This window comes from Bombina bombina, chromosome 2, assembly GCF_027579735.1.
Source record: "Bombina bombina isolate aBomBom1 chromosome 2, aBomBom1.pri, whole genome shotgun sequence".
NCBI classification, from domain to species: Eukaryota; Metazoa; Chordata; class Amphibia; order Anura; family Bombinatoridae; genus Bombina; species Bombina bombina.
Window position 1 is genome coordinate 181,178,198 of NC_069500.1, and position 144,179 is coordinate 181,322,376.

At 39.4% G+C, this 144,179-nt stretch overlaps 1 protein-coding gene across 1 annotated transcript; it reads right to left on the reverse strand.

Annotated features, from left to right (window-relative positions):
- Positions 1-34,119: 34,119 nt before the first annotated feature.
- Positions 34,120-117,657, reverse strand: SCAMP1 (secretory carrier membrane protein 1). Its single transcript, XM_053701375.1, has 9 exons — positions 117,501-117,657; positions 103,874-103,951; positions 102,246-102,347; positions 75,469-75,580; positions 75,088-75,216; positions 68,771-68,930; positions 50,374-50,475; positions 38,212-38,329; positions 34,120-37,234 (listed from the first exon to the last, which is right to left on the reverse strand). Exons 1-9 carry the CDS (start codon positions 117,555-117,557, stop codon positions 37,070-37,072), a joined length of 1,023 nt encoding a protein of 340 aa, XP_053557350.1. The 5' UTR covers positions 117,558-117,657; the 3' UTR covers positions 34,120-37,069.
- Between the last annotated feature and the right edge of the window lie 26,522 nt (positions 117,658-144,179).

Consider the following 144,179-nt stretch of genomic DNA (forward strand, 5'->3'; position numbering starts at 1 on the left):
CATAAACTGAATGGCTATTTGCACTAACTTTGCTAACTGTCTTCTGCTTATGCGACATGCATGTTTAAAGGGATATATACCTATGACATACTTTGGAATATAATTTGACATATTTTTGCACATATCAACAGAAACTGTTTACTATTAACACAACTGGACATTCTTTTAAATAGCATGCTTGTTTTTGCTGTTCTCTTTTTCGTGTGCACACCAGGATTTTGAGACCTATACCAGTAGACCAGGCTTAGTTAATTTAGGATATATATGTGCTTGAATGCATTTGGTGTTCTTGTATGATGTATGTATGGATGCCAAATATCTTTTTACTGCACCTGTTTAAGCTTTTTTACTCAGTTCAGGATGTTAGAACTGTATAAATAAGTGTTTTTTCATATACTAAAAGAGTGCTGTATTCCCTGTCTTTTTAAGGATTCTAGTCTATACCATGAGGTCCTATTATCTCTTTTTCTAATAGTCTATATTCTGATTATGCACCAATAAAAGGTTATCAAGCCTGTATTTTTCAAAACACTCTTTATGAAGATATACGTTTAAATGACTTAAACATAGTCCTGATTCTGACCAGAACCTGGAAAAAAGATTGTACATCCGGAACATCCGCCAGAGGCTTGAGCAGCAGAATGGAAAGAGACGAATTTTGACCCCTGCGGGTACTAACAGATAACCCCCTTCTCAAGGACTACCTGGAGCAGAGCGACATCCTTAAGATCCAGCCATATCCTATGATAAATCTTCCTAACGATAGGATTACGAGCCTGAATTGTGGTCTCAATAACCGATTCTAAAATCCACGCTTAGCTAAAGACAAACGTTTAATCTCCAAGCAGTTAGCTTTAGAGAAACAATATTTGGAAGAAGGAAAGGCTCCTGAAACAGAGGATCCTTCCTCAGCGGAAGTTTTCACAGAGGTATAGACAACATCTCTACTAGATCCGCCTATCAAATCCTGCGAAGTCACGCAGGAGTTAGGAGAAAACCAATGCTCTCTCCTACTAGATCCAAACAATAACTCGCAGAAGGATAACAAACAGAGAAGGAGGATATGAACCTGAAGATCCAAGTAACTGCCAGAGCATCTATCAGAAAGGCTTAAGGATCTCTCGACCTCGAACCGAACTTGGGGTTCAGACGACCCCATCAGAACCAAATCTGGGAACCCCCATTTGGTAGATAGCCTGGAGAACACATCCGTTTCTCAATTCTCCATTCCAGAAATGTGGATGGCAAATGGACAATAACAGAGCACCCACCCTCAGAAAAAATCTAAAACCCTTCCGTCATGACTGAAGAACTAAATATCCTTCCAGGAAGTTGAAGAAAGCCACAGAGGCTATGTTGTCTGACTAGAACCCGATAAAAAGGGCGACAGACAACTGAGGCCAAACCCTCAGAGCATTGAAAAGCATTATCAACTCCAACCGATGGAGGGGAGAACAGACTTCTCCCAGAACCAGAGCCCCTGCGTTAGAATGCAGACAGCGATCCCGCTACCTCTTGCCTGATAAGCGAGCGCTCTACCATTTAAGCTAAATACCCGGCGGGTCTCAACGAGTCACAGACACCTCCCCAACCCAGCAGGCTGGTGTCAGCGGTCAAAAATGGCCAGGAAGGCCACCAAAGCGTGAATCCTTAGGCCAAGATCCCGCTAAAACCACCACGGAAAAGACTCTTGTCGAAAGCCCCATTCCAATCACTGAGCATGCAGAGCTGCTGAACTCTCAAACGGAATCGGACACTGAGTCACTGAGGTCGAACAGTGGACAGAAGAAAAGGAGGCAAGAGGAAGGATTTGGGCCTCCCTTTTTTTAAAAAAAAAAAAAATAATATTTATTTATAAACCAACAGCGCATCCAATGTATGGTACAAAATTAGAAAAATTATATTAGTGTCACAAAAATCGTTTCACCACGCAGGGTGATTGATATTAAACAAATAATACACTCCTATGGCAATATAGAAATTATATTTATAAAGACATTTATACTTATCCCACCTGGTGTTGGTTTAACTTTACATCAACGAAAAACATACGTATAGTATTTCAAAATATAAATACATCATGCAACATATTTGACCTATCCCCAAACACCTGGTCAGGTTGCCAGAGCTTTTGTAATAATTTAACTTCAATTTCCACTGTAGTTTTAACCACTGTTGGTAAGTTTTTTGTTTTATTCACAGAACCCACCCAAAAAAAAAAAAAAAAAGGGCGAAAGCTACCATACAATCACACAAAAAAGAAAAGAAAAACCTCACCCCTCCAGCCATACCCCTACTGCTAACAAGACTAATATCCATATGCTAAGACACACTTATGCCCATTCAATGGGCAATCTACCTGACTGAATCCAATTATCAAAAAAAGTTGTTTTTTTTAAAGATAGTTATAAATTGTTGTTGTGATAGCATGGGGTAAATTTTCATTAAACCCAACGATTTTTGAAGATACTACTCCAATTTCCCCTCTATGTAAATATCACTAGAGTATTGTTCCATTATAATTGTGTTAGCAATCATAGCTTTAAAGGTTTGAAAGGAAGGAGAGCTACCATATCTCCAGTTTAACAAAATTAAATTGCGACCAGCTAGAATCAGTGTATTAATTGTATTATATTGTTTATTTTTTGAATAATTACACATGAAAAAAATATCTTGAGGACTTATAATACATTGATCATCTAGACTTAAGGATAACCAGAAGTTTAACTTATTCCAAAATTGTTTGATTTTCGGGCAACTCCAAAAACAATACATAATACTGTATCTTCATTTAGAATACTACATTTCAGGCAAATATTATTATCAGCTCAATACCATTTTTTAAGTTGTGCTGGAGTTACATACACCATATTAAGAAGTTTGCAGTGAGATTCTCTCCACAAAATTATAGTGGTTGCTTTTTGGACTAACCTAAAACTATCCTCAATCTCTTCAATAGAGATAAAAGGAAAATTTATTTTCCATTTCTTTAATAACTCATCTAGACGTCTCTGACCAGCCTTATTGAGTAACAAATTATGCATAAAAGAGATGGACATGTTACCCTGTTTGTATACATTGATTGCTGAATTAATATCTCCTAGCTTCCAGTCTGATTTATTGTCCTTCCATAATTTCCCATACGTGTCTCAATTGTAAATAAGCAAAAAAATTATGTTTATGTATCATAAACTCTTTTTGTAAATCCGTAAATGACTTAGCAATATCTAACGTATCATCCCTAATTTGAATCACATCTTGCAGGCCTTTATTGAACCAGTCCTTAAAAGTTCTAGAGGAAATTCTACTAGGGAAATTTGGGTTTCCACAAATTGGGAGGTATCTGGAAGATTTCAACTTAATATTTAATTCATCACATGGTTTATGCCATGCCAGGATGGGATTCACAAGTGTCCCCATCCGGGCTATCCATTTAGGTAGTTCTTTCTTATCTAAATGCATCAATGCCTTCAGTGAAAATGGAGTTACAATTCCCGACTCTAGATGCAAATTTGTTGAATATTCTGTTTCTGTAATCCAATCTAGAATATATTTACTTAGTATAACTAAATTATAATATCTACGATTTTGCAGTGCTAAGCCTCCTACATTCGTATGTAAACTAAGATTATATGTAGAGATTCGTTTACGTTTTTGCTTCCATACAAATCCTGCTGTAATACCATTAAACAAAATAATGTCTTTGGCCTTAATCAAAATCGGAAGATTTTGCAATAAATATAATAATTATGGAAAAAAGATAGTCTTAATCATAGAGACACAATATGGATAGGGAAAGGGAGGCTAGTCAAACGTTAAATATAGAACTTTACCATGAGCTAAAAAACAATGCTCAGGTGAATGTAAAACCTTATATGAAGGAAATAAACCGGTGTGCAGACCCTTAAACTTAATATTTAATCACAGTATAAAGTGAGAAAGAATAACAACCATAATTAGGTTGTTATTAGGAAAGACAGGGATTTCAGCACTACCTTAATCATAGCGACATCCACTTATCTACCTCTCTTTTATATTTACCGAAATAAGATGTAAAATTTTAAAAGTTTTAATCCCTAGATAATTTATTGATTCCACTGATTTGAACGGGTATCTAGGGCTTGAGGACTTATTTTGGGAAATCCATAAGATTTCAGATTTTTCTGGATTAATTTTATAACCTGAAAAAAAACCAAATTGAGTTGCCAAGGTCAAAAAATGCTGTATTGAGTGATCAGAATCGTTCAGAAATAGAAGTAAGTCGTCCGTATATAGAGTAAGAACTATTTTAATCGTACCAACCATTATCCCTGATAATTCTTGTCGCAATTTAATCGCAAATGGCTTTAAAGCCAGATTGAACAAAAGGGGTGAGAAAGGGCAGCCCTGACGGGTACCTTTTTCTAGGGTTATATCTTGAGTAAGTTCAGAATTGATTAATAGATTAGATATTGGATTTTGATAAATTGCATGTATCATATTTAAAAAATTCCCCTTAAATCCAAAATACGCAAGAGATGTAAATAAATTATCCCAATTGATGAGATTGAACGCCTTTTTGGCATCAATCGCCAGTAACGCCATATTTAATCTGTTCCGATTTTCTTTACCCTTATTTTCAGTCCAGAAAAATTCAAGGACCGTTAAAACCCTGCGAATAATTTTAGATACATTTCTTCCTGGCATAAACCCAACTTGATCTGGATGAATTAGGTTCCCAATATAAATTTTTAACCTATTTGCTATAATGGACATAAAAATGTTGTAATCGCTATTTAATAGAGATATTGGTCTATATGCGGACATGTTTTCTGGATCTTTTTTTTTTTTTTTATATATCAAAGTAATAGTTGACGCTGAGAAATATCTAGATGGATTTTTGTATTCAATTAAATATAAATTAAAGCGATTCACTAAAGTGTCCGGAATGTAATCTTGCAGAATTTTATATAATTCTATTGGAAGTTGATCTGGACCGGGGGCTTTATATGTTTTTGATATTTTAACCTGCTTTATCACTTCTTCCACTGTAATTGGACGATTTAATAATTCTAGATCTTGTTCGGAAATCTTAGGAGCTTTAAGGTTATTCCAAAAGCTCTGTTTATTCTGCATATTGATTTCCTCCCTCTTATAAATCATCTTATAGAATTCATAAACGGCTTCTTTTATTTCCTTAGGGTTAATAACACTTCTGCCTTCCAGTCTAATTTTATGGATTTTTTTGCTGCTTTGTCTATTTTTGGTCAAAATTGAGAGATATCTATAACAGAAGAGGGAAGACAGCGCACCTCCGACTCAAGGAAAAACAATTAAATTCAGCGTGGCAAAGTCCGCAGTGGTAGAATGGAGCAAACAGGAAAAGCCCGGCTGTTCTTCTCAGCGTGTAGTGAGACAGCGTGCAACAGCATACGTCACTAGGCGTCCTTCCAACTACGGATCCACAGGATGACCAAAAATTCTCAACGCGTTTCACCGGTGACAGCCCGGCTTTCTCAAGAGGCCTGTTGTATTTTTAATCTAGTAAGTTGCATTACTATTGTGTGCTATTTGTGGAAATAAAACTGTTTACCTTGAGTCAGAGGTGCGCTGTCTTCCCTCTTCTATTACAGCTCCTTGTGATCCTACCGGTGGTTTGGGAATCCATCGCCGTTGTTGTACAGCAGCACTCCTGTGAGATCATCTTCTCTATATTTCACTTCAACAATTGTCACAGCCGGACTTCTACATCTGCTTTTGTTTCTACAATACTTCAGGAAGACACGCTGTATGGTAATGTAGCGCGGTTTCTCTTGTTTTTTGTTTGAGAGATATCTAACCGATCTACCATAATTCCCTCGGTATTTTGCTCTCAATTTTAAGTCTTCTTGTATAATCTTATGTTTAAGAAATAAATCCCTTTCATTTTTTTTCAGAGTATTTATCCCAGGCTAATTTAACAGGGTTGTTTATATATGTTTCGTAGGCATTTCTGACTTGATTCGTTAACTGGATTTCTCTGGCCTTACTTTTCTTTCTGCATTTACATAAATATGCTCTTATCTCACCCCTGATGAATGCCTTAAAGGCTTCCCAGAAAACTTCTGGTTTGTCCACATATGTATTATTATTATACTTATACTCATTCCACTTATGAGTCAACCAATTAGTGAAATGTAAATTATTTATTAGATAAGAAGGAAAGGAAAGCCTAGAAAAATTTGGACCAAAATCTGGCCCAGCCTTTATCAGAAGCGAGATAACCGCGTGGTCTGAAATAGCAATATCCTTTATATCTGTACAGATAACTTGATTTATTACATATTCCGAAACCAAGAAAAGATCTATACGCGAAAGTGTACTAAATGACTTAGATTCGCATGTATATGCTTTAACATCCGGGAATTGTGTATGCCATATATCTATTAATTTTAGATCTGTCATAAAATTTGAAAGGATCCTATTCTTCCATTGCTCACATTTATTTAGACATTTAAACCTATCTAATCGAGGCCTGGATATGGGCCTTCCTGACTTCTGACAGAAAATACTACATTGAAAAGATCAAAAATAATTCCTAATCAAAATACGCAGGTAGCTCTTTCCCAGCTCCACTTCCATTCGTGTAACGAAGAAAGACAACAAAAACCTCCAATAAAATCTTGTTTGTAGGAGGATGGCCCATGGACTCATAAGATGTCCAGTAGGGATGCCACTGCAATCCCGGAACCGAATCGCGACCAGAAAATTTTTGAGAAAACTCTGGAAGCTGTTGCAAAGCCATGTCGGCCCACAAACTGAAAAAGTTTGCTGGAAAGCAAAACTCAGAAATCTGAGATGATCCCTTTGAATGGGAAACAGAGGGTACGCATCACTTAGATCTAAGGCCGTTATTAACTGACCCTCCTGTACCAAGGAAGAATGGAGCGAATAATCTCCATCTTAAAGGACGGTACTCAGAGAAACCAATTTAAACATGTCTAAATTCGGAACAAAAGTATTTGAAACAGGATGGAAAAGAAGCTAAACCCTGTTCCTAAACTGGAACAATCACTCCCAGGGAGGACGATCCTGAACACATTTCGAGCCCGCCTCTCTTCTTATCTGGACTACAGATAATCTTGGGAGGAGGAACCTGCTCCTGGGTGGAAGAGTTGAATACCAACTCTAATCTTAGAATAATCGTATCTACAGTCCTTTATGAATCTAGGACATCAGTGGTTCTGATTAATTACTAACCAAATGGAATCGGACAATGCGTTGCACCAAATGATTTTGCACTTGTCCATAATAAACCTCCATCCTTAAAAGAGCATCTCTCCATTATAAGGATTAAAGCACTATTAGCAAGAATAGCAATGGTCCCTCTACTTTAAAAACCATGTGCCATGATATATAAGGAAACAGCTTATTACATTTAGGAGAAGGGGGAAAAGAAATCTGACTTCCCCATACATGAGAAAATTCTCCTAGTACAAACTAGAACAAGCTTTTTTTATACAGATGAATTCTAGTACAGTATATATAAAACTTACTAGATTCTTGATGATTGACGACAGGAAAGTCAAAGTCTACCAAGTAGCCGACCCTTCTTAAATAATACCCAAAGGTGTTCGGACTTGAATCTGAAGAGAACTACTTCAGTACCAGATGGAGTTATACTGTCCGAATCAGAGTATTAACCCTCAGACGCTACCGACTAGCCTTCTCAACGGAGTATAAGAAAGGCAATATGTGTAGCAGCAAGCGGAGCAGAGACCACTCTTGCAATTTCACTCTGAAACAGGAAAAGCAGATAGAGCCACAGATGCCAGAAGATACCTGGGCAGACAATCCTGCAAGCAAATAACTCCTCCAGGAGATTGAGAGGAACCACAGGGCACTGCATGTGACACCATAACAAGGCTTGGGACATTTGCGGAGAAAGCTGTGGCATAGCCTAAACAGCATCATCCAGGGAGACATGAGCCTAAAATAATTTTTTGGAAATCAATATTTAAATATATTAAACATGACACTGTCACTTTAATATTAAAGAGACTTTTTTTTTTAAAATAAAAAATATATACAAGAACAGACCACTGTTCCCTGCTTTGGCAAGAAGAAATTATTCATTAGATTATAATATTTCCTTAATCAAAGGAAAGTAACAATGTAAATGGAAACTATTTAACATAGCATACCATTCAGCCCAATCCTTCAAGTATAAGCAGGACGTTGGAACGTTTATTAACACAGGTAGGAAACCAAACCTGAGCTGCCAAGGAAATAGGAAGACAAAATTCCTCCGTCCCTAAATTGCATTCACTGTCTGCTTATGTGCATACACACACCAGATATCGTAACATATTTCAATTTCCATCCTCTTATACTGTCTTAGATTGACGGATGAAAAACAGAGACAATTTAAGGCATCTTTCTTTATTGTTAAAACTGACTGCATATGTGCACAAACACACCAGACATTGTAACCTATTTCAATTTCATCCTCTTTCAAATTCTTAAATTGACGGATGAAAACAGTGACTATTTAAAGGGCCACTGTAAGTAAATATTTTCTATGCCTGTTACTAACTAACTACCCCATATACGCTTTTTATCAATAGCATTTCATTAACATATCTCTACCGTATATCAGAAATCTTGTCTGCAAATTTAATTGTTTTCCAAACCCACTCCGTGGGTATCCTTTGCTCTGTACCAATCCGTTTACAATACCTAGGTTTCAAAATGGCGCTTTAAACACAAAGTTATTGGTTTAGGTATTTTGAACATGCAGTGCTGAAAATAGTGGGCAGGATAACGTGACATTATCGGTGAATAAAAGATATAACTTTTAGAACGTTATGAAACTTTGTTTTGGAGAAAAACATAATTTATGCTTACCTGATAAATTCCTTTCTTCTGTAGTGTGATCAGTCCACGGGTCATCATTACTTCTGGGATATTAACTGCTCCCCTACAGGAAGTGCAAGAGGATTCACCCAGCAGAGCTGCATATAGCTCCTCCCCTCTACGTCACTCCCAGTCATTCGACCAAGGACCAACGAGAAAGGAAAAGCCAAGGGTGAAGTGGTGACTGGAGTATAAATTAAAAAATATTTACCTGCCTTAAAAACAGGGCGGGCCGTGGACTGATCACACTACAGAAGAAAGGAATTTATCAGGTAAGCATAAATTATGTTTTCTTCTGTTAAGTGTGATCAGTCCACGGGTCATCATTACTTCTGGGATACCAATACCAAAGCAAAAGTACACGGATGACGGGAGGGATAGGCAGACTCTTTATACAGAAGGAACCACTGCCTGAAGAACCTTTCTCCCAAAAATAGCCTCCGATGAAGCAAAGGTGTCAAATTTGTAAAATTTGGAAAAAGTATGAAGCGAAGACCAAGTTGCAGCCTTGCAAATCTGTTCAACAGAGGCCTCATTCTTGAAGGCCCAAGTGGAAGCCACAGCTCTAGTAGAATGAGCTGTAATTCTTTCAGGGGGCTGCTGTCCAGCAGTCTCATAAGCTAAACGAATTATGCTACGAAGCCAAAAAGAAAGAGAGGTAGCGGAAGCTTTTTGACCTCTCCTCTGCCCAGAGTAAATGACAAACAGAGAAGACGTTTGTCGGAATTCCTTAGTTGCCTGCAAGTAAAATTTTAGAGCCCGGACTACATCCAGGTTGTGCAGTAGACGTTCCTTCTTTGAAGAAGGATTTGGGCATAAAGAAGGAACAACAATCTCTTGATTGATATTCCTGTTAGTAACTACCTTAGGTAAGAACCCAGGTTTAGTACGCAGGACTACCTTATCCGAATGAAAAATCAAATAAGGAGAATCACAATGTAAGGCTGATAATTCAGAGACTCTTCGAGCCGAGGAAATAGCCATTAAAAATAGAACTTTCCAAGATAACAACTTTATATCAATGGAATGAAGGGGTTCAAACGGAACGCCCTGTAAAACATTAAGAACAAGGTTTAAACTCCAAGGTGGAGCAACAGTTTTAAACACAGGCTTAATCCTGGCCAAAGCCTGACAAAAAGCCTGGACGTCAGGAACTTCTGACAGACGTTTGTGTAACAGAATGGACAGAGCTGAGATCTGTCCCTTTAATGAACTAGCAGATAAACCCTTTTCTAAACCTTCTTGTAGAAAAGACAATATCCTAGGAATCCTAACCTTACTCCAAGAGTAACCTTTGGATTCACACCAATGTAGGTATTTACGCCATATCTTATGGTAAATCTTTCTGGTAACAGGTTTCCTAGTCTGTATTAAGGTACTAATAACTGACTCAGAAAACCCACGTCTTGATAAAATTAAGCGTTCAATTTCCAAGCAGTCAGCTTCAGAGAAGTTAGATTTTGATGTTTGAAGGGACCCTGTATCAGAAGGTCCTGTTTCAGAGGTAGAGACCAAGGCGGACAGGATGACATGTCCACCAGGTCTGCATACCAAGTCCTGCGTGGCCACGCAGGTGCTATTAGAATCACTGATGCTCTCTCTTGTTTGATTCTGGCTATCAATCGAGGAAGCAACGAAAAGGGTGGAAACACGTAAGCCATCCTGAAGTCCCAAGGTGCTGTCAGAGCATCTATCAGGACTGCTCCTGGATCCCTGGATCTGGACCCGTAACGAGGAAGCTTGGCGTTCTGTCGAGACGCCATGAGATCTATCTCTGGTTTGCCCCAACGTCGAAGTATTTGGGCAAAGACCTCCGGATGAAGTTCCCACTCCCCCGGATGAAAAGTCTGACGACTTAAGAAATCCGCCTCCCAGTTCTCCACTCCCGGGATGAGGATTGCTGACAGGTGGCAAGAGTGAGACTCTGCCCAGCGAATTATCTTTGATACTTCCATCATAGCTAGGGAGCTTCTTGTCCCTCCCTGATGGTTGATGTAAGCTACAGTCGTGATGTTGTCCGACTGAAACCTGATGAACCCCCGAGTTGTCAACTGGGGCCAAGCCAGGAGGGCATTGAGAACTGCTCTCAATTCCAGAATGTTTATTGGCAGGAGACTCTCCTCCTGACTCCATAGTCCCTGAGCCTTCAGGGAATTCCAGACGGCACCCCAACCTAGAAGGCTGGCGTCTGTTGTTACAATTGTCCAGTCTGGTCTGCTGAATGGCATCCCCCTGGACAGGTGTGGCCGAGAAAGCCACCATAGAAGAGAATTTCTGGTCTCTTGATCCAGATTCAGAGAAGGGCATAAGTCTGAGTAATCCCCATTCCACTGACCTAGCATGCACAGTTGCAGTGGTCTGAGGTGTAAGCGTGCAAAGGGTACTATGTCCATTGCCGCTACCATTAAGCCGATTACCTCCATACATTGAGCCACTGACGGGTGTTGAATGGAATGAAGAGTGCGGCAAGCACTTTGAAGTCTTGATAGCCTGTCCTCTGTCAGGTAAATCTTCATTTCTACAGAATCTATAAGAGTCCCCAGGAAGGGAACTCTTGTGAGTGGAACGAGTGAACTTTTCTTTTCGTTCACCTTCCATCCATGCGACCTTAGAAATGCCAGCACTAACTCTGTATGAGATTTGGCAGTTTGAAAGCTTGAAGCTTGTATCAGAATGTCGTCTAGGTATGGAGCTACCGAGATTCCCCGCGGTCTTAGTACCGCCAGAAGAGCACCCAGAACCTTTGTGAAGATTCTTGGCGCTGTAGCCAATCCGAATGGAAGAGCCACAAACTGGTAATGCCTGTCTAGGAAGGCAAACCTTAGGTACCGGTAATGATCTTTGTGAATCGGTATGTGCGGGTAAGCATCTTTTAAATCTACAGTGGTCATGTACTGACCCTCTTGGATCATAGGTAAAATTGTCCGAATAGTCTCCATCTTGAACGATGGAACTCTTAGGAATTTGTTTAGGATCTTTAAGTCCAGGATTGGTCTGAAAGTTCCCTCTTTTTTGGGAACCACAAACAGATTTGAGTAAAACCCCTGTCCCTGTTCCGATCGTGGAACTGGATGGATTACTCCCATTAACAAGAGCTCTTGTACGCAGCGTAGAAAAGCCTCTTTCTTTGTCTGGATTGTTGACAATCTTGACAGATGAAATCTCTCTCTTGGAGGAGAGTATTTGAAGTCCAGAAGGTATCCCTGAGATATTATCTCTAGTGCCCAGGGATCCTGAACATCTCTTGCCCAAGCCTGGGCGAAGAGAGAAAGTCTGCCCCCCACTAGATCCGATCCCGGATCGGGGGCCCTCAATTCATGCTGTTTTGGGGGCAGCAGCAGGTTTCCTAGTCTGCTTGCCCTTGTTCCAGGACTGGTTAGGTTTCCAGCCTTGTCTGTAGCGAGCAACAGCTCCTTCCTGTTTTGGTGCAGAGGAAGTTGATGCTGCTCCTGCTTTGAAATTACGAAAGGAACGAAAACTAGACTGTCTAGTCTTGGCTTTGTCCTGAGGCAGGGCATGGCCTTTACCTCCTGTAATGTCAGCGATAATCTCTTTCAACCCGGGCCCGAATAAGGTCTGCCCTTTGAAAGGTATATTAAGCAATTTAGACTTAGAAGTAACATCAGCTGACCAGGATTTTAGCCACAGCGCCCTGCGTGCCTGAATGGCGAATCCTGAATTCTTCGCCGTAAGTTTAGTAAGATGTACTACGGCCTCCGAAATGAATGAATTAGCTAGTTTAAGGACTCTAAGCCTGTCCGTAATGTCGTCCAGAGTAGCTGAACCAATGTTCTCTTCCAGAGACTCAATCCAGAATGCCGCTGCAGCCGTGATCGGCGCAATGCATGCAAGGGGTTGCAATATAAAACCTTGTTGAACAAACATTTTCTTAAGGTAACCCTCTAACTTTTTATCCATTGGATCTGAAAAAGCACAGCTATCCTCCACCGGGATAGTGGTACGCTTAGCTAAAGTAGAAACTGCTCCCTCCACCTTAGGGACCGTTTGCCATAAGTCCCTTGTGGTGGCGTCTATTGGAAACATTTTTCTAAATATCGGAGGGGGTGAGAACGGCACACCGGGTCTATCCCACTCCTTAGTAACAATTTCAGTAAGTCTCTTAGGTATAGGAAAAACCTCAGTACTCGTCGGTACCGCAAAATATTTATCCAACCTACACATTTTCTCTGGTATTGCAACTGTGTTACAATCATTCAGAGCCGCTAACACCTCCCCTAGTAATACACGGAGGTTTTCCAGTTTAAATTTAAAATTTGAAATATCTGAATCCAGTCTGTTTGGATCAGAACCGTCACCCACAGAATGAAGTTCTCCGTCCTCATGTTCTGCCACCTGTGACGCAGTGTCTGACATGGCCCTAATATTATCAGCGCACTCTGTTCTCACCCCAGAGTGATCACGCTTACCTTTTAGTTCTGGTAATTTAGCCAAAACTTCAGTCATAACAGTAGCCATATCCTGTAATGTGATTTGTAATGGCCGCCCAGCTGTACTCGGCGCTACAATATCACGCACCTCCCTCTGAGCGGGAGATGTAGGTAGTGACACGTGAGGCGAGTTAGTCGGCATAACTCTCCCCTCGTTGTTTGGTGAAATTTGTTCAATTTGTACAGATTGATTTTTATTTAAAGTAGCATCAATACAGTTAGTACATAAATTTCTATTGGGCTCCACTTTGGCATTGCAACAAATGACACAGGTATCATCTTCTGAATCAGACATGTTTAACACACTAGCAAATAAACTTGCAACTTGGAAATACAATTCAAATAGAATAATATTAAAACGTACTGTGCCTTTAAGAAGCACAGAAGATCTATGACAGTTAAAAATTAATAAATTGAAACAGTTATAGCCTCAATCCTTGTAAACAACACAACTTTAGCAAAGGTTTAATCCCATTAGCAAAGATAACAATTTCTGAAAGCAGGAAACAAATTACAGAATAAAAGTTTTTATTTCAGTCAAACTATAATTCTCACAGCTCTGCTGAGAGAAATTACCTCCCTCAAAATAAGTTTTGAAGACCCCTGAGCTCTGTAGAGATGAACCAGATCATGCAGGGAATACAATGAGTTGCTGACTGAAATATTTGATGCATAGTAAAAGCGCCCCTCCCCCACACACACAGCAGTGAGGGAGAACAGAAACTGACAGAAAAAACAGATTTAAGCAACTGCCAAGTGGAAAAATGGTGCCCAAACATTTATTCACTCAGTACCTCAGCAAATGAAAACGATTTTACATTCCAGCAAAAACGTTAAACATAATCTCTAGTTATTAAACAGCTTTATGTCTTTCTTACAGTGTAATTCTAGTGAAGTACCATTCTCCCAGAATACTGAAGTGTAAAGTATACATACATGACATTATATCGGTATGGCAGGATTTTCTCATCAATTCCATTGTCAGAAAATAAAAACTGCTACATACCTCTATGCAGATTCATCTGCCCGCTGTCCCCTGATCTGAAGTTTACCTCACTCCTCAGATGGCCGAGAACAGCAATATGATCTTAACTACTCCGGCTAAAATCATAGCAAAACTCTGGTAGATTCTTCCTCAAACTCTGCCAGAGAGGTAATAACACACTCCGGTGCTATTTTAAAATAACAAACTTTTGATTGAAGATATAAAACTAAGTATAATCACCATAGTCCTCTCACACGACCTATCTAGTTGCTGGGTGCAAGAGAATGACTGGGAGTGACGTAGAGGGGAGGAGCTATATGCAGCTCTGCTGGGTGAATCCTCTTGCACTTCCTGTAGGGGAGCAGTTAATATCCCAGAAGTAATGATGACCCGTGGACTGATCACACTTAACAGAAGAAATATAGGTCAGTAGGTTTTAATTAATGTTTATTAACTTTAATATGTTAGTTGTTTAGTTTAAAAATTATAACAGAAAGTAATCCTTTAAGTCATCTCTCTTTATCAGCTCGCTTTACATCGTCGGCTTACAAACATTATGAAGCGCTTTCAATTTTGCAGCTGTTTCTGTAAAAAAAACACAATCGATATACGAGGCAGGCAGAACGCCAACTCTGTTCTGTTCTCATGCCTGAGAACGTGGAGAACACAAGCGCTCAGCCTCCTCTAAAATGGCGCCACCCTGAAAAGTAAAGATGGAGGCGTGGCCAACACAGAACAGAGCTGTACTAAACTCCCTCTTAAAATGAGGCTTCTTGTAAGACCCCCAGCAGCATAGCAAGATAAAGTCACAAATAAAAAAGGAAATTTATGCTTACCTGATAAATTGATTTCTTCTACGATATGACGAGTCCACGGATTCATCCTTACTGTGGGATATTATCCTCCTGCTAACAGGAAGTGGCAAATAGCACCACAGCAGAGCTGTCTATATAGCTCCCCCCTTGACTCCACCCCCCAGTCATTCGACCAAAGGTATAGGAAGAAAAAGGAGAAACTAAAAATGTGCAGAGGTGACTGAAGTTTGAAAAATAAAAAATATAATCTGTCCAAAATGACAGGGAGGGCCGTGGACTCGTCATATCGTAGAAGAAATCAATTTATCAGGTAAGCATACATTTCCTTTTCTTCTACTAGATACGACGAGTCCACGGATTCATCCTTACTTGTGGGATACAATACCAAAGCAACAAGACACGGATGAACGGGAGGGACAAGACAGATACCTAAACGGAAGGCACCACTGCTTGAAGAACTTTTCTCTCAAAAATAACCTCAGAAGAAGGTATCAAATTTGTAAAAATTTGGAAAAAGTATGAAGGGAGGACCAAGTCGCAGCCTTACAAATCTGTTCAACAGAAGCATCGTTCTTAAAAGCCCATGTGGAAGCCACCGCTCTAGTAGAGTGAGCTGTAATTTTTTTCAGGCGGCTGCTGTCCAGCAGTCTCGTATGCCAAACGGATGATGCTTTTCAGCCAAAAAGAAAGAGGTAGCCGTAGCTTTTTGACCCCTACGCTTCCTAGAATAAACAACAAATAGGGAAGATGTTTGACGGAAATCCTTGGTCGCTTGTAAGTAAAACTTCAAGGCACGAACCACATCCAAGTTATGTAACAGACGCTCCTTCTTAGAAGAAGGATTAGGACACAGAGAAGGAACAACAATTTCCTGATTAATATTCTTATTTAAGACAACCTTAGGAAGGAATCCAGGTTTAGTACGCAAAACCACCTTATCAGAATGGAATATAAGATAAGGCGAGTCACATTGTAACGCAGAAAGTTCAGAATCTCTTCAAGCCGAAGAGATAGCAACTAAAAACAAAACTTTCCAAGATAATAGCTTAATATCTATGGAATGCATGGGTTCAAACGGATCCCCTTGAAGCACATTTAGAACTAAATTCAAACTCCATGGCGGAGAAACAGGTTTAAACACAGGCTTGCTTCTAACTAAAGCCTGACAAAAAGACTGAACGTCTGGGACATCCGCCAGACGCTTGTGTAGTATAATTGACAAAGCAGAAATTTATCCCTTTAAGGAACTAGCCGATAATCCCTTCTCCAATCCTTCTTGGAGAAAAGACAAAATCCTAGGAAACCTAATCCTACTCCATGAGTGGCCCTTGGATTCGCACCAATAAAGATATTTACGCCATATCTTATGGTAAATTTTCCTAGTTACAGGCTTCCGAGCCCGAATCAAGGTATCAATGACCGACTCAGAGAATCCCCGCTTAGATAAAATCAAGCGTTCAATCTCCAGGCAGTCAGTTGCAGAGAAATTAGATTTGGATGTTGGAACGGACCTTGAATGAGAAGGTCCTGTCTCAGCGGCAGTTTCCACGGTGGCAGAGATGACATTTCCACCAGGTCTGCATACCCAAGTCCTGCGTGGCCACGCAGGCGCTATCAAGATTATCGAAGCCCTCTCCTGTTTGATTCTGGCAATCAGACGAGGTAGGAGAGGAAAAGGAGGAAACACATAAGCCAGGTACTGCTAGAGCATCTATCAGTACTGCTTGGGGGTCCCTTGATCTGGACCCGTAACAAGGAAGTTTGGCATTCTGACAAGATGCCATCAGATCCAATTCCGGTGTGCCCCATTGACGAATCAATGCCGCAAACACCTCCGGATGGAGCTCCCACTCCCCCGGATGAAAAGTCTGAAGACTTAGAAAATCCGCTTCCCAGTTCTCCACTCCTGGGATGTAGATCGCTGATAGATGGCAAGAGTGAGTCTCTGCCCATCAAATTATCTTGGAAACCTCTATCAATCGCTAGAGAACTCTTTGTTCCCCCTTGATGATTGATATATGCTACAGTCGTGATATTGTCCGACTGGAATCTTATGAATTTGGCCAAGGCCAACTGAGGCCACGCTTGAAGCGCGTTGAATATTGCTCTCAGTTCCAGAATATTGATTGGTAGTAGGGACTCCTCCTGAGTCCACACACCCTGAGCCTTCAGGGAATTCCAGACTGCACCCCAGCCCAAGAGGCTGGCGTCCATCGTCACTATGACCCATGCTGGTTTGCGGAAGCACATTCCCTGGGACAGACGATCCTGTGACAACCACCAGAGAAGAGAGATAAATCAGCATAATCCCCATTCCACTGTCTGAGCATGCACAGCTGTAGTGGTCTGAGATGTAAGTGAGCAAACGGAACGATGTCCATTGCCGCTACCATTAATCCAATGACCTCCATACACTGCGCCACTGATGGCCGAGGAATGGACTGAAGTGCTCAGCAAGTGGTTAAGATCTTTGACTTTCTGACCTCCATCAGAAACATTTTCATGTCTACCGAGTCTATCAGAGTTCCTAGGAATGGAACTCTTGTCAGTGGAAATAGTGAACTCTTTTGTATATTCACCTTCCACCCGTGAGTTCTTAGAAAAGCCAACATGATGTCCATGTGAGATTTGGCTAGCTGGTAAGTTGACACCTGAATCAAAATATCGTCCAGATAGGGCGCCACTGCTATGCCCCACGGCCTTAGAACTGCCAGAAGGGACCCTAGCACCTTTGTGAAAATTCTGGGAGCTGTGGCCAACCTGAAAGGGAGGGCCACAAACTGGTAGTGTTTGTCCAGGAAGGCGAACCTGAGAAACTGGTGATGATCTCTGTGGATAGGAATGAGAAGATACGCATCCTTTAAGTCCACAGTAGTCATGTATTGACCCTCCTGGATCATTGGTAAAATAGTTTGAGTGGTCTCCATCTTGAATGATGGGACTCTGAGAAATTTGTTTAGACATTAGAGATCTAAAATCGGTCTGAAGGTTCCTTCTTTTTTGGGAACCACGAACAGATTTGAGTAAAAATCCTGCCCCTGTTCTAGTTTTGGAACTGGGCAGATTACACCCATAGTATATAGGTCTTTTACACAGCGTAAAAACGCCTCTCTTTTTGTCTGGTCTACAAACATGAAAGATGAAATCTCCCTCTTGGGAGAAAATCCTTGAATTCTAGTCGATACCCCTGGGTCCTGATTTCTAATGCCCGGGGATCCTGAACGTCCCTTGCCCAAGCCTGAGCGAAGAGAGAAAGTTTGCCCCCTACTAGATCCGGTCCCGGATCGGGGGCTACCCCTTCAAGCTGTCTTGGTAGCAGCAGTGGGCTTCTTGGCTTGTTTACCTTTATTCCAGGTCCGGTTAGGTCTCCAGACTGACATGGATTGTGCAAAATTCCGCTCCTGTTTTGTGGCGGAGGAGGAAGTAGAGGGTCCACCTTTAAAGTTTTGAAAGGAACGAAAATTATTTTTTTGGTCCTCAGTCTTGTCCTGAGGAAGGGCATGACCTTTACCTCCAGTAATGTCGGAAATGATCTCCTTTAGTTCAGGCCTGAATAGGGTCTTACCTTTAAAAGGAATAGCTAAAAGTTTAGATTTTGATGACACATCAGTAGACCAAGACTTAAGCCATAACGCTCTATGCGCTAAAATGGCAAAGCCTGCATTTTTTGTCGCTAATTTAGCCTTTTGAAAAGCGGCATCTGTAATAAAAGAATTAGCTAGCTTGAGAGCCTTAATTCTATCCAAAATATCATCTAATGGGGTCTCAACCTTAAGAGACTCCTCTAGAGCCTCAAACCAAAAAGCTGCTGCAGTAGTTACTGGAACAATGCACGCTATAGGTTGTAGAAGAAAACCCTGATGAATAAATAATTTCTTTAGAAGACCCTCTAATTTTTTATCCATAGGATCTTTGAAAGCACAACTGTCCTCAATAGGTATAGTTGTACGCTTAGCCAGGGTAGAAATAGCTCCCTCCACCTTAGGGACCGTCTGCCAGGAATCCCGAATGGTGTCAGATATGGGAAACATTTTCATATAAGTAGGAGGGGGAGAGAACGGAATGCCTGGTCTATCCCATTCCTTAGTAACAATGTCCGAAATCCTTCTAGGGACTGGAAAAACATTAGTTTAAGTAGGGACCTCTAGATATTTATCCATTTTACACAATTTCTCTGGTGGAATGACAATAGGATCACAATCATCCAGAGTCGCATGTGTTCAAGCATAAACTTAAAGGCGTCACATCTGAGTCTGTTTGAGGGAACATCTTTCCAGAGTCTGAAAGCTCTCCCTCAGACAGCAATTCCCCCACCCCCAAATCAGAACACTGAGGGTACATCGGAGAAAAAGCATCAGAGGGCTCAGCATTTATTCTAATACCTGAACTGATGTGCTTACCCAGTAAACCTGGCAGTTTAGATAATACCTCTGTAAAGGTAGTAGACATAACTGCAGCCATATCTTGCAGGGTGAAAGAATTAGACGCACTAGGTGTCGCTTGTGTGGGCGTTAGAGGTTGTGACACTTGGGGAGAATTGGATGGCATAACCTGATTCTCTTCAGACTGAGAATCATCCCTAGACATACTTTTATCACTTAAAATATGTTCATTGCAATGTAAGGCCCTTTCAGTACATGAGGGACACATCTTAAGTGGGGGTTCCACAATGGCTTCTAAACACATAGAACATTGACTTTCCTCAATGTCAGACATGTTGAACAGGCTAGTAATAACCACAAAAAGTCCTGAAAACACTTTATTTAGTGAAAAACATAATTTATGCTTACCTGATAAATTTATTTCTCTTGTAGTGTATCCAGTCCACGGATCATCCATTACTTGTGGAATATTCTCCTTCCCAACAGGAAGTTGCAAGAGGATCACCCACAGCAGAGCTGCTATATAGCTCCTCCCCTCACTGCCATATCCAGTCATTCGACCGAAACAAGACGAGAAAGGAGAAACCATAGGGTGCAGTGGTGACTGTAGTTTAATTAAAATTTAGACCTGCTTTAAAAGGACAGGGCGGGCCGTGGACTGGATACACTACAAGAGAAATACATTTATCAGGTAAGCATAAAACATAATTTATGCTTACCTGATAAATTCCTTTCTTCTGTAGTGTGATCAGTCCACGGGTCATCATTACTTCTGGGATATTACTCCTCCCCAACAGGAAGTGCAAGAGGATTCACCCAGCAGAGCTGCATATAGCTCCTCCCCTCTACGTCACTCCCAGTCATTCGACCAAGGACCAACGAGAAAGGAAAAGCCAAGGGTGAAGTGGTGACTGGAGTATAAATTAAAATATATTTACCTGCCTTAAAAACAGGGCGGGCCGTGGACTGATCACACTACAGAAGAAAGGAATTTATCAGGTAAGCATAAATTATGTTTTCTTCTGTTAAGTGTGATCAGTCCACGGGTCATCATTACTTCTGGGATACCAATACCAAAGCAAAAGTACACGGATGACGGGAGGGATAGGCAGGCTCTTTATACAGAAGGAACCACTGCCTGAAGAACCTTTCTCCCAAAAATAGCCTCCGATGAAGCAAAAGTGTCAAATTTGTAAAATTTGGAAAAAGTATGAAGCGAAGACCAAGTTGCAGCCTTGCAAATCTGCTCAACAGAGGCCTCATTCTTGAAGGCCCAAGTGGAAGCCACAGCTCTAGTAGAATGAGCTGTAATTCTTTCAGGAGGCTGCTGTCCAGCAGTCTCATAAGCTAAACGAATTATGCTACGAAGCCAAAAAGAAAGAGAGGTAGCAGAAGCCTTTTGACCTCTCCTCTGCCCAGAGTAAACGACAAACAGAGAAGACGTTTGTCGAAATTCCTTAGTTGCCTGTAAGTAAAATTTTAGAGCACGGACTACATCCAGGTTGTGCAGTAGACGTTCCTTCTTCGAAGAAGGATTTGGGCACAAAGAAGGAACAACAATCTCTTGATTGATATTCCTGTTAGTAACTACCTTAGGTAAGAACCCAGGTTTAGTACGCAGAACTACCTTATCCGAATGAAAAATCAAATAAGGAGAATCACAATGTAAGGCTGATAATTCAGAGACTCTTCGAGCCGAGGAAATAGCCATTAAAAATAGAACTTTCCAAGATAACAACTTTATATCAATGGAATGAAGGGGTTCAAACGGAACGCCCTGTAAAACATTAAGAACCAGGTTTAAACTCCATGGTGGAGCAACAGTTTTAAACACAGGCTTAATCCTGGCCAAAGCCTGACAAAAAGTCTGGACGTCAGGAACTTCTGACAGACGTTTGTGTAACAGAATGGACAGAGCTGAGATCTGTCCCTTTAATGAACTAGCAGATAAACCCTTTTCTAAACCTTCTTGTAAAAAAGACAATATCCTAGAAATCCTAACCTTACTCCAAGAGTAACCTTTGGATTCACACAAATATAGGTATTTACGCCATATCTTATGGTAAATCTTTCTGGTAACAGGTTTCCTAGCCTGTATTAAGGTATCAATAACTGACTCAGAAAACCCACGTCTTGATAAAATCAAGCGTTCAATTTCCAAGCAGTCAGCTTCAGAGAAGTTAGATTTTGATGTTTGAAGGGACCCTGTATCAGAAGGTCCTGTTTCAGAGGTAGAGACCAAGGTGGACAGGATGACATGTCCACCAGGTCTGCATACCAAGTCCTGCGTGGCCACGCAGGTGCTATTAGAATCACTGATGCTCTCTCTTGTTTGATTCTGGCAATCAATCGAGGAAGCATCGGGAAGGGTGGAAACACGTAAGCCATCCTGAAGTCCCAAGGTGCTGTCAGGGCATCTATCAGGACTGCTCCTGGATCCCTGGATCTGGACCCGTAACGAGGAAGCTTGGCGTTCTGTCGAGACGCCATGAGATCTATCTCTGGTTTGCCCCAACGTCGAAGTATTTGGGCAAAGACCTCCGGATGGAGTTCCCACTCCCCCGGATGAAAAGTCTGACGACTTAAGAAATCCGCCTCCCAGTTCTCCACTCCCGGGATGTGGATTGCTGACAGGTGGCAAGAGTGAGACTCTGCCCAGCGAATTATCTTTGATACTTCCATCATAGCTAGGGAGCTTCTTGTCCCTCCCTGATGGTTGATGTAAGCTACAGTCGTGATGTTGTCCGACTGAAACCTGATGAACCCCCGAGTTGTCAACTGGGGCCAAGCCAGGAGGGCATTGAGAACTGCTCTCAATTCCAGAATGTTTATTGGCAGGAGACTCTCCTCCTGACTCCATTGTCCCTGAGCCTTCAGAGAATTCCAGACGGCACCCCAACCTAGAAGGCTGGCGTCTGTTGTTACAATTGTCCAGTCTGGTCTGCTGAATGGCATCCCCCTGGACAGATGTGGCCGAGAAAGCCACCATAGAAGAGAATTTCTGGTCTCTTGATCCAGATTCAGAGAAGGGGATAAGTCTGAGTAATCCCCATTCCACTGACTTAGCATGCACAGTTGCAGTGGTCTGAGGTGTAAGCGTGCAAAGGGTACTATGTCCATTGCCGCTACCATTAAGCCGATTACCTCCATGCATTGAGCCACTGACGGGTGTTGAATGGAATGAAGGGTGCGGCAAGCACTTTGAAGTCTTGTTAGCCTGTCCTCTGTCAGGTAAATCTTCATTTCTACAGAATCTATAAGAGTCCCCAGGAAGGGAACTCTTGTGAGTGGAACGAGTGAACTTTTCTTTTCGTTCACCTTCCATCCATGTGACCTTAGAAATGCCAGCACTAACTCTGTATGAGACTTGGCAGTTTGAAAGCTTGAAGCTTGTATCAGAATGTCGTCTAGGTATGGAGCTACCGAGATTCCCCGCGGTCTTAGTACCGCCAGAAGAGCACCCAGAACCTTTGTGAAGATTCTTGGAGCTGTAGCCAATCCGAATGGAAGAGCCACAAACTGGTAATGCCTGTCTAGGAAGGCAAACCTTAGGTACCGATAATGATCTTTGTGAATCGGTATGTGAAGGTAAGCATCTTTTAAATCTACAGTGGTCATGTACTGACCCTCTTGGATCATAGGTAAAATTGTCCGAATAGTCTCCATCTTGAACGATGGAACTCTTAGGAATTTGTTTAGGATCTTTAAGTCCAGGATTGGTCTGAAAGTTCCCTCTTTTTTGGGAACCACAAACAGATTTGAGTAAAACCCCTGTCCCTGTTCCGATCGTGGAACTGGATGGATTACTCCCATTAACAAGAGCTCTTGTACGCAGCGTAGAAACGCCTCTTTCTTTGTCTGGATTGTTGACAATCTTGACAGATGAAATCTCTCTCTTGGAGGAGAGTATTTGAAGTCCAGAAGGTATCCCTGAGATATTATCTCTAGCGCCCAGGGATCCTGAACATCTCTTGCCCAAGCCTGGGCGAAGAGAGAAAGTCTGCCCCCCACTAGATCCGATCCCGGATCGGGGGCCCTCAATTCATGCTGTTTTAGGGGCAGCAGCAGGTTTCCTAGTCTGCTTGCCCTTGTTCCAGGACTGGTTAGGTTTCCAGCCTTGTCTGTAGCGAGCAACAGCTCCTTCCTGTTTTGGTGCAGAGGAAGTTGATGCTGCTCCAGCTTTGAAATTACGAAAGGAACGAAAATTAGACTGTCTAGTCTTGGCTTTGGCTCTGTCCTGAGGCAGGGCATGGCCTTTACCTCCTGTAATGTCAGCGATAATCTCTTTCAACCCGGGCCCGAATAAGGTCTGCCCTTTGAAAGGTATATTAAGCAATTTAGACTTAGAAGTAACATCAGCTGACCAGGATTTTAGCCACAGCGCCCTGCGTGCCTGAATGGCGAATCCCGAATTCTTCGCCGTAAGTTTAGTAAGATGTACTACGGCCTCCGAAATGAATGAATTAGCTAGTTTAAGGACTCTAAGCCTGTCCGTAATGTCGTCCAGAGTAGCTGAACCAATGTTCTCTTCCAGAGACTCAATCCAGAATGCCGCTGCAGCCGTGATCGGCGCAATGCATGCAAGGGGTTGCAATATAAAACCTTGTTGAACAAACATTTTCTTAAGGTAACCCTCTAACTTTTTATCCATTGGATCTGAAAAAGCACAGCTATCCTCCACCGGGATAGTGGTACGCTTAGCTAAGGTAGAAACTGCTCCCTCCACCTTAGGGACCGTTTGCCATAAGTCCCTTGTGGTGGCGTCTATTGGAAACATTTTTCTAAATATCGGAGGGGGTGAGAACGGCACACCGGGTCTATCCCACTCCTTAGTAACAATTTCAGTAAGTCTCTTAGGTATAGGAAAAACCTCAGTACTCGTCGGTACCGCAAAATATTTATCCAACCTAAACATTTTCTCTGGTATTGCAACTGTGTTACAATCATTCAGAGCCGCTAACACCTCCCCTAGTAATACACGGAGGTTTTCCAGTTTAAATTTAAAATTTGAAATATCTGAATCCAGTCTGTTTGGATCAGAACCGTCACCCACAGAATGAAGTTCTCCGTCCTCATGTTCTGCCACCTGTGACGCAGTGTCTGACATGGCCCTAATATTATCAGCGCACTCTGTTCTCACCCCAGAGTGATCACGCTTACCTCTTAGTTCTGGTAATTTAGCCAAAACCTCAGTCATAACAGTAGCCATATCCTGTAATGTGATTTGTAATGGCCGCCCAGATGTACTCGGCGCTACAATATCACGCACCTCCCTCTGAGCGGGAGATGTAGGTACTGACACGTGAGGCGAGTTAGTCGGCATAACTCTCCCCTCGTTGTTTGGTGAAATTTGTTCAATTTGTACAGATTGACTTTTATTTAAAGTAGCATCAATACAGTTAGTACATAAATTTCTATTGGGCTCCACTTTGGCATTGCAACAAATGACACAGGTATCATCCTCTGAATCAGACATGTTTAACACACTAGCAAATAAACTTGCAACTTGGAAATACAATTCAATTAGAATAATATTAAAACGTACTGTGCCTTTAAGAAGCACAGAAGATCTATGACAGTTGAAAATTAATAAATTGAAACAGTTATAGCCTCAATCCTTGTAAACAACACAACTTTAGCAAAGGTTTAATCCCATTAGCAAAGATAACAAATTCTGAAAGCAGGAAACAAATTACAGAATAAACCTTTTTTATCTCAATCAAACTATAATTCTCACAGCTCTGCTGAGAGAAATTACCTCCCTCAAAATAAGTTTTGAAGACCCCTGAGCTCTGTAGAGATGAACCGGATCATGCAGGGAATACAATGAGTTGCTGACTGAAATATTTGATGCGTAGTAAAAGCGCCAAAAAACGGCCCCTCCCCCTCACACACAGCAGTGAGGGAGAACAGAAACTGTCAGAAAACAAATTAAGCAACTGCCAAGTGGAAAAATAGTGCCCAAACATTTATTCACTCAGTAACTCAGTAAATGAAAACGATTTTACATTCCAGCAAAAACGTTAAACATAATCTCTAGTTATTAAACAGCTTTATGTATTTCTTACAGTGTAATTCTAGTGAAGTACCATTCCCCAGAATACTGAAGTGTAAAGTATACATACATGACATTATATCGGTATGGCAGGATTTTCTCATCAATTCCATTGTCAGAAAATAAAAACTGCTACATACCTCTATGCAGATTCATCTGCCCGCTGTCCCCTGATCTGAAGTTTACCTCTCCTCAGATGGCCGAGAAACAGCAATATGATCTTAACTACTCCGGCTAAAATCATAACAAAAACTCTGGTAGATTCTTCTTCAAACTCTGCCAGAGAGATAATAACACACTCCGGTGCTATTTTAAAATAACAAACTCTTGATTGAAGATATAAAACTAAGTATAATCACCATAGTCCTCTCACACATCCTATCTAGTCGTTGGGTGCAAGAGAATGACTGGGAGTGACGTAGAGGGGAGGAGCTATATGCAGCTCTGCTGGGTGAATCCTCTTGCACTTCCTGTTGGGGAGGAGTAATATCCCAGAAGTAATGATGACCCGTGGACTGATCACACTTAACAGAAGAAATTATGTTTTCTCTTGTTAAGTGTATCCAGTCCACGGATCATCCATTACTTGTGGGATACCAATACCAAAGCTAAAGTACACGGATGATGGGAGGGACAAGGCAGGAACTTAAACGGAAGGAACCACTGCCTGTAGAACCTTTCTCCCAAAAACAGCCTCTGAAGAAGCAAAAGTGTCAAATTTGTAAAATTTTGAAAAGGTGTGAAGCGAAGACCAAGTCGCAGCCTTGCAAATCAACAGAGGCCTCATTTTTAAAGGCCCAGATGGAAGCCATAGCTCTAGTAGAATGAGCTGTAATCCTTTCAGGGGGCTGCTGTCCAGCAGTCTCATAGGCTAAGCGTATTATGCTCCGAAGCCAAAAGGAGAGGTTGCCGAAGCTTTTTGACCTCTCCTCTGTCCAGAGTAAACGACAAACAGGGCAGATGTTTGACGAAAATCTTTAGTAGCCTGTAAGTAAAACTTCAAGGCACGGACTACGTCCAGATTATGCAAAAGACGTTCCTTCTTTGAAGAAGGATTAGGACACAATGATGGAACAACAATCTCTTGATTGATATTCCTGTTAGAAACCACCTTAGGTAAAAACCCAGGTTTGGTACGCAGAACTACCTTGTCTGAATGAAAAATCAGATGAGGAGAATCACAATGTAAGGCAGATAACTCAGACTCTTCGAGCCGAGGAAATAGCCATCAAAAACAGAACTTTCCAAGATAAAAGTTTAATATCAATGGAATGAAGGGGTTCAAACGGAACTCCCTCGAGAACTTTAAGAACCAAGTTTAAGCTCCACGGGGGAGCAACAGATTTAAACACAGGCTTAATCCTAACCAAAGCCTGACAAAATGCCTGGATGTCTGGAACTTCTGCCAGACTCTTGTGCAAAAGAATAGACAGAGCAGAGATCTGTCCTTTTAAAGAACTAGCTGATAAGCCTTTGTCCAAACCCTCTTGGAGAAAGGACAATATCCTAGGAATCCTAACCTTACTCCATGAGTAACTCTTGGATTCACACCAATAAAGATATTTACGCCATATCTTATGGTAGATTTTCCTGGTGACAGGCTTCCGAGCCTGTATTAAGGTATCAATGACTGACTTGGAGAAGCCACGCCTTGATAAAATCAAGCGTTCAATCTCCATGCAGTCAGTCTCAGAGAAATTAGATTTGGATGATTGAAAGGACCTTGTATCAGAAGGTCCTGTCTTAGAGGCAGAGTCCATGGTGGAAGAGATGACATGTCCACTAGGTCTGCATACCAGGTCCTGCGTGGCCATGCAGGCGCTATCAGAATCACTGATGCTCTCTCCTGTTTGATTTTGGCAATCAGTCGAGGGAGCAGAGGAAACGGTGGAAACACATAGGCCAGGTTGAAGAACCAAGGAGCTGCTAGAGCATCTATCAGTGTTGCTCCCGGGTCCCTGGACCTGGATCCGTAACAAGGAAGCTTGGCGTTCTGGCGAGACGCCATGAGATCCAGTTCTGGTTTGCCCCAACGATGGACCAGTTGAGCAAACACCTCCGGATGGAGTTCCCACTCCCCCGGATGAAAAGTCTGACGACTTAGAAAATCCGCCTCCCAGTTCTCTACGCCTGGGATGTGGATCGCTGACAGGTGGCAAGAATGAGACTCTGCCCAGCGAATTATCTTTGAGACTTCTAACATCGCTAGGGAACTCCTGGTTCCCCCTTGATGGTTGATGTAAGCCACAGTCGTGATGTTGTCCGACTGAAATCTGATGAACCTCAGTGTTGCTAACTGAGGCCAAGCTAGAAGAGCCTTGAATATTGCTCTTAACTCCAGAATATTTATTGGGAGGAGTTTCTCCTCCTGAGTCCACGATCCCTGAGCCTTCAGTGAGTTCCAGACTGCGCCCCAACCTAGAAGGCTGGCATCATCTGTTACAATCGTCCAATCTGGCCTGCGAAAGGTCATACCCTTGGACAGATGGACCCGAGAAAGCCACCAGAGAAGAGAATCTCTGGTCTCTTGATACAGATTTAGTAGAGGGGACAAATCTGAGTAATCCCCATTCCACTGACTTAGCATGCATATTTGCAGCGGTCTGAGATGCAGGCGCGCAAATGGCACTATGTCCATTGCCGCTACCATTAAGCCGATTACTTCCATGCACTGAGCCACTGACGGGCGTGGAATGGAATAAAGGACACGGCAAGCATTTAGAAGTTTTGATAACCTGGACTCCGTCAGGTAAATTTTCATCTCTACAGAATCTATAAGAGTCCCTAGGAAGGAGACTCTTGTGAGTGGTGATAGAGAACTCTTTTCCACGTTCACTTTCCACCCATGCGACCTCAGAAATGCCAGAACTATCTCTGTATGAGACTTAGCAATTTGAAAGCTTGACGCCTGTATCAGGATGTCGTCTAGATACGGAGCCACCGCTATGCCTCGCGGTCTTAGAACCGCCAGAAGTGAGCCCAGAACCTTTGTAAAAATTCTCGGGGCAGTGGCCAACCCGAAGGAAAGAGCTACAAATTGGCAATGCCTGTCTAGAAAGGCAAACCTTAGGAACCGATGATGATCTTTGTGAATCGGTATGTGAAGGTAGGCATCCTTTAAGTCCACTGTGGTAATGTACTGACTCTCTTGGATCATGGGTAGGATGGTCCGAATAGTTTCCATTTTGAATGATGGAACTCTGAGGAATTTGTTTACGATCTTTAGATCCAAGATTGGTCTGAAGGTTCCCTTTTTCTTGGGAACCACAAACAGATTTGAATAAAATCCCTGTCCTTGTTCCGTCCGCGGAACTGGATGGATCACTCCCATTACTAGGAGGTCTTGCACACAGCTTAGGAATGCCTCTTTCTTTATCTGGTTTGCTGATAACCTTGAAAGATGAAATCTCCCTTGTGGAGGAGAAGCTTTGAAGTCCAGAAGATATCCCTGAGATATGATCTCCAACGCCCAGGGATCCTGAACATCTCTTGCCCACGCCTGGGCGAAGAGAGAAAGTCTGCCCCCCACTAGATCCGTTTCCGGATAGGGGGCCGTTCCTTCATGCTGTCTTGGGGGCAGCAGCAGGCTTCCTGGCCTGCTTGCCCTTGTTCCAGGACTGGTTAGGTTTCCAGGCCTGTCTGGAATGAGCAACAGTTCCCTCTTGTTTTGAAGCGGAGGAAGTTGATGCTGCTCCTGCCTTGAAATTTCGAAAGGCACGAAAATTAGACTGTTTGGCCTTTGATTTGGCCCTGTCCTGTGGAAGGGTATGACCCTTGCCTCTAGTAATGTCAGCAATAATTTCCTTCAAGCCAGGCCCGAATAAGGTCTGCCCCTTGAAAGGAATGTTGAGTAATTTAGACTTTGAAGTCACGTCAGCTGACCAGGATTTAAGCCATAGCGCCCTACGCGCCTGGATGGCGAATCCGGAATTCTTAGCCGTTAGTTTAGTCAAATGAACAATGGCATCAGAAACAAATGAGTTAGCTAGCTTAAGCGTTCTAAGCTTGTCAATAATTTCATTCAATGGAGCTGTCTGGATGGCCTCTTCCAGGGCCTCAAACCAGAATGCCGCTGCAGCAGTGACAGGCGCAATGCATGCAAGGGGCTGTAAAATAAAACCTTGTTGAATAAACATTTTCTTAAGGTAACCCTCCAATTTTTTATCCATTGGATCTGAAAAAGCACAACTGTCCTCAACCGGGATAGTGGTACGCTTTGCTAAAGTAGAAACTGCTCCCTCCACCTTAGGGACCGTCTGCCATAAGTCCCGTGTAGTGGCGTCTATTGGAAACATTTTTCTAAATATAGGAGGTGTGGAAAAGGGCACACCGGGTCTATCCCACTCCTTGCTAATAATTTCTGTAAGCCTTTTAGGTATAGGAAAAACGTCAGTACACACCGGCACCGCATAGTATCTATCCAGCCTACACAATTTCTCTGGAATTGCAACTGTGTTACAGTCATTCAGAGCAGCTAATACCTCCCCAAGCAATACACTGAGGTTCTCAAGCTTAAATTTAAAATTAGAAATCTCTGAATCAGGTTTCCCCAAGACGGAGATGTCACCCACAGACTGAAGCTCTCCGTCCTCATGTTCTGCATACTGTGACGCAGTATCAGACATGGCTCTAACAGCATTTGCGCGCTCTGTATTTCTCCTAACCACAGAACTATCGCGCTTGCCTCTTAATTCAGGCAATCTAGATAATACCTCTGACAGGGTATTATTCATGATTGCAGCCATGTCCTGCAAGGTAATCGCTATGGGCGTCCCTGATGTAATTGGCGCCATATTAGCGTGCGTCCCCTGAGCGGGAGGCGAAGGGTCTGACACGTGGGGAGAGTTAGTCGGCATAACTTCCCCCTCGACAGAACCCTCTGGTGATAATTCTTTTATAGATAAAGACTGATCTTTACTGTTTAAGGTGAAATCAATACATTTAGTACACATTCTCCTATGGGGCTCCACCATGGCTTTCAAACATAATGAACAAGTAGGGTCCTCTGTGTCAGACATGTTTAAACAGACTAGCAATGAGACTAGCAAGCTTGGAAAACACTTTAAAACAAGTTTACAAGCAATATAAAAAACGTTACTGCGCCTTTAAGAAACACAAATTTTCCCAAATTTTGAAATAACAGTGAAAAAATGCAGTTACTCTAACGAAATTTTTACAGTGTATGTAATAAGTTAGCAGAGCATTGCACCCACTTGCAAATGGATGATTAACCCCTTAATACCAAAAACGGAATAACAAATGACAAAAACGTTTTTTAAACAGTCACAACAACTGCCACAGCTCTACTGTGGCTTTTTACCTCCCTCAATACGACTTTTGAAGCCTTTTGAGCCCTTCAGAGAATTCCTGGATCATGCAGGAAGAAGCTGGATGTCTGTGTCTGTAATTTTTGCTGTGCAAAAAAAAAGCTAAAATAGGCCCCTCCCACTCATATTACAACAGTGGGAAGCCTCAGGGAACTGTTTCTAGGCAGAATTCAAGCCAGCCATGTGGAAAAAACTAGGCCCCAATAAGTTTTATCACCAAAAATATGTAAAAAACGATTAAACATGCCAGCAAACGTTTTAAAATACACTTTTATAAGAGTATGTATCTCTATTAATAAGCCTGATACCAGTCGCTATCACTGCATTTAAGGCTTTACTTACATTACTTCGGTATCAGCAGCATTTTCTAGCAAATTCCATCCCTAGAAAAATATTTTATCTGCACATACCTTATTACAGGAAAACCTGCACGCTATTCCCCCTCTGAAGTTACCTCACTCCTCAGAATATGTGAGAACAGCAAAGGATCTTAGTTACTTCTGCTAAGATCATAGAAAACGCAGGCAGATTCTTCTTCTAAATACTGTCCGAGATAAACAGTACACTCCGGTACCATTTAAAAATAACAAACTTTTGATTGAAGAAATAAACTAAGTATAAAACACCACAGTCCTCTTACGACCTCCATCTTAGTTGAGAGTTGCAAGAGAATGACTGGATATGGCAGTGAGGGGAGGAGCTATATAGCAGCTCTGCTGTGGGTGATCCTCTTGCAACTTCCTGTTGGGAAGGAGAATATCCCACAAGTAATGGATCATCCGTGGACTGGATACACTTAGGAGAAAAAAACAATTTGAAAAAACGGTACTGCGCCTTTAAGAGTAAAAAAGCATACAAGTTTTCAAAAACTGTCTTAAAATATAGTAAATATCACAATTTTAGCATATATGTGTTTAATCTTGTCAGCTAAGATTGTACCACAAGTAAGGAAAAGTTAACCCTTTATAGAAAAAAACATTACTCAAAAACGTTTATGAACAGTAATAATCAACCCCCTGCACCACGCCACAGCTCTGCTGTGGCACCTACCTGCCCTCAGGGATCTGTAAGACACACTATTCCTTCGTTTTTTGTCTAAATCTGCAGCCTAGGCCCACTGGAGCTGGAGCTTGCTGTCTGTATAATCATTTCAACTGCGCATCTGAGGCGCGAAAATAGGCCCCGCCCATCAACATCGATGTCTCTCATGCCTAATGGGAACCGCTGCAAAGCGGTCTTGCTTGAAGAAATTAAAAACTATAATTTTATCACGTCTTTCACTTTATCTCTTCCTATTACTTAGTGTAGGCAAAGAGAATGACTGGGGGGTGGAGTCAAGGGGGGAGCTATATAGACAGCTCTGCTGTGGTGCTCTTTGCCACTTCCTGTTAGCTGGAGGATAATATCCCACAAGGATAAATCCATGGATTCGTCGTATCTAGTAGAAGAAACACTGACACCCTCGCACAGCTCCCATAAGAGAAACGTATAGCGGAGCATGGAAATTCCGGAAAATACACTGCGTCACATCATGATGTATAACACTATGAAGCCCCTAAAAAATGGTCCCACGTACACACTCTTAACAGTCCCTTGACAGCCTCTTGCAAATAAAAATTAGTCCCACAGGTAGTTAACTCCGTGTTGAGAAGGAAGAGAACAGCCTCCATGTCTCATGCATAGTGTGCCTGCCACTGTCGTAAACATCCACAAGGATTTGTCCCAATTAAGAGCAGAGGGTTTTAACCCCTTCAGTGCCAGCCTTCCAGCCCCAGAAGAACAAAAAGCACTTACCTACATTCTAGTCGTCTGACAAAGTATGAGAGGATGCCACTCCTCACAGGGACCTGTGTAAAAAGAAAGAGAGAGTAAGCCTACTCAGGTTTTTTATACCAGGGCAGCAACACGTAGGGAAAACTCAGCAAAGCACCCTTTACAAGTTCCCAACTGACTAAAAGCTACCACAGCCCTACTGAAGAGACTAACATGGTACAGCTAAACCCAGCTTGTGATGGAAGATCAGAGCAAGCTTGCTCAGACTTCAAAACAAAAAAATCTTGATAGAAGAATCTTTATCAGACAGCTAATTACTTCACCTCCTCCTTGCACTAGAGGCAAAGAGAATGACTGGGGTTTGTGGGAAGGGAAGTGATACTTAACAGCTCTGCTGTGGTGCTCTTTGCCTCCTACTGCTGGCCAGGAGTGATATTCCCAACAGTAATTAATGATGATCTGTGGACTCACCGTGTCATTAGAAATAAAGTTATATTTACACTAAACTATAGTCTATTAAAGGGACACTAAACACAATTGTTTTTCTTTCGAGATTCAGATAGAGCATGCAATTTTAAGCAACTTTCTAATTTACTCATATCAATTTTTCTTTGTTCTCTTGATATCTTTATTTAAAAAGCAGGAATGTGATGCATAGGAGCCGGTCCATTTTTGGTTGAGAACCTGGGTTATGCTTGCTTATTGGTGGGTAAATGTAAGCCTCCAATAAGCAAGCGCTGTCCATGGTGCTGAACCTAAAATGGGCTGGCTGCTAAGATTTACATTCCTGCTTTTAAAATAAAGATAGCAAGAGAATGAAGAAAAATTGATAGTAGGAGTACATAAGAAAGTTGCTTAAAATATCATGCTCTATCTGAATCATGAAAGAAAACAATTGGGTTCAGTGTCCCTTTAAGTGTGCAATAGCACTATGTCTAAAAATAGCCCCAATGTACATACCTTAATTAAAAAGTTCTTTATTGCTAAAAAAATGCTAATGATCATCTAAGCCTTCAGTGAGTCAATCTTTTTTGTTGTGTATATATGTGTATTTGTGTGTTTATATGTTGGAAAAATGGCTCCGACAGACTTGCTCGGCACAGGGTTGCCACAAACCTTCAATTAGTAAAAACAGCAATAAAGCGAAGCACAATAAAACAAGGTATGCCTGTACTGTGATTTCTGTAATGTAAAACTCCTATCTCCAATCAACATTTATTTAAAAAAAAAAAAAAAAAAAGGGATAACACTTGTGCCTTTGGAAAAGGTGGAGCTTTGACAAACTTTTTAGACGGTAAGGTAAACAGTCCACTAGGCAGAATTAACCTAAATCTCTAGATAAAAAGCAATCTGAATATTTTTTTTATTCTGTTTACGGTTTGGGGGGACACTTGAAATATTCTACCAAATCGGAAGAGAAATTGAAAAAAAAAAAAAAAAAAAAAACACAAGAACTCACATCCATACATATTAATTTTATTCTATGACACTCTGTGTTAATACAATAAATATACAAAACATCTGAACTACTCAGACATGCAACACAGAGTGGGAAAGAATACCTTTGTACATGACAATGATTTTTATTTTTACTGTGATGGCAGATTATTAGTCAGTCATTTACAAAATATACAAACATCCTTCAGATAAATAAAATGCAAGCTTTAAAAATACAGAAAAAAATTGTAGAGTGCAGACATTCCAGTGTCTAACGTTGATCTCACGGAGCTACAATAATGCAAATTTAAAATAAAATATTTAGTGCATTAAAATGAATTTTAGTTGTAACACAATACAGTGGGTTTTAGATTGTTCGGCCTTTTAGGAGCAAAGTGACTATAGTTTGTTTTCCAGGACAGTTTTCTAGATTTGATATTGGGTTTTTTAAGGTCGGTCATTTTGGGAGAACACCAGTTCCTACTTGTGTAACAGGGCAAGCTTATAGAACAGCTTTCATGCAGAACGGTTAACGCTGATAAAGCTGCTAAATGTTCAGTTTACGTCTTATGCTTTCTTTATGGTTGTAAGAATCACTTACATTTCTACTACTTAAGAGACATTAAACACTTTGAGATTGTAATATATAATGTTAATTATATTAAGTTAAAAAAATGCAATATATTTTCATTATTTATTTTGATCCCTTTAACTGTAATTTAGATCAGACAATTGCAGACTTTACACTTAATGCTAAACGTGGAAATGCAGATGTAGTCAGCGCTGCTATATTCCACAGGATCATTGGCTGCACACTCTAGTGGCCCACTTACAGAAGTCCCCGATTAGGCTCCACAGAGGAGTTGGCACCCATTGCTTTATCGAGACAAACTTTATACTTTTATTTACATCTGCATAATAATCTCAGGCTAATTTGCTTTACATTTCTTATCAACTTACAAAATGTATTTCCTAAAGTGCAAAGGAGCATTTATATCTCACCTATGCACAGCTTCTCTAGGACCAGTAAGCAATTCTGAAGCCCTGAAATCAAGTTTAATGACGCAGGGTGATAAATGTAATGAAAATATGCTACTGTAAAAAAATCACTATTGTATCAATTCTGGTGTTTAGTTTCTTACATCATTAAATAAAACGCACTTTGCATAGGTTGTTTTTTTGCAATGCCCAAGGGCATTTTTTTTTTTTACTTGCCAGTGATGTATTTCTACCAAACACCTATAAAGCAAAAGTCCAATGCTTCCCAATAGGTCGTTCTTTTTGTGGTATGTAGTACGCCAGTATGCAACAAACACTTCAAACATTCTGTTACAATGAATTCCTTGCACATTACATTCTCCAGCAATGCATATAAAATGTGTAGTCCAACACCCACAGTCATTGTGAGAATGTGCATACTAACAGGTCTTTCTCCAGTACTGACTGAATTAATTTGGGTTTTAAACATAAGTTTAAAATAAAATAATAAAAAAAATGAAACATTTGCTTTTATAGCAGCCCATGTAAAACCAATATGGTTGGCTAAAATACATAGGAGAAAATGAACAGCAAGCGTTTAAAAAAATAAAATAAAAAATAATGGTTAAAAAAAAAATAATCTGAATTGATTTATTGAAATTGTAACTTAAAAAAAAAAAAAAAAATACAGTCAGCTTTACTAATCAGCTGGCATTTTCTCTGATACTGTGAGCGTAATGAGTTTACATGGTATGGAATATTTCTTAATAAGAAACCATGTAGAAACTAGATTGTCTAAGCATGGCTATAAATGGACTGTCATTTCATGTGTGAGTGTGGGAGATATAAGCCTCTGGACATGAAGAGTGGTATTAAATTATGAGATGGGTAATATTGTTGAATACTGCAAGGAAGTAACTAGAGCCTTGATAAAGTGGACAGCCTTGTTACCTCAGAGGATGTCTCTGTTCACCACAGTTTTATGCCACTAATAAGGAGAACAAAATAAACGAGCAAAGTAGCAAACACTATATCAATACGATAAACTCAAACTGTTGAAAACAATTGACCTACAGTATGAAAAGAAGTTCTAAATTAAAAGCAAACAATACACTGCATCAAATATAAAGAAATCTGAAAAAAAAAATGGATGTGTTTAAGGACAGAATATTAACACAAATCAACCTATGGGTATCCACACTACAACACTGTTTTCCTTTCTATTTTAAACCTCTACTTAAACTGTACATTGCATTAAACATTCTACAACAGATATTGTAGTGTACCAACATTTCAGTAAAAGTCTATAGTCACACAAAAGACTAAGCTAAGAGTTCTGCTTCAATATACAAGTCTTGCTTGTATAACAAAGTGAATTCTATTAGAGTGAATATTCTAAAGAGAAAAACATTTACTTCACTCACATTTCCGTGTTATTGGCTGTTATAACAGCCATATTCAAGCAGTTACAAATATCCTGACTGACCATTCTACTGTACTTAAACAGTGTACCGAATTTAACGAAATTACTACAGAAAACAAATGTGTGTGTGTGTGTGTGTATATATATATATATATATATATATATATACACATACATATATATATATATATATATATATATATATATATACACACACACACCCCTAATAATTTCTAGGTTAGTACAGTACCATCATTTGCAGTAATCTTATACATAACATAAAAGGGCTACCTTAAAAAAAAGCATAACTTGATTCATAAAAGAACTGTGTAGTGGAAGGGGAGATGAAAAACCATCAGCTTTAGTGTTTTAACCCATGCACGTCTTTGCCCCTAATGCAGGGGCTTCACTAGCAAGTGCCCATCAGATTGCTGAGAGCAAATGGGCTAAATGTAAGAAATACACTTGACAAGTGCAATTTGAGGTCTTCTGTGGGTAGAGTAAAAACTGGAGAGGGAAAGCATGATGGTAGAGATGAGAGCAGTGGTTGAGATTTGCAGCAGTTTTCCCCTTTATATCTGGTTCCCCTTGAAAGCATTCTGGGCAGCGCTGCTTGCAGCTGAAGAGGCAGCATTTGCAGCTGCAGTCTGTACGGTTTTATTAGACATCACCCCTGTTGCAAACTCTTGTTGAGCCTTCTCGAAGCTGGCGCCTGTTGTGCGGTACAAGCCATGTACCTACATTACAAAAGGAAAAGTGTCAAATAGCAGAAGTCCCTTGCACAGGAATGTACCTGCAAAGCCTAACTACTTTATTAGGGGAACTTATTTTCTCTCTCCTTTCTATACTCAAATGTATAACAGTTTTTGAAAAACCATGTTTCTGTGGCAAAGAAAAATACTTTATTATGCTTGTAGGGCATTATGCTGTCCTTTAACAGAGCTGTGAAGCCAGTGAGCAATCTGACTGATGATTTTTGTGCAAATGTGCATTTCCTGTTAGTATAAAAAATCAAAATAACCAGTTTTAATTTAACCTTCTTAAAGGGATACTAAACCCAAATTTTTTCTTTCATGATTCAGATAGAGCATGCAATTCTTAACAACTTTCTAATTTACTCCCATCATCAATTTCTCTTTGTTCTCTTGCTATCTTTATTTGAAAAAGTCGACATCTAAGCTAAGGAGCCAGCCAATTTTTGGTTCAGACCCTGGACAGCACTTGTTTATTGGTGGCTGATATCTAACCACCAATCAGCAAGAACTCAGGTTGTCAACCAAAAATGGGCCGGCTTCTAAACTTACATTCTTGCTTTTCAAATAAAGATAGCAAGAGAATGAAGAAAAATTGATAATAGGAGTAAATTAGAAAGTTGCTTAAAATTGCATGCTCTATCTGAATCACAAAAGAAAAAAAATTGTGTTCATTGTTCCTTTAATGCAAAAGTATTTTATATGTTTAGCTGCAAATCTCAGTATACTACTATGGGAGGGGAAAATGCGACAGAATATTACATTCTATTAAGCAAAATTATTCAGATACAAAGCTTTAGGACGGAAGGCTACTGTTTGTACTTCTGACATTAGATCAATTATTTTTACTGCAAGAAATATAATATTTACTAGAAATGGATATAGACATACATACAAACGTACACACACAGCGCAGCCCTGGAGACTTTACAATTAGAATGCAAACATCCCAAAGTACTTACCTTTTTAAACATCACTATTGAGATTACTGCAGATGCTGTAAAGAGGGCAGCAATGATGACCATTATTATCCCCACTGGAATATTTTTATTAAGTCCAGTTAGTGCTGTGATCCAACCACTAGAAGCAAATACATTAAGTGATTAATAAATATCCAATAATTGAATGATGACATTTTCATTAAAGTGAAGGTAAACTTTCATGAATGAAAGCCCGGTTTTTAAAAATACTATTAAAAACAGGGGCACTTTCATTCATCAAAGTTTAGAAAGCAGCCGTTTTGATTAAAAACTTACCTTTGTTTTTTTCACAGCCAGATCAGCTTCCCCCACCCAGAGATCCTCTCTTCACACGTCATCAATGACTAATCCAGCTTCCTCCAATCACGGCATAGCCTCAGGCAATGACTCCCCTGGGGGGAAAGCTGTGATTGGAGGAAGCTGGATTAGTGATTGATGACGTGTGAAGAGAGGATCTCCGGGTGGGGGAAGCTGCTCTGGTTGTGAAAAAAAAACAAAGGTAAGTTTTTAATCAAAATGGCTGCTTTCTAAACTCTGATGAATGAAAGTGCCCGTTTTTAATACGGTAGTATTTTTGAAAACCGGGCTTTCATTCATCAAAGTTTACCTTCACTTTAAGTTTGAATTCAACATCCATTTTAATATATTGGTTCATAACTCTAGGAAACACTCACCAATGAAGACTGACCTTTTAAACAGGGAAAAGAAAGAAAACCCAAAAGCCTGAAATATCACTGTTTCAGACTCCTTCCTTTTTTGTTATTCAATTACTTTGTTAAAGGGAATGAAGGTATGGTTGACCAAGGACACTATACCTAACAACTGATGCTTTACTTTGTCCTGTAGAGTTTTACAGAACCCAGAGGAGGAGAAGGGGGGGTAGAGGAAATGTAAGCTAGAGGGAAATATATCTTTATGGTGAGGACATCTACTATATGTATTTCCCGGAGAGAAAAACAGGTGGCAAACCTTTCTACTGGATTATTTCTCTTTGTTGCCACCTAGTCTTATTGAGTCCCCCAAGGCTGAGAGAGATGCTTAAAATACTGGTGTCTTAAAAGGGATATTATGTAGATGTACTTTTAACATTTATATTAGTTGTTTAAATATTCATAACAGACGTACAAAGGTTTAGTTTCTTTAAAGTACGATGGTTTCCTAATGGGGACCATATCTGAACTTAATTGTCCTCAGCAGAAGAGAGAAATAAATAAAACTTAAGATCAGATATAAAACAAGCAATAAGAGACTGGGTAATTACAACAAATACTACGGTCTGCCTTGTTTGCAGTCTTTTATTGCCTGTTTATATCTTTTATTGTTTTCCGTAGGAGAAAGAGAAAACGTACATTCAAACATGGCAGCACCCAATACTTTATAGGAACTCAGAGGTATTTAGAGAGGAAAAAAAACTAAATTTTCACAGTTAAATTACAGGAAAAAGGAACTAAAAGTATATTGCTACTAACTACAGATAATTACACATTTTATATTACAATCTCAGACTATTTAATATATCTTTAATACTCCACTTTTTAGCAAATCCTGTTGAGATAGTATGTTTGGTGATTACTTGGCCCTGGCACAAGGGCAGCATTAATTTCCACAAAACATTTATTACTGTTTTATCACATCTGATGCAGACCGCTAGATGAAGTCTGCAGTGGGCAGAGGATGACTTCTGGCGCTCCATAGTATGCGAAATAACATGCTGCTCTCTGAGGCTTACAGAAGACAACCAGCAGAGGGTAAAAGATTACACCTTAACACAAAAATGTTCGGCTCTATTATCTGTGGAATCTCTAATCATCCATTGGGAGAATCACATTTTTTGCAAGATGTAAAATTATACAAAAATTAGGGCAATATTACCACCAGTCAATCGCAAAGACCAATTTACTAAAAGAAAACCTATTATATTATTTATCAATCAAGTGAAGATGAACATAGTTTCGAATAGATGTTGTACATGACAAACCCATACAGGCCTCTTATTTGTAGTTAACAGCAACAAATGTCACCTCATCTTCTTATGGAAAATAGACTGACATCAGGGAAGTAGAACACTGTTTTTTTGTCTGGCAATGATTTTCTTCTTCCACTTATGTTATAAAAGTTATTGATGCATCAATTTCATTGGAGTGTATCTTTCACCTACAGATGATTCTGGATTTTCTAGAAATCTCTTCCCCCAAAGTGTACTGTGCCTCACCGTCTAGCCTATGAGTGTTTTTGTGAGCATCCTTTTGCAGTGTTCTGGAACTTTTCTTTCTGACCTTCTGCAATCACCTTTCTGGAGCAGCTCAGTCTTGTTAACTTTATCTGGATGGGAGCTTGTATACATCTCTGATGTGGGCAGATGTAAAAAAATTTTGCATAAAAACAAAATGGATGGGACATCTTGTTTGACAATGGTGTAATAATACAGGCTTCTAGAAGAATGGCATCACAGTGTATGTTACAAACATGCAGGTGTTAAAATTCTACACTTATCTCCTGAAATTTTATTTATATACATCTCATCTAATTAAAGGAACAAAGTACTCAGGCACATAGCTGATAAGAGTTGCATATATTCAATGCAGCTATAGAAACATCCTTTTGAATTTGTTGGACTATTTCCCAACCCCCAATTGGAGGTTGATTGGTACTACTGCCTCTTGTGTACAAAGCTTTTCTATAGAGAATAGTGCAGTATAGGTGGTGGTTTAACAGGTAGATATTTAAAAATGGCAAAAGATAGGTAAATGGTCAATTTGTAAATAATTTACTACACTCATACAGGTAAAACACATTAAAGGGGAACAAATAGCAGCAGAATGTTGCTTTAAACCCTTAAGGACTGGTAATTTCTCATTAAGACTTCCCCAAAAGACCAGAGCATTTTTGCCATCACTACATTTAAACAGAAATAGAGCCTGTTTTGTTTTTTGTTTTTATTTACCTATCAAAACTATATATTTTTTTTTTTTTTAGACAACCCAAAGTATTGATCTAGGCCCATTTTGGTATATTTCATGCCCCTATTTCACCGCCAAATGCGATCAAATATCGTTTCTCAATTCAATTATTTATATACCGCTTGTGCAATCATGGCACAAATGGTTATAAAAGCTTCTCTGGGATTCCCTTTCTTCTGAATTAGCAGGCATATATGGCTTTGCCATTGCTTTATGGTAATTAGAAGGCCGCTAATTGCAGCTGCGCACCACACTTCTATTATTCTCGGCAGTGAAGGGGTTAATCAGGTATCTTAAAAGGCTTTAGTTTAGAGATGACCCTCACAACCTCCCACCCCCTGATCCCTACCTGATCTCTCTCAAACAGCTCTCTTCCCTCCCCCACCGGTCACCCCCATCTCAGGTACTGGCAGACAGTCTGCCAATAAAAAAAATAAATATATATATATATATATATATAATTATTTTTTTCTGCAGTGTAGGATCCCCCCTAACCTCCCTGCCCCCCCTTCTAACTATTGCCGCCATCTCAGGTACTGGCAGCTGTCTGCCAGTACCAATAAACCCCAATTTTGTATGTTTTTTTAAAAAAAAATGTATTTCATTTTTTCTGTAGTGTAGCTGCTCCCCCTCATTACCCTACCCCCTCCCAGATCGATATCTCTCCTCCCACTTGCCTCCTTCCAAACAATACCACGCCACCAACGATCGGCACCACCGCTGTGGTCCTGTCTGTATCGGTAACTCTGCAACTCTATTTCTGCAGTGATCCACTCGTGGGGCATGCAGAAATAGAGCAATCTCGTGAAGGGGCGAGATCCCCCAAAACGTCACGTCTTTTTGAACATTAAATGCAAAAATCGAGTGTGCATGCCTGCTTGGAGATAGTTACTATTTTGCCTTCATCCCGGTTGATGCTATAAGAGGTGAGAGTGCACTTTCTACTATGGAACATGCAGCTCTATAATGGCATTTGACACGCTGAGAAATTGAACTGATACAACAAAGATTGTCTTGATAAAGGCTTAAGTAATAACGTCGACTTTATATTTGGATGGAAATCCTTTGTGTTTGAATAAATAATATTTGTGGAAGTCCTGTGGGTGCCCTCATACTTGAAAGTTTTGTGTGCATATTTGGGAGGAGACACCCGGGCATCTATGAATACATACTGTTGGCAGTGAGTGCATGAAGTACAATATATATATATATATATATATATATATATATATATTCACACATACACACATATATATATGTGTGTATGTGTATTATATACACACACACATACATATATACAGGTAGCCCTCAGTTTACGCCGGGGTTAGGTTCCAGAAGGAATGGTTGTAAATCGAAACCGTTGTAAATTGAAACAAAGTTTATAATGTAAGTCAATGGGAAGTGAGGGAGTAAGGTTTTAGGCCCCTCTCAAAATTGTCATAAGTAACACCTAATACATTATTTTTAAAGCTTTGAAATGAAGACTTTAAATGCTAAACAGCATTATAAACCTAATAAAATAATCACACAACACAGAATATATAATAAAACTAAAGAAAACAAACTCCTCGGCACTCCAAAGGTAGGATAAGTAAAAACAGTCCTTTATTTGGTTAGCGTAGTAAAAACATAAACCACATACAGCAGCTTGATAAAATCATGTATAGAACAGGAAAACAGGGGGAACATCACCCTCCTGTAACATCATATGCGTTTCATGCCTCTGGGGCACTTGTTCACTGATGATATAATTAAACTAAGTTAAATGAACAAAAACATTTGCTAAACAGCATTATAAACCTAATAAAATTACACACAACACAGACTTCACTTGCATTTTTCTGCAAACAGTTCTTTCTATGCATTCCAATCTGGACTGATTTATAGACAGGAAGATCTAGTTCCTTTGAAATCTGCTCGATAGCTCAGGTCTGGTTAAACTGATCAATTTCAGCTTGCTTGGCTTTGCTGCAACACAAGTGGACAGCTCCACCTACTGGCTATCTTAATAAATGCACTGCTTCTCAATGCTTTTCAATAGCAGTCACATCACTGGAAAAAAAGGTTGTTATTCTGAAACTGTAAATTGAACCATTGTAAAACGAGGGCCACCTGTGTGTGTGTGTATATATATATATATATATATATATATATATATATATATATATATATATATATATATATATACACACATATATATATACATATACATATATATACATATATACATACATACATATATACACATACATACACACATACACCAAAGCTGATGAGCCACCGGATTTAAACAAACAAACATTTATTGGTACATTTTCGGGCACCCCGAAAATGTTTATACCAATAAATGTTTATGTTTGTTTATATATAACACACATATGCATACACATACATATATACAAGGCTCCAAAAATTACACTCGCCAACTCGCAATTTGCGAGTGAAATTTATGCAGTTGCAAGTAAGTTTTTTCTATCCTTGCTTCTATTAGTATGTTGCAGATCTGGCTCACTAGTTCCCTAGTTAATGTTGTTTCTCAGACAGTGACGACTCTCTGAAGTAGCCGCCTAATTAGAGAGCCGCCACTGTCTGATAGTCTCTCCAGACCGTCTCCTACCCCCTGCCATCCCTCACATTACCCTTCCTTCATGCTTGTTGATTGGGGTTGGGGGTGTGCCGGGTCACTCTCACTTCACTGTGTGTTGATCAGGTCAGGATGCAGGGCTGAGCGCGGTCAATTCAAATTATTACTGCAGTTGAGCGAGTGGAGTCTGGACCGGACCAGTGGTGGATGTAGGGTTTGCAGGCTCATCGTGCAGAGGCTGGGCATGGATATCTAAATGCTGTGTTTCACGGTGATGTATGCAGGCTTTTTATTTAAAACGATATTATTGGTCACTGTGACAACTCTGCGTGCTGCGGCTAGTGCGTGTGTTGTCTCTAGTCTAGGAGGATAGCAACTACTTCTGACAAGTGAGTTAGGTGACTGTTGAGTGCTCTCTGTGACAGAGTGTCAGTCTAATCTGTGCTGCAGCTTGTGGTGGAGCGTGTAAATCGGTGACTGTGACACTCTGTCACTCTTTCAGCGGTGTGTTGAGTCATTCTTTGAGAGATTCTCTTCGGCAGGGCGGACTGACCGAGGGCCCGCCACCATTGCCATCATGCAGCACTAAGGATTTTTTTATTTTTATTATTTTACATAAATTACATTTAAAAAAAAAAATAAAAATTGTTGGAACTTTTTTTTTGAGGGAGGGGGCGGGGCCGCGGGAGCGGGGGGCGGGGCCGCGGGAGCGGGGGACGAGGCCGCGGGAGCGGGGCTTATGAGCTCCCGTTAGGCAAGCTGACTTTCGGAGAATCATGATGAACCCAGCCTGGAGGAAGAGAGCGGTAATGTACATTGCTTGTAAGGTTAGCGAAAGCCCACACAGAAAGACTAAGATGACTGAAATAGCCTGAATATTTCAGACAATCCAAGTCCGCTCTATTTAAAATGCATTGCTGATGGTGACAAAATGTAAAGCAATAGGGGCAGAGGAACCGAGCACCCAGCTCCTTGTGCTATATGAAGAGCAGGTTTATTTTAACACTTCCTGCTGCCATCACTATGAGTCCTCCCAAATATTACCAGTTCTATTACTGGACTCAATGTCTTAATATAAAGATTGAGAGGTTTAATAAAAATTTAATTTAATAACGAGCTATAGCTTATGGCACTAATAAATGTGCAATATTTTTACTTTGATATAATTACACAATAATTCACTCTACCATGTTTGCATTTACCAGAGAAATGGAATGAACGTGGACAATCTCTTATGCATTAGGGATTCAAGCATGCAATGATCAGTGATAAACTAAATTAGAGCACTTTACAATAATTTTATAAACCCGGATAGGACTTTTATTAAGAATAATATTGTAAACTGATTGTAAAATCCAAACTGTAGCTTTTCCTGATTAATTGCAGTTAAATAGTATATTTGACAACATATTTAATCAGAGCAGAGTCTTGATGCAGTAAAAGCCTAAATATTCTCAATTTGTTTATGAATTACAAACACAACTTGTAGGTGTGTATGTACAGAATATGTCTCTGTGGGTATAGACCGTGTGTGTGTACAAAATCTGTGTTATAGAATGTGTGTGTAAACACTTTTACAGTTTCTGGAGATATGGTCTCCACAATTGTGCACTATTATCCTATACTCTGCAAGATTTATTTTTGAGTGGTCATGTGTTGTGTGTCTGCATGTGTGTGTGTTGTGTGTCTGCATGTGTGTGTGTTGTGTGTCTGCATGTGTGTGTGTTGCGTGTCTGCATGTGTGTGTGTTGTGTGTCTGCATGTGTGTGTGTTGTGTGTCTGCATGTGTGTGTGTTGTGTGTCTGCATGTGTGTGTCTGCATGTGTGTTGTGTGTCTGCATGTGTGTGTCTGCATGTATGTGTGTATGCTCTGTGTGTGTTGTGTGTGTATGCTCTGTGTGTGTTGTGTGTGTATGCTCTGTGTGTGTTGTGTGTGTATGCTCTGTGTGTGTTGTGTGTGTATGCTCTGTGTGTGTTTGCTCTGTGTGTGTTTGCTCTGTGTGTGTGGTGTGTGTCTGCATGTATGTGTGTGCATGTATGTGTGTGGTGTGTGTGCATGTGTGGTGTGCCTGCTGTGTGTGTGTGTTGTGTGTCTGCATGTGTGGCGTGCCTGCTCTGTGTGTGTGTTGTGTGTCTGCATGTGTGGCGTGCCTGCTCTGTGTGTGTGTTGTGTGTCCGCATGTGTGGTGTGCCTGCTCTGTGTGTGTGTGTTGTGTGTCTGCATGTGTGGCGTGCCTGCTCTGTGTGTGTGTTCTGTGTCTGCATGTGTGGTGTGCCTGTTCTGTGTGTCAAATTGAAACAAGTTTTTGCCCCAGCCCATACATGCCCCTCACTGGCACACATGACCTCCCATCTTCTACCATACCAATTTATTCTATGTATGTAATTATTTGTTAAGTTATCAAATAAAATAAAAAATAAAGTTACTGCACTGGCTAAACCATATGAAAAGAAGGGTTGAAGTAGTGGGCGTGATGTTGGTATGCTGTGGGCGGGTGAGTGGGCGTGGCCTGGGTTTGCAGTGGGCGGGTGATGGGTGGGATCAGAAGTGGCAAGTAACATTTTTGGCATGGCTAGTAGCTTAGGACCGTAAATTTTGAGCCCTGATATATATATATATATATATATATATATATATATATATATATATATATATATATATATATATACACACACGGGAACAAGAAAAAGAAATCACAGACTGTGCGCTCTTCCTTGGAGCATGAAAATAACAATTGTCATATGTGAGATCAAGACCTCCAGGTTGCAGAGCTCGGTAGGCTAAATGGCAAAGCTTTTTTAGTGGGCACAAGTAAATACCTCTACTCCTTATACGGAGGAAGTACGGGACTCACGGATCTGCAGAAGACACAGGTACACGGGAAATGGCTCAGCCCCTCTTAGACACCGCGCTTGTTGAATACGGGGAAAACAGCCTCGTCCTCATTCCATCTGTGATTGCAGGTAAGCACGCCGCCCAACACGTCCAGGACGTATTCACTAACGCTCTGCCAATCCTGAGGTGGATAATCTGGGATCTCCGCTCCTACACTTGAGCTGTATGAACTGTTTGAACTGCCCCAGGCAAATGTAAGGCAATTTGGATAATGTTCCGAATATAGTCCCAGATATTTAAAAAAAAAAGGAAATCAAATAGATAGGAAAAAACGCAAAATAGTCTAATGCTGAATAAAACGTCCAACTTTAATGGTCCAATTAAAAAAGCATGAACAATAATCAGAAAGAAACGTCTGACATGTTTCGGACAGATGGCCTTACTCATAGACTGAGGTTCAATTTGATTGTCACCTTATTTAAGAACAATACTGATATGCTATTGGTCACTACTAATTGAATGTAATACATTGCTTCTGGAATGGGGCTTGATTTAAAGCACAAACTAGTATACAAAAGTTAGAGAATCACGATGGTTAATAACATTTGTATTAAAAAAATAGAAATAACAGAAAAGAAACAAATGACATACTTGTATGTAGTGATGTAGTGTAAACACATAGTTAAAATAAACAAATTTAACTATTTGTTGGTGAGAGAACAAAAAACACACAATTTGAAAGTACAAAATTACAAAAATATATAAAAATGTGTACAGGGCACCTATGCAACTAACATAATAAACACAAAGGTAGATATGTAAATACAGTTACGCAAATACTGGTATGGTTAACCTGATAAAAGATTGGGGATGTGTTTAGGAGCGCCTATTAAAAGGCTGGGTCTAAAATGAAGTGTGTGAAATGTGATATGTCAGCCCAATAAAAGGATCTTAAAATTACCCAAATTGACAAGTGTAATGTACCATATAATTATCAAGTTTAATATAACATATAGTTATCAAGTTTAATATAACATATAATATCAGCAGGTGATCACAAGTTTAAAAAGCTTAAAAGTATATGGATCCATAATACTTAATAAAAACAATCCATAATGACATAATAGTAGGTTCAATAACAAAGAAAAAAAAAAGTCAAATATAAGAATAAAAACAATAGAGCAGTGCACAATATGATACAGTGAGAGATTACTGTATAATAATGATACAGATTAAAATATAAAACAGATATGGATTGGAGGTACTAAGAAAAAACAATGAGAATAAGGGTCGTGGAACCAGGGAAAAAAGTATGTGTGATTATGTCAAAAAATATATATATGGTTATATGAAAGGTAAAAAATGTGGAAGTCCAAAAAATAAAATAAAATTTAAAAGTTTATGATGTATAAGTCAATTGCAATATCCTCGTGATCCAAATGTAAATCCAAAATCCTGTGCATCAATTCAAATGTGAAGAATCCAGTGTAAACAAAACAATAATGTCATAAGCCAAACAGTCAAAAAGCTGTGAACACTAGTTAGCAATAGTATATGCAAACAGACTTCATAAAAAATGTGTGATATAAAAACCAAAAATAAAATCCTGTGAAAAAATATATAAGAAGATCCAATCCCTGTGAAAAAAAGAAGAAGAGGAAAAAGGCCCTATCGGTGGGCCGAAACGCGTTGGCATATATGGTGAGTTTTATTACTATTATTGTAAGCTTATTTTAAACAATACTGCCCTATGTTGTATTTTTCTTTCTTTCTTTCTTCTTTTTTTCACAGGGATTGGATCTTCTTATATATTTTTTCACAATATTTTTTCACAGGATTTTATTTTTGGTTTTTATATCACACATTTTTTATGAAGTCTGTTTGCATATACTATTGCTAACTAGTGTTCACAGCTTTTTGACTGTTTGGCTTATGACATTGTTTTGTTTACACTGGATTCTTCACATTTGAATTGATGCACAGGATTTTGGATTTACATTTGGATCACGAGGATATTGCAATTGACTTATACATCATAAACTTTTAAATTTTATTTTATTTTTTGGACTTCCACATTTTTTACCTTTGATATAACCATATATATATTTTTTGGCATAATCACACATACTTTTTTCCCTGGTTCCACGACCCTTATTCTCATTGTTTTTTCTTAGAACCTCCAATCCATATCTGTTTTATATTTTAATCTGTAACATTATTATACAGTAATCTCTCACTGTATCATATTGTGCACTGCTCTATTGTTTTTATTCTTATATTTGACTTTTTTTTCTTTGTTATTGAACCTACAATTATGTCATTATGGATTGTTTTTATTAAGTATTATGGATCCATATACTTTTAAGCTTTTTAAACTTGTGATCACCTGCTGATATTATATGTTATATTAAACTTGATAACTATATGTTATATTAAACTTGATAACTATATGTTATATTAAACTTGATAACTATATGTTATATTAAACTTGATAACTATATGTTATATTAAACTTGATAACTATATGTTATATTAAACTTGATAATTATATGGTACATTACACTTGTCAATTTGGGTAATTTTAAGATCCTTTTATTGGGCTGACATATCACATTTCACACACTTCATTTTAGACCCAGCCTTTTAATAGGCGCTCCTAAACACATCCCCAATCTTTTAGACTCTCCCTTGGGTATCTAGAGACCCAATTGTTATAGGAGCTTGGGTATTGGCAGTTAGCGCCGTCGGACAGATCATATTTTAGTATATTAACCTGATAAAAGCACATATGTTGTCTAAACCAAAAATGGGCCGGCTCTTAAGCTTACATTCCTGCTTTTTAAAATAAAGATAGCAAGAAGAATTGATAATAGGAGTAAATTAGAAAGTTGCTCAAAATTGCATGTTCTATCTGAATCATGAAATAAAAAATGTGGGCTTAAATTCCCTTTAAATGCACATGTGCAGAGTTCATGCCATATATGTGTATTAGTGTGTGATTGGCTAGCAAGGTTCCTTTTGTTCTGGGGGACAGGGAAATCGGTGAAAAGAAAAAAAAAGAAAAATATAATTTTACAATATAAAAGCTGCATTTAATGTAAAATTCTTCTCAGATATGAATGTACATTATCATGCACCTTACTTTTTGTTTTCAAGTCCCTTTAACCAAACCCATGGGAAAACAAAACTAATTTAACTTGATCATTATATGGGGACGCCCTCTTTGCTCTGGAATTTGTTATTGAAGTAGGTTATGGTAAACCATAATTAACAGAGCCCAGTGCCTCAATGATTTAGAAGAATACCCTTCTTAATTTAAAAAAAGTTTATTTTAATTGTATTAAATGTCTTGTTAAGTTATCCGTAATCTTAGAAAGAAATCAAATAGTCTACAAATTTGTACTATTATATTAGAAAGGTATTCTGTTTGGTTAACCTGGGGGCAGTAACTGTAAATATATATCATATAGAATATATTATAGACAAACACAGCAATACGAGTATAAGTAGTAGACTACATCAGATGCATCTTGCAGTTGAAGATTGACAACTGCACATTGTGCCCACAGGTCAGGGTAATAAAAAAAAAAAAAGGATGGTAGACAGGAGAACGAGGATTTTTACTAACCTATAAAGGGCAGTTTTCATTGGTGAGCGCCAATTGGACAGGTCAAGGTATGATAAAGGTTTCTTACAAACTTTGTTTGAACTTCTTTTTAGCTGTCTTTTTCTCTCTGTCATCAGTTTGATCTAATTAAACTCACCAGTTTCCCCAACCTTGAAATCCGGCTGCCTGAAGCACATGGACAGCAAACTGGCAGATGTAGACAAAGAAAAACACAAAGAACCTGAAAGAGCTATCACTCCTAGAGAAGAAAAATACAAAAAAATGTTAGGTTATCTTTATTTTTTCATTTAAATAAGTAATCACACAAAGTCTAAATAATTCTAAAAAAAGCTAGTGTCACCTAAGGCAGCCATGGCACAGTACTAAAAGGATTTTTTTTATTAGGGACTACACATAAAACAGACTGGTCTTTTGCAGGACCACTTCTTCTATACAGTCATCACTAACCAGAATGCTACATATATCTAAACCAGTATTGTTATTACTTTGCTAGGCTCTAAGAGTCAGCCACAAATGTTAAAATCTGTTTCTATGATGTTTGGATTCTGACAGCAGATAAGAACCATAGGCCCAACATGTCAGCTTTCAAGTAAATGTATGTGTGAAAAAGTCAGTATGCTCACAGCTAAGGCACCCTAACACTATTAAAGATTAAATTAATCTTTCATGATTCAGATAGAGCAGACAGTTTTAAGCAACATTCTAATCTACTCCTGTTATCAATTTTTCTTCATTCTCTTATTTAAAAAAGCAAGCATGTAACCTTAGGAGCCGGTCCATTTTTGGTTCAGCACCTGGGTAGCGCTTGCTGATTGGTAGCTACATTTAGACAGATATCTCAAAAATATCATTAAAAAACACCTTCTTAACCTGAAACCTCATGCAGACACTAGGATGGAAGCACAGACACTAAAGCCATACATTATTTCTGGTGAGTGTTTAAGTTAGATTCCCTTTATAGGGAGGAAGAGGCAGATAGCAGGGAAAACTTTTTTTTTTTTTTTAAGGGGAAGGGTCTCATTTCTTTCCAGTGTTTGTGCAAAATGCCTTGGATCTTATTATTATTGGTCTTTGTGAGTCAGTATTCTCAATTGAGCAATAATATCCAAGGGATTTTGCGCAAACACTGGAAGGTTTTGAGTGAGTGTAATCCAGAAGTGAGGGAGTTTCAGGAATACCCTATGCCTGCCCATAAAAGGTGTAAAAACCTAAAGGATATCTTGGTGAGGGCTGATGTAGGCCTGGAAAAGAAAATGTTTAAGGGATATATCAGTAAAAAGAACAACGGGTGACTATCATGTTTAAATTGCACCAACTGCAATGATACGTGGTCCTACATTTACCCATCCATGTACTGGCAAAAAATATTGTATCAGGGGTATTTCACCTGTAACACAGAGTATGCTGTGTACCTGATTAATTGCCCATGTGGGTGTGGCTATGTAGGGGAGACCACCCGCAAGGTGCATGAAAGGATGAACCAGCATAAGAGCAGTATTAGAACTCAGCAGTTGGGTGCAACAGCGGCGCACCATAGTCTTAGCCAAATAAGGTTTCAAATAATAGAACAGGTCCAACAGCCTAGGAGAGGTGGAGACAGGGAAAAACTCTTGAAGCAGAGAGAACTTTATGGACTGGACAGTTTTTAATTGAGTAGGCTTAAATGTAATAAAATAGCATTGACATGAATAGGTTATCCTTCTGCTTCATTGTCCAATATATATTTGACTTGAATAAAACTAAAACATATGTGAATGATGTACTGTGATTAAAAAAATATATAAAAGGAGTAAGATGTATATATTGTGGGAATAATGTCCAAATTGGCTAGATTAATTAATAAAGGACAAAGAATAGTGAGTCTTTAACACCAGGTGGAGCTATGTACAGGTGTGTGTTCACCTGATGTGATTAGGGGGTGTGGTTTTAGGTATATAAATGTGGATTTGTATATTTGTATCCTTATACATGTCTAAGGACTAAGGTCCGAAATGTTGTATGTTTGTTTTGGCTCAATAAAGCCTTTTTAAGCAACGGTGCTGCTGCAACTTTGACAGTTTTTATCAATAAGTTTAAAGGGTCAGTCTACTTTATTATTGTTTAAAAAAATAAAAATGGATGCTTACCTGATAAATTAATTTCTTTCATGTGGTAAGAGTCCACAATCCATTACTCCTGGGAATTACCTCCCCTGCCACTATGAGGAAGCAAATATACCCAAACTCCAAGTGCTTTATATAAACCCTTCTATAAAAATATAGGAGTCAGGAAAAATGATGTGCCAAAAACGGAAAAAAACATCACCAAAAAATATAACACGGTGGGGTCTCGTGAACTCTTACCACCATGAAAGAAATTAATTTATCAGATAAGCATAAATTATGGTTTTCTTTCATAAAGGTGGCAAGAGTCCATGATCCATTACTCCTGGAAACCAATACCAAAGCTGTGTAGAATCCACGAGTAATAAAAAAAAAGTAGGAGCGGGATAAAACAAACTTTTTCCCCCATAAAGAAACTATCTCCACAGCCCTCCAAATAAAGAAGAGATTCTATAATAAAAAGAAGACATAAAATAACAATCAGGGAAAATAATGCTTAAACCATTGCCTGAAGAACTTTCTGCCAAAGGCTGCCACAGAAGAAGCAAAAATTAAATGAAAGAATAAAAAGAACAAGAAACAAGACCAAGAGGCTGTTACCCAAAATAGGTCAACAGAAGTCTCATTCCAGAAAGTTCAAGAAGAGGGAACTGAACTGGAAAAATTAGCAGAAAAAAAAAAACTATTAAGGAGGCGGCTATCCCACCTTCAATCATGTCAATAAAAAGATAAGCTTCAAGCAAAAACCAAGAGAAAGCAATTGCTCTCCAACCCTGAATAAAATCAGGAAATTGAACAAGCCAAAAAGTGTGTCTGAAAATTTCAGTAGCGCCCAACATAGAACTACAAATCTCTAAAAACCAAAACAAGAGGAAACCTCCCTAAATCAGAAACTCTTGTAACAGAAGAGACGGCCAAATGGCTCAAAAAGAGGAGCCTGTAAAATATCAACACCAAACCCAGAGCTCAAGGTGCAGAGATTGGCATAAGCTGAATATGTGCCAAAAACATGACATAAAAAAAAAAACTTGAAAATCAGAAAGATAAGCAATTTTTCTAATGAAAAAAAAAACATGAAAAAGACTAGGAAATAAGCACTTATCCAATCTGCACAGAAAAATTCTGAAAGAATAGTAGGAGAAGCCATATTAAGACACAGACTATGAAGAAAGCTTCCCAGAACACAAGCTTCTGAGCCAGAAAAAGTCTAATCTATAGACTCTAAAAAAAACAATAATTAAAAATCATTCACTCAAACCCCATGCTATCAGACTGAAAGACTTGAGATCTGGAAGGAAAAAAAATAGTTCTAAAAGAAAAAAGCCCGGGCTACTAATCATCTGAACCAGATCTACACAAAAAAAAAAAAAAAAAAAATATGCTAGAGGAGGAGATACCTCAATTTAGCAATAAACACAATTAACATTGGAAGGGAAGTGTTCAAAGGACACAGCTTCTAAGGAGGATTCAGGACAGAATCGGAAAGCTCCATTATAGCATAAAGCAACAGGCAAATAGAAAAGTGCATAAACAGTAAAATCCCCAAATAAATAAAGCTCTTAAAAAGACATGAAACCCTAATTTTTTCTTTAATGAAAGAGTTTGCAATTTTAAACAACTTTCTAATTTACTTCTATTAACTAATTTGCTTCAGTCTCTTGGTATTATCTGCTGAAAAGCATATCTAGATAGGCTCAAGTAGCTGGTCTCAGGAAGCATGTGCCTTGGGACAGATGGTCCTGAGAGAACCACCAAGACAGAGAATCTCTCGTCGAGATGTCTAAGACTATCCTCAAAGAGGTCTGAGTAGTCTCCATTCCATTGTCTGAGCATGCATAACTGTAGAGGTCTCAGATAGAAACAAGCAAAAGGAATAATATTCATGGAAGCCACCATTAGACCAATTACTTCCATATACAGTGCCACTGATGGACGCACAGAGAACTGAAGAGACAGACAGGCCGCAGCAAGAAGTTTAGATTTTCTGATCTCCGTCAAGAAAATCTTCATGGTGATCGAGTCTATGATCTTCTCAAAAAAAAACAAAAAACATACCCTGGTATTTGCACCATGGGATTTTGCTAAATGAAAAGATGGCGTCTGAACCAAGATATCGGCAGAAACAGCTTTCAGGTATGACAGACTCAGCCGACCTCTGACAGTGACCTGAAGAAAAAGAATATCAGAGTAACCAACCCTGAATCTCTATATAAGGGGTTAGCATAAGTGTTCAAAAAGAAGCAAGGACTACCTCACCAACTTCAAACTGCTAAAAGCCACCACAACTCTTACTGAAGAGGATTACATGGACACAGCATAGCCCCAATCCTTGCTTGCAGGGAAACTACCCATTAAATATCTTCAGACACCATCTTCGCACATACTCCACAATGACTGGAGGGATTGTGGGAAGTAGGAGGATACTTGAAGCTTTGCTGGGGTGTTCTTTGCCTCTTCCTGGTGGCCAGGAGTTGAATTCCCACTAGTAATTAGAATGGATTAATGGACTCTCCATGCCATTGGAAAGAAATGGGCCCCAAATCAATCTCGGGAACCCCTTTTAGAAGAAATAATTTGCACACCTTCACTCTTCACCTTCCTCCAGCAGAGGCAAAGATAATACTAACTACCATAGAGGTGGGAGAGGTTATATAGAGCTCTTGGGGTTTAGGCATCATTGCCACCTCCTAGTGGCAGGGAAGGTAATTCTCAGGAGTAATGGATTGTTGACTCTTACCACCTTTATGAAATAAATATAGATAATTCCTTTAGTACCCATTCCCCCTGTTTTGCAAAACCAACACTGTTATATTAATGTAATTTGTACCTCTATGATTACCTGTATCTAAGCTACTGCTGATTGTCCCTTATCTCAGAGCTTTTTATAATCTTGCATTTCAGTGCTGGTTCTTGTATAACCATTATTCTCCAAGGAAGTGAGCACAATGTTATCTATATGGCAAACATGATCTAGCATTGTCTAGATATTTGTGCAAGATTTAAAAAGCACTGAGCTAAGGGGTGGCCTGCTGGGGCTTACAAACAGGCAAACTTGAGGATATAAAGTATATTAATAACAATGTTGGTTATGCAAAGCTGGAGAATAAGTTGTAAAAGGTTTAATCTATTTTATTAAACAATAAAAAACAAAATGTATGCTTACCTGATAAATTAATTTCTTTCATGGTGGTGAGAGTCCATGAGCCATAGCATATGAGAAAAAGCTAGTCTCCACCAGGAGGCAGGCAAAAATTTCACAACACCAAAAGTTTAAAGCTCTCCCACTTCCTGATTCCATAACTTATGGGATTTCATACCCAAGCAGTGGAGTCCATGATGTCATAAAAAGGGTGGGGCGAAAAGGAAGGAGGCAGGCACATCATTGACCAGACACTGCGGCCTGTAGAATCTTCCTGCCAAACGCCGCCTCAGAAGAGGCAAAAAACACTAAATGATAAAATCTTGTAAAAATATGAACAGAAGACCAAGTAGTTGCCTTGGAAAATTGTTCATGTGAAGCCTCACTTAAGCTGAAAAATTAGGAAGAAAAAAAAAATGTCTTGCCTTCAAGTAAGTCTTGTGCACTAATTGATTTAGCCAAGCAGCCAAGGTAACTGCAGAAGCCCTTTGACCTCTACACAGACTGGAAAACAAAGCGGAACTCCTAAATGGCATGGAGATAAAACTTCAAAGCCCTAACTACATCCAAATTATGTAGAAAACTTTCCTTAATCATCTGCGGAGAAGAAAACAAAGAAGGAATTATAATGTTCTGATTAAATATGCGAGAAGAGACAACCTTTGGAAAGCAATTATAACGAGTCCTAAGAACCACCTAGTACTGATCAGATAATAAATCTCGCAAGACAACCTGAAAGTTCCGAGACTCTTCTGGCTAAAGAAATAGCAAAAAGAAACAAAACTTCAGATGACAAAGGCTGACTATCAAACTTAAAGGGACAGTCTACCATAGAATTGTTATTGTTTTAAAAGATAGATAATCCCTTTATTACCCATTCCTCAGTTTTGCATAACCAACAGTTATATTAATATACTTTTTACCTCTGTGATTACCTTGTATCTAGGAACCTTCTTCCAGCCCCCTGATCACATGACTGTGACTGTTTATTATCTATTGTCTTCAATTTAGTATTGTTTTGTGCTAAATCTTAAATAACCCCCTGTGCCTGAACACAGTGTTATCTATATGGCCCATGTGTACTTTCTGTCTCTATGTGTTGAAAAGAGATTTAAAAAGCATCTGATAAGAGGCAGCCCTCAAAGTCTTAGAAATTAGCATATGAGCCTACCTATGTTTAGTTTAAACTAAGAATACCAAGAGAAAAAGCAAATTTGATGATAAAAGTAAATTGGAAAGTTGATTGAAATTAAAAGTCCTATCTGAATGATGAAAGTTTAATTTATACTAGACTGTCCCTTTAAAAGGTACAGTCAACTCCAAAATCTGTATTGTTTAAAAAGATAGATAATCACTTTATTACCCACTCCCCAGTTTTGCATAACCAACACTGGTATATTAAAGGACCAGTAAACACAGTATATTTGCATAATCAACAAATGCAAGATAACAAGACAATACAATAAATATTTACTCTGAATTTCAAAATGAGTAGTAGATTTTTTTCTAACAAATTTCAAAGTTATGTATATTTCCACTCCCCCTGTACCATGTGATAGCGATCAGCGAATCCCAAATGCATATACGTATAGTCTGAATTCTTGCACATGCTCAGTAGGAGCTGGTGACTCAAAAAGTGTAAATATAAAAGACTGTGCACATTTTTTTTAATGGAAGTAATTGGAAAGTTGTTTAAAATTACATGATGTATCTGAATCATGAAAATGTAATTTGACCCGAGTGTCAGTGCCCCTTTAATACACTTTTAACCTCTGTGATTAACTTGTATCTAAGCATCTTCTGATAGCCCCCTGATCACATGGCTATTTATTTATTTATTATTTATTGACTTGCATTTTAGCCAATTAGTGCAGTGTCAGCCACAACCCAAGGGCGTGAGCACTTCATCTATATGACCCACATGAACTAGTACTTCCCTGTTGTGAAAAACTAATAAAAAAAGCATGTGATAAGAGGTTGTTTTTAGTGGCTTAGAAACAGGCAGAAATTTAGAGGTTTAAATGTTATAAAGGATATTAATATAACAAAGTTGGTTGTGCAAAGCTAGGGAATTGGGGAATTGGTAGTAAAGGCGTTGTCTATCTTTTTAAACCACAATTTTTGTGTTGACTGTCCCTTTAAGTATAAGTTCAAAAGGATCAACTTGCAATACTCTCAAAACTAGTTGAGTCCCCATGTAGAAAAAGTTGGTGTAACCACTAGACTAATCCAGAAAAAGGCCTGCACAAAAGATTGAATATTAGATAATTCTGCAAGATGCTGTACGATACAAAAACAAAGCGGAAAACTGACTCTGGAAGGAACTGACTTAGAATCCCTCATCTAAACCATCCTGAAAAAAATGCAGAATCCTATGAATTTGAAAATATTCCCAATGGAAACTGCTAGAGCCACAGAAATAAAAACTTTCCATACCTTAGAAAAAATGTTTCTAGTGACTTTTGTCCTCCGCGAAAGAGACAGACTAAGTCCAAAAAAAAATGTGCAAAACCCACTACAAAACCTTCCGAAAAGGAAGAGTCCTGGACTGAGAGCTGGACATCTGAAGTAGATCTGCATACCAGGTCCTACAAAGTCAAAACTGTCAAACAGAATAACTGGAATGCTCTCCTGCTGAATGCGAGCAATCAGAGGAAACAAAACAGAGAATCCCCTGATCTGGCACAGTAACTGTGAAAGTGGACATTTAAGCGAGAAGCAATCATGTCTATATCTGGCAAACCCCAAAAGCTACTATCTGATCAAGATTTTCCAGATTGAGAGACCATTCCACAAAAGAAATGTCTGACGACTAAGGAATCTGCCTCCCAATTGTCGATCGCCCAAAAGATAATGGTCAAAGAAAGAATGTAATAAACCTCCTTCACTGCTAGAGAACTCTTTGTTCTCCCCTTATGATTGAACATAAGCCACTTTTGTGACATTGTACAAATTAAATTAGTCCGTTCTTGGGCTGGAGAGGGGCCAACTCTGAAGAGCCCTGAAAATCGCTCAGCGTTCCAGAACAAGTGATTGGTAACCTCACCTTCAGAGGTTCTCGCAACTTCAAATACTCCCAGACAGCTCCCCATCATGTCAGATTAGAGTCATTTGTATAGACAGCCTAAGATGGACCCAAAAAGGACAATCCTTGCATTAGAGACCTGAGAGATAGCCACTAGGGAAGAGATTGTCATAATTTAGATAAATCAACTGAGACAAATTGGAATAATTACAGTCACTATTTGAAGATACAGAGCTGAAGAAGGCGCAAGAGAAAACTTGCAAAGAGATGGTAATTGATGGCGCCACCATCAAACCTACAAGATCCATGTGCTGAGCACTTAAGGGATATACTGTTATTTGAAGTGCTTAACATGTACTCTGAACAGCCTGGGAACCAACTCCAGACCGAAAGGAAATGCCACAAACCAGAGGAATTTGGATGATCCCTTAGATGGGGACATGTAGATATACGTGTATCAGGTCGATAGTGGTCATGACTTGACCCTGCTGAACGAATAGTCCAAATTGATTCCCTTATGCAAGTAGGGACCCTCAGAAATTTCTTCAGAGATTTGCAAATTAAGATTTGACTGAATGTGCCTTCCTTTTTTGGCACTATAAAAGATTGGAAAGGTAGCAGAGGCTTTGTTCCGCCTGTGGAACTGGGACAATTACTCCCATGTGTTCCAGATACTGTATAAATTAAAAGACATCTGCCTCTAAGGGATTCAATGGAACATGAGGTAGAGAAAACTTACTGGAAAGTGGTCCGATAAATTTTTTTTAATAATTCTGAAACCCTCTGATAACATATTTAGTACCCAGAGATCCCAAACAAATCAGCACCAAACCTGCAAAAACAGGTTTAATCAGCCCCCTACCTGAGAAATATCTAGATAGGAGACTGCTCGTCATGCTGTCAGAAGAAAACTGATTTTTTTTTTTCTTTGTCTGCTTGGACTTGCTCCAAAACGCTTCAGGATTTCAGGAGGACTTAAAAGAATCTGATTTTTGAGCAAACAGTGGTGAGAAATTTGGATTAGATGTAGAAATAATGTCCAATCCTAAACCATACAAACTCTCCCCAAAAAGGGAGGTTGTAACAGACTACTGACACCATATATGCAGACCAGGACTTCAACCAAAAGGCACACCTGGCCGCTGCCCACTAAAGCAGCATTCTTTGCAGTCGTGAATAACTTTGAAAGAAGCTCTGCGGAACCCATTTCCCATAAAGAGTAACTGCTCCAGCCACACAGGCAACACTCACTGCAGGATTGAATAAAAAATCCCGCCTGCAGAAATGCCCTTTTATTATCGGCACTATAATTTCCTGGCCATAGGATCTTTGACGGACGTACTTTCCCCAACAGAATAGTAGGTCTTGCAAGTATAAAAATGGCACCGTCCACCTAGGGAATAGACTCCCAAGTCTCACATTTTAAGACAGGCACAGGAAACATTTGTTTGAACTTTTGAGAAAAAAAGAAATGGTAAACCAAGTTTGTTCCATTCCTTGGAAATTGTCCCTGAAATGGCGACAAGACGCAGCTGGCTTAAACAAAATAAAAAATAAAAATAAAAATATGAATCACGTTCTAAGGACGAATCTGATCCTTAGATTCTTCTTCAGAGGGAGAAATTTTATTAGTCAGAAGTTTGTGACACATTAGAAAACTCTAATACTCTTCTCTTGAAAGCAGTCCAGAAGAAGAATCTGCCATTACATAGCTACGCATAAGGACAAACAGAAACAAATTTGCAAAAGAACACAACTAGTCCAAAAGGGACTGAAAATGTTCCACTATCTCCCCTCTAAAGGGGCAGAATGAATATTAAAAGGGGACAGTTTTAGTCTGCTCCAAAAATTACCAATAAGGAGACAGCAAAAAAACAGAGAAAACACTCAAATATGACAGTAACAGATGTGCATAAACATTAAAAGATATGAATACAAGATACAAGTACTCTGAGGTAACATACAAAATCTGTATAAACAATAATACACAGACAAACTACTGTGGGGAAAAAATATATAAACTTAGGCTGACGTATTTAGTTTAACTAATTAAACCTACAATCAGTGTAAATGACACAGAATCAAGTCCCAACCAATTTCTTGATGTGTAGTACAAAACATCTTTGTCGGATAAGCAAAAAGAAGCAGAAGTACAGCAGAGCGCATACAATAACGGCCACCTCCACAGGAAAAGAGGAGGGAGCGGGAGTACTAAGCAGCTAAAGCTTGCAAAAAATGTAACCCTTGTGAGTCTGGAGCATTCCGCATTATAGTGGTTTTAAAAACAGCACAAAAAAACCCCACTTAACAGTATTACCTTTCTTCTGACCGGCGAGAGAAACAGTGCTGCACTAAACCAGTCCTTCGAACACAGCGTTAACCACTGACGTCCGACATAAATCCGTGCACTGTGACAACATAAGCCAAGCTTTTTCAGCTAAACAGACCAACAGGGTCCCCACAGAAAACTCAAATCTCAGGATAAGGAACTTGCTCTAAGAGTAAACTATAATACTGTTATATGTGTGTGATGGAGACCCCGGCTACCCCGACTGGGTAGCTCCGCCAAACGGGTCCTGCTTCCTCCCTGCCGACTGCAGCTATGTAGCTGCCAAGTGACCACAGCCTGTAGCCACCCGATGCCTGACAGCACCAGTACTCAGGGTCCCACCCTGTGGCAGACTCCAGCTACCCAGACTAGATAGCTCTTCTAGAGTGTCCTTCCTCTGCCTGGAACAGGCTGCTATGTAGCTCAGGAAAGTGATTGTAGCAGGAGCCCACCCAAATAACTAGACAAACTAGCATTCAGATGAAACAAGAACTGATTTTATTGAAAACACACACTCCTTTTATACAGACAGCTCATCTTGATAAGAACAGAAGACAATGCTATAGTTTTCCTGCCATTCCCGCCCCTCCAGACAGCCCGGCACCTCCATAGAAGCCACAGTCTCACATAATCCCAATACCTAGGGGTGGCAGTTTCGGGGTGATCCCGGTGGAGCGGCGGCACTTACAGGATGTCATTTTAAAGCTCTCGGTCAGATGCCACAGTCCAAAAATCAGCATGATTCGTTACTGGGGACAGGAGTTACAGTCCGTTAAAGTTATGAGGTTATGGGTGTCCAAAACCCCCAGTTCCCAAGGGAGCTCCCCTCTGATAATTGCTACAGCTCTTGTCCTCCCTAAGGGCTACCAATCCCCAAAAGAGCGGAGTTCTGGGGCAAAGGGCTGCTGGAGCGACCAGGGGTAAAGTTAGCGGCTGTCCTGCGAAAGACCGGGAGTTCCAGGAGCCCGGCCAGCCTGAGAGGAGTTAGGCAGGTGTCCGTTGTGAGGCGGCCTACCGGGAGTTCCAGGAGCACGGCCAGCCTAGGAGGGTTTTCCTGGTCATACACAAGCTCTTCACAAAACAAGCAAACAAAAGCTTACAGAGATTGTGGTTGCTCTGAGGAGCCCAAAACCACTGAGAAACAACAGGGGTGAGGTTAGGGGGGTTGGGGGTAGCCTTAGCTATCTGGTATCCGTGACAATAAGTGTGCATAATAAAACGGTATGTGTGCCCCCTGGCCCTGATGTACAAAAACGAATGTATCTGCTAAGAACCCTGCGCGAAGGTCACATACTCACCTGTGTCACACTCACTACTGTGCTTACCCAGTTGTATATGTCCAGAGTCCAGCAGAAGAGCCCTTCTAAGTTAGCTGACACTAAACTCTAGATTTTCCTAGGATGTACCCCAATGCGTACCAGGACCTGTCCCACTGACCCCGTGGAGGGCTAGTGAAAAACTCCCGCAGGAGAATTACATTCACTGCTTAAGGTACTCCTCTATGCCCCACTGCCCTTTTCTCTGTCCTCTGAGGGGGATAACGGGCCTCACAGCAGTTTGAGCACCCATTTCAACAAAGAAGTCTAAGTACCCCACATGTCTACCTCCTCCTATGAAGGCAAAAATTAAGCTTGAGGAGAATCAAGAAGTGGAGGGATTAAAGCGTTTGGTGATGGGAAGTATTTTCCTGCCTCCTGGTGGATAGGAGCTTTACCCATATGTTATTCCTTGTGGACTCTCACCACCTTATGGAAAAAAACAGAATTTATGCTTACCTGATAAATTACTTTCTCTTACGGTGTATCCAGTCCACGGATTCATCCTTACTTGTGGGATATTCTCAATCCCTACAGGAAGTGGCAAAGAGAGCACACAGCAGAGCTGTCCATATAGCTCCCCTCAGGCTCTGCCCCCCAGTCATTCGACCGACGGTTAGGAGAAAAAGGAGAAACCATAGGGTGCAGTGGTGACTGTAGTTTTACTAAAATAAATTTGAACCTGACTTAATTGCCAGGGCGGGCCGTGGACTGGATACACCGTAAGAGAAAGTAATTTATCAGGTAAGCATAAATTCTGTTTTCTCTTACATGGTGTATCCAGTCCACGGATTCATCCTTACTTGTGGGATACCAATACCAAAGCTTTAGGACACGGATGAAGGGAGGGAACAAGTCAGGTAACCTAAACGGAAGGCACCACTGCTTGCAAAACCTTTCTCCCAAAAATAGCCTCTAAAGAAGCAAAAGTATCGAATTTGTAAAATTTGGCAAATGTATGCAGTGAAGACCAAGTCGCTGCCATACAAATCTGTTCAACAGAAGCCTCATTCATGAAAGCCCATGTGGAAGCCACAGCCCTAGTGGAATGAGCTGTAATTCGTTCAGGAGGCTGCTGTCCAGCAGTCTCATAAGCCAATCGGATGATGCTTTTCAGCCAGAAGGAAAGAGAGGTAGCAGTCGCTTTCTGACCTCTCCTCTTACCAGAATAGACAACAAACAAGGATGAAGTTTGTCTGAAATCTTTAGTTGCTTTTAAAGCACGAACCACATCAAGATTGTGTAACAGTCGTTCCTTCTTAGAAACTGGATTAGGACACAGAGAAGGAACAATGATTTCCTGGTTAATATTCTTATTAGAAACCACTTTTGGAAGGAAACCAGGTTTGGTACGCAAAACAACCTTATCTGCATGGAACACCAGATAGGGTGAATTACACTGCAAAGCAGACAATTCAGAAACTCTTCGAGTAGAAGAAATAGCTACCAAAAACAAAACTTTCCAAGATAATAACTTAATATCTATGGAATGCAAAGGTTCAAACGGAACCCCTTGAAGAACTGAAAGAACTAAATTTAGACTCCATGGAGGAGCCACAGGTCTGTAGACAGGCTTGATTCTAACTAGGGCCTGTGCAAACGCCTGAACGTCTGGTACAGCTGCCAGATGCTTGTGTAACAGGATAGACAGAGCAGATATCTGTCCCTTTAAGGAACTAGCTGACAAACCTTTCTCCAATCCTTCTTGGAGAAAAGACAATATCCTTGGAATCCTAACCTTACTCCACGAGTAACCTTTGGATTCGCACCAACAAAGATATTTCCGCCATATCTTATGGTAAATTTTCCTGGTGATCGATTACCTCCATGCACTGAGCCACCAAAGGCCGAGGAACGGAATGAAGAACTCGGCAAGTATTCAAAAGTTTTGACTTCCTGACTTCTGTCAGAAAGATTTTCATTTCTACCGAGTCTATTAGTGTTCCCAGGAAGGGAACCCTTGTGAGCGGGGACAGAGAACTTTTTTCTACGTTCACCTTCCACCCATGAGACCTTAGAAAGGCCAGATCAATGTCCGTATGAGCCTTTGCTCTGTGAAAAGACGACGCCAGTATTAAGATGTCGTCTAGGTAAGGTGCTACTGCAATGCCCCGCGGTCTTAGTACCACTAGAAGGGACCCTAGCACCTTTGTGAAAATTCTGGGAGTGGTGGCCAACCCGAAAGGAAGGGCCACGAACTGGTAATGCGTGTCCAGAAAGGTGGACCTTAGGAACTGATGATGATCTTTGTGGATAGGAATATGTAGGTACGCATCCTTTAGATCCACGGTAGTCATATATTGACCTTCCTGGATCATTGGCAAGATTGTCCGAATGGTTTCCATTTTGAAAGATGGAACTCTGAGGAATTTGTTTAGAATTTTTAGATCCAGGATTGGCCTGAAAGTTCCTTCCTTTTTGGGAACTACAAACAGGTTTCAGTAAAATCCCAGTCCTTGTTCTGCAATTGGAACTGGGTGTATCACTCCCATCTTTAGAAGATCTTCTACACAGCGTAAGAACGCCTGTTTCTTTGTCTGGTCTGAAGACAAATGAGAAATGTGGAACCTTCCCCTTGGGGGAAGAGTCCTTGAATTCTAGAAGATACCCCTGAGCAACAATTTCTAATGCCAAGGGATCTGGAACGTCTCTTGCCCAAGCCTGGGCAAAGAGAGAAAGTCTGACCCCTACAAGATCCGGTCCCGGATCGGGGGCTACCCCTTCATGCTGTCTTGGCAGCAGGCGCAGGCTTCTTGGCCTGTTTACCCTTATTCCAGCCCTGCAAGGGTTTCCAGGTTGCTTTAGGCTGGGAAGCTTTACCCTCTTGCTTAGCGGCAGCAGAGGTTGAAGCAGGTCCGCTCCTGAAGTTGCGAAAGGAGTGAAAATTAGCCTTTTTTTTGGCCTTAAACGGTCTATCCTGCGGGAGGGCATGACCCTTCCCCCCAGTGATATCTGCGATAATTTCTTTCAACTCGGGACCAAAAAGGGTCTTTCCCTTGAAAGGAATGTTTAGTAATTTTGTTTTGGACGACACGTCAGCGACCATGATTTGAGCCAAAGCGCTCTTCGCGCCATAATGGCAAAACCTGAATTTTTCGCCGCTAGCTTAGATAATTGGAAAGCGGCATCAGTGATAAAAGAATTAGCCAGCTTTAAAGCGTGAATTCTATCCATGACTTTGTCATATGAAGACTCCCTCTGAAGCGACTCCTCCAGCGCCTCGAACCAAAAAGCCGCTGCCGTAGTTACAGGAATAATGCAGGCAATTGGCTGGAGAAGGAAACCTTGCTGAACAAACATTTTCTTCAGCAAACCTTCCAATTTTTTATCCATAGGGTCTTTAAAAGCACAACTGTCTTCTATTGGTATAGTTGTACGCTTAGCAAGTGTTGAAACTGCTCCCTCCACCTTAGGGACCGTCTGCCACGCGTCCCGCCTGGGGTCATTTATGGGGAACATTTTCTTAAAGATAGGGGGGGTAACAAAAGGTACACCTGGTCTCTCCAACTCCTTAGTCACAATATCCGCCACCCTCTTCGGGATCGGAAACGCATCAGTGTATACAGGGACCTCTAAAAATCTGTTCATTTTACACAATTTTTCTGGGACCACCATGGGGTCACAATCATCTAGCGTAGCCAAAACCTCCTTAAGCAGGACGCGGAGGTGTTCCAGCTTAAATTTAAACGCTAATGAATCTGACTCTGCCCGCTGAGAAATTTTTCCTGTGTCAGAAATTTCTCCCTCGGATAGACCATCCCTCACTGCCACTTCAGAGTGTTGTGAGGGTACCACAGATAAATCATCCAAAGCGTCCGATTGCTCATCCTCTTTTCTTAAAACTGAGCTATCACGCTTTTTTGGAAAAACTGGCAGTTTGGATAAAAATGCCGCAAGGGAATTATCCATGACTGCTGCTAATTGTTGTAATGTAATAGGGGCCAATGCACTAGAGGTACTAGGCAACGCTTGCGCGGGTGTAACTGGTGTAGACACATGGGGAGAGGAAGGAGGACTATCCTCATTACCTTCCGTCAAAGAATCATCTTGGGCTACATTTTTAAGTGTTACTGCATGGTCATTAAAATGTTTAGATACCTTAGCACAGTTTAAACACAAATACAATGGGGGTACCGCCATGGCTTTCAAACACATAGAACAAGGTCTATCTGTAGGCTCAGACATGTTAGACAGACTTAGATAGCACTTAAATACAAAAAAATACACTTTTTGAAAAAACATTACTGTGCCTTTAAATAATAAAAAGCACCCAAATCTCAAAAAAACATCCGATCTTTATGAAATTTACACCATATGATCCTAATGCTTTGAAAAGATTGCACACCAAGTTTCAAGCCAATTAATCCCTTATTGCCCAAACCGGAGCAAATTGAAGCTGCCACCGGTTTAACACACTACAGCACGATGCCACAGTCTGCTGTGGCCCTACCTTCCTTGGGGATTAGTTTTGGAACGAAATAAGCCTCCCTGAAGTCCTTCTGCAATCTCTGGACTCTACATGTGAAGCTGCATGAAGCTGACTTGCAAAACAACTGCACAACTGAGGTGCGAAAATTAGGCCCCCTCCCTCTTCACTCCGGAGTTGTGGGGCCTTCAATTTAGGTGTCTAAAATAATGCCAGGCGTATAAAACCCCTATAAAGTGTTCCAAACACTTGTGCAAACATCAGATTATATTAAAAAATAATCGATTTTCGCCATAACAGTGTCCACCAGTGATTTAAGCCCTTTTAACCAAGCCATCCTTCTATACTGAGTCTGAGAATATGACTTACCTTCGAACATGGGGATTTCTGTCAGTCTTCTAGCATTACCAAGTCTTGTTAGAAAAAAGTGACTGAGCATACCTTAAGCAGTTAAGCCTGCAAACTGTTCCCCCCAACTGAAGTTCTCCGGTACTCAACAGTCCTGTGTGGGAACAGCAATGGATTTTAGTTACAACATGCTAAAATCTTTTTCCTCTCAGCAGAAATCTTCATCACTTTCTGCCTCAGAGTAAATAGTACAAACCGGCACTATTTTAAAATAACAAACTCTAGATTGAAGAAATAAAAACTACAAATCTAACACCACATACTCTTTACCCTCCCGTGGAGATGCTACTTGTTAGAGCGGCAAAGAGAATGACTAGGGGGGCGGAGCCTGAGGGGAGCTATATGGACAGCTCTGCTGTGTGCTCTCTTTGCCACTTCCTGTAGGGATTGAGAATATCCCACAAGTAAGGATGAATCCGTGGACTGGATAACACCATGTAAGAGAAAAAGGAAATCTGGACATTTGAATTTATTGCTAATGATTCATATTGCTATTGCATGATTCAGATAGTAAGTTTCAAATTTACTTCTATTATCAAACTTGCTACTTTTTCTTGGTATCCTTTGTTAAATAGCAGGTATTTAGGCTCAGGAGCGTGCACGTGTCTGTAGCACTATATGGCAGCAGTTTTGCAAAAAAAGCATTAACAATGCTATTCATTGTACATATAATTACATTTATTGTTAAAAAAACATGCTTGAAAACTACTGCCATATAGTTCACCAGACACTTGTAAGATTAAGAATTGGACCTACCAGATTATTTTTTATTTATTTTTTTACTATTTTTGTTATGTTCTTCCATTTGACAGGCAGCTGTTGCAGCCAATAGCAGCTGCAACATATGACCTATGTAATACACTGCGCCAGCACGCTCCCATGCTGGTAACTTGAAGCTGACTCAGCCTGAAGTAGAACTGCACAAGCGCAGTTCACTACGCTATTTGCGCTTCTTTAACAGCGAATCTCCTTTACTGTAGCGATTCACAGTAACAAGGCTGTGTCGGCTTCAAGTTACCTGCACAGGAGCGTGCTGGCAGTGTCTTACATAGGGCGTATGGTGCAGCTTCTATTGGCTGCAACAGATGCCCGTCAAAAGGAAGAATAAGAAATTCTGAGACAGAGGCAGCAATGAAACGGGTAACAGTCTCAAAAAAGTGGGTCTTACTTAAAGGGACAGTCAACACCATTTTTTGTTGTTTAAAAAGATAGATAATCCCTTTATTACCCATTCCCCAGTTTTGCATAACCAACACAGTTATAATTATACACGTTTTACCTCTGTGATTATCTTGTATCTAAGCCTCTGCAAACCTCCCCCTTTTTTCAGTTCTTTTGACAGACTTGCATTTTAGCCAATCAGTGCTCACTCCTTGGTAACTTCATGTGCGTGAGCTCATTGAAATCTATATGAAACACATGAACTAAATCCCTCTAGTGGTGAAAAACTGTCAAAATGCTTTCCGATTAGAGGCGGCCTTCAAGGTCTAAGAAATTAGCATATAAACCTCCTAGGTTTAGCTTTCAACTAAGAATACCAAGAGAACAAAGCAAATTGGTGATAAAAGTAAATTGGAAAGTTGTTTAAAAATTACATGCCCTATTTTAATCATGAAAGTTTTTTTGGACTTGACTGTCCCTTTAATTTTGAGCATATTGGTGTGATTATTTAGAAGTACTTTTAAACTATGCAAACTTACTATGGTGAATTTACCATCACTTTAAAACTTCTACCTATTGGACGTACATACAAACATTACATCAAAACATCAGTTAAAAAAATGTTACCTGAATGCTCCGTACATGGGTCTGTACCAACAAACAAAGGAACATGGTGTAAAAAGCAAGAACCACAGGATGGACAACCCAAAATCAACTCCTCGCCCTGAGTCAACAAAGAACCATGCCAGGCAGCCAAAAATATTTAGGAACAGGGTGACCGCATGGACTGTAGATTGCAAAAGAAAAAGCATTAGTTTTGCAAATTGAAGTAGAACAGTGAGATACATTCACTATTAGACATTTGAGAATGTAATTTCATATTGAGAAGCAGATATTTATGTTACTAACGTATTAATCAGAGTAGCACATGACAGCAAATTTTGTTCAGTATCTTGCGGCTGCCCACAAAGAAATCTAGCATTTTAGGGGTTGCTCAAGACCTTAAGAAATATCACCAAATCTAGTGCCATAAAAGATATGTCCCCTGTAATGGGAGCCTCTGATCTATAGAAACAAGAGATAATGCCATTTCCTTTTTTTTTTTTTTTTTTTTGCATCTGACTGAAAAAAACTGAACTGTTTATTAAGCAAATGTAATTTTAAACCAAAAAGTACATGCATTATGTGAGTGCACAAGCAAGATTTATAACACACGATTTAGCCTATAAAAAAGGAATTTGTTGACATGCACTAACATTTTTAAATAGCTTACAACAAAGCAGACATGAAACCCAAAAAATTATTTAATGATTCAGATAGAGAATACAATTTTAAACAACTTTCTAATTTGTTTAATTCTCATGGTATCATTTATTGAAGGAGCAGCAATGCACTAATGGTTTCTAACTGAACACGTGTGAGCCAATCACAATCGATTATATATATATATATATATATATATATATATATATATATATATATATATATATGCAACCACTAATCAGCAGCTAGAACCTAGGTCCTCTGCTGCTCCTGAGCTTGCCTAGATAAACCTTTCAGCAAAGGATACCAAGAGAAGGAAGCAAATTAAATAATATAAGTAAAGTGCAAAATTGTTTAAAATTGTATTCTCTATCTTAATCATGGAAGAAAAATGTTGGGTTTCATGTCCCTTTAAGTAATTGTTTGTTGAAACCCAATAAAAATGTTCTCAAATTATAAAATTTGCAACAAGATCCAATATATGTGCTGAAGGCAGAAAAACAATTTATGCTTACCCGATAAATTAATTTATTTCATGGTGGTGAGAGTCCATGATCCATTACTCCTGAGAATTACTCTTCCCTGCCACTAGGAGGAGGCATTGCCAACCTCCAAGAGCTCTATAAAACTCCTCCCACCTCACTGGTAAACTAGTCTGATGTATAGCCAAGCAAAAAAAGATAGGAAAAGTAATATCAAAATAGGAGCAAAGAAAAAAAAACAAAAAAAAAAAAACAGGGTAGAATATTGTGGACTCTCACCACCATGAAATTAAAGGGACAATGAACCCAAATTTTTTCTTTCGTGATTCAGATAGAGCATGCAATTTTAAGCAATTTACTCCTATTATAATTTTTTCTTTGTTTTCTTGCTATCTTTAATTGAAAAAGAAGGCATCTAAGCTATTTTTTGGTTCAGACCCTAGACAGCACTTGTTTATTAGTGGGTGAATTTATCTACCAATCAGCAACAACTCAGGTTGTTCACCAAAAATGGGCAGGCATTTAAACTTACAATCTTGCTTTTCAAATAAAGATACCAAGAGAATGAAGAAAATGTAACAGGAGTAAATTAGAAAGTTGCTTAAAATTGCATGCTCTATCTTAATCACGAAAGAAAACATTTGGGTTCAGTGTCCCTTTAATAATTTATCAGGTAAGGTATAAATTAAGTTTTTTCATACACGTGGTGAGAGCCCATGATCCATTACCCCAGGATTTGTCAAGTCCTTTCCTAAGAAAACAGTTTTAGGTATACATTTATATGCATAAAACAAGGATCAATGCGTGTCATTCATTTTTAATCAAGCCATGCACCAAGTGAGTAAGTGTTGTTAAATAAAAAAAGGAATAATCAGACAAAGCACAGCAAAAAGCACCTAATAAAAAGAATAATCTAAACTACAATTAATACCTTAAAATACTTCACATTTCCCAGAGGATTTCTATGACTAGGAGGTGAGGACGACGTGTGGTCAGGAGCTCACAGGTGTTTTGTGAGTGGAGTCGCTAGTGTTGTAGGCGTAATCTAGGTAGTCCCTGTTTATGCTCTGGAAACTAGGAATTTGACATGAAGAAGCAGCAGGATGGACAGTGGAGCAGAGCTCCCAACCCATAACAATCCTGCAATGTGTGCGACAGGAGTTCTGATTTACAAGGCCACTATAACATGACTTTACCAGACACCATATGGTCAATCAATAATCCTATTTTTACTGTTTAACTGTAATGCTGATTGGACTGTTAGTCATGTGATTTGTACCAAAATAAAACAGTATAGCATTAAGCTTCAAATCCTTTTTTATTGCACAAACAATATATTTTAAAAGACAAGGTTTTCATAGTTCCCTCTGTTCTTCAGGCCTGAAACAATGCTGATTATGATGATGGCATTTACAGATGATAGTTTGAAATAGGGAATGATTAATAGGACAGTAAGTTATAAAGAGTTCTGGGTCCGGGGAGAGGGGGTGTGGGAAAATCATGCAGGGGTTGAGGTGAAATGTGCATAGAGTACAAGCCAGTATAGGAAAATATACAGGAGGAGAGTTTAATCTCCTTGTCATCAAGCTTAGAGATTTGAGACCCTGATGGAAAAATGGACCTTGAGACAGGTCTGGACACAGAGGAAGTGACCATAGAGGGCAACTGGAATATCAGATCTGCATACCAAACCCTGCTAGCCTAAGCAATCAGGATAACTAATGATTTATCTTGCCTAATCTTGGTTATCACAGAAGAGGAAAAACATAGGCTTGCCGAAAAGATCATGGAGCCATCAAAGCATCCACAAACTCTACCTGAGGGTCCCTGGACTAAAGTTTGTTGTTTAACCGAGAGGCCATCAGATCAATGGGAGGACCCAAAGATCCACTATCTGTATAACATCCAGATGAAGAGACCACTTCCCTGGATGCATAGACTGACAATTGAGAAAATCTGCTTCCCAGTTGATCACTCCTAGAATATGAACTGCAGAAATCAGAGAACAATTGGCTTCTGCCCAGGAAAGAAATCAAGACACTTTCTTCATAGCTAGGAAACTGCAAGTTACCCCCAGATGATTGATGTTAGCCACTGCTAAGACATTGTCAGTCTGAAAATAGAGAAGACTCACTTTTCAGCAGAGGCCAAATATGAAGGGCTCTGAAAATTGCACAGTTCTAAAACATTTATTGGCAACATCACTTCTAGAGAAAACCAAACCCTTTGTGCCCTGTTTAATCTCCAGATGGCATCTTAACCTGAAAGACTTGAATCTGTAGTGATGACAGCCTAAAGAGGATGATCAAAAGAAGTCCCCTGCATAATAAGCTGTTGATTCAGCCACCAAGACAGGGACTTACTTGTTCTGTGATCTAGATAAATCTTTTGAGACAGCCGAGTATGATCGTTGCACCAGTGCTGAAGCATACAGTGCAGAAGAAGCCTCGTGAAAATAAGCAGATGAAATAGCGTCCGAAGCAGCAATCATGAGACCTAATAACTCCATGCAAAGAGCGACTGAAGGAAAAGAAAGACTGAAGGTTTTAACAAGCTGACAACAGCTTCAGCCTTCTTTGATCTGTCAGAGGCTCAAGGAAACAATCTATCTGAACGTCCAGAAAAATTACTCTACTCTAAGAAACCAGAGAACTCTTTGGAAAATTGATTCTACAACCATGTTGTAGAAGAAACAACAGTCTGCTGAGAATTTTCTAAATGTAAATATGGAGCTTGAACCAAGATATCGTCCAGGTAAAGAAACAATGGAATACCCTTCTGAATACAAACAAAAAGGTACCCAGAACCTTTGAGAATATACTGGTAGCTGTAGCCAGACCAAATGGTAGAGCAACAAAAAATGCTTGTTTAAAAATGCAAAACTTAGAAACAGATGATGTTCCTTGTGAATTGGAACATGAAGATAAGCATTGTTTAAATCTATTGTGGACATAAACTGACCTTGCTGAACAAAAAGGCAGAAATGTCTGAATAGTTTCTATTTTGAAAGAAGGAACTCTGGGGAACTTGTTCAGAGCTTTTAGATCCAAAAAATGTCTGAAAGTCTCTTCCTTCTTTAAAACAATTAAAAGACTGAAATACCATTCCATGACCTGTTACAACAGAGGAACCGGATCAATCATCTCCCATAGATTCTAGATCTGAAACTGACTGAAAAAATGCCTGAGCCTTTACAGATTTTTTTTTTTGGAACATTGAACAGAGAAAACCCTCCTCCGGGAGTCCTTGTTCTGAAACCCATCCGGTAACCTTGAGAAACTAGGTTTAGAACCCATGGATCCTAAACAGACTGAAACCAAGCCTCTTGAGAAAGGCGCAACCTGCCACCTAGCAGAGCCTCTGGATTGGGGGCCACACCTTCATGCAGACTTGGATGAGGGAGCAGATTTTTTGGGACTACTTCAGCTTGTTCCAGTTTGAACTAGGCTTCCAAACAGAGCAAGAGGAACTTTGTTTCTGAGAGGAAGAATCAAAATTATGTTCCACGTTCTGCCAAAAAGAGCGAAAATCAATTAGAAGCTTTGGATTTTTTTTTGGATTTATTGTCTTGAGGAAGAAAAGCTCCCTTACATCCAGTAACAGTAGAGATAATATAATCCAAACATCTTTCCCTAAAAAGAGAGAGATAAAAGCTTGGATTTATAAACCATATCAGCAGATCAAGACTTTAACCACATAGCCGTTCAACTGGCAAAGACATGCACGTAGAATTCATTTTAATGACTTCAATAAAAGCATTACAAATGAAAGCATTAGCACTTTTAAGCAATGTCCAAAAAATCTTCACTAGCAAAAGTACTTCTATGAAAGGATTCTAACTTCCTATCTAAAGGGTTTTAAAGAAGGAGCTATCTTCCAAATGGATAGTAGTATGTTTAGCCAAGGTTGAAATGGTCCCATACACTTTAGGAACACTTTCACAAAGTTCAATATTAGAACCCGGTAAAGGATACATTTTCTTAAACTTTGCAGATAGATTAAAAAGGGATTACCTGGTTTAGCCAAATACCTAGCAACTAGTTTACCAGTGAGGTGGGAGGGGTTTGGGAATCTTTGCCGCCTCCTAGCGGCAAGGAAGAGTAATTCCCAGGAATAATGGATCATAGACTATGTAGTACACAAAAAAACAAATCTCCATGCCACTGCTGTGTCACTATATTCATATTTACTTCGATTTTCTCACGGCAGTCTAAAGTTAAAATGCAATTTTGTAATGAAAGCAAGTCCAGAAACATTTCCTTACTATTAGAAATAAAATACACTTTCCCATATTACAAGACTGCAATTATTAGATGAAAAAAATCATGCTGAAGAAATTATTTCTGTGAAAACGTAAAAGGTATTATGCAAAATAAAAGAAAATGAAGCATTTATATTTAGTTGTCACTGGTCAATTCCAGCCTCTCTCGCTCTCTCTGCATCTAGAATACCTGCTCTTGGCTTTCAAGTTACCTCAGTAACCCCTTCTGGAGATATGGCCAACGTATCTGCATTGTGCAGCACTGCATGCTTTCCTGTCTATAGGTATGTGCCCTTTATATGGTGTGGTGGTTAAATGGATCTCCGATTTCCAACCCATTCACATAATTGGCCATGAAAGTTAGTGACTGACTTATATTACAATTTAATGAGTCTTATTGAGAGGGGGGGGGGAAGTTCACTGTGCTTTCTGCCAGAAGACGGCAGTAATAATACATAGTAAAATTCTTAAAAACAAAGATAGATGTCAGTTTGTTATTAAATCACCTACCATTTGGTTATTTTATCAAGATAAGATGATCTTCCTCTATATTTACAAAGTTAAACAAAGCCATCAGGTGGTGTTCTTATACTTGTAAATCATCAGATAAACCGCTTACTTTAATTAGATGGACACTTTTCTTTGAAGGTATAATCTTCGTGAACACTGTTCTTATGAAAGGGACAGAAATAAATAGGCATAAAGAGAAAATGATGTGTGTTCCGCTATCGACACATTACAAAGCTATTTGTTTTCTGCTTAAACATCTTACAGTAAAATACAACTATATACTGAAGTAGTGTGGATATCCTTGGGTATTTAATTTACACATGACATTTAAAAAAAAATGAAACACATTACAATATTTTATCTAACAATGAAAACTTTAGTAATAGGATGCTCAATGTGTATAAAGGGTAAAAAAAACACATACTCACACATCCATAGATAATACATAATCTTTACTATCTTCTGAAATTCCACAGGAATATCAACAGAGAAATCTTGATAAAAACAAGGCCCAACAGGGAAGGTTGCAGGGAGGGGTGGCCAGTTATTTTTTCTTCCTAAGTGGAATATAATTAAAAAAAAAAGTATTTTAAAATATGTTAGCCATGTAGATCACAATTTACAAAAGCATAAAATAATAATCCTATATCCACAAGCAGTTTTATACCAGTGTTCCAGTACAGTCTTTAACCACATCTAATGCAGACAAAATATTGCCCATACAAAAAACAAACAACAAAACAGATATTTTTAAATAAATTACTTACACATAATAAAATTACTTTTTGTAGGTAAGTGCAGTTCCTTACCTCCAGACTGGTTGAGGCTTTGAATCTCTCGTTCCCTGCGATCCAACTCTGCAGCTTTTCTTTCTAATTCTTCCTGACGCTTGAGGAGCTCAGCTTGGGCTAATGCATGCTCCTTAAAAAGTTTGAAAAGAAATATTTAAGATAAGAAAGAAGTACCATTCAAGGAAAGCTAATCCTCACTTGTGTGAATTTCTTTCAAGTTAAAGGGACATAAAACCAAAAATGTTTCTTTCACACTCATCTAGAGCACGTGATTTTAAACCACTTTCCAATTTACTTCAATTATTCAATTTGTTTTGTTTTCTTGATATCCTTTGTTGAAAAAAATACCTAGATAGACCAAGGAGCTGCTGATTGGTGGCTGCACATTTATGCCTCATCTTATTGGCTCACAGTGCATTCAGCTAGCTCCCAGCAGTGCATTGCTGCTGCTTCTTCAACCAAGGATACTAAGAGAAGGAAACAAATTAGATAATAGAAGTAAATTTAAATGTGGTTTAAAATTGTATTCTCTGAATCCTGAAAGAAAAATTTTGAGTTTTATCTCCCTTTGATAATTTCATATGTGGTCATTAATAACACATTAGATAGTCCATAGAAAGGTAGATCTGAAAGAACAGTAAACAATGAGAATTAAAAAAAAAATGTGTGTAGTTTAAAGTGCCATAAAACATGTTGAGATCTGAACATATCCTAAAAGGGCTAATAAAATAAAAATAGTTTTCATAAAACAATTTTAAAATTTCTGGCAAGTATTTTAAATCAATTTTCAAAAATAAGCAAAATTAGTTATAACCATGTGGTCTGGAGAAGTCTGATCCACCCCCCCCATCAGTGTTTAGCATCAGAAACAAATGCATTGTATTTCAACTGAGTTCACAGCAACTTATTTGCTTCTAGGCATGCTCCAGCAGATAATGAGTGTTATAGTCTTGTATTCTACCAAAGCAAAGATGGAGATGGATACAGCCTTAAAAGAAGGGGTTAATGGCAAGGCGCTGCAGTATAAATTTGAAGGTAAAGTAATTAATGTACATATTTTGTTTCTATGCCAACTTGTTTTATGTCCCTTTAACAAATTTTGCAATAAAGTTTGAATATTTATTATTCCCTCTCCATGTAATTTAGCTGTGAAAATAGTTTCCTAATTCTCTGAGCTGAAAATGCACACTGCAAAGGCTAACCCTGCTACATATATATCCCTAATTGGCTTTAGCAAAGAACATCTGGAATACAAATACATTTTACTAACATTGTGACCATGTCTTGTCTTGTTAACTGAAGAATAAAGCCTAAATCGCTCCTTTAAATGGGGGAGTGGTTGGTGGAGTTTCGCTGTTTAAAAATCCATTTTGGCCAAGATGTTAATTTGTATAAATGTTTAGACAACAATGGTAATTACTAGATAAAAATCTTTAAATATTTCTCATCCAATAAGACTCGCTTGTTAAACAGAAGAAAAAACTATTATAAAAACAAATAAGTAGACATAAGCTGTGGTCCAAGAGAGTGAAGAGGGGCTTCATGAGCTGTTACTATGCAAGTTATTCCAGCATGTTAAATCCTTGGTTTAATATATTGCAGCAAATTCAGGAAATAATTCATAACTGTGCTAAACAGGAACTACGATTTTGAAAACTTTTCTTGCCCCAAAGTCTAAAACTTCCATGCTCTTCCTATTAAGGATCAGATTACGAGTGGAGCGCTATTTAGCGATTTCGCTATAGTGCTAATTTAGCTAGAAGTAAACTTTTTCAGCGCGTCGGGTTGCGCTCTTAATACAAGTTGAAAGTAAAAAGTTATAGCGCTCACGCTAACCCAACATGCACATACAGCTTACTTCTAGTGCAATTAGAATATCACACGCACAATAACGTATTCCAATGGAACGTAAGCCAATGGAGCTAAAAAGTGGGGGGGGGGGGCGGAGAGCTCATATCTAAGAGCATTTATTACTTTTGTGTGCAATATTTTTTTCAATAATTTTGATTTTATGTTATGAGTGCAACTGTACTTTGTAATGTATTTTTGATGTGTTTTGTGAGACTTGTTTTCCAAAACAGTTAACTACAGCTCTGAGTATGTGCTAACCCGAAGAGCGTTAGATTATAATGCGCAAACGATCGCGAAAACCCAATATTGTTTGCATGCAAACATTTGCGCTGCACTCGTAATCTGACCCTAAATGGGTAAAGAGAGAAATGCTAATTTTTCCGCTAACAACATGCTAGAAAAGCAGTATTATATGGACGGAATTTCAGAAAAGTTCCTCAACCCCATAACGGCCAAGGTCGTGTCGGGCACGTCCTACAAAAAGTATCAGTTAAGGACCAAGGACGTGCCCGACACGTCCACTGGGTTTTAAGTGGTGGAAGCGATCGTGATCGCTCTCAGACGCTTTCAAGGTATTGCAAAAATTGTAGCAGTCCACAGCACTCTAATAAACGTATATAATATATTGGCACATAAAAGCAACCTTTATGTGCCAATAAAAGATACTTTTATTGGAGTGCTGTGGACTTCTACAATTTTTCCATGACTTTAAAGGAATTAGTGGCTACCCTGGTCTTCAACAAGCACTGACAGTTATTCGTCTGCTGTATCACTATCTGTGTTTAAGGTATTGCAGTGATGCCTTGATATTGAGGCATCACTGCAACACATTTTTTTTACCCACCGATGCAAAGAGAGCCACTCTGTGGTCCTCTCTGTCTCGGCCAGTGATGGTGCAGATCCTTGGTGGGTGGGACCCATAGCAGGGAGGCGGGCGGGTGGGCGACCCATCGCTGGTAGGTTCTGGGTTCCTGTGCGTGAGCACTCGGGGGGGGGGGGGAATAAATGTTGAAAGGTAAAAGAATATGGGAGGGAATTGAGGGGGGGCAGCTACACTATAGAAAAATTATTTTTTTTAGATAAAATATATAAAAACATAACATTTTTCAGCAATCTGGGTACTGCCAGTACCCAAGATGCCAAGATGGTGGCATATATGTACAAGGGTGAGGGAGATCAGGAAAGTTGGGGGTATATACATACATACATACATACACACACACATGCATACACGCATACACACACATAAATATCAGCCTTTTATTTTAGTACTGGCAGACTTTCTGCTAGGGAAGAGAGCTGTTTGAGGGAGGTCAGGGAGGGATCGGGGTGGGATATTTGAGGTGGAAGGCTTATCTCTACACTAAAGCTAAAATGAACCCTACAAGCTACCTAATTAACCCCTTCACTGCTGGGCATAATACAAGTAATTACCAAAAAGCAATGCCAAAGCCATATATGTCTGCTTTTAATGAACAAAGGGGATCCCAGAAAAGTATAATTGCACAAGCTGTTTGTAAATCATTTCAGTGAGAAACCTAAAGTTTGTGGAAAAGTTAACTTTTTATTTGATCGCATTTGGCGGTGAAATGGTGGCATGAAATATACCAAAATGGGCGTAGATCAATACTTTGGGATGTCTACTAAAAAAAAAAAAGTTATGCTTACCTGATAAATGTATTTATTTCCGGATATGGTCAGTCCACGACTTGAGTAATTACTGTTGGGAATATCACTCATGGTCAGCAGGAGGTGGCAAAGAGAACCACAGTTAAACTGTTATGTATTACTCCCTCAACCACAATCCTCAGTCATTCTACCAATGGGAAATGGAGAAAAAGGAGTAACACAAGGTGTTGAGGTTATAGTAAAAAGAACAACTGTCTTAAAATAAAAGGGTGGGGCTGTGGACTCACCATATCCGGAAATAAATAAATTTATCAGGTAACCATAAATTTTGTTTTTCTTTCCTAAGACATGGTGAGTCCACAGCTTGAGTAATTACTGTTGGAAACCAATACCCAAGCTAGAGGACACGGATAAAAAGGGAGGGACAAGACCGGCAGTCCTAAACAGAATGCACCTCCGCTTGAAGAACCTTTCTCCCAAAAGAAGCCTGAGCCGAGGTAAAAGTATCAAATTTTTAAAAAAGTATATAGAGAACACCAAGTTGCAGCCTTGCAAATTTGTTCCACAGAAGCTTCAATTTTGAAAACCCAAGAAGAGGAAACAGCTCTTGTGGAATGAACCGTAAATTCTCTCAGGAGGCTTCTGTCCAGCAGTCTCATAAGCCAAACGAATTATACTTCGTAACCAAAAAGAAAGAGTAGTAGCAGTAGCTTTCTGACCTTTACATTTCCCAGAGAAACAGTCAAAGAAGGCAGAGGACTGGCGAAAATCCTTAGTCGCTTGTAAGTAGAATTTAGAGCACGTACAACATCCAAATTGTGTAACAAACGTTCTTTGGAAGAAGAAGGATTAGGACACAGAGAAGGAACAACAGTTTCCTGATTTATATTTATATTAGAAACAACCTTAGGAAGGAAACCTAACTTAGTACGAAGAACCGCCTTATCGGCATAAAAAATAAGATAAGGGGGAATCACACTGCAGAGCTGAGAGTTCCGAGACTCTTCGAGCAGAAGAGATAGCAACAAGAAACAAAACCTTCCAAGGTAAAATAGAATTATAGGAATTATAATACTACTCCAAAAGTAGCCCTTGGATTCACACCAAGATATTTACGCCTTATCTTATGGTAAATCTTTCTAGTAACAGGCTTGCGAGCCTGAATCATGGTCTCAATGACCGACTCAGAAAAACTACGCTTAGACAGAAATAAGTGCTCAATCTCAAAGCAGTCAGCTTCAGAAAAACGAGATTTGGATGAAGGAAGGGACCCTGATTCAGGAGGTCCTTCCTCAGAAGTAATCTCCAAGGTGGGAGAGATGACATCTCTACTAGGTCTACAAACCAGATCCTGCAAGGCCACGCAGGGGCTATTAGAATCATGACGCCCTCTCCTGTTTGATACGAGCAATGACTTGTGGAAGGAGAGCAAATGGAGGAAACAGGTATGCCAACCTGAACCTACCAAGGAACTGCTATCTATCAGAAAAGCCTGCGGATCTCTTGACCTTGAACCGTACCTTGGAAGCTTGGCGTACTGACAGGATGCCATCAGATCTATCTCCGGCACCCCCCATTTGAGGACTAAGCTGGAAAATACCTCCGGATGGAGTTAGCACTGCCTGGGATGAAAAGTCTGTCTGCTCAGAAAATCTGCTTCCCAGATGTCTACTCCTGAAATGTGGATGGCAGATAGACAGCAATTGTGGGCCTACTAAAGAACCTGAGTAACCTTCTTCATGGCTAAGGAACTCCAAGTTCCTCCCTGGTGATTGATGTAAGCCACAGAGGTTATGTTGTCTGACTGGAACCTGATAAACTGGACTGAGGACAACTGAGGCCAAGCCAATAGGGATTGTAAATCGCCCTCAACTCCAAGATGTTGATGGGAAGAGCAGACTCCTCCCGAGTCCAAAGCCCTGAGCTTTTATCGAGTTCCAGACTGCTCCCCAGTCCAGCAGGCTGGCGTCTGTGGTCACGATCACCCAGGAAGGTCTCCGAAAGCATGTGCCCTGAGACAGATGTTCCTGATAAATCCACCACAGGAGAGAATCCCTTGACGACTGATCTAACAATATTCTCTGAGATAGATGTGCATGGTCACCATTCCATTGTCTGAGCATGCACAACTGGAGAGCTCTCAAATGGAATCGAGCAAAAGGAATGATGTCCATGGAAGCCACCATCAGACCGATTACCTCCATACATTGAGCCACTGAAAGATGAGCAGAAGCAACTATTTTGTTTTTCCTGACCTCTGTCAGAAAAAATTTCATCAATAGAGAATCTATTATAGTCCCTAAGAACACTACTCTTGTAGCAGGGGAAATTGAGCTGTTTTCCAGATTCACATTCCATCCATGGGAAAGAAGAAAAGACAACAATATGTCTGTGTGAGATTTTGCTAGTTCAAAAGATGGTGCCTGAACAAATATGTCGTCCAGGTAGGGTGTCACAGCAATTCCACAAGAAATAGATCACTGCTAAAAGAGCACCCAGAAACTTTGAGACAATTCTGGGAGCCGTTGCTAGACCAAATGGAAGGGCCACAAACTGGAAATGTTTGTCCTGAAAGGCAAATCTCAGGAATCTGTGATGGTCCCTTTGAATAGGAACATGAAGATATGTATCCTTTAGGTCTATGGTTGTCGTGAACTGACCCACTTGTACTAAAGGATGAATGGAGCGTATAGTCTCCATCTTGATGGATGGAACTTTGAGAAACTTGTTTAGACACTTCAAGTCTAGAATGGCATGGAAAGATCCCTATTTTTTGGGAACCACATATAGGTTGGAGTAGAATCAGAGACCCTGTTCCTGCACTAGAACTGAAACTATCACTCCCAGGGAGGAAAGATGTTGTATACATTTCAAGAACGCCTCTCTCTTTATCTGGCCTGCAGATAATCTTGAGAGAAGGAATCTGTCTCAGGGAGGAAAAGTCTTGATTTCCAATTTGTAACCCTGGGATACTATGTCCACAGTCCAGGGATCTCGTAACCAGGCTTGAGAGAACTGCCCCCCACCTGATCCGATCCCGGATCGGTGGCAAACCCTTCATGCTGATTTGGAATCAGCTGCGGGTTTCTTTGATTGTTTCCCCTTGTTCCAAGACTGATTGGGTTTCCAAGAATACTTGGATTTTTCCTGCTTGGAAGAAGGGGGAAGGCTTTCCTCTGAAGTTACGAAAGGAACAAAAATTACTGACATCCTTTAGGCCTATTCTTATCTTGAGGTAGAAAAGACCCTTTTTCACCCGTAATTTTAGAGATAATTTCTGCCAAACCGGGTCCAAACAAGGTTTTGCCCTTGTAAGGAATCACCAGAAGCTTGACTTTAGAGGAAACATCCACAGACCACAATTTCAACCATAAAGCCCTGCAGGCTAGGACAACGAAACTAGAAGTTTTAGCTCCTAGTCTAACAACCTGAAAAATGGCTTCTGCAATACAGGAATTGGCCAACTTAAGAGCTTTTATCCTATCTTGAATTTCATCCAAGGAAGTCTCTACTTGAAGAAAATCAGACAAGGGGTCGAACCAATAAGATGCCACACTAGACACGGTGGCAATACACACCGCAGGTTGCCATTGGAGACCTTGATAAACATAAATCTTTTTTTAAATAAGCCTCCAGCTTCTTGTCCATCTTATCCTTAAAAGAGCAGCTATCCTCAATAGTACTAGTGGTTCTCTTAGCCAGAGTGGAAATGACCCCTTCAACTTTGGGTACAGTATACCAAGGGTCTTTAATGGAGTCCTCTACAGGAAACTTTCTTAAAAATGGGAGATGGGGAAAGACACCCCTGGTTTCTCCCATTCCTGTGAGATAATCTCCCTAGCATGGTCCGGCACAGTAAAAATCTCTGAGGTGGAAGGTTCATCAAAGAAACTTAAGTTTACTAGGTTTCTTAGGAGTGACAACGACAGGGGTATCAGAGTCATCTAAAGTAGCTAAAACCTCCTTTAACAATACACAAAGGTGTTCAAGCTTAAATCTGAAGGATACCACCTCAGTCTCAGAAGAAGAAATTATACTGTCCGAATCGGATATTTTGGCCTCAAAGTCCCAATGTATCTTCCTCATCAGATTTACGAGAAAGGGCAACTTGGGAAGCAGAACTGAGGACAGGCCCCTTACTTTCTGAATTTCTAGATTTCGTCTTGCGTTTTTCCCTCTAATCTGGGAATGGCAGCTAATGCCGCAGATATCGCTGAGGATACCTCGGCAGCAATTTCTGCTTTTAAATAAACTCCACTAGGAGTTATAGAGGAACTGCAGGGCACTGCATGTGATGCCTTTGAGGCTTGGGATGTAGCAGGAGAAAGCCGAGGTATAATTTTAACAGCATCATCCTGAGAGACATTAGGCTCAAAAATGTTACCTTTATTTTGCAAGGTTTTCTTGACACATCAAGAACAAAATTGCATAGGAGCTGCAATTTGTGCATCTAAACATAATAAGCATGAATTCATGAGAGCAGGCTCTTGATCCATATCAGACATGTTGCGAAACAGTAAATAAACTTGTACAGATACGTTTCAAAGATTTTAATATCCAATTAAAATAAGACAAGGAAAAAATTCACCTTAAATTTTATCCCAAATTAGGATCGATCCCCAGCTAAAATTATTTGAGAAAAGTTAAGAAAAAACATTTAATAAAACATCAAATAAACTTCTAAAATACCCCTCAAGCAAACCAAAACCCTAATTACTGAGGTGCCTTACCGATACCAATTAAGACTGGATCATCCAGAAATGGAGAAAAACTACTTTTTCCTCAGAAACGCAACTCCCGAGCTCAAATTACTGCTGCGACACAGAGGCGCACTAAAAAAACATAATTTATGTAAGAACTTACCTGATAAATTCATTTCTTTCATATTAGCAAGAGTCCATGAGCTAGTGACGTATGGGATATACATTCCTACTAGGAGGGGCAAAGTTTCCCAAACCTCAAAATGCCTATAAATACACCCCTCACCACACCCACAAATCAGTTTAACGAATAGCCAAGAAGTGGGGTGATAAGAAAAAAGTGCGAAAGCATAAAAAATAAGGAATTGGAATAATTGTGCTTTATACAAAAAAAATCATAACCACCACAAAAAAAGGGTGGGCCTCATGGACTCTTGCTAATATGAAAGAAATGAATTTATCAGGTAAGTTCTTACATAAATTATGTTTTCTTTCATGTAATTAGCAAGAGTCCATGAGCTAGTGACGTATGGGATAATGACTACCCAAGATGTGGATCTTTCCACGCAAGAGTCACTAGAGAGGGAGGGATAAAATAAAGACAGCCAATTCCTGCTGAAAATAATCCACACCAAAAATAAAGTTTAAATGAAAACATAAGCAGAAGATTCAAATTGAAACAGCTGCCTGAAGTACTTTTCTACCAAAAACTGCTTCAGAAGAAGAAAAGACATCAAAATGGTAGAATTTAGTAAAAGTATGCAAAGAAGACCAAGTTGCTGCTTTGCAAATCTGATCAACCGAAGCTTCATTCTTAAACGCCCAGGAAGTAGAAACTGACCTAGTCGAATGAGCTGTAATCCTCTGAGGCGGAGTTTTACCCGACTCAACATAGGCATGATGAATTAAAGATTTCAACCAAGATGCCAAAGAAATGGCAGAAGCTTTCTGGCCTTTTCTAGAACCGGAAAAAATGACAAATAGACTAGAAGTCTTTTGGAAATTCTTAGTAGCTTCAACATAATATTTCAAAGCTCTAACAACATCCAAAGAATGCAATGATTTCTCCTTAGAATTCTTAGGATTAGGGCATAATGAAGGAACTACAATTTCTCTACTAATGTTGTTGGAATTCACAACCTTATGTAAAAATTCAAAAGAAGTTCGCAACATTGCCTTATCCTGATGAAAAATCAGAAAAGGAGACTCACAAGAAAGAGCAGACAATTCAGAGACTCTTCTGGCAGACGAGATGGCCAAAAGGAACAAAAACTTTCCAAGAAAGTAATTTAATGTCCAATGAATGCATAGGTTCAAACGGAGGAGCTTGAAGAGCCCCCAGAACCAAATTCAAACTCCAAGGAGGAGAAATTGACTTAATGACAGGTTTTATACGAACCAAGGCTTGTACAAAACAATGAATATCAGGAAGATTAGCAATCTTTCTGTGAAAAAGAACAGAAAGAGCAGAGATTTGACCTTTCAAGGAACTTGCGGACAAACCTTTATCTAAACCATCCTGAAGAAATTGTAAAATTCTCGGAATTCTAAAAGAATGCCAGAAAAAATGATGAGAAAGACACCAAGAAATATAAGTCTTCCAGACTCTATAATATATCTCTCGAGATACAGATTTACGAGCCTGTAACATAGTATTAATCACAGAGTCAGAGAAACCTCTTTGACCAAGAATCAAGCGTTCAATCTCCATACCTTTAAATTTAAGGATTTGAGATCCTGATGGAAAAAAGGACCTTGTGACAGAAGCTCTGGTCTTAACGGAAGAGTCCACGGTTGGCAAGAGGCCATCCGGACAAGATCCGCATACCAAAACCTGTGAGGCCATGCTGGAGCTACCAGCAGAACAAACGAGCATTCCTTCAGAATCTTGGAGATTACTCTTGGAAGAAGAACTAGAGGCGGAAAGATATAGGCAGGATGATACTTCCAAGGAAGTGATAATGCATCCACTGCCTCCGCCTGAGGATCCCGGGATCTGGACAGATACCTGGGAAGTTTCTTGTTTAGATGAGAAGCCATCAGATCTATTTCTGGAAGTTCCCACATTTGAACAATCTGAAGAAATACCTCTGGGTGAAGAGACCATTCGCCCGGATGCAACGTTTGGCGACTGAGATAATCCGCTTCCCAATTGTCTATTCCTGGAATATGAACCACAGAGATTAGACAGGAGCTGGATTCCGCCCAAACCAGAATTCGAGATACTTCTTTCATAGCCAGAGGACTGTGAGTCCCTCGATGATTGATGTATGCCACAGTTGTGACATTGTCTGTCTGAAAACAAATGAACGATTCTCTCTTCAGAAGAGGCCAAGACTGAAGAGCTCTGAAAATTGCACGGAGTTCCAAAATATTGATCGGTAATCTCACCTCCTGAGATTCCCAAACCCCTTGTGCTGTCAGAGACCCCCACACAGCTCCCCAACCTGTAAGACTTGCATCTGTTGAAATTACAGTCCAGGTCGGAAGAACAAAAGAAGCCCCCTGAACTAAACAATGGTGATCTGTCCACCACGTCAGAGAGTGTCGTACAATCGGTTTTAAAGATATTAATTGAGATATCTTTGTGTAATCCCTGCACCATTGGTTCAGGATACAGAGCTGAAGAGGTCGCATGTGAAAACGAGCAAAGGGGATCGCGTCCGATGCAGCAGTCATAAGACCTAGAATTTCCATGCATAAGGCTACCGAAGGGAATGATTGTGACTGAAGGTTTCGACAAGCTGAAATCAATTTTAGACGTCTCTTGTCTGTCAAAGACAGAGTCATGGACACTGAATCTATCTGGAAACCCAAAAAGGTTACCCTTGTCTGGGGAATCAATTAACTTTTTAGTGAATTGATCCTCCAACCATGATTTTGAAGAAACAACAAAAGTCGATTCGTATGAGATTCTGCTAAATGTGAAGACTGAGCAAGTACCAAGATATCGTCCAAATAAGGAAATACCACAATACCCTGTTCTCTGATTACAGATAGAAGGGCACCGAGAACTTTTGTAAAAATTCTTGGAGCTGTTGCTAGGCAAAACGGCAGAGCCACAAACTGGTAATGCTTGTCTAGGAAAGAGAATCTCAGAAACTGATAGTGCGCTGGATGAATCGGAATATGCATCCTGTAAATCTATTGTAGACATATAATGCCCTTGTTGAACAAAAGGCAGGATAGTCCTTACAGTTACCATTTTGAATGTTGGTATCCTTACATAACGATTCAATATTTTTAGATCCAGAACTGGTCTGAAGGAATTCTCCTTCTTTGGTACAATGAAGAGATTCGAATAAAACCCCAGCCCCTGTTCCAGAACTGGAACTGGCATAATTACTCCAGCCAACTCTAGATCTGAAACACATTTCAGAAATACTTGAGCTTTCGCTGGGTTTACTGGGACACGGGAAAGAAAGAATCTCTTTGCAGGAGGTCTTATCTTGAAACCAATTCTGTACCCTTCTGAAATAATGTTCTGAATCCAAAGATTGTGAACAGAATTGATCCAAATTTCTTTGAAAAAACGTAATCTGCCCCCTACCAGCTGAGCTGGAATGAGGGCCGCACCTTCATGTGGACTTAGAAGCTGGCTTTGCTTTTCTAGAAGGCTTGGATTTATTCCAGACTGGAGATGGTTTCCAAACTGAAACTGCTCCTGAGGATGAAGGATCAGGCTTTTGTTCTTTGTTGAAACGAAAGGAACGAAAACGATTATTAGCCCTGTTTTAACCCTTAGATTTTTTATCCTGTGGTAAAAAAGTTCCTTTCCCACCAGTAACAGTTGAGATAATAGAATCCAACTGAGAACCAAATAATTTATTACCCTGGAAAGAAAGGGAAAGTAGAGTCGATTTAGAAGACATATCAGCATTCCAAGTTTTAAGCCATAAAGCTCTTCTAGCTAAAATAGCTAGAGACATAAACCTGACATCAACTCTGATAATATCAAAAATGGCATCACAGATAAAATTATTAGCATGTTGAAGAAGAATAATAATGTTATGAGAATCATGATCTGTTACTTGTTGCGCTAAAGTTTCCAACCAAAAAGTTGAAGCTGCAGCAACATCCGCCAAAGATATAGCAGGTCTAAGAAGATTACCTGAACACAAATAAGCTTTTCTTAGAAAGGATTCAATTTTCCTATCTAAAGGATCCTTAAAGGAAGTACCATCTGCCGTAGGAATAGTAGTACGTTTAGCAAGGGTAGAGATAGCCCCATCAACTTTAGGGATTTTGTCCCAAAACTCTAATCTGTCAGACGGCACAGGATATAATTGCTTAAAATGTTTAGAAGGAGTAAATTAAATTACCCAATTTATTCCATTCCCTGGAAATTACTTCAGAAATAGCACCAGGAACAGGAAAAACTTCTGGAATAACTACAGGAGATTTAAAGACCTTATCTAAACGTTTAGATTTAGTATCAAGAGGACCAGAATCCTCAATTTCTAATGCAATTAGGACTTCTTTAAGTAAAGAACGAATAAATTCCATTTTAAATAAATATGAAGATTTATCAGCATCAACCTCTGAAACAGAATCCTCTGAACCAGAAGAATCATTAGAATCAGAATGATGATGTTCATTTAAAAATTCATCTTGATAAAGAGAAGTTTTAAAAGACTTTTTTTGTTTACTAGAAGGAGGAATAACAGACATAGCCTTCTTAATAGATTCAGAAACGAAATCTCTTATGTTATCAGGAACACTCTGAACATTAGATGTTGATGGAACTGCAACAGGTAATGGTATTTTACTAAAGGAAATATTTTCTGCATTAACAAGTTTGTCATGACATTTAATACAAACAACAGCTGGAGGAACAGCTACCAAAAGTTTACAGCAGATACACTTAGCTTTGGTAGTTCCAGCACCAGGCAGCGATTTTCCTTAAGTATCTTCTGGCTCAGATGCAACATGAGACATCTTGCAATATGTAAGAGAAAAAACAACATATAAAGCAAAATTGATCAAATTCCTTAAATGACAGTTTCAGGAATTGGAAAAAAATTGCCAAAGAACAAGCTTCTAGCAACCAGAAGCAATGATAAATGAGACTTAAATAATGTGGAGACAAAAGCGACGCCCATATTTTTTTAGCGCCAAATAAGAAGCCCACATTATTTGGCGCCTAAATGCTTTTGGCGCCAAAAATTACGCCACATCTGGAACGCCGACATTTTTGGCGCAAAAGAACGTCAAAAATGACGCAACTTCCAGCGACACGTATGACGCCGGAAACAGAAAAGATTTTTTGCGCCAAAAAAGTCTGCGCCAAGAATGACGCAATAAAATGAAGCATTTTCAGCCCCCGCGAGCCTAACAGCCCACAGGGAAAAAGTCACATTTTTTAAGGTAAGAAAAAATGATTGATTCAAATGCATCATCCCAAATATGAAACTGACTGTCTGAAAATAAGGAATGTTGAACATCCTGAGTCAAGGCAAATAAATGTTTGAATACATATATTTAGAACTTTATAAAAAAAAAGCGCCCAACCATAGCTTAGAGTGTCACAGAAAATAAGACTTACTTACCCCAGGACACTCGTCTACATGTTGTAGAAAGCCAAACCAGTACTGAAACGAAAATCAGCAGAGGTAATGGTATATATATAAGAGTATATCGTCGATCTGAAAAGGGAGGTAAGAGATGAATCTCTACGACCGATAACAGAGAACCTATGAAATAGACCCCGTAGAAGGAGATCATTGCATTCAAATAGGCAATACTCTCCTCACATCCCTCTGACATTCACTGCACGCTGAGAGGAAAACCGGGCTCCAACTTGTTGTGGAGCGCATATCAACGTAGAATCTAGCACAAACTTACTTCACCACCTCCATAGGAGGCAAAGTTTGTAAAACTGATTTGTGGGTGTGGTGAGGGGTGTATTTATAGGCATTTTGAGGTTTGGGAAACTTTGCCCCTCCTGGTAGGAATGTATATCCCATACGTCACTAGCTCATGGACTCTTGCTAATTACATGAAAGAAACATAAATTATGCTTACCTGATAATTTCATTTCCATCTGTACGAGGAGTCTCCACAGCTTAATTTATTACTTGTGGGGATACAGAACCTGGTCACCAGGAGGAGGCAAAGACAACCCAGCCAAAGGCTTAAATACCTCCCCCACTCCCCTCGTCATTCTGCTGAGGGAACAAGGATCAGGAGGAGAAATATCAGGGTATAAATGGTGCCAAAAGAAAAACAAAAGAAATTTAGGTCCACCCAACGGAGAACTGGGCGGGAGCCGTAGACTCAGATGGAAATTAAATCATCATCAGGTAAGCATAATTTATGTTTTCCATCTTAACACGAGGAGAGTCCATGGCTTCATTCATCACTTGTGAGAAACAAATACCCAAGCTCTAGAGGACACTAAATGAAAACGGGAGGGTAAAAAAAAAAAAAAGAGGCGCACCCTAGTCTGAGGGCACCACAGCCACATCAAATTTGTAAAACTTTGAAAAGTATGTAAGGAGGACCAGGTCGCCACCTTACAAATCTGCTCCATAGAGGCCTCATAAGAAGCCGTAATCCTCTGAGGAGGCTTATGTCCCGCTGTCTTGTAAGCCAAGCGAATCATGCTCCTCAGCCAAAAAGATAGAGAAGTGGAAATAGCCTTCTACCCTTTGCGCTTCCCTGAATAGACAACAAACAATGCTGAAGTCTGTCTGAAAACCTGTGTAGCCTGAAGATAAAATTTCAAAGCTCGAACCACATCCAAGCTATGAAGTAACTGTTCCTTTAAAGAAGGGTTAGGACACAAGGAAGGAACTACAATCTCCCGATTAATGTTGCGATCAGACACAACCTTAGGGAGAAATCCCAACCCAGTGCAAAGGACAGCCTTATCGGAATGAAAAACAAGGTAAGGAGGCTCACATTGCAAAGCCGCCAACTCAGACTCTGCGTGCCGAGCAATAGCCAGTAGAAAAATAACCTTCAAGGACAGTATCTTAAATGTCAAGAGAATGCATAGGCTCAAACGGAGCCCTCTACAAAACCCCAAGAACCACATTCAAACTCCAAGGAGGAGCAGAATGTCTAAATACAGTCCTGATCCTGGATAGAGCCTGAACAAAAGACTGTATATCAGGAAGCTCAGCGAGCTTCTTGTGTAACCCAGAGAGACGATATCTGTCCTCTTAAGGAACTGGCGGCATGTCCCTTCTCCAAGCCGTTCTGGACGAAGGAACGTATCCTGGATACCTTATGCCAGGAATATCCACGAGACTCACACCAGAGTAAGTAGGTCCTCCACACCTTATGATAGATGCGTCGGGTGACCGCCTTCCTGGCTTGAATGAGAGTATCAATCACACTCTCAGAAAACCCTCTCCTGGCTAAAACTAAGCGTTCAATCTCCACTCAGTCAGCCTTTAGAGAATCTAAATTTTGATGCACAAAGGGGCCCTGTACCAGCAAATCCCTGTGACAGGGCAATCTCCACGGAGGAGGCAATGACATCCTCACCAGATCCACAAACCACCTCCTAGATGGCCACGATGAAGCAATCAGAATAGTTGATGCGGGCCACTACTCTAGGTAGAAGTGGTAACGGTGGAAATATGCAGACTAGTTTGAATCCCCAAGGCACTACTAAGGTGTTTATCAATTCTGCCTGGGGATCCCTGGACAACGACCCGTATCTGGGTAGCTTGAAATTGAGTCTGGACCCAATGAGATCTATCTCCAGAGTCCCCCATCTGTTGCAAATCTCCGCAAACACTTCGGTGGTGAAGAGACCATTCCCCCAGATGAAACGATTGTCTGCCGAGAATATCCGCTTCCCAGTCGTCCACACTGAGGATGAGGATCGCTGACAGCGAGCAGTTGTGGGTCTTCGCACACTCCAGAATCCGAGATACTTCCCTCATGGCTAGGGAGCTTCTCGTTCCCCCCTGATGGTTGATGCAAGCCACCGAGGTTGTCTTACTGAAATCTGATGAACTGGGACAAACCCAGGAGGGGCCAAGCCCTCCGAGCGTTAAAGATCACTCGAAGTTCCAGGATGTTGATTGGAAGAAGCAATTCTACCTGCCCTGTGCCTTCCTGGCACTCCAAACAGCTCCCCATCCTTCCAGGATGGTCTCAAGAAGGATGTCCCCTGGGACAGCAGATCTGGACGGAGCAACCAAGAGAGGGATTCCCTCAACCAGTTGTCCAGAGAGATCTGTTGGGATAGATCCGAGTGATCGTCGTTCCATTGCCTTAGCATGTACAACTGAAGAGGTCGTAGATGGAACCTGGCGAATGGAAAGACATCTATCCTGGATACCATGAGCCCAATCACCTACATACACCGGGCCACATATGGCCTTAAGGAGTTCTGAAGGGCAAGACAGCTAAAGGCAATTTTGCAACGTCTCTGGTCTGTTAGGAATATCTTCATGGATATGGAATCTATTATCGTTCCCAGGAACTCCACTCTGGTACTGGGAACTAGAGAACTCTTTCCTGAGTTTATCTTCTATCCATGAGATCGAAGTAGTAGAAGAGCTCTCAAATGGTCCTCTGTCTGCCGGCAGGACGAAGCCTGGACCAGGATGTCGTCCAGATAAGGAGCTACTGCAATCCCTCTGGATCTCACCACAGTGAGCAAAGCTCCCAGAACCTTCGTAAAGACTCTTAAAGCAGTAGCTAAACCGAAGGGGAGAGCTACAAACTGGAAGTGCTGGTATAGAAAAGCGAATCTAAGGAACTTGAAGAATTGGCACATGAAGGCAAGTGTCCTTCAAGTCTATCGTAGTCATGAACTGACACTCTTGAACTAAGGGCAGAATAGACCTTATCCTCTCCATTTTGAACGATGGGACAGACAAACTTGTTTAAGCACTTTAGGTCTAAAATCAGGTGAAACGTGCCCTCCTCCTTTGGGACCACGAAAAGGTTTCAATAGTACCCTAGACCTCTTTCTGCTAGAGGTACCGGGACAATTAGTCATAGAAAGGAGAGATCCCTCACGCATTCTAGGAAGGCATCTCTTTTCTCTGGTTTTGACGATAGGTTGGACAAGAGGAATCTGCCCCTGGGAGGGTGAGTTTTGAAACCTATCCTGTAACCCTGGGCAATAACCTCCAGAAAACAAGGATCCTGAACGTTTCTCATTCAAGCCTCTGCAAAAAGAAATATAGTCTGCCCCCTACGAGATCCAGAGACGGAACGGGGATCGCCCCTTCATGCGATTTTTGTCTCGGCGGGCTTCTTGCTCTGCTTGGCTTTATTCCAAAACAGATTGTTTCCAAGATCCCTTAGACTGCTCGGGCTTCGGACTTGTCCAAACGAAAAGGGACAAAAATTACGACCCTTAGGCTTATTCTTCTTATCCTGCAGTAGAAAGGAACCCTTGCCCCCAGTGACCGTGGATATGATAGAGTCCAAGCCTGGACCGAAAAGAACCATTCCCTTAAATGGAAAGAAAAGTAATCTAGATTTACACGTCATGTCAGCAGACCACGACTTTAACCACAGGGCCCTCCAGGGATTCAGGGGAATAATCTGCATATTTGCATCACAGAAACAAATTAGCTACCCTCAGGGCCTTAATTCTTTCCTGTATCTCATCGAGGGGAGTCTACACCTCGATCATCTCTGACAGAGTCACACCAATAGGTAACGGCTCCCGCCACCGCAGGTTGAAATACGAACCCCGTGTGCTGAAACATCTTTTTTAACAGGGTCTCTAATTTCTTATCCATGTGTTCCTTAAACGACGAACTATCCTCGAGTGGGATAGTGGTTCACTTAGCTAGCGTAGAGATAGCTCCATCCACATTAGGGACAGATCCCAACAACTCTAGCCGAGAATCAGGAACCGGGAACAATTTCTTAAATGAAGAAGGGGAGAAGGATGAACCAAGTCTCTCCCATTCATTCTTTGTAATATTCGCCATCTTAAAAGGAACCGGGAAAGTCTGGGGCACCACCCTGTCCTCATAGACCTTATCAAGCTTAGGAATAGACGGTTCCTCTGGTAATTTCGGTTCCGGAACCTCTAGAGTAGCTAACTCTTTAATAAAAAGCGTAAGTGCTCCATCCTAAACCTAAAGTCTGGTTCTGGTTAAGAGGCTGCAGATTCCGACCCAGAGAAAGAGTCCTCCGAAGTATCGGATTCATCTGCTTCATCGTCAATCTAGTCTCAGATACATCCAACGCAGTAGATGACCCCTGGGAATGATAGCAATGTTTAACCTTTCGCTTGTGCTTAGCAGTGCGAGGTAAAGCACTGAAGGCTGCAGACACCACTGTTTGCAACTGATCAGCAAAATCTGGCGGCAAAAGGCCCCTCCCGCAGGAGTATTAGTAGTGCACTGGGGAGCTGCATGTGTAAACGGAGAGGGAACGCACCTTGCAGGGACAGAAACCCCTCAGAGGTGGACAGCTCAGTGGTACTAAACATCTTGTTCCTTTTAGATATCACTATTTTATCAAGGTATGTGGAACATAGTTGGACTATAGAAAAATAAATGGCACCTTTATACCCCAATGGCCGGGGCACTCACCACCTCCTATGACACAGGCCCACAGAGAAAACGCTTTCGTCTCCTGCAACCGTCGGTCAGGAAAAGGAAGAGAATGAGGCCACACTTGGTCACAAGGAGTGCCATGCAGGACCGCCCCTGCAGCCGAGAAAAAGTGTGTCAAACTAAACAGGCTGCGCAGTAATCAAAAAGAGGGAAGAACCCGACTGTTCACACATTGCCAGAGCCACATCTCACATATGTTGTAGCAAAAAACAAAATAAAGTTATCATGTATAAATCCCCCCCCTGTTCAATAATCACCTTCCGGAGATATTAACCCTTGATTCTATACAGATAAATGGAGTCACACTGTGACCCTGTCTTCTTGCATTATCATTACAGGTATAATAAAATTAAACGATCTTACCAGAATCTACGACGTGGAACAGGAACACGGCCTCTCAAGTTTGACAGTGTTGTATCATTGCTCCTGACATGGACTTGAGTGATAGAAAGCATGCAGTGAAACTCGACAACACCAATTGCTTAAGGAGTTATTAATACGAGTCTGGATGGTTTCGCAGAAAGACTCTCCCTGCATCTCCAGACCCTAACATTCATCAATGCTCTCACTGAGAGGCTGACAAGACTACTTAAAACTCCAGTCCCATTCCGAAGAGTACTACCCTCCATAAGAGACTACTCCGAATCTTCACACTTCTCTGCTATCCTCCTGTGACGAAAGGCAAAGAATGACTGGGGGATGAGGGGAAGGTATTTAAGCCTTTGGCTGGGGTGTCTTTGCCTCCTCCTGGTGGCTAGGTTCTGTATTCCCACAAGTAATAAATGAAGCCGTGGACTCTCCTCGTATTAAGATGGAAATAGCTTCCTGGTACACTGAGTACCAGAAATAACAGGTTTAAATGTTAGTCTCACGTACGCTACAGTGCCTGCTTCATTCCTCAGTGTAACCCATACAACAGGATTATCTATGTCCCAATAAAAAAGCAGTGTTTTTAATATGTTAAGTGCATGGTCTCCCCAACCGGAAAAAAAAACACTTACCTGCTTCGCTGTCCGGCATGTAGACAGTTACAAGGTATGAGAAGACACAGTTCTTCACAGACACCTTTGAAAAAGAAAGAACAGAGTAGCCAACTCTGGCTTTCTAAACTTGGGCAGCAACTAATGACGTGGAATACGGCTATACTTGCTTGTAGATGAAATCAAAATTTTTCTTCAAACACCTAAACTTCACCTCCACCATGCACCGAAGGCAAAGAGAATGAATATTTTGATAATTAAATATATAAAAAAATGCTTTATTTCTGTTTAAATGTAGTGATGGCAAAAATGGGGAAGTTTTTGTCTAAAATGCCCGGTCCTTAACCCTTTGAGTGCTAACGGCGGCTCTGAGCCGTCACAGAGTTTCCCACTCTGGTGCTAATGACGGCTCAGAGCCATCACTAGCACTCTCCCACCTTAGAGCATGATATTTTAAGCAACTTTCTAATTTACTCCTATTATCAATTTTCCTTCGTTAGCTTGGTATCTTTATTTAAAAAAGCAGGAATGTAAGCATAGGAGCCGGCCCATTTTTGCTTCAGCACCCTGGATAGAACTTGCTGATTGGTGGCTACATTTAGCCACCAATCAGCAAGCGTTACCCAGATGCTGAACTAATTTTTATCTAAGGGATCTGGGAGGGGGTGGTGGATTGGTTATTGAGTGAGGGCAGCTACACTACAGAAAAAAATATATATATAAAAAATTACCATATTTTGTGACAGCTGCCAGTACCTAAGATGGCGCACAATAAGGTAGAGAGGGAAGATCCTACACAGCAGAATATGTTTAAAACAAACAAACTTATTTTAGTACTGGCAGACTTTCTACCAGTACTTAAGACGGCGGGGACAATTGTGGGGTGAGTGTGTCAAGTGGGAGGCTGATCTCTACACAAAAGCTAAAATTAACCCTGCAAGCTCCCCAATTAACCCCTTCACTGGGCATAATACATATGTGGTGCGCAGCGGAATTTAGCAGGCTTCTAATTACCAAAAAGCAACGCCAAAGCCATATAAGTCTGCTATTTCTGAACAAAGGAGATCCCAGAGAAGAATTTACAACCATTTGTGCCATAATTTCAGTGGGAAATGTAAAATTGGGAAAAATTTAACTATTTTTATTTGATCGCATTTTACGGTGAAATGGTGGCATGAAATATACCAAAATGGGCCTAGATCAATACTTTGGGTTGTCTACTAAAAAAAATAAATATATATATATATACACACATGTCAAGGGATATTCAGGGATTCCTGACAGATATCAGCGTTTCAATGCAACTATCGCTAATTTTGAGAAGAAAAAAAATGGTTTGGAAACAGCAAAGTGCTACTTGTACTTATTGCCCTATAACTTCCAGTCCACGGATCATCCATTACTTGTGGGATATTCTCATTCCCAACAGGAAGTTGCAAGAGGACACCCACAGCAGAGCTGTAATATAGCTCCTCCCCTAACTGTCATAGCCAGTCATTCGACCGAAAACAAGCCGAGAAAGGAGGAACCATAGGGTGCAGTGGTTACTGTAGTTTAAATTTAAAAATTACCTGCCTTAAAATGACAGGGCGGGCCGTGGACTGGATACACCACAAGAGAAATAAATTTATCAGGTAAGCATAAATTGTGTTTTCTCTTGTAAGGTGTATCCAGTCCACGGATCATCCATTACTTGTGGGATACCAATACCAAAGCTAAAGTACACGGATGAAGGGAGGGACAAGGCAGGAACTTAAATGGAAGGAACCACTGCCCGTAAAACCTCTCTCACAAATATAGCCTCCGAAGAAGCAAAAGTATCAAATTTATAAAATTTTGAAAAAATATGAAGCGAAGACCAAGTCGTCGCCTTGCAAATCTGATCAAAAGAAGCCTCATTTTTAAAGGCCCAAGTGGAAGCCACAGCTCTAGTGGAATGAGCTGTAATCCTTTCAGGAGGTTGCTGTCCAGCAGTCTCATAGGCTAAGCGGATTAAGCTTCTTAGTCAAAAAGAAAAAGAGGTTGCCGAAGCCTTTTGACCTCTCCTCTCTCCAGAGTAGACAACAAACAAAGCAGATGTTTGACGAAAATCTTTAGTAGCTTGCAAGTAAAACTTTAAAGCACGGACCACGTCCAAATTGTGTAACACAAGGATGGAACAACAATCTCTTGATTGATATTCTTGTAAGATACCACCTTAGGTAAGAACCCAGGTTTGGTACGCAGGACTACCTTATCCGTATGAAAAATCAGATAAGGAGAATCACATTGTAAGGCAGATAGCTCAGAGACTCTACGAGCCGAGGAAATAGCTACCAAAAAAAAGAACTTTCCAAGATAAAAGCTTGATATCTATGGAATGAAGAGGTTCAAACGGAACTCCTTGAAGAACCAAGTTTAAGCTCCATGGTGGAGCAACAGGTTTAAACACAGGCTTGATTCTAACTAAAGCCTGAAAAATGCCTGAACGTCTGGAACATCTGCCAGACGCTTAACTAACTGACAATCCTTTTTTCCAAACCTTCTTGGAGAAAAGATAATATCCTAGCAATCCTGACCTTACTCCATGAGTAACCCTTGGATTCACACCAATAAAGATATCTACGCCATACCTTATGGTAAATTTTCCTGGTGACAGGCTTTCTTGCCTGTCTTAAGGCATCAATAACTGACTCGGAGAAGCCACGCTTTGATAAAATCAAGCGTTCTGGCGAGACGCCATGAGATCCAGTTCTGGTTTGCCCCAACGATGAATCAGTTGTGAAAATGCCTCCGGATGGAGTTCCCACTCTCCCAGATGAAAAGTCTGACGACTTAGAAAATCCGCCTCCCAGTGCTCTACACCTGGGATATGGATAGCTGATAGGTGGCAAGAGTGAATCTCTGCCCAGCGAATTATTTTTGAAACTTCTAACATCTCTAGGGAACTTCTCGTTTCCCCTTGATGGTTGATGTAAGCTACAGTCGTGATGTTGTCCGACTGAAATCTGATGTACCTCAGAATTGCTAACTGAGGCCAAGCCTGAAGAGCCTTGAATATCGCTCTTAGTTCCAGAATATTTAATGGAAGGAGAGACTCTTCCTGAGTCCACGATCCCTGAGCCTTCAGAGAGTTCCAGACTGCACCCCAACCTAGAAGGCTGGCATCTGTCGTAACAATTGTCCAATCTGGCCTGCGAAAGGTCATACCTTTGGACAGATGGACCCGAGATAGCCACCAGAGAAGAGAATCCCTGGTCTCTTGGTCCAGATTCAGTTGAGGTGACAAATCTGTGTAATCCCCGCTCCACTGACTGAGCATGCATAGTTGCAGCGGTCTGAGATGTAAGCGTGCAAACGGCACTATGTCCATTGCCGCTACCATTAAGCCTTATTACTTCCATACACTGAACCACCGAAGGGCGCGGAATGGAATGAAGAACCCGGCAGGAATTTAAAAGCTTTGATAACCTGGACTCCGTCAGGTGAATTTTCATTTCTACAGAATCTATCAGAGTCCCTAGAAAGGAAACTCTTGTGAGTGGGGATAGAGAACTCTTTTCCTCGTTCACTTTCCACCCATGCGACCACAGAAATGCCAGTACTACGTCCGTATGAGACTTGGCAATTTGGAAGTTTGACGCCTGTATCAGGATGTCGTCTAAATAAGGGGCTACTGCTATGCCCTGCGGCCTTAGGACCGCCATAAGTGACCCTAGAACCTTTGTAAAGATTCTTGGGGCTGTAGCTAATCCCAAGGGAAGAGCTACAACTGGTAATGCCTGTCTTAAAAGACAAACCTGATAAACTGATGATGATCTTTGTGTATCGGAATGTGAAGATAAGCATCCTTTAGATCCACTGTAGTCATATATTGACCCTCCTGGATCAGTGGTAGGATGGTACGAATAGTTTCCATCTTGAACGACGGAACTTTGAGGAATTTGTTTAAGATCTTTAGATCCAAAATTGGTCTGAAGGTTCCCTCTTTTTTGGGAACCACAAACAGATTTGAGTAAAAACCCTGTCCCTGTTCCTCCTTTGGAACTGGATGGATCACTCCCATAACTAGGAGGACTCGTACACAGTGTAAGAATGCCTCTCTCTTTATCTGGTGTGCAGATAATTATGAAAGGTGAAATCTCCCTTTTGGGGGGGGAAGCTTTGAAGTCCATAAGATATCCCTGGGATATAATTTCCAACGCCCAGGGATCCTGAACATCTCTTGCCCACGCCTGGGCAAAGAGTGAAAGTCTACCCCCTACTAGATCCGTTCCCGGATAGGGGGCCGTTCCTTCATGCTGTCTTAGAGACAGCAGCAGGCTTTTTTACCTGCTTACCTTTTTTCCATGTCAGGTTTGGTCTCCAGACCGTCTTGGATTGAGCAAAAGTTCCCTCTTGTTTATTATTAGAGGAAGTTGATGCCGCACCTGCCTTGAAGTTTTGAAAGGCACGAAAATTAGACTGTTTGGCCCTAGATTTGGACCTGTCCTGAGGAAGGGCATGACCTTTTCCTCCAGTGATATCAGCAATAATCTCCTTCAACCAGGCCCGAATAGGGTCTGCCCCTTGAAGGGAATGTTAAGCAGCTTAGATTTTGAAGTCACGTCAGCTGACCATGATCTAAGCCATAGCGCTCTGCGCGCCTGTATAGCAAAACCAGAATTCTTAGCTGTTAGTTTAGTCAAATGAACAATGGCATCAGAATAAAAGAATTGGCTAGCTTAAGTGCTCTAAGTTTGCCAAGTATGTCATCCAATGGAGTCGCTACCTGTAAAGACTCAAACCAGTACGCCGCAGCAGCAGTGACAGGGGCAATGCATGCAAGGGGCTGTAGGATAAAACCTTGTTGAATAAATATTTTCTTAAGGTAACCTCTAATTTTTTATCCATTGGATCTAAAAAAAAAAAAACACAACTGTCCTCGACAGGGATAGTAGTACGCTTTACTAGAGTAGAAACTGCTCCCTCCACCTTAGGGACTGTCTGCCATAAGTCCCATGTGGTGGAGTCTATTGGAAACATTTTTCTAAAAATAGGAGGGGAAGAGAACGGCACACCTGGTCTATCCCATTCCTTATTAATAATTTCTGTAAAACATCAGTACACCCCGGCACTGCTAAGTATTTATCCAGTCTACACAATTTATCTGGCACTGCAATGGTATCACAGTCATTCAGAGCAGCTAAAACCTCCCTAAGTAACACGCGGAGGTGTTCAAGCTTAAATTTAAATGTAGAAATATTAGAATCAGGTATCTTTCCTGAGTCATTAACATCACCCACTGACTGAAGCTCTCTTTCCTCAGCTTCTGCATATTGTGAGGCAGTATCAGACATGGTTCTTAAAGCGTCAGTATGCTCTGCATTTTGTCTCACCCCAGAGCTATCTCGCTTACCTCTAAGTTCAGGTAGTCTGGCTAATACCGCTGACAGTGTATTATCCATGAATGCCGCCAAGTCTTGTAAAGTAAACGCTATGGGCGCCCTAGATGTACTTGGCGCCATTTGAGCGTGAGTCCCTTAAGCGGGAGTCAAAGGGTCTGACACGTGGGGAAAGTTAGTCGGCATAACTTCCCCCTCGTCAGTTACCTCTGGTGATACATTTTTTAAAGACAGAAAATGATCTTTATTGCATAAAATGAAATCAGTACATTTGGTACACATTCTAAGAGGGGGTTCCACCATGGCTTTTAAACATAATAAACAAGGAGTTTCTTCTATGTCAGACATGTTTATACAGAATAGCAATGAGACTAGCAAGCTTGGAAAACACTTTAAATCAAGTTAACAAGCAAATATAAAAAACGGTACTGTGCCTTTAAGAGAAACAAATTTTGTCAGAATTTGAAAAACAGTGAAAAAATGCAGTAAATCAAACGAAATTTTTACAGTGTGTATAATAGACTAACAGAGCATTGCACCCACTTGCAAATGGATGATTAACCCCTTAGTTAAAAAAACGGATCAGAAAAACGAAATAGACGTTTTTTTAACAGTCACAACCAACTGCCACAGCAAGCTGTGGCCCTACCTTCCCCAATAAACGACTTTGGAAAGCCTTTGGGCCCTTTAGAGATGTCCTATAGCATTCAGAGGCCCTTTGAGGGAAGCTGGATGTCACAGTTTGTAATTTTAACTGCACCAACTGTAACTTTTATACTACAACAGTGGAAATTGTTTCTAGTCAAAATTTAAGCCAGCCATGTGGAAAAAACTAGGCCCCAATAAAGTTTTATCACCAAAGCATATATAAAAACGATTAAACATGCCAGCAAACGTTTTATATTGTAAATATCATAAGGGTATTACCCCTGGGAGTAAGCATGATACCAGTCGTTATTAAATCACTGTATTCAGGCTTAACTTACATTAATCCGGTATCAGCAGCATTTTCTAGTGTTTTCCATCTCTAGAAAAAATTATAACTGCGCATACCTGATAGCAGAATAAACTGCACGCCATTCTCTCGCTGAAGTTTTACCTCATCTGTGTAATCCCCTCAGACATATGTGAGAATAGCAATGGATCTTAGTTACAACCTGCTAAGATCATAGAAACCTCAGGCAGATTCTTCTTCTATTTACTGCCTGAGATAAAATAGCACAACTCCGGTACTATTTAAAAATAACAAACTTTTGATTGAAGAAAATAAACTAGCTATATTTAACCACTCTATCCTACAACGTCCTTGCTTGTTGAGAGTTGCAAGAGAATGACTGGCTATGACAGTTAGGGGAGGAGCTATATTACAGCTCTGCTGTGGGTGTCCTCTTGCAACTTCCTGTTGGGAATGAGAATATCCCACAAGTAATGGATGATCCGTGGACTGGATACACCTTACAAGAGAAAATGGTATCTTTTAAAAGTCCATTTAATGGCGAGACAAACAGTATATAATATGTGTGGGTACAGTAAATGAGTAAGAGGAAAATTACAGCTAAACACAAACACCGCAGAAATGTAAAAATAGCAAGTCATGCTCTACTACTTCTCTGATCCTACAATAAAGTCATGAGTTGTATGTAATGTTAAGGTAAAACTTTAGAGAACACCATATGAATGACAGCAACTTCTAAAATCATTGATAATTAAATTAACGTAACCTACCTTTGCAATCTGAGTGTATGCTGGTGGCTCTTCTGTTGGCTTCATTATAGCAGGCTGTGTATTAGGTGGGGTGTTTGCCATTTTCACTTTGGGAGGTGGAGGCTTATATTTAAAGGAAAAAATAAAATACAATTAAATCAGGACAGACTGAATATTCTTTTAATATAACATTTTAAACCGAAATTAGAAGGAAGCCACTGTGAGAAATATGGCCGCATTTCTTTTAAAAACCGTGGTCTATAGACTGGAAGTTTTACGCGGGAGGTTCTCATCCTGCCTCACTTTATATTATCAAGTCGTAAAATTAGCTTTATCTTCTGTAACGGGAAGCATCCAAAATCTTATATGGACGGCCAGTCACTGTTTGCAGGGGTCACATTACATTATACTCATGCTATAGATAATGAGAACTGCTTTTTGTCAAGAAATCACAGATTTTGTTTTTCTGTTTAGTGTAACTATGTCCCTCAGCCATGATAAATAAGGGACAAAAATATTGTGTACCTCTAGTTCATATACTTGGAACTGAAATATGGCTGCACTTTACAAAACAAATATTTATGGTATTTAAAGTTGATTGTACTGCACCGTTAAAGGACATACCAATGAAAAAAAATGACATGCTCTAATAGCTAGTTATGCGTTAAATACATAAGTAAATCACCAGGCACTCATGCGAAGGGATTAAACAAACAGATAGCTAGGAGCATGTTATTTTTGCATTAGACATTACCTTTATCTTATATGATGAATTTGCTGCATATGCAAGTTTTATTCTTGCAAATCACAGGATCTATTTAATTCTCATTAGAAATAAAGAATTCACCCATTTCTGAACTACTAGGTCAAATTGTCACTATGAACACAGAAATATACTTTTGTTTCATACAGGTCCTTTATTTTAATAATGTACCTGTAATAAATAAACCTACATTTTCTTTAAAAGCTTTTGGTAGTCTGATTAAGTCTATAAATACAGCAGTGGGATTTCCCCTATTAAGCAAAAAGAAAACCACAGTGAACAACCCAATGACTAAAGGTCACTGATTATGTCAAACGCAATTAAGTCTTAAGATTGCAACTTTTTTTTTATTTTTATTTTTTTATCAATTTGGGTTAGATTTAAGAAACCAAATTTCACCAAATTCTATGTCAAAAATGAGTATTGTCAATAACAATGGCCTAACACACACAAACCCCCATATCATTGACATCAATTGATATTAGAATGTCTGAATGTTTCTCAAACATTAATACATTTGAATTCCCAAACATCTTTTACCCATATAAAATACTAAATAATATTCCTGTTATAAATTAAAGAGGCACAAAAGTCCAAAGTAAATTTTCAAATAGTGCATACACTAATAAAAAAATAAAAAAAAAAACAGAAAAAAAAAAAGAAAAATGATCCAAAGGCCGCAATTGAACACCTTCTTCCGCATTTGGCAGCTAATGAAGCCTAACTTTTACTAATTATTATTATTATTTGTATATCGGTTATTTGTAGAGCGCCAACAAATTCCGCAGCGCTATAATTATTTAAATTAAATAAAAAATGTACACATGCCTAACACTTTTGCACAGTAACCACCCCCCACACACACACCTACATACACCTTACTTACCGTTTTTGAATCCGAAAAGGGATTATATTCTTCTAATCCGGGTGGAATATTCCGTGTCACCTGGGTAACCGAAGGATCCTGAAAATAAAGGTTTAAACCTGGTTAAAAACGTTGCTAATATTAAAAATGTTCATTTTTTTTATTGCACACATTATTAAATACATTTATGTTATACTGTATTATGCAATTAAATGTATCCTTTGCATAGCAGAAAATGGATTTAAATATTAGAAAATATTACACTGCCCCCACATGGCTACTTCATAATGCTACACGGCTGGTAACATTTTCTGCAGAGAAGACTGATATACACCCCACAATTTGCGATCAAGTGCGGACAGGCAAATTGCTGAGGTCAGGGAAAAGGTACAGATCACGGAGTGAAATTAAAATAACTTAATAAATTGATTATTATGGAATGTTATATTGGAAGGTTAAAGCGATACTAAACTCAATTTTTTTCTTTAATGATTCATATAGAGCAGGCATTTTTAAGCAACTTTATCATTTACTAATATTATCACTTTTTCTTCATTCTCTTGCTATCTTTAACAATCTCTTGCTATCTTTAAAAAGCAGGAATGTAAAGCTTAAGAGCTGGCCCATTTTTGGTTGAGAACTTTGGTTATGTGCTTGCTTATTGGTTTGCTAAATGTATCCACCAATAGGCAAGCGCTATCCAGGGTGCTGAACCTAAAATGGACTGGCTCCTAGGCTTTAAATTCCTGCTTTTTAACTAAAGATAGCAAGAGAACAAAGAAATATTGATAGGAGTAAATTAGAAAGTTGCTTAAAATTGCATGCTCTATCTGAATCATTAAAGAAAAAATTTGTGTTTAGTATCCTTTATCTTTTGCTATATATTGTCAGTTAAAAAGGCCAACAAAGTGAAACTTGTGCTTAATAAAAATGTACATATTACCCTTGTTGTTTCAGTGTTGGCATCATTAAAATCTAACTTAAAGTTTCTAATTACTTATGACAAACCATTCTGGGAATCAGAAAAGCTATCATAGCTTGTTTTGTTTATCAATTACCCCAAGTAAGACAAGTTTTTTTTTATAATATTTATAGGCTTTATAAAAGTCAACTTTAAATATGAACCTGAAAGTTTTCATAATGTCTTTATTCACTATACAGACATTTTAAATATATTCATTATTAATAGTATAGATAAATAGATTATCTTATATTCATAACAAAAGCCAAGGCTCTCAGAAATTTTCACAGGCTGTGCGCAAATTTGCACCAATTAAAAATTTGTCTAAATGAGCAAACATCTGAGAAAAGCACAGGGATGTGTTTAATACAGTTATGTGAGAAAAAATATATATATTTAAGATTAGGGTTTAAGGTGTGTAGACCACAACTAATCTCACGAATGACGTCAATGATCACACGTGTAGAACAGAAGTAATGTAATTCATACACTAACCATACAGATCAGTACACTATAATGCGTTTCTATTAGTTACAAAGTGACACTGCATTGCATTATTTAAAGCTTATGAATATTCAATAGAACAGCTGCCTCTGATCACTTGCACACACTATATACTACTGCATACAATTTTCAGATGGCTGAGAGGCAAATTCTACATTTAAAAACCACAAATGTATCAGATCCATTTGGTTAAGTAGTTTAGGTACACAGTGCAGTTTATGTTATGTTATTTGTTGATATATTCATTTTATCAAGCCTCCTTTTCTGGATGCAGCTTTAGATACAAAGCACTGATGAGAAAAAAAAAGTAGTGGACACATTTATTCTATGATGGCCATTGTGACTTAGTATAAAAACTGTACGTAAAATAATCAGATAGATGTGACAATGTTTAATTTTTTTAAGTAAATTTTAAGACCTGTTTTATATATCAAAAACTAAAACAATTTAAGCTAATTGCATTATAGGTGGGTCAGTTTACAGCATAATTATACAGTAAACCAGACATGATAAATTGATTTCTTAAAGGGATACTAAACCCAAATTTCTTTCATGATTCGGAAAGAGCATGCAAATGTTAGGCAACTTTCTAATTTACTTCTATTATCAATTTTTCTTCGTTCTTTTGGTATCTTTATTTGAAAAAGCAGGAATGAAAGGTTAGGAGCCGGCTCATTTTAGGTTCAGCACCTGGGTATACACAAATACACATACATACATACACACACCGTATGTCATATTTTATAAAAGCTTTTACTAAACATATATAAATAGAACACAAAAAGCATGACAGTTAAGTTACATAACATACATAAAAGTCGATGCATTGTTTCAAAGAGAAGAGAGTTAAAGTATTATGACCTTACCATACAATAGGAAAAAACAAATCAAGTATATTTTAGCTAGATAAATAGATTGTACCTAAAGATAAAAAAAATTGCCATCCAGCAAAAATCAATGGTCACTCAGGACCGGGACAAATAATATAAAATTGATGTTTTCTCCAATGTACATAAAGCAGTTAAGAAGCAAAATTGTTCTAAAATATCTATACATATTTGCAATAAGAGAGATGGGGGAAAAAAAAGTTATTGTAAAGAGGAGGCTTCTATCCAAAGGAAGCAGTCAAAATATATTTATGAAAAAGTGCTGGCCAATAACACTCCAGCATTTCAGCTGACTTTTGTTCAAAAATAGATTTGTTCAATCCATCCTAAAATTGATTTGATTAGAATATGTGTTTGTTCATCATCTGCCCAAAGAGTGGTATCAGGACCATCTAGGAACCAATTTCTAAAAAGCACTTCTTAAAAACTCTGCTTATGGGTCCTCAACAACTGGAGCTAAGCATGCCTAAATATGCTTACATATACCATTTTCAAAATGACTGCAATTGGAATAGTATGCAACATATTTAAAATGTTATCAATATAGGACAGGGTAAAAAATAAAATCATTAAAAGTAAGGCTGCAACTAACGATTATTTTCATAATCGATCGATTAAATTGGATAAAAAGTAAATAAATACTTTTTTCCTATATTTGAAATAAAATACATATATTGAGTGTTATAAATATAAACTTCTGACTAAAACTTAACATTAACACAACTGTTGGTCCAATTTTTTAAGCAGCAGAACAAATTTTTATAATTAAGCAAAACAAAACCACAAACTGTTTGAAAAGAGGTAGAACTAGTAATAGGTAGAACTCCACTGTTTATAACATTCTGTTATACACTCTTTCAGAAACTTTACATTGAAATGTTCAAATGCTCCTGGCTGAGGCTGTCTTTCTTTTTTGCAAGCTATTTTGCCTGCCGCAGAGAAGAGGCGCTCAGATGGTGTTGAGGTGCCTGAGATGCATAAGTAGGGTTTTGCCAATATCACCAAGGTGGGCTATTTTCTTTGTTAGCTCTCCACCAATGCAAGGGGCATCTTAAAGTAAGCCTGGTCTTCATTCTGACATAAAAATATCTTGAATATCTATATGCAATTGTAAACAACCAGCTATAAGGTTAGGGGAAAAAATATCTAGTCAACTCTTAAAATAGCAGATATATACTTACAGAGGTTGAATTTGGTACATATTCCAATTAATTAAAAATATTAAAATTAAAAAAAGGCAAAAAGGCTAAAGACTTGATATCAGTAACAGGACACAGCCTTACGCATTTATCTATACATATAATCAGCAATAGCAAGCGATCCGCTAAAAATTGTGCAAACAGGCAATAGTGACAAATTCATATAACAAATGCCATCAATCTAGGGCTAGGTGTAAATAACAAGCTCAGCACTATGTCATGCAAAGCACAGTCCCAAATCACCTGATTTAATATAAACAATACAAATTATGACTCCTATTTTATTTTTGGGTTGCACATAATACAGGAGTGGTTGTAAACTAAAAAGAAACTTATACTGTCCTGAAAAAGTGAAAAGTAAAATGTCTGTAGACGTCCTTTAAACGAAGGGCATAACCATAAAACACAATACCATGTGCAGGAGCCCATCGGAGTGAAGCAGCTGGTGTTGTGCACAGACCAACTAATTGCAAACCAACTAATCGATTATGAGATTCGTTGACAACTATTTTCTATATAATTTTATATTATCAATTATGCCGATTAGTTGTTGCAGCTCTAATTAAAAGAAATGTGTCAGTGCTAGTAAAAGCTTAGCAAAAAGAATAAAAAAAAGGTTGACAGTGCACAAATGATCAAATAGCCTTTTTTGTCAGGTAAACAAATGACTCCTCTAAGATTGCTGAGAATATTCACAAACTTCTTTTCTTTAAATGCAGGTATTTAAAAGAAATCATATACAGTACAAAGCATGTTTTCTATAAGCACCACAGATCTCCTAAAATAATGTCTGGAATTGTCATTCAGATCGTAAATATTCCTTAAAATAATAATCTGTAATATTTGCAAAATCAAACTGTAAGGAAAAGATAAAACTAAAGCAGGTCATACCAAGGCCTGGAAACACCACAAAATATTTGATTCTCATCTCCCTAAATTAAAAATAATAATTCAGCGGCTTTGGATTGCTTCTGTGTTTCTTTCCAGTCTGCGGGCACAGTTTATTTATACTCGGATGCTGTAAATTGACCTCTTTTGCTCTGCAATAAGATTATCATTGGGTGACACTAAATAATCTGACACCATCACATCATGTGTTGTTGCAAGATAATGTGGCCTGAAACGGTAGGAACACAGAAGCCAGGGTAAAAGTCAGTGTTATGGCTTTGTTTACATATAAAAAAGGAAAATATCACACAGAGTGATTCGATTTCCAAACTAGTAGCTAATATTCTGTCACTGCTTTAGATGTACTTGCTTTGACAAACGTACAGAATGCAACCGAAATCACAAATTTAAAAAAATCATTACCAAATTCACCATGCTTAGTCTTTCTGTTCCTGTCTTCATTGCTGCAGTTGGGGTGGGTAAGATAAGGTTGATAAACCCACTTTTAAAATGATCTTTTCAATAAAATGTAAGAACGTTGATTACTGGAAAAACTTGTCTACTGATATAGAATATATTAAGTTAGAAAAGACACTATACATAAAAAAAAAAAAAAAAAAGATGATTTGCAGAAAACAGGTGTTTCTACAGTCATTTAACCCCTTAACCCATTTAGACATACATACACACAGATAGATAGATAGATAGATAGATAGATAGGATAGATAGATAGATATCTCATGTGGTACAAAGCTCATCATACAGCACAACGTATATATACACGTCCGAGCTGAAGGACGAGCTGGAGTTCCTGAGCTCCAGAAATCTGCCTGCATATGGAACCGGAGCACAATCGATGCTCCTGTTCTATATATTTCTGGCGTCTATATATTTCTATATTTCTAACCCAGTTAATTAACTTGATATGTTAATGTTTTACCTGTGAATAGACAATTGTTAGAGGTTTGATATATTCATATGTTTGCTTTACTGTTTAACCAATTCCCTCTGTAACCTGAAGCTCTGTGACTCTGGAAGGCCAGGGTGTATAAATGTATGCTGCTTTTAAATAAAGTGTTCATTTTGTGTTCAGACCCCTGAGTTTTGCCTCAGTTCTTTTCACCTCCTATAACTTTAGACTGCGGTCAAAGGGAGATACCATGAGCTATTGCTCTGGATAATGGGATGTCCAGGACAAGGCAAGTGTTCTGACGGAGGTACTCATTCAGGGTACCAGACGGTCCGTCACAGTTTGAATGTGGGAAAGGGATCTGACTCAATATAAGTGAAATAGACATTTCTCAGGATCCATCCTTGTTGGTAAACCTAATTTCTCAAATAGGTAAAGTCACCTGATACTCCCACCTTACATGCATATCAGAGCCTACTGAATGGCGCCCACGCAAACACAGACAAATTGTAAGGGGAACATTCTAGTAATCTATAGGGGATTAGGTGCCAGTGGGTTAATATATAGAACAGGAGCCTGATCGTTACAGACGGTGAGACTGTGTGTCACCAACTATAACGATCATCTGCTGGTGCGAGGTGTGGGCAGTCCAGCAGGAGGGTGGTGGAGAGAGTGGGATAGGCCCTACACTGAAGATTTTTTTTATTTTTTTTAGGAAAGATGGAGGGGTGGGGGGTTCCTGGCCCTAGTTTACAATTGCTGGAAGGGGGGGTACACCACTACACTAGAGGAAAATGTAAAAAAATAAATAAATATAAGTATTTATAAGTACTGGCAGACAGCTGCCAGTAATAAAGATGGCTGCAATTAGTGGAAGGGTCGAGTAAGATCACTACACTGCAAAAAAAATAAAATGTTTTATAAAGATATATAAAAATAAATAAATAAATAATAATGAATATCTTTTATATATAGCTTTTATGTATGTATTTTTATCAGTTACTTTTTTCCCCAAGTGAGAGGTGGGGGGTTTTCAGTACCCAACTATGGAAAGTTTCACCGCCATGCCAAGGTCTCCTAAAATAGGGCAATATTTGAAACACCAAGAAGTGAAATAGACATTTCTCAGGATCCATCCTTGTTGGTAAACCTAATTTCTCAAATAGGTAAAGTCACCTGATACTCCCACCTTACATGCATATCAGAGCCTACTGAATGACGCCCACGCAAACACAGACAAATTGTAAGGGGAACATTCTAGTAATCTATAGGGGATTAGGTGCCAGTGGGTTAAGAATTTAAAGTATAACTTGTACAGTGTAGTACAATTTATTGCGGATCTAATTAACTATAACTTTTGAAAAGGTCTTTGCTGGAAGATTGAGTCAGATCCCTTTCCCACATTCAAACTGTGACGGACCGTCTGGTACCCTGAATGAGTACCTCCGTCAGAACACTTGCCTTGTCCTGGACATCCCATTATCCAGAGCAATAGCTCATGGTATCTCCCTTTGACCGCAGTCTAAAGTTATAGGAGGTGAAAAGAACTGAGGCAAAACTCAGGGGTCTGAACACAAAATGAACACTTTATTTAAAAGCAGCATACATTTATACACCCTGGCCTTCCGGAGTCACAGAGCTTCAGGTTACAGAGGGAATTGGTTAAACAGTAAAGCAAACATATGAATATATCAAACCTCTAACAATTGTCTATTCACAGGTAAAACATTAACATATCAAGTTAATTAACTGGGTTAGAAAGTTTACTCAGACAATCTGATTTTGGGCAGTCTAGTTAACAAAATCAGACAGGAACACAGTTTACCCAGACAGACTCCTGAGACACAATCAGATCTGATACCCAATCCTGTATTTATGGATACAGCGTGACGTTGACAAAAGACTGAGTTATGAAAGTACATTCGGTGTCCAGCATATAAAATTTCACATTTCCATGCAGTCTCTGGGTATCCTTAAGACCATGTACCCCCTGCCCAAAGAATGTTCCATAACAGGCTCTCAGATCTTGGTGACTCTCGTCACATTACTCCCCATTCGGAAGGAGACTAACACAGGAGGAGACCCCAGACGGGTTTACTTCGAAGTTAGTCTGTAGATCCACCCCCCAATGCCCATATCCACACAGTACCCCAAACAAATTGTCCCAAACAGAGCATCACTCGTCCAGCCGACCTCTGGTGTCTCTCATAGAACATACCTGCTGCTGGGGAGAAGTGCTGAATGTCCCTTCTCCCTTGAGTCCTTTCAGTCACTGGAGAGAAGACAGGGTTCTGGGCTCACTCCAACATACTGTTGCAGATCTGGGCCAACTACCCAGCATCCCTGGAGAATACAGGTGGAGACTGTAGTCCCATCCACTTGTACTGGACAGGAATCTCCCATTGCTTGCAGAGAGAGGCAACATCTCTCAGTCCCAATGCCAGCTCCTCCAATGGGATTGCTGCATGCTCCTCCAGTCCCTCTGCCAGCATGAGGCTGTCATTCCTGTTTTCTGGGGTGCCGGTTAGGGGTGGGTGGAGGCCAACAACACTCTGCCCTGTTGCCTGTTCCTCTGCTGGGTAATCCGCAACTGACACCTCAGAGGAAAAGTCAATTAGATCCACAATCTCTGGGTCCTGCTGGGGAGATAACAGGCTGACTAGGGTCCCCATACCAGGGGGTTGGGGATCTGGGCCGACTTCCCCGTATCCCTGCACTCCACATGTTGAGACCACTTTCTCATCCACACCTCCCGGACTAACATCCGTGGATATAAGGTCCACTAGATTTGCTGCCTCTGAAGTAAGAAAAGGACCACTTTCCAGCAGTTCTAGGTAATCCACCTCAAGGTACCATTCCTGATAGATAAGCCATGTCCGGTCAGGCTATAAGGCAAGTGCTTCCGGTGGCTGTAACAGCTCCTGCCTCTTGCTTTGAATGTCCCAGAATCGATATCCCTCGAGACTGCCAAAGTCAACTTTCTCCTCAAATGCTTCCCATATTAAGCCAGGACCGCCAAAGTCATAACCTTCCAAGGAATAGTGCGTTTCTGCTCTCAACTGCCACCTGTCTGCAAACCCATATAACACTCTGTACCGATCCTCAAGCTCGACCTCTTTTTGCACCAGACACTTCAGTTCGGCTATCCCCTCACCTGTGGGTTGTCCTCTCAGTAAGCAGAGCCGCAAGTTTACCTGGTCCACGAGGCGCTGTTCTGGGGAGGGCACAATTCTCCAGCGCATCTTCCCACATCTCTAGCCAAATCAGGGCTCTCCATTCCAGGCACATCTTCTCTGGAACTGGCCCCCCTAGAACAGCAAGGGCGACTGACTTGCCGCTTAAAGTCCCATATCGGAACTTCCCATTTAGAGGTATCTGATCCTAGCTGTTCGAATATTCTGATACCTGGTGATCTGTTTTACCACCTTGGCGTACATTACCCGGACCACTGCTTCGGATGGGTTGGCTCCGTAGATTGACAACCTTCTCCCCACTCTGCTGTGGAATTTTTCCTTCGCATCATCCATAATCGTCTGGCTGCGATCCTTCACTGGCTGCCGTTGACGCATCTTTGTAGTGCTGCTTAGGGACTGATATTTAGGCAGCACATCCCTCCAACCCAGCTTGTCCTGTGCAGTAACAGGTTCGTCAAGGTGGGTCAGACTTGCTGCATTCGCGATAAGAGCTCCTCTTCCATAGCTGCGGGTGACAGACAAAAAAAAAATCAATCCCAGCGCCTGCCACCAAATGTGACGGACCGACTGGTACCCTAAATGAGTACCTCCGTCAGAACACTTCCCTTGTCCTGGACATCCCTTCCTCCAGAGCAATAGCTCTTGGTATCTCCCTTTGACTGCAGTCTAAAGTTATAGAGTTGAACAGAACTGAGGCAACACTCAGGGGTCTGAACACACTATTCACAGGTAAAACAATTAACTTGATATGTTAATCTAACTGGTGAAGAAAGTTTACTCAGACAATCTGATTTTGGGCACGCTATTAACAATCACACAGGAACACAATCAGTTTACCCAGACAGACTCCTGAGACACAATCAGATCTGAAATGTAAATAAAATACATCTCATTACAAAATATAAAAAACAGCTCTTATTAACTATTACGTCATTTATGCCCACATGGTTTATAGAGTCACAATTGCTCCCACAAGGGGCACTCACACCCTGTACCCAATCCTGTATTTATGGATACAGGGTGACATTGACATAAGACAGAGTTATGAAAGTACATGGGGTGTCCAGAATATAAAATTCCACATTTCCATGAAGTCTCTGGGTATCCTTAAGCCTATGTACCCCCTGCCCAAAGAATGTTCCATAACAGGCCCTCAGAGCTTGGTTACTCACATCACACAAACATTTTAAGTTTGCCTTAGAATTGGGCAGTCCAATAGACATTGATAGTCAATAGAGAGGGACTTAAAGTCTTATCTCCAGATGCTCATCTGACTTCCCCAGATGAGAAATCCCAAATTCATAAGAAGAGCTTACACACAAAGGGTATAGAAGTGTAAATAAAGAGGTAAAGAAAACTCCTAATAAGAGCCTCATGCAAGGTCCAATCTGTATTGAGCCCAGTATCCTTCACTGTCTAGGTAGCAGTGCCTAAGTAGCAGTCCCTGAATTCCATGAACCGGGAAAGAGTGAGGGGCGACCATATGAAAATGGCAAAGCTTATGTGCAGAGCCTGTGCAAGCAGCAGTGACATGAGAGTGTTGAAGCACGCTGTGAGATAATGGATAGTACGGTATGAATTTTGGAGAGGATAGCACACATTAGCGTTGCAGAATCTGTTGGCACTCTAAAATTAACTGATAATCTTCTAGGCAAGCACCACAAAATAAATTAGCTAGCACTCACTCGTGGGCAAAAAGTAGTAAAATGTAAAAACTTAATATAGAGGATTTCATTTAACCCGTCAGCCAAGAGATATGCCAAAAAGCCTCTCTACAGCACCTCCAGTATTTGGGGCCTAACCTCAATCATACATACTGGCTTCTAATACTGCTCGCTTTCTGCAACCTGAGGATGCTGCCCATGTAAGGTAATATACAGCCACTTTATTCTGCCAATGCTGCCCAGGTAATGGGATGTGTAACATTAAAATGATTCTTTAGGGAGGGTACATCAAGCGCCACAGGTGCAAAAAGAAACATATGCAATTCCTTGATTTTAATATCTGTATAGTGGGATGAGGCCTGCCATTGCTGTTTATCTAAAACCAACCTACCTCGTTTCCACAATGCATGCAGGTTTGACCATCCACAGAGTCTTATTTAAACAACACACAAAGCTTATCCTCTAGACGCCGTTAAGACGTTCCATGCCATCCTAAAAACGATGGGTTTAAATGCCTTTAGGACGGCATGGAACGTTGCACCTCATGCTCCCTCCTGATTTTAGGCAATGGAGAATCTGACTGAAGAAGGCGTGCCTAGCATCACCTGACAGGTCACCTATCTACCGTAAGAAAAGCGTAGACCAAGATCATAGACTCTGCCGCACAGGCATCAGGACATGAGGGTTATAGGAGCCTGGATTGAAGGGACATTAAACCCAAAATTTGTCTTTCATGATTCAGTCAGAGAATACAATTTTAAACAACATTCCAATTTACTTTTATTATCTAATTTGCTTCTTTATTTAGATATCCTTTGTTAAAGAAATAGCAATGCACATGGGTCAGCCAATCACACAAGGTATCTATGTGCAGCCACCAATCAGTAGCTACTGAGCCTATCTAGATATGATTTTCAGGAAAGAATATAAAGAGAATTAAGCAAATTAGACAATAGAAGTAAATTACAAAGTTGTTTAAAAAATTGAATTCTCTATCTGAATCATGAAAGAAAAGTTTTGGGTTTAATGTCCCTTTAATTATAGCAGTGTGCTTATCTCAGCAAATTTTCCTTATTGAGGTGGTAAGTGAAGTGGAGGCCAAGTATGAGAATTCATTAGCGGAAGTAATATATCAGCAATCAATACACTCATAAAGGTCAAAAGGGTATTCCTGGCAAGAAAATTTTAAAATGTCAGCACTGGGATGAGTGTTCTGGCAGACAATGGATTTAAACATTCAACAGTGATGTATCCCCTTTGCTTGCCAGTTCACCCTAGTAGCCGACATTTAACTTAGGCTTGCTAGAAATACTCATTTAATTTTTCTGCAAACTTTACTGATTTCTGATATATTTCACATTAGCAGCCAGTTTTGAGCAGATAATATATATGTACAGCATATATACTATTATACAATTTATAAGAAAATATACAAAGAGAAGGCGCCCATAGCGTAGTATGTTCAAAAATGACAAGATAGGATATAAAGTGATGGAAGTACACTCACATTTAAGAAAGCACTATCAAGTGCTGTACAGGCAGGCCAGACATTTTGGAGTATGCTGGCTAACTCTCTTTCTCAATGGCAATAGCTTGTGTGGTGTTATTTCTTCCTTAGGATGAATCAAAAACAAACTACCATAGCGTAATAAGTTTATGCATAAAAAGAAGTAGGATAGAAATATTCAACTCACATTTGATGATGCACTGCCAAGTGCTATATATGCAGGCCAGATATTCAGGAGTAGTCTGGCTAACTCTTTCACTGTGTCAGGAACATCAGTGGGGAGTGTCTCAGTCTTAGGTGCAATAGGATCCACAAGATTGTCAAGGGTTTCTCAAAATGATGATAATACCAAAAGCAGGATTCCCATAACAATGTGTATAAAGCTCAGTTTTGACAAAAAATAAAATACTTTAATATTAAAAGCTAAAATACAGTGACGCATTTCTCAGTGATATACTGTTTCATCAGCCTGATTAAACAGTATATCACTGAGAAACGCGTCGCTGTATTTTAGCTTTTGATATTAAAGTATTTTATTTTTTATCAAAACGGAGCTTTATACACATTGTTATGGGAATCCTGCTTTTGGTATTATCATCATTTTGAGAAACCCTTGACAATCTTGAGGATCCTATTGCACCTAAGACTGAGACACTCCCCACTGATGTTCCTGACACAGTGAAAGAGTTAGCCAGACTACTCCTGAATATCTGGCCTGCATATATAGCACTTGGCAGTGCATCATCAAATGTGAGTTGAATATTTCTATCCTACATCTTTTTATGCATAAACATATTACTCTATGTATGGTAGTTGACCTATAACGAAAAACAGGCCTGTTGGGGGTAAATGAGGACCGCGGTTGAGAAACAATAATATAGAGTATGCCCTATTAAAAAAAATTTCTAATTTACTTCTATTATAAAATTGTCTTTGTTCTCTTAGTATCTTTGTTGAAAAAAGGACAGGCGCTTGCACTTATCTGGAGCACTATATAGCAGCAGCTTTGCAATAATGTTATCCATATGCAAGAGCACTAGATGGCCACACAATTTTCTGCCATGTAGTACAGCTACCAAGGTATTTCTTCAACAAAGAATACCATGACTCTGAGAACTAAGAAAATTAGATAAGTAAAAATTGGAAACTTTTTTTAAAATCGTATGGTCTGTCTGAACCACAATAGAAAATGTTTGGGTTTCATATCCCTTTAAAGACTATACATAGGTATATTCAGGAGCAGCAATGCACTACTGGGAGCTAGCTGCTGATTGGTTCCTGCACATATATGCTTCTTGTCAATAGCTCACCAGATGTGTACAGCGTGCATGTAATTATGTTAAAGCAAAGCAAGATCTAACCCATACAGTGCAGAGGAATGTGTTGTCACATTACAGTGAAAAGTTAAAGAAAATAGTAATAATTCTAAAATCACATAAACATTGACTGCTAAAGAGGGATACGACACAATGCTATGAAAAGCACTGCACGGGTTAAGAAAAAGAAAATAACATTACTAACATTGAGCTCTATTAGGGCTATTCCATCCGCACAACAATATAGATGCCCCTGTGTAGTCATAACACCCACGCTACAGAATACATACACACATTATAGTTCTCTGCTTACACCACAGGCTGGTAAAATGTAATCCTTCAGTTGTCATGTGAAGCTCACAGGCAACAATAGATTAATTAGAAAAATAATATATGTACAATATTAACATACTTGAAGTGACAGAAAACTTACACATATACAATTTGCACAGGAGCTCGACGTATGTCTTGTCAGTTGTCACACACCTATATATATATATATATATGGCACACTGAGGTTTCAGGAGGTGTACAGTTTACACACAATCATCGCTACCAGGAAACAGACCTAAATGTACGTATAGCGCTATTATAATGTACATAATATACATATCCCACCTTAAACGGGTTATTAAGGTCCGGATCAGCAAACGGGTTACTGTCAAAATCTGACATAGCGGCGGCGGGTCTCACAGACAGACCCGCACGAACCGTTATCTCCCAGCTGCAAAATCGGCCACACCGGATATGACGTCACGAGCCAAGAAACCTGCAGACGTCAAGAGCCTGGATACAACCCACAGTGGCGAGGATCCGCGCAGCGTCACATGACTTCATCACGTTCATAGAGACTGGTGATGATATGTGGCTATGTACGACGTTCGTTGCAGTTGTATAGGCAAATCAGTACAGCCACACAAACGGCAAAGCATTAGTATCCTAGTTAGTATTTATATATATGAAATCAGTGTGTAGCTTTTCAAACACTTTTAACAATAGGGAAGCAAAATTACTCCTATGTTAGATTCCCTTAAAGGGACAAAACAGTCCTTCCCAATCATAGCATCCAGACTTTTTTTTGCCTGAAAATTGTGAGGATGCATAAAATGTTTTGTTAATAATAATCTTAATAATTATATGATTTATGAATATCACCGGAAATGCATAAAAGAATATTGATAAATTAATATTTGTTCAACAAATTAACTTTTTAACACCGCTAGGACGTTCCATGCCGTCCTAACTGTGCTGGGCTTTAGTGCCGTTAGGACATAATTCAACGTCCTATCCATTTGGCTGTCCTGAAGCCAATGGCTCTTCCAGAAGGGGATCGGGTCATGGTGGGCGTGCCTAACGTCATAGGGACACCCCCGACCCGATCCCATCATTGAAATCTCGCAATTGCATGTACGATTGCGGGATTTCAATTTATTTACATCAGAATGTTGTTCCGATGTAGACAAATTAACCCTGTCATTAAAGCGTTAATGTGTTTGTTTTTGTTTCCATGACAGCCTCCAGTTATGATGCAAACAGGCATTTTTATCCAATGAAACAAAACCAGGACAAGCAAATAGATTGATGTTTTCATTCAGCCTGTTGGTTTAAGCCTGTGATGTTTTCTAGCCAACCAGGATTCTCAGGGAAAGGGATGGAAGAAGAAGAGGGATGACTCTGTAAAATAAGATAGTGTTTTTATTTAAAATGTCTTATTTTTTTTGGAAATCGTTTACTTTTTCAGAGATTAAATTACAAAGGGCCTGATATTCAAAAGCTCTCGCTCATGAAAGATTTTCTAAGACATCTCATCAGTATGGATAGGTCCCTAAAAAATGTTAGAAAATGGGGCGTGTCTAGGCAGCGGCCATGACTGGTCGCAACTTCAGGAGTTCCTGACATGATATAGATAATCCGCCGATTATCTCCATAACACCGAACCATCCAGCCACAAAAATATCCTATATACTTGATGTGGGATCTGAGGATCCTATTGATACCTTGCTAGGTGTTTATATGACTGCAGTCTCTTGAACTGGACCGCTGAGGCCCTAGGCAGTGGACATACTTTGGATCTCAGCACCCCCCCCCCCCAGTCTAACAACAGGGAAGCACAGCCGTGAGCAGACTGTTTACATATAACCACAACACATTCAACATAAAAGCTCCCTTAAACCTGCCAGGAGATGTCTACCCACTATCGTTCAGACCCCTCCACAGTAGCTGCAGCTCTAGACAGATGGGAAGCCTGGATGATACAGATACTGAATAATTATAAGAAGGAACTGTAACATTCTATCAACAAATTGTTCATGTCTGCGGGTCCGGACACAAGAAGCTCCCTGGATCTTTCTGTCTACCGCAAACAAAATAAGTCATGCATCACAGAAGCTGGGGATTCTCCGATTACAGGATCTGATACAGACTTTCTGGAGGTTTGCATGGGTAAGGAATCCCCACACCATTATTCTACTTCATCTACAGAACTAACACTTAGCAGCGAGCGCAACACCAGACACTACTCACAAGGGAATTCTGCCAAGTTTATCTCTAATCAGCTCCCTCTACATTCACCCTGATACACTAGACCCCACAGTGAGGACATCGATCACTCAGTTTCTCATAACACATGAAGTCTGCAAGATAACGGCAAGTCATCTGGACTTCCAAGCATTAATACACCTTCATCAGAGCTTGAAACCCTCTCTGTGTCGCCTTTTTTATGGGTCTGAGTTCTCTCACAAGAAAGGAATAGCATAACATTCTTTCTCCTTGCTACAGTATGCAGTAAGGTGTTTCTGCCAAGCTGCCAGGTTCCAAAGGTTATAGAGATCCATGTTATTATTTTTCATTTCACTATAATTTATGTGTCTGTTATATAAAAAGTGACTTCTGAAAGTGGACTTTTTACTAGGACAAGCATGCATGGTCCCTAATTTCCTATCTTGCATTTCTGGTTCACTTGTTAATACCATTATGTCAGCTAACTAAGCTCTCTCTTTAATTCTCTATTGAGTACAGAGCAAGTGTTACATCTAACCTGGTGAGATAGGTTCTTTGACTGATTGCTTCTATTTATGCAATACTTTAGTTTAAATGACTGGGATGAGCTCCCATAGGTAATATATTGTTCACACATGTTAAGTTGTGTAAAGTTTACTATTTTATGTTACTTATTTATGCTATGCAAAAGCTCGTTATGTAGGGGAAAACGTATGTGTATATTTATCTGTTTAAGAACAAACAACTATTACATCTAATCTATAACATAAAACCCCATACCCTCTCCATCAAGGTGCATACACCTAGTGAGTAAGTTTGCAAAGTTTATTGTTTTATATTGCCGTACTACAATATTCAAGGGTTCAACATATAAGATATTTTAGAATGTATAAGTACTTAGAACAAGTAACCATTGATGTTTCAGTACCTTCATTACTACTATCCCAGCTAACTATACTCACTCTTTATTTACTTGTATGTATTTAGTCCAAGTAATGAGCTTAAGATAATGAGTGAATATTGCTATCTTATTATATTTGTTTATATAACGTCTAGTTTGTGCAACTGAGACAAGCTGGGGAATATTGTCCAGACATATAAAGTTGGGTAGAGAACCTCTAGTTCGTTAAAAACTAGTTGTTAGGAATTATTGTTAGCGTAAGTAGCGCCATCTTGTTTTTGGGCGCCATCTTGTTCTTCGCCTCCATCTTGTAATGATTAAACTTTATTATAATGGGTTATTCTGTAGTGAGAAATATATGCTTGTCATTTTACTCTGCTAAGCCAGCTAACCTTGTAGATGTCCCTGGCACTATGCCCAGGAGGGTATTATCTCAATAAGATGGTCAACCGACCTTGTTGTTCTCGCAGATGCATTTATTGTTATGACTATATAAATTGTTTAGAGCTAGTAACTTTCCAGAATAACACTGTGTATAGCTGTGTAAAATGACGCGGTCATAACGTGTCACCAAGTTAACTCTATCTGCTGTTACTGAAGTCTATAAGACATGTTGTGTGTCTTTCAATAAAGAAGAATAGTTTTTGGATCATTGCTGCGTGGTCTGAGTCTGTTCTAAGGATATCCTTATCAGATAATCTACATCTGCTTCAGGTGGTACAGTGGGCCCGCGGCTTCGGCCTGACCTGACACTCCCCCCATGAAACCAACACCTTACAGTTTCTGGTGTCAGAAGTGGGATTCGAAGTCGGTAAATATGAGTGTTTTTATTCTGCTTTCCCTCTGTGAATCTGAACCTAAATTTAGTTTTGTAATAGGTGTTGGTATTATATGATAAAGGGTTAAAATGGATTCCTGCAATTGAGTGCAGGGGGTTGTGCCGAGGTTCTGAGTCCTGCGGGCACATGTGGTAATCCCTCTAGCCAGGTATACAGTCCTGGGCTAGGTTTAAGACAGGTATTACAGTCCTGTCTGGTAAGTGCACAAGATAATAATTGGCATGCAAGGTAGCATGGCCATGTGACAGTGAGTTTGAGTCTCACGTGTGTTTAAGTTGTCCATATCCATTCCCATAATAGAGTTTTGTTACCCACCTGGATCTTATGTTTGATATCTGATGCTTTGCTTTGCTTATTTGCTTTTTATTGCTATAAAATTGTGTTGTTCTTAGAAAATATTAAGTGGCTATGCATTTTATTATTGTTGCTATTTTATTGTGTTGAGGAATGGGATCTGCTGATAGATAATAATGCACAGAGAAGAGTACATATTTAATGTCTACAAAAGGGTTAACAGTTTCTGTTAAAGACGGAAACATTTCAAGCAGAGAGACATACTGCATCCACTCGAGAAAGCGAGGGGGATCATAAAACAAAAACACTGTCAGTGAGCACTGCTGTGTGGTAAATAGAGAAATCTCTGTGTTAAAAAATGTAGCAGGCAAAGAAGGGGGGCCGCCACCGAGCACACACACAGGTCAGAGAACAGAAGGAAAAAAAAAAACTGTTACAGCAACTCTGTTGGTAAAACTCTTTCTCTTTGTTAGCAGTAATGAAAAGGAAATTTTGTCTATTTTGATGTGTCATGTGTTATGTGTATGATATTATGTGTCAAAGAGTTGGTTAGATCAACAGAATAACAAAATAAACAAAAAAAAGGAACGGAGGATATTTTTATCCTGTTTTGAAATGTTTTCTCAATTTGTGGGGAGATGGCCATTCTCTGCAAATTCGGAGACTTTTCAAATACATTGTAAATCTGGTGGAAAGTTGATCTTATTGTATTTTTATGTGTCTTTGGTATGTTATGAAATTTATGTTTTCCTGAGATGGAAGAATTCTGGTATGCGAGATGAGATGGGCTTGTGTGTCTGTATCGCTGTAAAAATGTTTCTTTCTGTTTCTTTGCTGGGAAATCAGACGTTGTAAGGAGGTATTTTGTAGTGTTACTTTTATAAATGTATTTTAAAGTTAACAGCATGTTTTAAGTACGTGTGTTATATGTGCAGTTTTAGTTTTAAGTGATAATTGTTGTATGCAAGTAAAAAAACTGTCCACCTGTTGCGGCATATAAATATATGGTTTTTGCAAGTGAAGTAACTAACGGTTTTGAAAGTGCGATGGTGTGTGTGATTTTTGTCACGCTCTAGTAAATATGAGAGTTTTTCTGGTGTGATTAATGGGTTAAGTATGTTGTATTTGTAAGATCTGTGCACGGAGTTGGTGGAAAAGATAAAATATAGTTATAGGCTGTATATCATTAAATTTATCTAAAAGTATTTGGGTCCGTTTCTGTTGCAAGTAAATTAATATGCAGGTCATGATACAGTACAGAAGTTGAATTTGTGTGGTAAATCATACAAGCAGCCTAAATTATAGTTAGGGTATACATATGTAATTTACGTGATAAATGGTTAGTCCTTAAAAGGACAGTCCACTGTAACATAGTTTTGATATTAATGTATTTTCAATGGCTGGTTATGCAAGCTGAATAGTTTAAAATGTAGGAGAAGTTGCATTTGCAAGTTTGTGTACATATGAAGTAAATTGTAATGGGTTGAATTTCGGATAATCCTTATCTTATGGTTGTCTGTAAAATCAGAGCTCAGTGCGTAGACAGAGCAATAGAAAATTGTAATTTTATTATTTAAAGGACCAGTTCACTCATGTGAAAGGAGTTCAGGAGCATCAATAACACTGTAGTAGTAGTTTGCAAACTGTATTTTTTGAGAACTTTTCTTTGTATTATTCTTTTTAAATCTGCCATTTAGATAGCAGATATTTCTTTTGCAGTGTAACTGAATTCTCTCTGTAATGCAAACTGAATTAATAAGTTGTCTACAATCTTAGTGTTGCGATCTGTGAGACTAGCAGGAGGGAAAAAAAGGGACAGAGGAGTGAAAATAGTTAAAGGGATACAGGCAAACTGATATAACATCTGAGATTTTAAGGAAATATTTACAGAGAAGACAATGAGGTTTACTGTAAGCCAAACTATAATATATTTAACTGTGTTAGCAGTTTCAATTAAAGATAATTTTTAATTTGAGTAAAATGTCCCTTTAACTAGCCTGCATCCCACTGTGAATGTGTTTTTATGCTGCTTATGCTTGCTTAGGCTATCTAATGAACGTCAGTATACATTTTTATTATAAGTAAGGCCAATGGATCATTGGGAACAATTAAAGGGGACATTTTATTATTATTCTTTAGTAGAAAGCTCATTTTTTTGTTATATATATTTGTTACATTTGGCTAGAGAGCTGCAGAATGGTGAATATCAAATTATAAACAAAGTTAAATCAAATAATTGTGTTATTAAAATTTTGGTAATGTAAAAGTATAGACTGGATTCTAGCAGTTTTTCACAAATTATTTGTGCCACACCTGATTTATTTAAAGGGACAGTCTACCATATAATTGTTATTGTTTTAAAAATAGATAATCCCTTCATTACCCATTCCCCAGTTTTGCATAACCAACACAGTTATAGTAATATACTTTTTGCCTCTGTAGTTGCCTTGTGTCTAGGCCTTCTACCAGCTCCCTGGTCACATGACTGTGCCTGTTTATTGTCTATTGTCTTAAATTTAGCATTATTTTGTGCTGGATCTTGGATGACCATGGGAAAAAGAGAAGATGCAGGCACTACTGTGGATAGCTTAAAAACAATGAGTCTTTATTTGAAAAGCCATTAAAAAATTGAACAGCTACAACCGCTGTAAAGATCATGAGAAAAGGTACAAAAATCGACAAAGGCAAGGCAGGGGAGAGAAATAGACATAGAAAATTGTCTGACTAGTTTCGAGTACGGACTGTACTCTTATTCATAGACATCTGTACCTTTTCTCATGATCTTTACAGCGGTTGTAGCTGTTCAATTTTTTAATGGCTTTTCAAATAAAGACTCATTGTTTTTAAGCTATCCACAGTAGTGCCTGCATCTTCTCTTTTTCCCATACCTACATAGTGGCTGGGTTTCGCCACTGCTACGGCACTCCGTTGGCTCTCTATGGAAGGACTATACTGAAACCGGCGTCACTTCCGGTTGTCTTGCTGAGCCCGCAGACGCTGCTAGGAACGCCGCACCAAAGTGTCTCTCATCTTGGATGACCACCCTGTGCCTGAACACAGTTTTATCTTTATGGCCCACGTGTACTTTGTCTCCTTATATTGAAAAGAGATTTAAAAAGCATGTGATAAGAGGCAGCCCTCAAAGGCTTAGAAATTAGCATATGAGCCTACCTATGTTTAGTTTAAACTAAGAATACCAAGAGAAAAAAAGCAAATTTGATGATAAAAGTAAATTGGAAAGTTGATTAAAATTAAAAGTCCTATCTGAATAATGAAAGTTTAATTTATACTAGACTGTCCCTTTAACAGTGGATTTGCATGGTGCATGCGAACAGGAGCTATATAGAACAGTGGCTGTATCATTATTATCTAATCTTTACCAAAATAGGATACTTAGGTGTTTGTGTGTTCCTTTGTAAATTCATGGTTAGAGATTTTATTTGTAAATATGCAACTGGAGTTTATTGAGTATCTGCAGTGATTGCATCATTAGTATGATCTTATAGTATTATGCATAGTAGAATTTGCTGAACCAGGGTATAGATGGTTCTTTTAGGATTTTAATTATTTGTAATGTTTTGCGAGTGCTGTGTTTCAGTGAATGTCAGTATATGTGTTGAATTTCAAGTTAAAGGGACAATCAACACCAGAATTTTTGTTGTTTAAAAAGATAGATAATCCCTTTATTACCTATTCCCCAGTTTTTTACAAAACCAACACTGTTATATTAATACACTTTTTACTTCTGTGACTAACTTGTATCTAAGCATCTTCTGACCGCCCCTAATCACATGACTTTTAGTTATTTTGCATATAGTTGCATTTTAGCCAATTAGTGCAGTGTCTGCCACTAGCCACGGGCGTGATCACCATGCTATCTATATGGCCTACATGAGCTTGCTCTCCCCTGCTGTGAAAAGTAAATAAAATAGAGGCAGGCTTCAAGGGCTTAGAAATTATCATATGAGTCTTCCTAGGTTTGCTTTCAACTAGAATACCAAGAGAACAAAGCAAAATTGTTGAGAAAAGTAAATTGGAAAGTTGTTTAAAATAACATGCCCTATTTGAAAAATGAAAGGTTTTTTTGGACTTGACTGTCCCTTTAATTGTGATTGTTTAAAGTTTGTGTCGGCAGTTAATGTTTTGTTTTGTGGAATGGACAAGTGGTTTTAACTGTTTTCTAAGAGATTGTTATGTTTTTCTCTTTTGTGACTGCGTGTGGACGCGTGCTGTCTGAATGGCATATTGCATAGTGTGGTGTATTTGATGTGGCTTGCTATTGAGAATTGTATTCTGCATGCATGAGTGGAGTGCATGATTTGTCTTTTGGTTTATTATTATATTGTGTTTGCGTACCACATGGGATGTTTCACGTAAGCAAGGGGGAAGTATTGATGAATATTGATGAGTATCTATGTGTGAGTGAGGTGCTTATTATTTTAAGCATTTTAAGTTTTAGGTAAGAACGTGAACCTAAAATGTTTTTATTTTTCTATTTTGTTCTTAACACCATATTTGTATTTGCAGGCTGAGATCATGCAGCTGTATCCAGAGCTGTATCCAGAGATTAAAGACACTAACTGAATTATTTTTGAGTTTCCATATTTAGGTTAAATCTGTACAGATAAAATTCCACTGTACTCTTCCAAAGATTTGAAGATTGAATGCAAGTAAACCTTTTAGAGAAAAAATGAAGATAAAAGACCTTTTGTCAAGCTTGTTTTAACCACCATACTGCAGTAAAAGTTGCTGAACTATCTGTGGATTCCTTCTTTGCTTTGCATGCTGGTACCAGCCCCAGAACTGGACTCTGGGTAATCCATGACTGTTTCCTCTGATGTGTGTCGTCAGAACATAAAGACTATCCTTCTCTGGACTGTGCCTTGCCGGTTGAAATTGAGGACCTGTTATGCTGTTACAAGGTCAACCAATTAAATTAGGGGAGTATTGTTTTAACACATTTACTTATATTTCTTGTTTTGTATGCTCTTGTATTGGTGTTATTTTCTGTTGATCATATTAGTTATAAGAAGTCATATAGTTTTGTCTACAGAAAAGCATGCCTTATTGGTATTAGGGCACATTGTAGTTTATGTACTTAAACAAAGTTACCCTTTAGATAAGCGTAACTCTAAACCTTGCAGTATTGTACCCTAGTGAATTGCCCACTGAGTATACAAAATATGTTTGTACCTTTATAGTAAAGAAAATGCTGCAATATATCAGAATATTTTAGACCCTTCACCCTATAGAACATAATGCGGACATGTCTCAGTGAGAAGTTTATATTAATTATACAGAGAAATATTTATTTAGGGAGTAGCATAATTATAGTTTATGAAAGCAAATTTATTTTTCCCTTTTATTAATTGGTATGGTATCTGCAAAGTGAATTTGGTAATTCCAGATGTTTGTCAAAGAAAGGATTTACCTTACCATAAATATGTGTTTATTTTTAAAAGATTTTGTAGTTTTAAATGATGTTATGATTGTATTCTTTCCTCATACAGGAGTGTGAGAGAATTTAGGTTGCATAAAATTATTAGTAAACGGGGGGGGAGGAGCGAGCCCTGCTCCTGAGCGGTCACACTATACATGAGCTCCGACTACTTTTACTAGATTTATCCTCTATCTTGACCGCTCAGAGCAGGCAACCTCTACAATGAACAGCAATGGACTAAGTAACAGAGTGTCCGCTGCAAACATGATGGATTGAAGTCTTAGCTTAGCGCTACTCCTCAGAGACACAGAGATTGCCCCGGCAAGGGAGGAAGGCGCCATCTTGACAACTCAGCCACGCTGCTATCACCTCTATGACAGGACTATACTCTGGCACAACTAAAGCCCTGATAACTACTCCAACATGGCAGACCACCCCTCCCACACACTCATCATTGATACCCTCAAGGCCTTCGAAAGAAAAATGGATGTGTGCTTTGAGGACTTACTTTGTTCAGTACGCATGGAGCCTATGTGCACCGCCGCCAGCCGAGAGGGTTCCGAGACGGCATCACCCGGAGGTGTCGCTTATACCACTCATCAGGTACCGACTCAGCCGAATTATATGGCCGACCCCACCGCAGCTCTAAAGGAGGTTCCTCCTCTACCTAAGGATCTGTATGGCATACTGGAAAACGGTGTCCGGGTCAAGTCAGATCGACCAATGGCCACGCTATTGAAGGAGTGTCAGCTTTACCCCCGGCTACCAACACTTTCTGTAACCACCCAGCCTGCGACTGGAAACCTTGGTCATCGCGCCCCAGCACTTCTCACCCGACACCGCAACATACCTTCCCTCCTCGTCTGCGCAGCTGACCCTATATTATCTGGCTTCAGAAGCGACATCGGCTGATTTTTGCACAAAGCATAGCCTGCTTTCTGTTTATCCCAGACATTCTCGATCAGAAGCAGCTCTCACCATACCCGAGACTATAGGTATTAATAAAATCTTGTGCAAACATGTGGAGCTCCCTATTTCCATTCCGCATCCCAGTTAGAACCACAGAGCGCAATGCAGGTCAGAAGGGGACTTTCACCTTACCCCCATTTGTCTCCTCCAACACCCTCTACCCCAGAGACCGGGGAGCACCCGCAGTAACCGCTCCAATTTCCATACCTAGCTTCTGATTTATTATGTACAGGAGCCTAATATGATTTGTAATAAGATTTGTATCTGCTTCCCAGTGTTAGCCTCATGTTTGTGATGTCTAGGGGTATGCTTACTCTATTATGATAGCGGATGGTAAGACACTAACATCAGTCACTCACATATACTTGTTTATACCTGTTTATACTTCTTTTTTTAGCTTAGCTCTAACACTCTCCTACCCTTATGGGGTTGCAGTAAATCTAGAACAAAATGAGGTTCATGTTACAGTAGCCATTATACAGCTTCAGATACCAAAACCGTAAACTCTAATGATAAAGCACATCTAGCCCCTCCTGAGGCGCCAGCATATACTATGTTTCACAAGGAATTAAATAAAATATCACTTTACTTGGAGCCCCCCATCCCTTTCAGCTCAATAAATGGTCTCATTACATACAGGTCTCCTACTCATAAGTAGTATGGACATACTTTTATATTGGTTTCACCGCACCCACTTATGGTCATGAGAGACACACCAACCACCTGAGAGAACACCCAGTATATATAACTGACCCCCAATATGGGGCTGTCCTATGTACCTAGAATCAGGCCCCACAGATATACCATTTACACGCCTCATAATATAGCACTGCAACTTTATAATTACACTTATTGTTTTCAGGTACTGATATGAGCAAGTGTCTTCCTAAAAAGTTTTAATTGATTTGTGTGTTTCTTAGAATTAAGCTGCATAATCTCTGTAGAGGTATTTTTTGCATTATATATTTAACTCACGTTCTACATAGCTACTAATTTAGCTTAAAGTATTTGTCTCTGATATCTATAGTTATAACCCCAGTTTGACACATCACTTTTCAAAATATCTATACTTACTGAGTCCTAATAACCCCCTGCCTACCTGGCTACTTAACTCCAGATAATACACGTTCTTAACAGGGGTTAAGTTCCCTCCCCCCATACCTTCTGCTCTCGCCTTCTCCTTACTTTTCCTCCTCTCCCTCTTTCATCTCTTTTAGCAGCTTTGGTTAGCTGATTTTCCCCATCTTGCTTTCCTCAATACCAGGTCCAAAAGCGACCACTCTTAATGCTAATTTCTTCCCTCAGTGTCCATCAGAGTGGTTGGGTTCAAAAGTAACCCTTGTTTTCGTGGAGGAACTTATTTCAATTTATTTCATTTCAACTCTTTCCAATGCATACCTTATAAAAGAGGTTTAAGATGACTAACCATATAGCTCTCAAATATCATTCCTGATTTATCCAATATATATATCTGTTTGTTGTATAATTTGACATCCATGTTTTATGGTTTCTCACATATGTTGTATTATCTCTATAACCTCAATAAAAAAAATTAATTAAAAAAAAAAAAAAAATTATTAGTAAACTAGTAGTGTTTATATCAGATGAGAGTGTTGACTATTAGGATCATGGTTGGAGAATTATAAACATTATAGATAGTAGATATGCTGAATTAAACAACACTAGGTTCTTTTATTTTTAGTTGTTCAAAGTGACAGTTTAAAGAAATTCATTTATTTTTATTGACTGCTTTCCTTTTTCATTTTTGCTACAGGGTAGGCCTTAGCATAAGTTTTAGCATAGCCATTCGGCCTCTCGATGAAGTCTAGCTGTGATATACCTTTAAATTTGCACATCACAAGTACTTCCTTCCTATTTAAGGAAACACTCTAGCCTCATTCTGGGCCTGAAAATTGAAGTTGTTCCTTCACAGTTCACTTTGTCTCCTGTGAAATAACTTTGCTCTTAGACTTTACTAAGTCTTTCAGGTCCTTAAGCTCATTTCTTACTATATGCGCTGCATATTCTGTTGCTACCAGCCTGCCAGATTACTACGCTTACCGGAACTTCTTACTACAGACGCCGAAGTCGCGCTCACACTGAGCGGTCACCGGAGCTCAATCTGCCTGCCTGTCAGCTCCTTTTAGCTCTCTCATACCCACGCTGCCTCAACCTCCCTGGTTACAAGCTAAGTACCGCTCTCCACGCACAAATACTTACCTTGTTATTTTTGTATCAATCCTATATACGATTGCCTTTTTTGTATATTAACCTGTCATCTGGAAAAGTACTTTTGATACGTATTTGGGATATATGAGAGTGTGTTTGGACTGTACATATTTTATTGAGTGCTTGTGTGAGTGCGTGAAAACCTTGCTTAAACGTAAAAGCAACAACTTTACCCTGGATATTATTGAACTGCCATTTGAGTGATTTAACCCATTTATTACTCTCATTTTCTCTGTGGTTCTCCTTGTTATATCATTCTTATATCAGTGCCTATCCACATTTTCTTATGTGTTATTGCAAGATATAATTTCATGTATATTAAATCAATTACTAAACTAAAGCCTCACCTTATATAACAAGTTGAATAAGTTATTTCTTCTTGCTTATTATAAGAAAAGAGCAACAAAACCTTTATTTTTGTCATAGATTTGTATTCACCATTTAAAGTGATTGTGAATATCACACTAGCAGTTTTCACTTGCTTAGTATTCATGAAGTATCGTTTAAATTGTATAGAGAAGCTGTGAATTGTTCTCTGTAAAGTATCAATGTATTTAGTTTGTGTTATATATCAACAATGTTTTTTTCTTGGTTTTAAATGACATAGGATGAGTTAAGCTAAAGGAATTGTGATGCTTGAAAAAAAAGATGAAAGAAGTTTTATTTGGACATAATTGTGATTGTATTGGGGTGTGTACTCATCTTGTACTGTTTCTGTTTTCTTCTTAGACTCCCTGTGACTCGAGTGTCTGCTTGCCATGGGGATCCACTGGCTGCCTTGTCTACCCCATGAACAAACCATCAGATGTCCAGCATCTCCCTGCGGAAGAACACTGGATAAGCACCCCTACTGCAAATGAACTGTATTAAAGCAAAATGTCTGAGGAAGGTGGAGTGCTCTAAGATGACAAAGACTGTTCTTAAAGTGATCAGAGGCCACCTAGAGACAGTTGTGCTGTTACCATGTCATGCTTTACTGTGGAGAAAGAAATGTTGGACATATTGGGGGGTGCTAGCAATGCAGGTGAAGAAATAAAAGATGCAGCGTTGTTTGGGGGTAGATGGGGTGCTGGTTGGGTCTTTGTGCAGATAGACCGGTAGTTTTAGGGATGCTGGAAGGTAGACGGAAGGTATGGGAGGGGCCGCACCTATGTGCAGTGACAAATTGTGCCCTATTGGCCTATAAAATTATACCACGACATGTGAATATTTTTCTGCGCCTGTCTATTTTTATGTTATTCGGTTAGAATAAAAGAGTGGTATGTTAGGAATTATTGTTAGCGTAAGTAGCGCCATCTTGTTCTTCGCATCCATCTTGTAATGATTAAACTTTATTATAATGGGTTATTCTGTAGTGAGAAATATATGCTTGTCATTTTACTCTGCTAAGCCAGCTAACTTTGTAGATGTCCCTGGCACTATGCCCAGGAGGGTATTATCTCAATAAGATGGTCAACCGACCTTGTTGTTCTCGCAGATGCATTTATTGTTATGACTATATAAATTGTTTAGAGCTAGTAACTTTCCAGAATAACACTGTGTATTACTGTGTAAAATGACGCGGTCATAACGTGTCACCAAGTTAACTCTATCTGCTGTTACTGAAGTCTATAAGACATGTTGTGTGTCTTTCAATAAAGAAGAATAGGTTTTGGATCATTGCTGCGTGGTCTGTTCTAAGGATATCCTTATCAGATAATCTACATCTGCTTCAGGTGGTACAGTGGGCCCGCGGCTTCGGCCTGACCTGACACTCCCCCCATGAAACCAACACCTTACACTAGTATACTAGTTTACTAAAACTGTAGCATGTTATCCATATTTGGCCCAGTCTGTTTATTACATTTCAACAAAGAGACTCATAACCTAATTCTAGTTGAAAACACAAGGCTATCGTTAGTGTGACTGGAGGGAGCTAAACTTATCTCTTTTGAATATAATGTATACATGTGTGTTTTGCAAAGGGACCTAAATACCACACATAGCTTTATGTTTTACTCATACTGATGGGTTATATTGATAATGATAGCTGTGTAGATTTGTAGTGCTGCCTATGGTCGGGGTATATATACTCTCCCAAACCTATACCCCTGATCGGACACAATGGCTCCCTGGAGTTACACATCATCTCATATACTTTCTATGCCCTGGAGAGGGAGAAGTTAACTTTTCAATGAGCACTATTGTGCCAGGGGGTTGACACTCTCCTAGTACCTAGATTAAAATTAGCTTTATTCCTATACACTGTACATAAATTTTGGAATATATGGGTTGTTCCTTCAATAACAGTAGCTATATATGCTATAAAACACAAAAAAAGGTTCTACATTGAGACCCAAGAGTGGCTTCCTTTAGATCATAGTTACCTTCTGTAGTTTTCAGTTCTCTATAGTTATACAAGGTCCAAAAGTGGCCTTATGTGACATTTAGAAAGTACAAAGTTTGATAGGCAAATTTTATATTTCTTATAACAATGACATGTTTATTTTATATTACTTGTAGTGGTTTCATGTACTGAAATGTTACTTATGTATAGACATAACTGCTACTTCCATGTTTTTCTGTTTGTATGCTGTGCACCGAACCTCACTAAAAATATTCATTTCTTTCATAATGGCAAGAGTCCATGAGCTAGTGACGTATGGGATATACATTCCTACCAGGAAGGGGCAAAGTTTCCCAAATCTAAATGCCTAAAAATACACCTCCCACCACACACATACTTCAGTTTAACATATAACCAAGTAGTGAGGTGTAAAAAGGAGTAAAAAAGCATACAAAAAAGAGGATCTGGAAAAATAATATTGTGCTTTTATGCAAAAAAAATATAACCACCAAAAACAGGGTGGGCCTCATGGACTCTTGCCATTATGAAAGAAATTAATTTATCAGGTAAGTTCTTACATAAATGATGTTTTCTTTCATGTAAATGGCAAGAGTTCATGAGCTAGTGACGTATGGGATAAAATACCCAAGATGTGGAAGTCCACAGAAGAGTGACTAGAGAAAGAGGGATAAAATAAAAACTGCTATTTCCTCTGAGAAATTAAATAAAAAAAATAAGTTCTTAAGAACAGAAGAATCGAACTGAGACAGCTTCCTGAAGATCTTTTCTACCAAAGACTGCTTCAGAAGAAGCAAATACGTAGAAATGGTAACATTTAGTAAATGTATGCAAAGAAGACCAAGTTGCTGCTTTGCAAATCTGATCAACTGAAGCTTCATTCTTAAAAGTCCAAGAAGTGGCAACGGATCTAGTAGAGTGAGCTGTAATTCTCTGAGGCGGAAATGTCCCGCCTCCAAATAAGCCTTGTGAATCAAAAACTTTAACCAAGATGCCAAATAAATGACAGAGGCTTTCTGACCTTTCCTAGAACCGGAAAAGACAACAAATAGACTAGAAGTCTTCCTGAAATCCTTAGTAGCCTCAACATAGTATTTCAAAGCCCTTACCACATCCAAAGAGTGTAACGATTTTTCAAGCAAATTCTTAGGATTCGGACACAAGGAAGGAACAACAATTTCCCTACTAATGTTGTTAGAATTCATAACCTTAGGAAGAAATTTTAAATGAAGTCTGCAAAACAACTTTATCCTGATGGAAAATCAAAAAAGGAGACTCACAAGAGAGAGCAGACAATTCAGAAACTCTTCTAGCAGAAGAGATAGCCAAAGGAACAATACTTTCCAAGAAAGTAGCTTAATATCCAAAGAATGCATAGGCTCAAAAGGAGGAGCCTGCAAAACCTTCAAAACCAAATTAAGACTCAAAGGAAGAGAAATAGACTTAATAACAGGCTTGATACAGACCAAAGCCTGAACAAAACAGTGAATATCAGGAAGTTTAGCAATCTTTCTATGAAATAAAAAAAAAGAGCAGAGATTTGTCCCTTTAAAGTATTTGTAGACAAACTTTTATCCAAACCATCCTGAAGAAACTGTAAAATTCTAGGAATTCTAAAAGAATGCCAAGAGAATTTATGAGAACACCATGAAATATAAGTTTTCCAAACCCAATAATAAATCTTCCTTGAAACAGACTTACGAGCCTGCAACATAGTATTGATCACTGAGTCAGAGAAACCACTATGACTAAGGACTAAACGTTCAATTTCCATACCTTCAAATTTAGTGATTTGAGATCCTGATGGAAAGACGACCCTTGAGAAAGAAGGTCCGGCCTTAAAGGAAGTAACCAAGGTTGGCCACTGGACATCCGGACAAGATCTGCATACTAAAACCTGTCAGGCCATGCTGGTGCTATCAGAAACACATAAGATTGTTCCATTATGATCTTGGAGATCACCCTTGGAAGAAGAACTAGACGCAGAAAAATAGAAGCCAGTTGGTGAGACCAAGGGACTGCTAACGCATCCACCATCTCCGCCTGAGAATCTCTGGACCTGGAAAGGTATCTGGGAAGTTTCCTGTTTAGATGGGAAGCCATCAGATCTATTTCTGGAAGACCCCACATCTGTACAATCTGAAAAAAACACATCTGGATGGAGAGACCACTCCCCCGGATGCAAAGTCTGACGGCTGATATAATCCGCTTCCCAATTGTCTACACCTGAAATATGAATCACATAAATTAGACAAGAGTTGGATTCCGCCCAAGAAAGTATCCGTGATACTTCTTTCATTGCTAAAGGACTGCGAGTCCCTCCCTGATGATTTACATATTCCACAGTTGTGATATTGTCTGTCTGAAAGCGAATGAAATGTTCTCTCTTTAATAGATGACAAGCCTGAAGAGCCCTGAAAATAGCACAGAGTTCTAAGATATTGATCGGTAATCTCGCCTCTAGAGGATTCCAAACCCCTTGTGCTGTAAGAGACCCCCAAACAGCTCCCCAACCTGAAAGACTTGCATCTGTTGAGATTACAGTCCAGGAAGGATGAACAAAAGAGGCCCCTTGAATAATACGATGATGGTCTAACCACCAAGTCAGAGAGAGTAGAATGCTGGGATTTAAGAATATCAATTGTGATATCCGAGTATAATCCCTGCACCATTGATTCAGAATGCAAAGCTGCAGAGGTCTCATATTAAAAACGAGCAAAGGGGATCGCGTCCGATACTGCAGTCATGAGACCTAAAACTTCCATGCAAAGTGAAAAAATTTTGGCGCCAAACAACATCCGGAAATAACGCAACTCGCGTCATAACAAGCGAGACTTCGCGCCAAACAAACTAACGTCAATAAATACGCAGGAAATGCTGAAACTTGCAATGCCATAGTCGCAAATTTGTGGCAAAAAAATTTCATGCCAAAAATGATGCAATAAATAATTTTGCGCCCTCGCGAACCTAGATTTGCCTGCGAAATTTAAGGAAAAAACAAGTCAAATTGGAAAAACCCAGGTAAAACATTTTCTTTTCTTTTTTTTAAATAACTTCCTAAAACATGATTCTCATACTGAAACTGTTAGATTGCAAAGGAAAATACACATAGACCTGACTCATGGCAAATATAAATAAATACATATATTTAAAACTTTATATTAATACATAAAGCGCCAAACATAGCAGAGTGTCTTAAATAATGATACATACTTACCAAAGACACCCATCCACATATAGCAAACAGCCAAACCAGTACTGAAAACTATCAGCAGAGGTAATGGTATAAGAGTATATCATTGATCTGAAAAGGGAGGTAGGAGATGAATCCCTACGACCGATAACAGAGAACCCTTGAAAAGATTTCCCATGAGCGAAACCATAAAAATCAACAGGCAATACTTTCTTCATGTCCCTCTGACAAACACTGTACTCTGAGAGGAATTGGGCTTCAGAATGCTTAGAAGCGCTTATCATAGAAGAAATCAGAAAAATCAAGCACAAACTTACTTCACCACTTCCATAGTAGGCAAAGTTTTTAAAACTGAAGTATGTGTGTGGTAGGAGGTGTATTTATAGGGATTTTGAGGTTTGGGAAACTTTGCCCCCTCCTGGTAGGAATGTATATCCCATACATCACTAGCTCATGGACTCTTGCCATTTACATGAAAGAAACAGCAGGGTCCTTGATGTAAAGTAGAGACGCCAACATTACAATATAAGGTCTAAAAAATCATTTTATTTTGTGCTGCCGCAGGCATAGGCCTAGTTGGGGTTATGTGCTTGATTTTTATTTTTATTTGTACACATTGAAATATAATCAAGTACATAACTCCAATTTAGGCCTATCCTTGGGGCAGCACTAAATATTACATATATAAATAATGTTAAAAGAGAAAAGTTTGCAAACTTTAACATCTCAATTAAAAATAGGCATCAAAAAGCTTATTTTTCAATGTTTACACCTTGAATGGAAACCAGTTGTAAAATTTCAATTTTTGGATTCTATTATTTCCTATAGGACATGTAATTGTATTCGGCAGCTTGCCTCCATTGCCAGATATGGTGGAAAATGCGTCTTTGGAAACTGTCGGTAAGTGTGATGTCTTCCGAGAGCGTTTTTTCGTTTTGCAATCTTGCGCAAAACCAATTGTGGCTCAGTGGAAACAAGCTCTAAGTTAATTAAGCTTATATTAATAAAAAATAATATATATATATATATATATATATATATATCCCAAATCCAAAAGGCAGTCTCCGGTATTAATATCACAATAACTTATAATAGTATTAACGCTGGGTTACCCTCATCCTCAGACACATCCAAAATACAACTTACCACCATTATTTATGTGCTCATCCCACACCCGTGCTGACAGATCTGCTCACATCCGGAAAACTTTGAGGCGTCCGCCTTGCACAACCACGTATGAGCCAGTGGTGCCACGGAGATCCGCATGGGCCAACTATCTAAATGCAAAGTATAAAAACATATATAAATCAAAGCACCTCATTTACATTTAGTCACATTTTAAGGTACAACAATACAAGTCTAAATTACTGGAGCATGTCCTAATCTAGACACATCCTGCTATCACTTGCAATAGGGATTACATTAGCCAATCTAATACTGAATCCGATATTAGATTTAGGGATACTGATCTTACTGATGACTTAACTCTATCACATCTCCCTTTCTTATAGGAAACATTGAAGCTCTTATTGAGTATTTAGCCCTTTAGGTACTAACGTATCTAGGAGATAGATCCACTTACTCTCCCTCTGCAATAATATTTTCCCCTTATCCCCACCTCTGACAGGTGGTGGTACATGATTAATTATTATATACCTCAAATCCGAAACAGAATGTTTATGATTTAAGAAATTCCTAACCAGCCGCTGCTCCACACTGCCCAAATTCAGTGCCACACGGTGGTAAACCATTCTAGTATGTAGGTCATCCGGAGTTTTACCTATGTAAAAATGTCCACACTGAAAGTGTAACATGTACACAATATATCTGGTAGTGCAGGTCACCCTAAATCTGATTTTGTATCTTTTGTTCTTCCATGGATGTACAAAAATTTACTCTGTGTTAATCCCCCACAAGTTGTACACCAACTACAACGGTAACAATCATTTCTATTAGAACCCAGCCATGTTCTCTGTACATAACTGGGTCTATAGCCAGGACGTAACAGCATATTTTTCAGTGACCGCCCCTCCTATATCCTACTATAGGGGCCTCAAAAGTTTTAAACGGTAGAGCCTCATCTGATTGCAATATGTCCCAATGATTCCGAAAGACCCGTTAGAACTTCACTGATCGAGGATTAAACTCTCTGGAGAATACTAATCTTTCTGATTTCTTAATTCTGTCACATTTAGACAATGCCTGTTCCTGTGTCATAAGTTTGCTATCTTCATAAGCTATTCGTAAATGTTCTTTTCTGTAGCCACATTCTTCAAATTTAGAGCACATGTCTTCCAACTGTATTTCTTTTCTGTGTATATCTGTGTTATTCCTCACTAATCGTTTGAATTGTGAACACGGTAGCCCTTTTTTCAAACTCGGGGGATGACACCTAGTCACCTCTAGTATTGACTTCCGTTCTGTCATCTTTCGGTACAATGTTGTTTGCAGTTCTCCTTCACATTTGAAGATCCTTAGATCTAAAAAGTCAATAGACGCTTGATTGTATGTCAAGTTAGAGTTCTCAGTGTTTAAGGTCTCAAACCATTTTTCAAAATCTTTCACTTGGCCTTCCCAGATCATAAAAAGGTCATCAATGTATCTCAAATAACTTCATCCTAGGATCTCTAAACAGCATTGTCCCATTTTCTTAAAACCATGCCATATACAGACTGGTATGCGATGGGGCTACATTAGACCCCATCGCCATGCCAGAAACTTGTAGATTCTTTTTCAAATTTGAAACAATTATACTTGAGGCAATATTGCAAAAGTTCTAGTATTACATCACAGGAGGGTCCAACTTAGGGGTATTTAAGCAGATGTTCCTGAATTGCAGCCATCCCCTCCTTATGCGGAATCACCGTGTAAAGGCTGGTGACATCCAAGGTCAACAATATGTCACCAGCATCTAGGCCATGCCATACTTTCAATAGTCTAATTAATTGCATAGAATCCAACAAAAACGATGGACTATTCCTAACAATCGGTTGTATTAATTTATCCAAATATGTAGCAATTGGTTGTAGGATTGATCCCCTAGCAGACACAATCTGTCTGCCTGGTGGCTTAGTTGGGTGTTTGTGCACTTTTGGTAAAGTATTTAGTACTGGGATAATGGGAAACTCAACAATAAGATAGTCCCTTAGCCCTTTCGATAATTGACCCACGCTTACTAATTTTTACACATAAGCATCAATCTGTTTTTTAAACTCCTTGAAGGAGTCACCACCTAATTTGCGATATGTGGACACATCCAAAGTTGTGACTGAATCTCCTGTCTGTAGTCCTTATAGTCTTGCAGCATAAAGCATTTATCAGCTTCCCTCTAGTGCTTTTTTTCATCCCTGGTTAGATTATGTTGACTATTGGACATATTGTTTTGTGTACAATTTGTAATTTCTTGTCCCACTATTGTCACAAATGTATTGTTGCTGTCGTTATTACTTTTTGGATCAAAAGCTGATGTTAAATGATGACTATTCAAATTCATAATGATACTCTCCTTTATCATCTCTTCCACGGTCTTGGAAGTTTGCCTCTTATTCTTATATCCCCCTCTTCTTGTGTGTTGCCACCTCCTCTCCCGTTTTTTTAACCTAGTGGCCATGCCGTTGAAGTTGCTGTTATGGTGTTTCCCACTGAGGTCACATTCTTATTATCAGAGCTATTATCTGAGTTATCATCAGTAGCTATGGACCTAGGTTTAAACACACGGTTACAAATTGTTCTTAACATTAACCACCTTTCATCTGAATCTAGCAACCATTTGTATACATGCTGCTTTCTGTAATCCATTGTAACAGCTTCACATTTTTTCTTTTTGAACACAATCAAATCTGATTCATACATATCCCGTTGCTTCATCGTACTAAGCCAATCTGCTTCTTCCAGCTTATGCAGATGATCCTGCTCAAATGTCTTTATTTCTCCTTCCACTTGTAAAATATGTTGAACTTCTTAAATAACAAGTAATATAAGATCTAAAGAACATTTGTCTAAGGTACCACACCACTTTTTACTGAAATTAACATTATTGCGTCCAATGGATTATATATTTTTAATACGAAGACTTTCCCCCAACCTCTTCTCCTTTAAACGCTCCCTAAAGACCTTCTTATTCCGGGAAGCCTATCACCAAATCAGTAACTAATGAATTCCACTTGCCTAACTCCACACTAACATCATTCCCACCTTTGCAGTCCCCACCTCCTGTTTCTCACCCTCCTACCCATCTAGATTGTAAGTTCCCACGGGAACAGGGCCCCCAATTCCCCCTGTATTTGTTTGTTAAATTTTGTCTGGTGTCTCATATTGTACTGTACTTTTAACTTTGTTACCCATGGACAGCTCTGCGGAATCTGTTGGCGCTTTATAAATAGTATCAGATTGGTTAATGTAATCCCTGTTGTGAGTGATAGTAGGATGTGTCTAGATTAGGCCATGCTCCAGTAAGCTGCTTTGAATTATATATGTTTTTATATTTTGCATTTTGATAGTTGTCCCATACAGACTTCCGTGACACCACTGGTGCATGCATAGTTGTGTGAGGTGGATGCTGCAGAGTTTTCCGGATGTAAGCAGATCTGTCAGCACGGTGTGGGATGAGCACATAATGATGGTAAGTTGTAAATAAATAAATAAATAAATAAATTACCAGCCTGGCACTCTCCTTGTATCACCTCTTTATTTAGCCCATGTGACGTTTCGGGAAATAAACGTCCCCTTCTTCAAACAGTGAAATAATTGTATATACACTAAATAGTTACATACATACAAGTTAAAATTAGCCAATTACAATCAAACACTAATTCTAAAGTGTAAGCGTGTGCAAAAGCTTCATACTGTGGGCAGCATGTCATATTCTTACTACTCTGTGAGATTGAGTGTTCTGCATCAAAAACCAGAATTGTGACAAATTATCCAACCGGAAGTAGTCCGTAAGTAACAATCGGAGTATAATATAATCATTATTCAGTGTATAGATGTGTTGGGATTATGTGTAGTATATACATGGGACTCTTCATGCAATTCTTATAATGGATAATATTCTGTGTTGCATCTTGTTTATTTTCTCTGTAAAACCAGAAGTGACATCATATGTCATCCTAGTCCGTTCTCTGTTATTGTTCTCCAAAAACGTTATCACTATCTGGCTTAATAACTGTCAGGGTTTTTTCCTGACTTGTTTGACATGTGCTGCTGGCAGCCATTTTACTCACCTCTCTTGCTGACTTTGGTGCTTTCTGGGGAGATGCTGCTCACTTCCTGTACTTCCTTTTATGGCCAGACTGGTTTACATCATCCATGTGAGACAGGATGCAGTCTCAGAATTGTGATGTCATCACTTATTATTTAAAGGGCCTTTGTTCAGTATGCTTTGCCCTTGCGTTGTCTCAGACCTGTTTGTGAGAGCTCCTGTGTATTACCTGGCTGTCTGATGTCCCTCCTGGTTCCTGATCCCTGGCTTGTTCCTGACTCTGCTGTTCTCCTTGTTCCTGATTCCGGCTCGTCTGACTCGGCTCATCTGACTTCCAGCTCTGGTTTTGACTCCTGGCTTGTTATTTGACTTGTGGACTCTTTATTATTTTTTGCTTTTAATAAAGATGTGATTATTTTTGCACTTCTCGTCTCAGTCTGATTCCTGGCACCCTGACAATAACTTACTAAATCAAAATATACTAAATAAAAATATGTCCCATATAAACAAATGTGACTATAGATACAAGTGATCAAGTAATATAACTATAAAGTTTGTGTAAAATGGTGCCAAATATTAAACAAGTGCTTGCTGGATATGATCTTATTAGTTATCAAAGAAGTTACGATGAGACTAATTGAAGAAGTTCATTCACAAATTAACAAATTTGAAGAACAATCTATGCCACAATTGGTGTGTGATGAGAGGATTGGGTTAATAAACTAACAGCCAAAATAAATACATATAAGAATGAATTGATAGAAAATAAATCAAACATTAAATACTGTTAATAATGACTATAAAGAGAAAAAAAGTCTATAAATTGCTAACATACACATGTAGAGAATATATAAGATTCACTAAACACACTAGATTTAATAGGAGGAGACCCCTTAGACCTAAATCTCATAATACAGTGGATACCAGTGAGAGTGACTCAACTGTTTTGGAAACTAGTCAACAGACAGGGGATAATGCACCAACATCAACCTCAATATTTGACTCTTCTTCATCTTTTTTCTAGGAGTCACCACAAGAGCCCAAAGAGGCCAAGGATCAACACAAGGAGGGGTGGTCATAAGGGGAAAACTCCCAAGACAGCGGAAATTGTTAACTTGTGTCATAGCAAACTAGCACAAGCAGAAATCAAAATATTAAAGTGATGATAAATCCGAGCATTTAAAAAACGCTAGGATTTACCATCACTAAAAGTAAAAGATAGTTTCATTCATCAGTTACTACAAAAATGGTGCTAAACTCACCCTTTCTACAATGAGGTAACATTTCCACCTCTAAACCAGTAGCCGTGCGTGTCATCTATCCTAGCACAGCTATTGGTTTAGAGGTGGAAACGTCACATCATTGGTAAAGAGCGCTGTGGGCAGATGGAGTTGCTGACTTTAGCAAGCTGCTGCAGTACAGTAAGGGTGAGTTTAGCACCTTTTTTTTTTAGTAACCGATGAATGAAACTACCGTTTATTTTTAGTGATGGTAAATCATAGCTTTTTTAATTGCTCGGATTTACCATCACTTTAAATAAAGAGTTCAACTTTGTGCCCAGTCAAACCATGTCTAAGATGATATTATTAGGTACAAATTTAAAAGGCAATTAAAACTAAAGAATCACTTTAAAGATATAGACAATACTACAATAACACAAGATAGATTCAAACCTAAATCTTCCTTTGAACCAGTTAAAGGGAAATGAAACCCAAAAAAAATATTTTGTGATTCAGACATACCATTTTAAAAAAAGTTTCTAATTTACTTCTGTTATAAAATTTACTTAGTTCTGATGCTATTCTGTATTGAAGAGATACAAGTTAAAAGAGATATTAAACTGCTGGGCACAACAACTGCTGGGCACAACTACCCTAGAATAGTTACTACTTACTATGTTATTGCATTTCATACTGTTCCTGCAGCTTTTTCAAATCCATTCTCCTTTTTTTTTTATTGAGGACATTACAAAAAAAATATAAATGCAATGGGAATATAGAATACAGTTGTACAAGTATTAACGTCATATTTGTTAAGGGACCCAATTTTTTCCTTTCATGATTCAGATAGAGCATGAAATTTTAAGCAACTTTCTAATTTACTCCTATTATCAAAATGTCTTCATTCTCTTGGTATCTTTATTTGAAATGCAAGAATGTAAGTTTAGATGCCGGCCCTTTTTTATGCCGGCCCTTTTTTGGTGAACAACCTGGGAAATTCATCCACCAATAAAAAAGTGCTCTCCAGAGTTCTGAACCCCAAAAAAAGCTTAGATGCCTTCTTTTTCAAATAAAGATAGCAAGAGAACGAAGAAAATTGATATTAGGAGTACATTTTGCTTAAAATAGGAGTAAAAAGTTGCTTAAAATTGCATGCTCTATCTCACCCACGAAAGAAAAAAATTGGGTTCAGTGTCCCTTTAGATAAATTAGTATTCACAGAAGTTTAGTCCTTTTTTTATCCCCTAAATAGAGTTGGACACTTTTGGTCCTTAAATGACAACAGAATTGAAAATAGAAGTTTACAATAAACAAAAAGAACAAAGAATTTTGCATCATAAATTAAAATATTGCTGTGGTTTAACCAGATAAACCTTGATAGAGAAGTAAATGCAAATTGCCAGGACTGAGAGAATGTGCTTAAAATATAACCGCACTTTCCCTACCGTATGCACTTAACACATTTTTAATTATGCTAGCACATGAATATTTTATACCTCCAACAACAACAAAAAATCCAATATTATACCTCACAAATTATATATAGTGGATCCATTTAATTAAACTATTCTTCTTTTTTAATAGCTTAAAGGTGCAAGATACTGAAGCTCCGCCTCTTTGTACTGGGGGCTGCCATGTTGGAGCGCAGGTTTTCTCACAGCTTGAGACAGAAGCTGTGCACACTCACAGATCAGAAATATTGTCCACTTTTTTTACAGCTGCATGATACAAAGCAGGAGCTTTACATTTTTGCAGTGACTGCATTGTTCTATAATAATGCTGAGTGCTTTTTTAAAATATATTTTGTGTAACTATAAAACTGTGTAAAAAATGTAAAGCCCACATGAAGGAGGTCGCTGGAGGATGATGTATCAGCTGGAGGTGGTACGTGACCGAGGGGAGGAATAGGCCCTAGTGGGGTGGGGTTATGTAAAGAAGGGGAGAAGCAAGGTAGGAGGTATTTAAGGGGGCTGAGCGGGAGCAGAACACTTGTTAAAGATTGGAATTCAAGAATTTGTGTCTGCATGCTTTTCCCGCTCTTTACCTCAGAATGGCGTCTTTTGAAGATATTCTCGCTCTCTTAAGAGAGGCAGCGGAGCAAAGGGGCCCTGCTTGGCTAGAAGGTTTGGGTCAAAGAGATACTGGACTTGAGGCAGGTGGTCCTGGAGC

What these genes read in the sequence shown, in the direction of transcription:
- SCAMP1 (XM_053701375.1), bottom strand. Translation starts at nt 117,557, where the DNA reads ATGTCAGATTTTGACAGTAACCCGTTTGCTGATCCGGACCTTAATAAC. An exon ending in AAGCCTCAACCAGTCTGGAG is followed by an intron (nt 75,217 to 75,468) that starts GTAAGGAACTGC and finishes TATTCCACTTAG; the next exon opens with GAAGAAAAAATAACTGGCCA. An exon ending in CCCATGTACGGAGCATTCAG is followed by an intron (nt 50,476 to 68,770) that starts GTAACATTTTTT and finishes TTTCTTCTCTAG; the next exon opens with GAGTGATAGCTCTTTCAGGT.